This window comes from Tachypleus tridentatus, chromosome 4, assembly GCF_004210375.1.
Source record: "Tachypleus tridentatus isolate NWPU-2018 chromosome 4, ASM421037v1, whole genome shotgun sequence".
In the NCBI taxonomy this organism is placed as follows: Eukaryota; Metazoa; Arthropoda; class Merostomata; order Xiphosura; family Limulidae; genus Tachypleus; species Tachypleus tridentatus.
In genome coordinates this window covers 57340366-57484544 of record NC_134828.1, presented here as the reverse complement: position 1 = coordinate 57484544, position 144179 = coordinate 57340366, and the positions used below count along the sequence as shown (strand labels likewise).

Sequence of the window (144179 nt, the reverse complement as noted above, 5' to 3'; positions counted from 1 at the left end):
GTTGTTCGTAATAAAGATGATGTAGAGGCATATTGAGGATTTTGAACAGGTTTCTTTGTTTTTGAATCTCGCACAAAGCTACACATCAATATCCAGAGTGCTATTGCTTCCAACACCTTTCTCTGTTAAATTTGTACATCTAATAAAATCAAATTTAAATAATAATAATTAATGAAATAGTGCTAAATTAAAACAGCCACCTACGTAATAGACTAAAAATAAGAAAAAAAGGAAATAAAATAAAATATAAATGGACATTGCCCTTAAAAGGACTAGTCTAAAGTTGATATTACTCCATATTAATCAGTCAATTCCCACAGTGTGATGGAAGGAGGAAGAGGTCTCGGTGTACCTGACCCTCCTATGTATAAAAATTATATATACCCAAATACAAGACACAGACAGACGGTAACTTTTGGCGAGAGTGAGAAAGGAAACAGGCATGTTTTTTTTTCAACTCTAAAACGAAAGATTGAATAAGTAGGCTCCCCTAACTACTACAGCATAAAAGACATATTTACTTACCGGGCGATCGACTATACAGATAGAGGAAAGAAGACTACAACTTACTCGGTAGACACCTGAAAAAATCACCCACAATAGAGCGGGAACGGGAAACAGCGATAAACTCGCACCTGGAGACAACAACCGGGCCAAGATACGCCATGGCAGACGGAAAAAGTACCGAAGTTGTTCAAGCAACACGGAAAACAAGTAAGTCAAGTCTTGTTGGTGGCAAAACAATAAGTAATGTAACAAGTTCACCCTTGCTAGCACTATGTACAATAGCAAAAAGGAACTAAGTACTGTGGATAAAACTAATGAAAATAATTTAAGAAAAAGACGCGAAGTTAGAAGAAAAATTATTAAACTTAAATATTCCACGGAAAATTCTGAAAATGAGGAAGAAGTAGGCGTGGCAACTAATACTGAGGTAGAGGTAGCTTCTCCTGCAGTTAACAAAACTAACAAAATAAATGTTACAGGAGAAAAATCGAACCAGGATGTTGATAAAGCAACTGAAAACATTCAAAACAATATCATGAAGAACCCCACAGACAGTGAGCCAGACTCTGACGATCAAGAAGGCTTTACAATAGTTACATCTGAAAAGAAAAAAACAGTGCATTACAGAAAAAAAACAATAAGTAACAATATTTTGCAAAAAATCAAACCACCACAATATTCAGTTATAATAGAAGGTAAACCAGGTCACCCCCTAATCAACCCCTATTTGTGACAGAGGTCAAACGCTGCAAGCCACAGGTGTCCATTATTAGTATCAATAGTCTGCCCAGAGGCGGTGTTCTTGTTCAAGGGCAAGAGGCTGCTGACCTAAATAGGTTAGTAAAAGTATGGCCAGCAGACGCATTTAAACCTGGCAAAATCAAAATCCACCTGCCGGAACCTAAGGCTATTGTCGTAAGAGGGGTTCACCAAACTATAAACCTTAACACTATTACCCCAGCATTAGACGAACATAACATACCACATACTAACATACAACAGATAATTTCTATAAAACAACACAAGCACCCACAAACCTTATACGAATCGACATTGATGACAGTTACAACATATTAAATCTCATCAATAATGAAATAATGCTTTGGTATCAAAGATACCAAGTGGAACAGTTAAAAACTCCGGCAATTGTTGTAACACAATTCTACAATTGCCAAAGATATGAACACATTTCCGCGGCCTGCTTAGCAACACCGAGGTGCTGCGGCTGTGGCGGAGAACACCATATCTCTCAATGCAAAAGAGAAAAAGAAACACCCAAATGTTGTAACTGTGGACAAACCCACACAGCCAACTACAAAGGATGCGATAAATATAAACAAATAAAACAACGTATATATCAGATAAGAACAGGAACAACCAAGAACAAATAGGCAACAAAAAACAGACATAACAACAGAATTTAATAAAACAACTAAAACCACGTATGCATTAATGTTAAAAAGGAAACAAACCCCCAAGACAGCAAGAACAGAATATAATTACTCAAGAAAACAACACCTCAACACACACACAAAAGCCACAAGAAAACAGCACCACATTCCAAGAAACAAGTGCTAACACACCTGACAAAACAAGCTTTATGACTACCATAATAAAAAACATATTTACAGAATTTATAACAGAATACACAAAACCAAACCAAACAACCAACTGTATCGATATGCTAATTAATATTTCGCCCCCCGTAAAAATATGACTTTCAGGAAAGAAAAATTTAATTACAGTAAAGCAAATTGGCAAAATAACTGAGACAAACACAAGACCAATCACAAATTATAATCACGTTACTAACAAAAGAAATATCCCTACAAGAACTACTTGAAGCAATAAAAAACACAAAATAACAAATCTCCAGGTGAAGATGAAATACAAGCCATCCTTCTAAAAAAGGGCACTCCGGAATTGTTTTACCACCTAAAACACCTTTTAATCTATCTCTATCCTCAGGATACATCCCACTTTCTTAATGTTCCAAAAGGAAGGAAAGCCAGCAAATAAACCTAATAGCTACCGACCATCAGCCTGACCAGCTGTATAGGCAAAATTCTCTAAAGAATAATCAGTAATTAGTAATGGTCTAAGGTTCCAAATGAATGAAATGGAACTACCGCGTGGAATTATTCGCTGGCTATCTAACTTTTTGGAAAATAGAAAGTGTAGAGTGAATGTTGAGAGTACCTTTTCTGAGTACTTTACTTCAGAAGCTGGTTTCCCCCAGGGAGGGGTGGTTAGCCCTATACTCTTTATCGTGTATGTAAACAATATGCCACTGAAGGATCCAAATCATGGATTCTCTTCACAGTTCGCTAATGATGTGGCAGTCTGGAAAAGTGCCGCAACACCAACAATAGCAGCCACTAACATACAACCGCAACTAAATTGAATAAGCGAATACTGTCAAAAATATAGACTCAAAATAAACACAGTAAAAACACAACTCGTAGTCTTTACAAAATGTGGCCCGGCATGGCCAAGCGTGTTAAGACGTGCGACTCGTAATCTGAGGGTCGCGGGTTCGCATCCCGGTCGCGCCAAACATGCTCGCCCTTTCAGCCGTGGGTGCGTTATAATGTGACGGTCAGTCTCACTATTCGTTGGTAAAAGAGTAGCCCAAGGTGGTGATGACTAGCTGCCTTCCCTCTGGTCTTACACTGCTAAATTAGGGACGGCTAGCACAGATAGCCCTCGAGTAGCTTTGTGCGAAATTCCAAAACAAACAAAGTTTACAAAATTGATAAAACACATAAAAACAACAGCCAGAATTATATATGAATGGCACACTACTTCAGAGTACCCCATCGGCAAACTTTTTAGGTCTAACCTATGATTCAAGATTAACTTAGATTAATCATGTCAACGAAATTAAAAATAAAGTCTGGCGAAGAACTAACTATGCTAGGAGTCTAACTGGTAAAAACAGTGGAGCATCTACAGACAACACACTAAAAATCTATAAAACATATATTAGACCTGTAGCAGATTATGCAGCTCCAACAATGATAACTGTAAGCGATAAAATAATTAAAACCAAACTACAAACACTCCAAAACACACTCCTCACAACTGCATACAGAGTTCCAAGAACTATATCATCTCAATTCATTCACAAATATTCGAACATACCAACCGTACCAGATAGACTCCAACAAAGTAAAATAACGTACTTCAATAAAAATTGGATGAAAAATGAATAACTATGCGAAATAGATAGGTACCTCATACATGATGAAGTTAGTCCTAAACATCTCTCCCCAGTGAATTTATATTTTAAACACAAATAATAAATAAAGTAAAAATAAATAAGAATAATAAAAATTAATTTTAAAAAGTGCCACCAACAAACTTGACATTCTGCTTATAGAGCAAAATAACAACCATATATGTAGCACAATACATAGACATTGCCCTGAAAAGGATCAGAATAATATTCAGTTCATACTGACCTAAAAAATAAAATAATTACAAATTTCAATACTGCAAGACCACATAAGTATGAGGAGGAGGAAGAGGTCAAAGAGAACCTGACCCTCCAGGGTATGAACATATACTCAAACACCGAGAGAGAGAGCGAACGATGATCATGATCATGATACGGTGAAGGCCGGCTTTTTTGGCAAAGACGAGATACGTCGATATTTTTCAGGTTTATAAACTTTACGAATTTATTTTGGTCTCCTCGAGAACCTATTGAGTGAAACAATTTACCTGGGCTATACACCAGTCAACTGCAAGAAAAAAACTACTAAGACAGAAGAAAAGCTGTGACAAAAAAGCTACAACAGTGGTTCACAAAGTCCGGTCCCCGACGAGTCGCCTGCGATGTCCAACAGGAAAGTCAAACATAGAGTTTGCGCCTGCGCGAAGATTAAGCGCTATAGAAGAATATACATTAGATTAGATACTGGATGGTTCCATATTTGTGTCGAACAATAAAGAAAATTTAAAAAGCAAATCTCGTTAATGCATGGGCATTTAATCATTTGCGCAATGACATAATATTTCCGTAATTACGAAATCTCACGCGTTCCAATTGTTCTTCGAGATTTACTTACGAGCCCTATTTTTATATTATTTCGTAACAAAAATGGCAACTAATCGAAAAAGAAAAGTTGACGACGAAAACCGGCAGTTTCATGATGATTGGACTGGGCAATACTGTTTTGTTCAACAACAGAAGAACGTGATTTGTCTGCTGTATCATTCGACAGTAGCAGTGGCGGAGTATCTAATACAAAGCATCATTATGAGTCGAAGCATAAAGATTTCCACAACCTTTTCAGTGATGAACGAACAGCTCGAATTGAATCTCTATGGCAGTCGCTGAATCACCAGCAGAAAGTTTTCTCAAAGCAGTCAGCAGATTTAGGTGCAGCATATGAGATCAGTTACGATATTTTGTTCATGATAGCGAAATCTGGCTGACCGTTCACTGATGGTGATTTTGTCAAGCAATGTCTGATTACTGCATTGGAAAAGTTGTGTCCGGAAGCAGCTCGCAAGCTACAGACGGTGGCTTTGAACCGTATGACAGTTCAACGAAGAATTTCACACCTCTCAGCGGACGTGACGAGGCAGCTTACAAATAAAGCAGCCAACTTTCTCTACTTCTCTTTGGCAGCAGACGAGTCGACTGACATCAGTTCAACAGCACAGCTACTAGTTTTTGTTCGTGGTGTGTCGTCATCGTTTGATATCACAGAGGAACTAATCGGCGTAAGTTCCATGAAGGGTCAGACAACTGGGTCTGCTCTATTTGAGGAGACAGTACGACTGTGTAGTAGTGTTTCTTTGGATTTCACGAAACTGGTAAGTGTGACAACTGATGGAGCACCAGCCATGACTAAGTATTGCAGAAAAAAATGAATTATTTAGAAAAAAGTGTAAAGCTTAGAGGAAAATTATAAAATTAACTGATTCAAAGGAAAACGAAGAATTGGAGGGTAATTCTTGTACTGCGGTACAACAAATATCCACCAAAGAAATTATTAATGAAACTAACCAAAAAACAACCATGGATGTTGATATAGAAAGCAGTAATGAAGCAGGTACACATTCCACAGAAAATACTGAAAATGATGGTTTTCAATTAGTTATCTCAAGGCAAAAAAAAACAAACTCTAACACAGACAAATAATACACCACATAACAGTTCAAACCAAAAACTCAAATCACCACAACACTCCATAATAATAGAAGGAATACCAGACACATATAACCAGCCACAACTGGCAACAGAAATCAAACGCTGTAAGCCGAACATGTCTATCGCCACCATAGCGATACCCCAAGCGTCTACCCCGTGGTGGTATCCTTGTCAGAGTTCAAAGGCAGATGACTTAAATAAATTGCTTAAGGAGTGGCCGGATGACACATTCAAACCAGGCAAGGTCATAATACATCCACCAGAAAATAAACCACAACCGAAATCTGTAGTCATTCCTGAAGTCCATTACTCAATCACCACTGACATAAAAAAGAATTAGACGAAAAAAACATTCCACACACATACGTAGAACGTAATATATCTAAAATAACACCAAAATCAACAAACCTCATAAGAGTTGACACTGAACACACTTACAACATTTCAAACTTAATCAATAATGGAATTATACTTTGGTATCAAAAATACCAAGTAGAATAAACGAAAACTCCAGCAATTGTAGTAACATAATGCTCCAATTGCCAGAGATATGGACATGTTTCAGCAGCATGTCAAACAACACCAAGGTGTTTCAGATGTCGTGGGGAACATAACATATCACAGTGCAAAAAGGAAAAAGAAAAACCGAAATGTTGAAATTGTGGTCAAGAATACACTGCAAACTATAAAGGGTGCGAAAAATATAAAGAAATAAAACAAAGAATTTATGAAATAAAAAACATTCAATTAAAGAAAGACAAAACAACAGATAACAATACACAGCAACTCAGAAACAAGATAAAATAGCATATGCACAAACACTTAAAAATCTGTCACACAAATACCGAAACTGAACACACAGCAAAAACCAACAGAAACAATAAACAACAGCACAGATATAAAACATAAAACTCCAAAACCTCAAGACTACGATAACTCTACCAAAGAAATAAACACTAATAACAAAAATAAACAAAATAAACTTATTTATAAATATAGTTACAAATATCACAACAAACTTCTTAGCTGAATACACAAAACCAACACAAACATTAGACTGTTTTCAACTATTTATAAACATAGCAAAAAAACATATAATACCTTATATCCACAATTATTAACAACACTAACGGAATACCTGCTCTCAACTTAAATTCACTGTTGTATATATCAACATCCAAGGCGCACTAGCTTCCAAGAAACACGAAATCGAAGACATAATTCAACAAACTAACCCAGAAGTTGTAATATTAAGTGAAACCCTATTATACAAAACCAGTAGATTTAAAATACTATTTTATATAACTATCAGAAAAGACAGATTAAATAATCAGGATATAAGTAGAGGAATGCTGCTGCTATACAAAACAAGTCTTTCAGTGTCAGAAATTCAAATCAGCAACTGTAACGAAAATATAATAACAGATGCCCTGTTAAGTAATCACTCAATTGTCACAACAGCAGGAATGTACTGTTCACCAACAAAGCAAATAGACATAAAGTTAATAAACAACATCTTTTCCCACAATCACAATACCATTGTAATAGGAGATCTAAACAACATATTAATTTTGGCTGTAATTCAACAAATGTTAATGGAAGGCTACTCCTACAATTTATAGATGAACATAATATAGCCTTGTTGAATAACAATACACCTTTGCATACAGCGTATGCCACTAATACTACAGACATACTAGACGTATGCTTAAGCTCGTACAACATGAACAAAAGCTTATAAATATTGAAGAGAGAAAAGATGTAGACAGCGATCATCTCCACATATGATGTGTCTTCGATCTCAACCCCCCCATAAAAATATTATACATAGAGAAGTTTGTTTGTTTGTTTTTGAATTTCGCACAAAGCTACTCGAGAGCAATCTATGCTAGCCTTCGCTAATTTAGCAGTATAAGACTAGAGGGAAGGCAACTAGTCATCACAACCTACCGCCAACTCTTGGGCTACTCTTTTACCGACGAATAATGGGATTGACCGTCACATTATAACGCCCCACGACTGAAAGTGCGAGCATGTTTAGCACTACGGGGATACGATCCCGCGACCCTCAGATTACGAGTCGCACGCCTTAACACCCTTGGCCAGGCCGGGCCATACATAGAGAAGAAAAATTCGATTACAAAAAAAGCAAATTGGAAATAATATCAAAAACAATTAGACCATCGATTACCAAATAAGGTTATAACAACAGCTAAAAATAAAATAGATATTGATAATTACTGTCAAATAATTACGGAATGCCTTCAAACTGCAGTAAATCAGACAATACCTAAACAACAACATAAAACTAAAAATAACAAATGTAAACCGCACAAACACCTGTTAACACTAATAAAGCACAGACACAAGAGGTAGTGAATTAAAAACACAAATAAATAAAATAAGAAACCAAATTAGAGCAGAAGTTAAACAATTAAAACAAGAAAAATGGGAAGACTTCTGCAATAAACTTAACGAAAAAACAGCCCCGAAACAATTTTGGACACATCTAAAACAGGGGCGTAGATCCTGGGGTATGGGGGGATACATCCCTCCTTCATTTTAGGTGGAGGATATGGTGCATACAATCATTCCCCCCTACAGGTTGGACTGTTGAATTGTTTTATTGCATCACAGGTCTACAAATTGTGTGTTTGTTCTTGTGATTCTCTTACCAATCGAATTACATAATGAGGCCTAGATGTAGGCTTTTTCAGTAGTCGAACTATACATCTTTAATATAGGCGTGCTTCTAAGCTTTTCGATCTAAGCGATAGTTCGTAAGTATCAGTCAGTAGGCCTAAGTATACATGCAAAGCTTGCAAGCACTATCACAGAATCTACCTACGTCTTGTACGTAGTGTAAGATAAGTAAAATTTTCATCACAACAGATTGAACAGAGCATGAAACTCGAAAATATTACTCCCAAACGTAAACTCCTGTGATCTAGATCTGGCAGGCCATTTGTAGCTTGTAGCTGCATCAATCTTATGTTTATATTGTGCGGTTTTCCTACGCCATTTGTTCTCATGCATGTCTAGCCGGTTTTATTGTCGAACGCCTTACTCTCCTCAGCTGCCGAAGTCGCTGACTCCAGTGTACAGTTAACGACAGGTTCGGGCCGCTCGAATCCAGACGCGCCCTACACCCCCCCCCTCCGCTCCCTTTAGTCTGAGCCTCGATTTAACAATAGGGTTCATTAGTTCTGTGTTTGTGGCCCTCATTAATCCATGAAATTTCAGATTATTACCGCCCTCTAATAAAGGGCTGGTGCTTTATGGTAAAAGAACAATATATTCTCTTATCATAGATAGTAAAAATATTGTATTTTCTTGTATTATTAGAACACAAAAGGAGCGATTTCAACGGCCTGAAGCCTCTACTCGAATTGTATTCCTAGTTTTTGTTTAGGTGTTTTTATTTAATAGACGTGCTTATAGACATTATATCACAACGTGTTTGCCTTTTGATGAGCTTTAACAGGAATATAATATATTTGTGATTGTTTAAGTATTTTTCGAGAAAGTTGCAATTACTTGTGTTGTAACTAGCACACATTATTGTCCCAGCGATGCCCAGGCGGTCAGTCGGCTCGGTAGTCACCGTGAGGTTCGCGCGTTCGACTTAAATACATTGTACAGTTCAGTCCTACTTCCATTCTGTTCTATCTTCGTTCGTTGTTCTTTAGAGTTTTTCAATAAAGACTGTATTTTAGCCTGTTGAGTCATCTGGGAAACATATTACAATTATGACAAGCAAGCGTCTGAAACTTTCCGATATTAGACAGTTCTGCAAGCCAGTTACTAGTATTACAAGTGACAATGCAGATGCAGGTAATCCAACAACTTCAAGCAAAGGAATAGAAACTTGCAATACAGAGGAAATACCATGTTCATCAGAGGACGAGTCTGAAAATGCTTGTGCAACTATTGCACATCATGAACCACTAAATAGTTGTGAAACAAGTTTGTACAGTAATAAAATATCTGACACTCCACAGATACAATGTAGAAAGCCATATCATCCAGACGCACAACTAATACCACAACAGAAAGCAAAATCGCAAAATATCAACTTCCAGGGCAAGTGGTTTGATGAGTTCCCATGGCTGCACTTCGACAATCAGACTCAAAAGGTCATATGCTTTCTTTTGCCAAGGCAGAAAATCGAGGCCTTTTTACATGGAAATTGGAGAGGCCAGTGGAGTATACCTTCATATCCACCGGTTTTTGCAACTGGAAAAAGGCGAAACAGAAATTCAACGAACACCAATCCTCCTCTCAGCACAGATTCGCTATATCTCCAAAAGGTTCACTTGAGGAATTGTGGGTATTGCAAACAGAGGAAAATTACAACAAGATATTTGATGAAGCTAAGAAAAAGATAACTTTCCTAGATCTGGTGCCTATTGAACTACCACGCATTCGCATACCCCCCCCCCCCAGAAGGATCACAGGTGATGGCTCAGCACACCATTCTGCAACAGTTAGAGATTACTACAGAAGCCAATATTTTGAATTTGTGGACACAGTCACAGAACATCTAACCACTAGATTCAATGCAGATAACAATGACTTGAGGCAATATCTGGCACTTGAGAACATGATCACATCTGGCAAGATTGACAACTCGGTTATAAACTTCTATCCAGAAATCTCTGCACAACGGCTCGAGTTTCAGTTGTCCATGTTCAAAGGAACAACAAAAGCAGTATCTCTAAAAAGTGCGAAGGATGTTACTGTAAAATGCATGAAACAAGCCAGCAGATGCTTAGTGAAGTGTTTCTTCTCATGAAAAATTTGCTTGTATGTCCGGTATCCAGCTGCGAATGTGAACGCAGCTTTTCCTTATTAAGACGGTTGAAGACGTGATTAAGATCAACTATGTCTCAGTGAGCCTTAACCATGTGGTAGTTTGTCACACTCACAAAGATGAGGTCGACAAGATAAATATAGAAGAGCTTGTGAAAGAATTCATAAACAGATCATCACAAAGGAGGTCTACGTTTGGGAACATGTAGACTAGAGGACTAAATGAATCTTACTTCAATGAAAAGTATGAAGAATTATGTTCTACACTGTATTGATGTGCAATTTTCAAGAGTTTGCAAAGACATTTTAATTATTTTTATCAAACAACATGAACAGTTTTTCAGTAGATATAAACTTATCAAGGGTAATTACTAATTTCATTAATATTTGAAAACGTAATTCATGCAATGAAAGTTATTAGTAACCTTGTCAAGTATAATGGTCATCTCTATACTGTGCAGTGTGCAGGAATAAATTCATGTGGCAGTTAACTTGTGACACATTTGTCTTTATTCTATCAACATTTTGAAAACTGTTCACAACACCTCACTTATACAAACTTACATGGAAACCTTGAAGTATCATGGCAACAAGATTATACTGTGACTGCATGTTTACAGCTTTCAGATTCACGTAATCAGAGATTACCAATTTGCAAATTGAACAGTTCACATAAGTGGTTGCAAATATTACCCTTCCCCCCATGGGGTGTAAAAAATCTACGCCCCTGATCTAAAAAGACTAACAAATGCAGATACAACAACAAGAAAATACCCGCCTTTAGTGCACAATAACACCACAGCATATACAAATAAAGAAAAAGGCGAAATGCTCAAACAATAACTTGAAAATACGTTCAAAACAAATAACGACCCAGACATGAATACATACTATAAGAATAAAGTAAATAACACCACAGCATATACAAATAAAGAAAAAGGTGAAATGTTCAAACAATAACTTGAAAATACGTTCAAAACAAATAACGACCCAGACATGAACACATACTATAATAATAAAGTGAATAAGTTCATGACAAACAACAGTGAGCTATTCAAATTACTCTTCCCAGTGTACTTAAACAATTATCAAACCAACAACACAAACACAGTGCTTACAAACACAATTTCAGCACAAAAACTCATAGAAGCAATTACAAATACTAAAAATAAATTACCAGGAGAAGATGGTATACAAGCCATTCTTCTTAAGAAAGGCACTCCGAAATTATTTGAACATCATACAGCAATTTTTAATCTATCAATATATTATGGTTGTATCCCAGTTTTTTGGAAGCATGCAAATGTATTAATGTTCCACAAAGAAGGAAAGCCAGTCAATAACCCAAATAGCTACAGACCAATCAGTCTGATTAGCTGTGTAGACAAAATTCTATAGAGAATTATTAGTAAGAGAAACAGACTCTCCGCATTCCTGGAGACAACATCAAAATTACCAGAAGAACAAATTGGTTTCAGAAAATTCAGGCAGACAACAGACCACTTAGTCAGATTAACAGAAACAATTGTAGATAGTTTTAATAAAAGAGAATGCACTGTCGCTTGCTTTCTCGACACTGAGAAAGCATTCGACACTATATGGCACAACGGTCTCCTGTTCCGAATGCAAGAAATGGTACTACCGCGAGGAACTATTCGCTGGCTCTCAAACTCTCTGGAAAACAGATCATGCAGAATAGATATTGAAGGGACATTCTCTGAGTCTGAGAGTTTCTACCAGAAGCTGGTGTCCCTCAAGGAGGGGTAGTTAGCCCTATCCTATTCATCATGTACATGAATAATATGCCTCTAAAAGATCCAAATAATGGATACTCTTCACATTTCGCAGATGATGTTGCAATCTGGAAAAATGCACCAACACCAGCAATAGCAACCACAAACATACAACCACGATTAAATAGAATAAGTAAATATTGGCAAAATACAGAATCAAAATAAACACAACTAGTGGTATTCACAAAATTAACTAAACATAAAAAAGTATAACCAGAGATCTACATGAACGGTGAACAACTCCAAATTGCTACATCAGCAAAATTCTTAGGACTTACGTTCGATTCAAAACTAACGTGCATAAACCACATTAATAATAGTAGAACCAAAAATTGGCGAAAAATAAATTATGCTAGGAGTCTAACTGGCAAAAACAGTGGAGCTACGGTAGAAAACATTATGAAAATATATAAAACATACATCAAATCCGTCATCCACTCATTTCATTCTTAAAACAGTACGTTTTATTATCTTAGTATAGAATATAGCACCGTACAAAGAGCAAAGTTTTTATCACGTACGATACTAATGTTTGTCAGCAAGTCCTGAAAGGTTATATATCATTGTTTGTCAGTTTCATTTAAGTAACGAAATCATATTTTGGTGATGGTTTTGTTGTTGTTTTTTTAACATTTTCTTCAATTCATACAAACATTAATGTCAAATCTCATAACGAGAGAAGCTGGGTTGTAAGTTTAATGAATATTACCACAATGAAAAAGAATCGAGTCTTCATTGCAACAATAAAGTTGGTTTGGCTTGTTTTGAATTTCGCGAAAAGCTACATGAGAGCTGTCTGCGCTAGCCATCCTTAATTCAGCAGTGTAAGACTAGAGCGAAGGCAGCTAGTCATCATCACCCACCGCCAACTCTTGGGCTACTCTTTTACCAACGAATAGTGGGATTGACCGTAACAATATGACGCCCCACGGCTGAAAGTACGAGTATGTTTCGTGTGACGGGGTGTCGAACCCGTGACCCTCAGATTAAGAGTCGAGTGCATTAACCACCTGGCCATGCTGAGTCACATAAAATTAGTATCTTATTTTATTAAATTTATATATAATTTGAGAAGATGTGCTGAATATGTCTTATCAGCACAGAACTGTCATACCATTCCTCGTGATAAGTACTTGTGTTGCGTCTCCATAAACAGTATTTTTTTCATACTTAACAAATCGTTACCTAGACTTTTAGCGAACATCGACTCTAAGCCTGAGGATTATTGGTTCGCGTCTTGTTACGGCAAAAGCACGCTTTGCACTTTGGATTGTGGTTGAGCTTTAAGAGAAAAGGTTAATTTCTACTATTCCGTGAGCAGCCCAAGAGTTGACAGCGAGTACGCTTGACTAGTTACCATTTATCTGATGCAGCGGTTCCCATTGACTGCATTTTAACTCACCTTGATTTGCAGGACATCCACCCCTGCTGGTACTTGTAATATTTTTCTGGGGAGATTTTTTATTTTGTTAATTTTGTTTTGTTTGGTCAAACATTTGCGACATATTTAACAAACTGCCACAACTGGACAGCACTGCTCTGTTCTTATCTGTTCGCCACCAGTGGCTTAGCGGTAAGTTTACAAGCTTACGACGCTAATAATAGGATTTCGATACCCGTGATGTAATAGAGCACAGGAAGCTCAATGGTCAATTATGACCATGTGGTTATGACGCTTGTCTTGCAAGCTAAGGGTCGCCTTTTCATTCGTGGGGGTAATATAATGTTACGGTTATTCCTGCTCTGTCTGTTTTGTGAATTAGTAATAGAATAGCGCAAGAGGTGGCGGTGTGTGACGATGACTAGCTGGCTTTCCTACAGTCTCACTACTAAATTAGATGACTAGCGCAGAGAGCACTCGTGTAGCTTTGCGCGAAATTCAATAAACAAGCATGTGTTTGTTTGGAATTAAGCAAAAAACTATACAATAAACTGTGTTTTGCCCACCAAGGGTATCGAAACCCAATTTCTAGTTGTGTGAGTCCACAGGCATACCATTGTGCCGTTCGGGGTTCACAACAAACAAGCAAACAAAATTATTAATTCAAAATAGGCTTCTTCTTAAATTTGGGGTCCTTTGCGTTGATTTGATTAACTATTGTCGGTTATAAAAGATTACGGATTCTTGTTGATTCTGTTGTTGTTGTTTTGAATTAAGCATAAAGCTACACAATGGGCTATCGGTGCTCTGCCCACCATGGGTATTGAAACTCGATTTTTAGAGTTGTAAGTCCGCAGACATACTGCTGAGCCACTGGGGGGTTTTGTTGATTTTACAACCTCCATGAATACCTTATATTCTGCGTTTAGTTGTGGGAATGCTTTGAGTCAATCTGATGTTGAAATTACCCAAAGACATTATCCTTCCACCTGAATGATCTTACAGGTTTCATCCTCTTATAAGACTTCAAATACTAAATGCTCTCATGACTCCGTCCTCTTAGAAATGTTACGTTTCTGAGTGCAATTCTGACAAGTTCCATTTTTATGCTCGACATCACTGATTATTAATGACCTGCGTTTCTTTTTTCTCATAATTTCAATTACGTAAATAGAAACAAGTGTTGTTTATTTCAAACTAATGTTTAAACATTTGTTTTTATATTTGTTAGTGAATTTAGCAAAAAATACTTGAATGATATCTGCGCTCGCTATCCCTAATTTTGAACTGATAGATTAGAAGGAAGGCTGTTAGTCAGCCACGACTACTCTTTTACCAACCAAGAGTGGATTTGGTCATAACATTATAATTTCCCCATGGCTGAAAGGTCAAAGTTGTTTGATGACGGGATTCAAATCTTTGGGCCGCAGACTGCGAGTCAAGTGCACAAACCTTTAGACTATTCCATACTTTGTATAAAGGAAATAAATAATTTTCTCCATCCAATCCATACCTATTAGTGCCTAATGGTGAAATGGAATTACGTCACGATAACAGCCATAAAGTTAGTATCTGCTTTGTTGCAAGTATAAAACAAAGACATACATCAAGAGAGACTGTTTAACTTTATGTTAACACAAAAACTCTACCGAACATAAAAGCGCAGCAAAGCTGCGAATAAAAAGAATGTACAGACGCAACATAGACTTCTTCGTACCTAACTTCTTTCTTAATACAAAAAGTAAAATAATACACTTGCGCAATTACTGCAGATCCATCTGTCGGTCTGCAGTAGGGCTCGATATGGCCAAGCGTGTTAAGGCGTGCGACTCGTAATCTGAGGGTCGCTGGTTCGCATCCCCGTCGGGCCAAACATGCTCGCCCTTTCAGCCGTGAGGCCGTTATGAGTGACGATCAATCCCACTATTCGTTGGTAAAAGAGTACCGCCAGAGTTGGCAGTGGGTGGTGATGACTAGCTGCCTTCCCTCTAGTCTTACACTACTAAATTAGGGACGGCGAGCACAGATAACCCTCGAGTAGCTTTGTGCGAAATTCAAAACAAACCAACAAAGAGTAGCAGAAGAAAAAGGTGTATAAAAATATAATGCTGACATTTGAGGAATAATAGTAAGAAAGGGCGAAAGATGTTACAGTTACAAAAAACAAAAATACAATTTCCTGTTTAAACTCAGTGAGAAATTGTACCTAAGGTATAATTAAGATTACAGGACGCTCGACTAGCCAGCCATCTAATCGTCGCCAATTTGAATTCCCGGCTCACCATATACGCCCGCAATTTCAGCCGTTGACGGCGTTATAATTTGTCAGCTTATCCCACTGTTCGTCAGTGAAAAGAATAGTCCAACAGTTAATGATGGGTGAGGATGACTATTTGCCGTTCCTCTACTCTTTCACTGCTAAATTAGGGATGGTTGGCGCAAATACAGTCCTCGTGTAGCTTTGCCAAAATTCAAAACAAGTTGGGTAAAAAACCAAAAGTTCTATGTGTTTGAAATCTCATCCATACGTAACTTTCCTCTAGATAGTATATAAACATACGTGTAAAGAAAGCGAGATAATTATTCATCTAGCGATATCTTACCTACAAACAAAATATTTTAGGTAATATTGATGGTACTTTTCTTCGTTAGTATATAAGATTAGAATTGTTAATTCCTCTTTCTGAAAGTAATTTCGTTTAGGTACTTGTTTTAATTCAAAATACTGTTGGTTCTATTGTCCAATATTCACCGACAAACCAACACCTGGTGCTCGCTGAAATCATTGATTACAGTCTACAGTAGCGTTTGTAGAAAGTTTGTTTGACAAAATCCTGCGGTAACAGTATATTAATATTCAAACCATCTTTTGTACATTATAACTTATATTAAGTTCAGTTGACTGGAGACTAATCATAAAAAACTTCAAAGTGATCTAAGTCAAACTTATATTACAACGTATGTATATAAATCATAGTACTCTGTATTATATAGTAATAGCAGAGCTTCCTAATTCCTAAGCTACTGCGCTCTGGTAACATTAGTTTTTATTTTTTTTAGATCCGGTGAAATATTCGTACAAAATTTCGTGCCTCAATTGTTAGTTACCACTCTATAGTACAGGAATTTCAGTTTAAGTATAATAAATACTATAATAATATAGTAATAGAAGTAGTATGCTTAAGGTTGACACAAGAAACAAAAACATGGTTTTGTTAGTCATCTGTGATGATGATGGAGCTGCACTCCATACTGTTGAAAGCTGAGACAGTGCCATCATTCACAGATACATTAACTATAACGTCACTCTAGTTATGTCCAAGAGCGGCTCAAGCTGCAACAAACTCTTTCTAAGGTATAACAACATGAAGATGTGGAAACCATCTTTAGCATTTTTACCTTTGATGAGACACATACAGTCATAAATGTATCTAACGATGGAGCTTCAGGTCTGAATTCTCTACATATATCTTCAAGAAGTTTACAAAACTCACCCTGTTGAAATTAGTACTGGACTTTCAACACAAATTGGCAGTAGGTAACATACCTGAAATATGAACTGAATCCTTACCAAATCTTTATTCAATCTCATAAATGTTTACTTCTGTCTCACAGGTAATCTAATTGTTATCCTACAAAAGATCATTGGCAAGATCACAGTGAAGGATGAAGTTGGATGGCTTGGCTATCAACTTAAACCATTGTTAGTGTCATCAGTAAGTGGATATAACACTGAAAAATAAATCTTAATTTGAAGCTGATAATTTGAGACTGATCAGATAAATTTGGAAATAACCTTAGGTTTGATGAAGTGTCTTCAATAGGGCTTAGTTGGCCATTCTTGCTGGCAAAGTGCTCAGAATAGGCATTAGTTTCTTATGGGTAAGAAGAACTAAAGATGCAACAAAGTTTATCAAGAAGAATGAAACCGGCAATCTGACTAGATAACTATTAGCAATACCTCATCTCAAGGCCAGATTAAGGCTTTTATTGGCCTCAGGCTTTTCAACTTATAGAGGCCCCCTCGAAACAGCACCACTACATGCTATACATTTATAGTCATAGCTTGCGGTCTTCTAATTTGCTTGAGGCCCTGGGCTTCAGCTCGGTGAGCCAATGCCTTAATCCAGAGTTGATTGCCATTATCACCATTTCTTAATATCTACGTCATTGCTTTAAACCTCTTTGACCATCCAGCCATGTGACAGTTTCTAACTTTACTATGTCATTCCTGATGTATAGCATAGAATCTAATTAAACTGAAATAAAAAACAAAATACAACCATTCTTTAGCATCTTTAACAAACAGTTCGGTAATGTAGGAACTGTTATTAATTCTGTCTTATTCATAGTCATGTTCTTCACGTTTAACAACATACATGCTTGTGAGGACAAACCATAACCATCCTTTATCAAACAAATATGGAAGTACGTGGGATTAACCTTTGACAGATATTTCAACATCACTCACTAGCAGTATTAACACTATAATAACAGAGACATCAAAGCTAACAATGAATACAAGTTGAAACAGAAAATATAAGAATTTCACTTGTTTGTACCCCACTACAGTTTCAATGGCTTCAAACTGGATTATGATCAATATAATTGCTACACATCAAGGTAACATAAAAAAATAGATGCGTAATATCTGTTTAATACTTGTACTTCAGCAACCTCCTTAAAGGATAATTACAGCTAACAATCTTCATCAGCAACACGAAACACCAACAGCACTTACAAGTAACTTCATTCGGGTTTGGCATTTAAAAGGCCATTCATTAAATCGCTGAGATACTGTATTTGTTAATTGGTACATTCCATCTCCACATCAACCAAACAGTATTCCCTAAATAATGCTTGAGATAACAGTCATGGGTAAACAGTAGTTATATATCAATCTGTGGCTTTAATTTATATTTTCGAAATCATATGTGACTGTACAAAGAGTGTATTGTTTCAAAGTGAATGTTAAGCAGAAACAATTGTTTTTAGATGAATATTGTTTATACATATCTGCACTCATTCAATTTGATTAGGAATTTCACTAAAACTACCACTGAAAATCAGTAATTAAAGTTTCAAAAAATGTTGCATATCCAGTGCAGGGGATGTAATGGATGGCATGCTATGAGAATCAGAAAAGGATAAAGCAAAGGTTCAAGGATGCAAATCTGGGGAATACACTGAATCCAGTGGAAACAAGATTCCTGGTTGTGGCAAATACTTATGTGAAAATGAATGAATAATATAGTATATTCCAGCATATAAACTTTTCAATAAATTTTGTAAAATTGACACTTGTAAAATTTCAGTGAAAGATTTTAAAAAATATATAATTCATCAATAGTCGTTTCCTGTATTTACAAACTGTTTATTACAGTATGTACAACTGAAGTGTAAAAAAAAAAAAAAAAAAAAGTATTTTCTTCAGTTTTACCTTTCAAAATTGAATGAACATTATATTTGGGCAAGATTAGTATTCAGCTAAATGACGTGTTTATTTCATAAAATTTGACAAGTAAACTAATTCCTGACATGAGTAGTGATAAATTACTTTACACAATACAAAATAAATAATTGTTGTTTTAATGTTTGTAAATGTATTATACTAAACTCAAAGCAGTTGTAACTGAGTTATTGTTTCTCCAACAAAATTCTCATTTTCCTCATAAAAATAAATATTTTCATATAATGTGGCACAAGAAGTTTAGAAAATGAAAATGTTATTTTTCTTGGTTCATGGAATAGTTTTTCATCTACATAATCAATTTTATTCTCATTCTGAATTGTTCTGTGAGTCTTCTAAGGACCATTTTCTAAATCCTTATGTTGAACACTTGGCCTACAGTCTGATTTCATTCGGAAAAATATATTTAGGTTCACATTGTATTTATTAACATATCAGTCATCTTTGATGTAAGTTTATTGTGTAGTTTAAAATGTAGAAACGTGAACGTTTTGAAACTGATTGAAAGCTGATAATATTGGCACTATTTTCTTTTATAGCCATGGATATCTTGTGAGGTTTAGTCTCTCATATGTCTGTCACTGTATATATATGGTGTAATAACTGGATTTCATATCTGGCTCAATTTGTAGATTATTCTAACTGAAGATTAATGTGAGTGTTTACTTCTCTATTCACATCGAGATCTAGTCTTTCAAGCTTTGTTTTTAGTGGAAGTGGAGAGATAGTTGACATTAGGATGGTAGCTATAGAGTTACATATATGTACAGCTGACCATTAGAAAAGTTTTAGTAACTTTCTTTGGTCTGTCAGCTGTATATAATGTTACTTTACCTAACTTTGTTTCAGTAGGTTTGTTTTTGAAAAAAGGGAAACAAAATTGAGTGATATTACTGATTTAAATTACTTGTTTTTGTATAAAATCAGTCAGAAAACATCTTAACTGATGAAACCCCTCAGCACATAAAGAAAATTTTCAAATTTTATTATTTTTGGAGATATTAATACAACAACAATGTGATCTATCATGTACGTTTTCTGTGTAAAATTGTTTTTGGAGCTTAGATTGTTGCTAGATATCATGGTAAACTATTATTTCTGTATTTATGATGAATAAATTTAACTTGTAGTCTCAAATGCAGTAGTTCTACATTAATTAACTGAAGAAAAATTAATAATAACGAATTTCAAGATAGATTTAATTGATACTTTGCAAAGATAGTTGTTATTTTGTGATAAGCTTTTGTTTTCGTTTGTTTGTTGTTTTTTTTTGGAATTTCGCACAAAGCTACGCGAGCGCTATCTGTGCTAGCCGTCCCTAATTTTACAGTGTAAGATTAGAGGGAAGGTCAACTCTTGGGCTACTCTTTTACCAACGAATAGTGGGATTGATCGTAACATTATAACGCCCCCACGGCTGGGAGGACGACCATTTTTGGCGCGACTCGGGCGCGAACCCGCGACCCTCAGATTACGAATCGCACGCCTTACGCGCTAGGCCATGCCAGGCGGCTTGTAGTAAGCAAATTCACCATTTTATGTTAAATAAGAGAAACCAAAACCATGAAGCGGTCAGTCACTACGTGGCGCTTGAGTCAAGGAAGAGAAATATGAAAACAAGCATGGCGGTAGTGGGGGAGGTGAGTTAAATATCCATTTGTTAACAGGATTCTATGTTAATTCCAGTTAGAACGATCGAATCGAATAAAGATCAGTCCAAAGAATGTAAGTTCCTGAATATCGATAAACGTTTTAGTTGATTAACTGTGTTGGTGTTCACATCTCATTACTGTGATAAACTAAGCCAGACGTTGTTAACGTAGCCTGGAAGTGAACTGTAATCGACAGGATTTACTAAATGTTATGTAACAGTCAACAATACATGGTTTACAACAAGTTTATTACTCTGATCGCCAGTCCATAAAACGTAAACATGAACTTATCCGTTGTAACGAGAAATGATGATTGTCTAGCTTAACTGAACTATCTGTCCATTGTTATGTTCACAGCTGCAACCGCTGGGCCAGTGTATGGCTTACTTATTTGTATTCTCGAAATTATGAACGAAGCAGTTAGGGTATGTATTATATTAGTTTTATATAGGTTTACTGTGTTCTGTGAGAAACAGTCAATTCGCAGGAGGTATCAAGCTCATATAACAGGAGTCGACCGTTGTACAAGTACGTATCTGATTAAGACTGATAACTCTAGAGAGATATAACTTTACTATGTATCTATTATTCACATGCCACAGTTAAGGTAATATTAAAAGATATTAGTGTTTTTTATAACCTGTTGTATGTATAAAATTTACATATGTGACGAACAGTTACATTAAAATGACAAAAAATGTAAAGTTCTCGACCTTTCTGGGAAAAACACATTACATAACATTGTTTCAGAGATATATTTATTAGTTTTGATGGTAAAGCATCCATTAACTAAGACAGTGCCCCTAGCTCGGACAGCAGTAAGTCTTCGTCTTTACAACACTAAAATCAGGGGTTTGATTCCTCTCACTGGATACAGCAGATAACCCAATGTGGCTTTCCTATAAGAAAACACATATGCCTCACACACACCAAAGCAGTAGCAGAAGAAATAGAAAGAATCATTTGCTCTGTGTCTCCGTTACATTGTTTGCTGTCATGTGTACCAATAAAAGGTTTGTTCTTCTGCAAATGCATACAAAGGCTACAAGAAGAAGCTGAAGTGATTTACAGTAAGTAGCTCGTTCACAGCTGCAACCATTGGGCCAGTGTATGGCTTACTCATTTGTATTCTCTATATTGTGAATGAAACAGTTAGGGTATGTGTTATTTACAGGGGAACAATTAATATGGTTTTGATAAACATTTCCAAAAGTGTAGGTGGAGAGAACAATAGCAGTTAGGGTGCAGTTGATTGTGTAATAATGCAAAATTAAGCATTGTAATGTAATTTTTTATTAATGAGATTATAAGTAATTGCAACAACACATGTATCATTTTAATCTGTGTGTATTGTATCTCTTCATTTTAGAAAGGGTGTGTGTGCAAGAAACCACATTTATTAAAGGGGAGATGTGGATGACAAGACTTCAGGAAGTGCTAGTCTAGATATTTATTTCTTTGTTATGTCTACACATCTAAATGTTAAATGAGAATCTCTTTTTCATGGAAGTGAAAGGAAAGTGAAATCACAACATAACTAGTTGTAATTTCCTAGAAAAAAGTAGTTTGAAGTTCCTGGATTGGGTCTTCAGTAACATAATTATGAAGTGTCTGTTTCTTTTGCCAAGAAAGTGATCGGTTTAAACACATTGCTGGAAGAAATTTGTTTCTATCTATATTTCAGCTTAGATAACTTCTTTTGTTACAAACAAACTGGATTAACATCCTTGTGCCTACAAACTGATAATTTTGCTTTTTAGTAACAAGTGCAATTTTAATTATAATATTTTTCTATGTTAATTTGCAGGTTTTTTCTTTTAATAATTTGTTAATATTACATTACAAATTATTCATGGAAAAGAGTAAAGGCTGAATGATTTTAGTGTTGCAGTCTTCTCACACAATAAAACTTGTTTGAAGATTTATACATAAATTAGATGGCCTATATATCAGTCAGTCTGTAAAACTTACTAAATTCTGTAGCAATACTGAAAATGAAAGTTAAAGATGAAAAACTATTGATCCATGTTTTAGAACTTGCTTTACAGTTGAGAAATTTATTTTTAGTTCCTTGCATTCATCAGTGGTATGATTCCAGATTATAATATTACTCTTTATCATGCTAATACTTACATTGACTTTTCATGTGAAACAAGCCATTTTATTTTGATCTTTAATTTTTACTTTTAAATATTTGCTAGAACATGTCTTTATAAATAAAAGTTATAGGCAGTGGACCAGTCATTTTTGTAACTATCTATGGTAAACTTAATGATTAATGTTATGAAGTATTTTCTTTAGTTAAAACTTGGATATTCTTCACAAGTATAAAATATAAAACATTGCCTGAGGAAGTATCTCAAGTCTTAATTAGTTACAGCATGCCTGTTTCACTATGACGTAATTTTTGTGTAACTTTATTGATGTGATAAAGAGATCATCATATCAAAGTAGGCATTTTACTAATTTCGAAAACGACGAAGACACGTTTCACCTGCTCAGTCTGTTTTTAGAATGCCCCCTTAGTGGCACAGCGGTAAGTCTGCGGACTTACAACACAATAATTCATGCTTGTTGTTAAACTTTAAATAGCAAACAACTGTCTTTAGGTTTAAGAGGAGTAAGGAATGTTTAATGAATAAAAATGACCTACTCTTTCATCATGAAAACCGCATCAACCCACTAAACTTTGTCATCAACTTTTATCTAGATATAATTCTTGCTTGTCTTCGAGCGTTCTTTCCGACTATTTGATGTTCCGAGTCTTTGTTTAAGCGTCGAGAACGAGTGTTAAATCCTTTAGTGGGTTGTACTGGGATTTTAGGACTGCTAATTGGTACCATTCCTGCGTTTCAGGATCACGTTTGTTATCACTGGACTTCATCAGAACAATGTCCCTTATCCTAGGGAATTAACATAAATATAGGTTTACAACACAGCTCACTGTGAAAACTAATTACCATAAAATATAAGATTACAACACAGCTCACTGTGAGAACGGATTACCATAAATACAGGATTATAACACAGATCATGTGGATTTTTTTACAAGTTTTTCACAGAAAAACTACAGATAAATATATGCACAAGCATATACTTTGTCACACGTTAAAGTGCGAGGCATTGTACCCAGATAAAACAGCTTGTTTAATAATGTCTGTTTCTAACTGCTATATAATCAAATAGGAATACTCACTGAAGTGTGTAGTCATCATTTCAAACAGTTTTACACTTTACACTGTTTTCAACTGTAGTAGGTAACAGTGCCAATATTTTTACTAACCTGTAGCGCCATCTGTTGCAAAATTGTTGTTACAAATTCCCTAGTCTTTATACAGGGTGTTCGGAAAGTCACTGTGCACTTATATATTTATTAACAGACAAAACTGCACAGTGATTTTCCGAACACCCTGTAGAAATACACTGATCTAATTAGGTGTTGCTCCAGGCATTTTGTTAAGTGAAAGTGGCTGGGCCGAGGGCGACCCAAGACGAACTGTGTATCCGAGGTCCAGTTGTTTGGGTCAGATCCCATGGTTGGATTAAAATTGCCCACAAGGTGGTAGTGGTATTGGCTAACTGCCTTCCAGTTTAGTCCATTACTTCATTAGGGACGGCTATCGCAGATAACCCGAAAAACGGAGGTTAGTTAAAGTTGGAACAGTTGCGTTAGACACCACTCATTGTATGTTTAATGTATTGTTTACTTTGCACTACATTAAACTCTGTTATATTTGAATTATATAGTCAGTATTTCAGGTATTTATTCTAAATATTGTTCTGTTTGTAGCCTAAAGCAGAATTCTAAGTCTTCAGCCTCTTTTATTTTGGCTAGAATATTATTTTCAAGGACAAATTAAGTGGATTGTTAACAGGGCAATGAAAATATTCTCAAGAACATCACTCACATAAATCTATTCTAATAATCTGAGGTAATCAATTCCCAGTGACCAATGGGCATTAGTAGCAAGATTAAAAAATAATAATATTAGTGAGGTAACACGCTGTTTTGAGTACTGTACTACTGACTCTTGATAGACTGATCGGCTTGAGAAGCCTTAACAAAGTTCGAATTTGATTCCACTTATCCTATTACAGCTAGAAACTTAGTTTTCCAACCTTATACGTAGCAGATGGCAGTTCATCACATCATCTAAATGAGGTCAAACATGACGTTAAGTATAATCATCTCTACCACAAAAATAATAAGTCCTAGGTCACGCTTGATCAAAGATAAACTAAAATTAAAAGAAGCTACTTGTGGTAAAATTTTGGAAAAAAATATATATCTATATGTACACTACAGAAAGGTTTAATTTAGAGTAAACATGTGACTTATTTTCAAGAATATAAGTAGTATCAAAGTATAAAAACTATTGGTATATGATAGTTTTCGCAAAAAAAGATTAATACGTGAGAAAAAATTTGATGTGTAAGGATTTTCGAGTATAAAAGCGCTGTGTTATAGGTATATGGAAATAGATATTCACGGAAAAATTAACGTGTTTTGGTAGAAATAAATATCGGACATAAGTGTTTACAATTACAGAAAAGGTGTTATTAAAATATTTATATCAAGGTTTTCAAATACGTTAATGTGTTTGGGTGAAAATTAACATTGGAATAGGTTTTCTCAGTTACAGAACATTATAAAGGCGTTGAGATCACGATTTTACGAATCATATTTATGCTTTTGGGTAGAAATTAACATTGGATATAGATTTTTACAAGACAGATCTGATGTCATAAACGTATTTATATCAATATTTTATTTGTGTAGAAATAATAATGGTCTTAAGTTTTAGCAATTACTATACTGTGGTCTTGAATATTGAATTACAGTTCTGCGGACACATTAACGTGTTTGAAAAAAAAATAACAATAGATGTAAATTTTCACAATTACACAATGTATGATATAAATACATACAAATCAGGGTTTTACAAACAAATTCTAGTATTTTGGTAGGAATTAATATTGGTTGTAAGTTTCTAAGGTTACTGAACCTATTTTCCAAACATATTGACATAAAATGTGTTTGAGCAGAAATTGAAACTGAATGTAGCTTTCATCACTAATGGTTGTTGTTTTCCGATGATGACTGATTTTGTAGCGTGAACATTTACATTATCTGACGCTTGCGCAATGTCCACTGGCATATCTCTATTGTTTGAATGTTATAAAAACTGTATAACTAATTAGTACACCATGGTATTAGTAGGTCTAGTTTCTGTCAACGATAACATTACAGACGCTGCTTTTACCATTTTATTTAGTTTAGATTAAAAAAGTATACAGAACTTTTTGCGTCATTCTTTAGTATTTTCTTAACGCAATACTTGTTGCTTTAAGACGTTTTTTTTTCTTTTACCATGTACTGCATATGTTGTGAAACGTGCTACAAAACAGAAACTTTCTCAATTTGTAGAATGCTCAAAGGCGAAAGGTTTAGAAATTTAAACAAAAACATCTTTTTTATAACTATAAAATAAAAGAATTAGAGAATTCTTATATTGTATATTGTGAAGGTTAAATAATACTTTTTATTATTTATTTCAGTGACAATGCATTAAAAAATTATTTGCGACTAATCTGAGAATCCACCCAACCCCATCGTATTAAAAAAAATAAACAATTTTGTCATTGAAAATGAGACCGATATTCGACCCAGAGCTAGCCCAGGATTGACAAAGTTGTTAGGGTGCTCAATGCGTAATCTAAAGATCACGGGTTCGATTCCCCGTTACACCAAACATACTCCCCTTTCAGCCGTGGCGGCGTTATAATGTGACTTCCATTTTGTCTAAAACTGCTGAATTAAGGACGACTGGCGCAGATAGCCTTCGTGTAGCTTTTCGCAAAATTCAAAACAAACAAACAATCGACACAAAAATTGTATAAGCCTTGGAAATTAAAGTGGACATGAAAAAGTAATGGATAATATATAATTTAAAGTTGAACACGAAAAAGTTAATTAATAATGCACAAACACAAGCTGATAATAAGAAATTACGGATCACAAAAAAACTATCATGAAACAAAAATTTAATTGGTAACACAAAATCTAAAATGTATCAAGGACAAGCTAATAAGACAAAAATTAAAATGGAACATTTTATGAAGAACAGCTACTGTAAAATCTAAACTGGATCATTAAAAATCTAATGGCGAAAAATAATACGAAACAAGAAAAATCTAATGGATCTGTTACACACTTTGCTTTTTCTTCTCATGCCCATCAACTTTAGAAACTGACTCATATCAATGAACACATAACATGTCGCTGTTTATTGCATTATGTTTATACATTAAATGCTTTCTCGTTCTGATTGTCATTTTAAATATTTTTGGAAATTAAAGCATAATTATAGTATTTTCCACAGAAGTGAACTATTTTAACATTAAAATCATTTTGTTATCTGCTCTAGAGCATGAGATATGGCTGTTTAGCCTCTGTGGACGTTATCTTGGCTATCACCTTGAATAACTCAAATGGTTGACGATTGATTTTCTTGCTAATGTTATCAGTGGTTTCCTTGGACTCCAAAATCAATATCTAGACATCAAAATCATTGCTCTATCTGTTATGGTTATTTGGTCCCTCACAGAAGCCATCTTGAACAATCTTTGCCACTCTTTCCCCAAATCTAATTATATGCTCAAAGAAGCACATCTCTGTTTCTTATGTCGAGGAATTGTTCTTTTGTAATTGTACATTCTTTTACTACTTTTTAAGTTTTATTTTAATATACAGCTGATCTTCATAATTCGTTTATAGTTTTATAAGTATGTTATTTAAATTAAATTGTTTTCCAATCTAAAACGATGACCCAATGTTTAAGAGTTATAATCGTGAAGATCGTTAACAAATATTTTAGAGGTAAGTCTGAAATGGATTACTTATGAAATACATTATCTCAAGTTTAACTCTACATATCATTTATAAATATGATTTTTCCATCACTTCTCATTATTCTTTTCAAACGTTTTACAAAATGAAATCATTGTCAATTAAACTGAACATGGATAGACTTGTAACAGGAAATAGTTAACTCTCGGCATATTGTAGAAATATGTAGTGATATAATATTTGTTAACTTTACATTAAGTGAAATGTAAAGTAAAGATTTTTATACGTTTTTAGAACATAAAACTTCAGTATATTTGTAAAAACGGCTTGTTTGGGTTGAGAAAATATTTTACGTAGAGGAGCGAACAACGTTTCGACCTTCTTCGGTCATCGTGAGGTTCACAAAGAAAGAAAGAGGTAACTGACCGGAAGCTGACCACATGTTTGAAAGGGGTTGTGTAACTGAGTGTCGGAATGTAGAATATATAATTTTATATTATTTATAAAACTTCAGTCTTAATCTTAAGATATAGAAATTAGAACTTCACAGTGTTTAGGAATATTATTTAAAAAAAAAGTGAAAGTGGTTTAGGTTTTGTTTAGAATATCAGAAAAATTGTTAAGTTAAATCTTTCCAATAAGTTAAATGAATTTACATATATTTTTGTTATTTATAAGGTTTTTATTAGTTTTTTATGTGAAATCTTTTACATGTGTCTATGAAGTAAAAGTTAACATATTGTTGTAGACTCTATTTTAATCCAGCTATTTGCTAAATACTTTATGTGTTTGGATAACATGTGACATGTTCTCATAATTAATTATTTGTTATTATTTAGGGAACTGATTAGTTATCTAGTTATTTACTTATATTCATTCGGTTAAATTAATCTGCTGCAGTGGTAATAGCAAATCAGAAAATAAATCATGCCTCTGAATCATTTTTGGAATTAATCAGGTTTTGGCAAAGAAAAGAAATTCATAAGTAAATCAGTGACTGTTTAGTTTTATTGGTGAGTTATACTCACCGCCTTTAGAGCTGCTGAAAGAAAAACAAAACGCTTTTCTTTTTATAAAATATTCTGTTCTTTATATTATCGCTAAAAATCGGGTTGTTACATCTAAATCATTGTATAGCTTTGAGCTCAATAATAAACAAACAAATTTACAAAACGTTTTACTAGTTTTACTGAATAATAAAAAACGAACCCAAATAGCGATAGAAACTATTAGAGCGGTAACACTTAGTTTTTCATTTTATGATGAAAATACACGTATACAAATATATATTTCATTCTATACATAAAGAGGAAAAAATATGTGTTACAAGAAAACAAGAAATGAACATTTTTCTGCAAAAAGTCTGTTTTACTAGAAAATCAAATTTAAAAAGTTCAATTTCCTTTAATTATTATTATTATATTTTTCTGAGTAAAAATAAAACTAATTGCTTAGCTGCTGGCATCTATAGCTTAAATATTTAAATTAATTTAATTTTAAACCAATAAACACTTTGCTTCTTGTTAAACACAAAATTACACAATGAGCTATTTGTGCTGTACCTACCACAGGTATCAAAATCCGGTTTTTAGCCTTATAAGCCTTCTAATTTACACAGGCATCAATTACTTTTTGAAACATTTTAGAAAGCTTTTTTAAAAAAAAAGACTAAATATTCTTTGTTGGTGTTATGAAAACCAGAACTAAAATTTAACATATGAATCAATAAAGCCTGTTCAAAATATTTATGTAAAACGGCTGGTTTGCGTTGAGAAAATTTTTATGTAGAACGTTTCGACCAGCCTGTCCAGTTAATAAAATTTAATGTACTTAATTCAATAAATCAATATATCAGAAGTTAAAGATCTGCTGTAATTAGAATGCACTGAATCAATATTCAGGAATTCATGGCGCTCCCCAGTGGCTCAGCGCCACTTCGCTCTTACAACGCTAAATCCAGGTTTCGTTCTATACCCGTTTCTAGCGCTGATTTCTCCAAGCCCGTTCCCTTGGCTATGGTTTCGCTAGATAGTAGATAGGGACATTGTAGCTTTGTGCTTAATTCAAAACAGCAACAAGTCACGATGTTAACTACATTTTAGGCGTATTTTTTATTTCCAAAAATATAATTAAAATTTTTACTTGCGATACTCATGTAGGTGCTGCCATCATTTGGAAATCATTATAAATAAAACGAGTCTTACAGCTAGAACAGACTGAGAGAGCTAAATTATTCACATCACTAAAAGACTCACGTTAATAGTTTATCTTGAAAGTGACACAGTCATGACAGTTATGTTTTTTTGTGTTGAGTAACAGTAAAAGTAAAACGTTTGTTATGTTTATGAATTTTCTCGGAATTTAAATTTATCCAAGTAACATCAAACAAGTTCTCTCAACTTTTTGCATGCTATAAGATACTTTAAACGGTTGAAAGAACACAACTTTAGTTTTATCTTTTGATCCTTAGTTTCCGTACGACGTTATTTGCATTCTGTTCATTATGGGAATTGGGCCTAATTCTTAACATTGTAATTCCTTAAGTTTAACGCTCACCCACTGAGAAGGTGACATAATTAGAGCTGTCAACCAGTTGTATGCAAAAACAGATCGTATTCGAATTAAAAAAAATGCTTACTATTAACAATTACAAATTTTCCTCATTATACCATTTTTACGCACAGTATTTAAGCCAGTCTTTCTCGTAGACATTAAGTGTTAGATCAGTTAAGTCCTGACCTGTTTGAAAAAGAAATTACGCAGCCAGTAGAAAAACCAAAACCTGGAGTAGACGCAACTATATTTGATAAAACTACATGCTAGTTAAACAATAAAGTATAGTAATAGTATTTATGATAGCGTATATAGTAAGAAACCGCCGGGCATGGCCAGGTGGTTACAATCAAAGATATTCACGAAAACGAAAAACAAAACCTGTACTACAGAACAACTAGCTAAAAGAGTTTAACTGCAGTTACGAAACTATCCGAAACTAAATTATTTTAAAGTAAATTAATTGTAAGGAGGGCAAACTTAGCTGATAAGCAGAAATGTCTGGATGTGTGTTCACAAAATGATAATCATGTGGTTTTGAACGAATTACAGACGTGTCTTTTAGATCCATGTAAATCAAGAAAGTTCGTAATAATTGTATTCAGTGTGAATTATCTTGTAAGTAAATTATGTGCGGGTGAAATATTGCTTATGTGAAATGCTTTGAAATGAGGAAATAAATTTGAACTGGAAGCCAGTTGTCGTTGTAGCATATTCGTTGCATTAAAACATTTGACTAAACAAAAAACAGATAAGTTGTTTCTGGATTGTTAGTTGTAATTAAAAAAAGCTGTACAATGTGTTAAAAGTTGTGGGCAGATAAACGCAAGCGTATTATTTATATAGGTAGTAGTATTTGATACAGTTTTATAATTTATACAATTACTTTGTATTTGGGGCCCGACATGGCCAGTTCGAGAGGGAATTCGACTCGTATCCTTAGGGTTGTGGATTCGAATCCCCCTCACGACAAGCATGCTCTCCCTTTCAACCTTGGGGGCATCATAACGTAATGGTCAATCCTACTATTCGTTTGTAAAATAGTAGCCCAAGGGTTGGCGTTGTGTGGTGATGACTAGCTGCCTTCCCCTCTAGTCATACACTGCTAAATTAGAAACGGCTAGCGCAGATAGCCCTCGTGTAGCTTTGTGTGAAATTTCAAAACGAGTAAATTTTGGATTTAGGCACATTTTGTGAAATTGAGAAACAAATGGGTCTGAGAAAATAAGTCACCAATATATACTAGTTGTACCAGTTGATAATAGTTTGGACGATATCATTATGATAAACTACATGTTATGCACTCAGATTTTACGTGTAACAGCACACTTTGTGTTTCAATATTTTACAAATGCTGGCTAGTGCTGCCATCTAGAAAAATAAGATTGGTTATATTGCAAGTGCAAGACAGTATGAGATATTTGAATGTATTGTAATACAGATATGGAACTATTTTATGTTATAACTCTCAAATAACAACTCTGAACCAATCACGTTGTTAGATATGTATGAAAGTGAAGTCAGAACTACTGAATTTAATTTTCTTTTCTGCAATTATTCATAACTAAATTCGAAAACCCTTTCGAGTAAAGTAGCTTTTCGTTTATCTGTTACATAGCCACCATACTTTATGCACTTTAGAGAGCCGTTCATTGGTACATTCAATTTTAAAACAATTATAGAATATATGTAGATTTAATAATGGAAATATAAAACTTTTAATTAAAAGCAAAATTACTTTTCGTTTTCCCTGATTAACAACTGATTACAAAATTTATTTGTTTGCTTTGATGTCAAGCGCAAAGTTACGCAATGGGCTATTTGTGCTGTATCCTGCATGGGTATCGATTCTTATCGTTCTAAGCATACATACTTACTATTGAGGACTAGTAGGCTAGAATATAAAGTAAACTTGATATTTAGATTTACTTTACTATCAACTGTAAATACATAGTAAAATGACGTTTCATTTTTCCTAAGTAGTTACTGATAATAAAATAGAATGGAAAAAAAAGACTGATTAATTTCTTGTTGTGGTCAGACATGTTGCTTTCTGCTGTATTATTAGAGTTACTTATGAAATGTCTGCCTCCATCAGAATTTTTATAGTAATACCCTTATGACAAAAAAGGCACTATGATGTAGCGAGATATTAATTTTGGTAAGTATATTCGGCATATAAAATTCCACACAACAGTTTTACCATAACAATATTTTTCCGATGCAAAACAATTTTAATTAATAGGTCAGATTTAGTATAAAATAAAAAAGAAGTAAAATATGATTTAAATAGTCGTATAAATAATTTACGAAATTCACTTACAAGAAATTTGATAAACTAATCTGAAGTGATTAGTGCAACCTAGTGTTTCATATGAATTGTTATTAATTTTTGTATACTGTTATTTATCAGTCATGTTAGTTCGTACGTATGTATATACGTTACTTCACATACTGAAAACGAATTTATGGATTTTGTTGTTATAATAAGAACTCTACGAAGGTTTAAACACATGAATTTCTTTCGCGTTTTCTGTTAAAAAAATAGAGAGTGACATTGATAGCTGATTAGATCACCTTTGCTCTAAATAGACAGTTTCAACAAATTCCGACAGAAATTGCACAAAATGCTAAAACATTCTATGGTATTTGTAACCATTCTTTCATGCTTATGGTACATAGTTGGTCTAGGCATGAAGACAAATAAGGACAATCTCTGATAAGTTGCACTTGACAAAACTGTAAAATCGGCTAAACATCTCACTGTAACTAAGCATCCTATTTACACTTATTTACCAAATACTGGAAAATAACAGGTTGTTATCAAGAAACATCTTAAAAACCTAATTAACTAAGATTTTCCATAAGGATCATTTCTTCGATTATTCTTTGTTTACAACTAATTTATTTATATTCCTCTAAAGACTTTCTGACCTCCTATATTCGCGAAGCTAAATACTCTCTGAAAGTACAAAAGTATCAACGTACAGGAAGAACGGGCAAAACAAATAGAATCATCAATCTTTTTCAGGTACAAAACAAGTACTTCTCGGGTATAATAATCAATCCTTTTTATGTACAATAACTCTATGTAACACAAATTTTCATAAAGTATATATGCGATAAAAATAGTTGTTAAAATATTCATATAGTTTTTCAAAAGAATGAATACAGAGACTGAGAAAAGATTGAGCTCAGCCTATTCAACTAAGAGATAATAAATGAAAAGTTAGCTTTAAAGGCTGATAACACTATGTAACACAGATTTTGTTCCTGGATAGTATGTGCTATTTGTTTATTGCTTATGTTGCAAAAGTGCAGAAAATGTTCATTATTCTCTTCAAACTGAAACAAGTTTGATTTTGTGAACTGGATAACGAAATCTAGAAATTAACCTATTTTCTATGTAAAAAGGACAAATTTGCACATTTTCATTTACATAAGGTCTGAATAAAACAACATACGAATCAAAATTTACATGTATTTATACTAAAGTTATACAAAAATGTTTAGAAGTGAGAAGTTTTTTTGGGACTTGCGAGTGTAATGTAAATCACTTTCACGTATCAGCCCTCAAATATAGTCTCCCAACATGTTTTCGTTATACACTCCCAAGTCACAAAAGCAAAATTTGAAGAGAAAAATAGGTCTTTTCCATTTACTTTAGGCATAAGCAATTGGGAAATAACACTTTCTGGCCAGGAATAGAAAAAGTAAAAAATTTATTACAAAGTGCATAATAAATACTTCTCAGGTACAATAACTACCCTTTTCAGTTACAATGATCAGTAGCTTTGTGCGAAATTCCAAAACAAACAAACAAAACAATACAATAATCAATCCCTTTAAGGTACAATAACCAGTCCTTTTCAAATACAATAATCAATCCCTTTAAGGTACAATAACCAGTCCTTTTCAAATACAATAATCAATCCCTCTAAGGTACAATAACCAATCGTTTTCAGATACAATAATCAATTCTTCTCACTCCGTTGTACGTCTGCATTTAGAATGAACATGACAAACGATCAATATATTGAACTTTGGAATTCTTGCTCTTGCCAAGCCTTAAACTTCTGCTACAAGAAATCTCGCTAATTACAAACTTCCTTAATAATATCCATACAACGTAAAATTGCTCTAATTTAATTATTATTCTTTTTAGTTATTTTTAGCTTTGTTTATTTACTACTGTATGTATGTTTTCGTTTATGTAGATTACTTATGATGGAATCCTTGTGATTCCGAAATATTTAACATACATGTTTTATGCTCTTAAATTAACATTTCGCTTGCAATAGTATATTAATCCTATGTGTATCTATCTATCAAACATGTTTTTAATTTTATTCCACAACAATGTATTTTATTTTCAGACAATACCACTAACTTTTTACAGACGGGTAAAAAGAAATAAGCTACAATGGTGATCAACGAAATATGTTTGTTTTAGAGTTTTTGCGCAAAACTACATAAAGAGCTATATGCACATAACCACACCTACGTTTGAAATGATGGGCCAGGTAGAAGGTAGTTTAGTCAATAGCACCACATGCTAACTTGTCACTTCTAATAGTACGATTTGATCCTCAAAGTCATTCTTATAGCAAACCCTTATCTCCAAAATGCGGAGAGTGTATTTTTGAGGTAACAGAACGCAAAGAATAACCTCTCAGATTTACTATCCGATAATATCAACCAGATCATATTCAACGATTCAGACCAACCAAATCATTACTGTAATATCACATTAACCGTTCTTAAAATATTACGTTTAAACTTTATGCTTCAAATGTAAAGGAGTTTTGTCATTTTTTTTTAAATAAGGTACCTTTTCTTTTGAAATACATTTTAATCGGTTTAACTCACTGTGTTGTGTTGAATCATTTTTGGTTTATTCTTTTTTCCTGTTCGTTTGTTTATTGTTAAGCATGGAACTACAAAGTGGGCTATTTGTGTTCTCTGACCATAGCGAGTATCGAAGCTATAGTTTTAGTGTTATAAGTCTTCAGATTTATCACTGAACTCCCACAGAGATAATCAATCTTTTAACCATTTCACACTGTTGAGATTACAGATAAAGAAAATCTACTATATCGAAGGTGAATGTTAAATTAACTAACGTTTTTAGTATCCGAAATTGTGAAAGTTAATATTAATGTTTTTCGTACTTATCTTGTGTTAATATGGTGATAGTGACTAGCTAGTTTCCATAACGATATTACAAAATACATTTTTCCATAACTGACCTAATTATTTCAACAAAAAATATTTTCGTGTTCTATTCTGTCTGCAGTATTTTTCCTTCTTTGTCTCTACGTCATACGGAAACACAAAGGAAGATAAATTGCTTGTAAGAATAAGGCTTTCAGCAAACTGAATTTTAGGTGATAAATAGAAACACACACACACACATGTACGTGTGTGTATATTAGTGTATCGACCATCAAAAGTGACGGGTGCGTACTTCACACCACTATCCCATAGAATATCCTTAACCTCACATTTCATACCTAACTGAAATAAAAAAGAAATGCGAAATAAAGTTTCACTAACAAAGAGGCAGAAAAGTGCAGTCGAGGCAGTCAAACGTCGGTAAATTCCTATGTGAACCAATCAAAATTAAGGTTATTCATGAAATGAGTTCGTGGCATATTCATAGAATAATATTTGGTAAAAATCAGTTAGATAACCGAATTGAAATTTATAGAAATGCCAGTGCATTTTGGTAACACTACGCTCCAACAATGTCTTTCATACAATGTTGCTTAACAACAAAAGTATAACCTAATATTGTTGTTAGGCTTTGAACTGAGAGAAACATAAAAAAAAACCTGGAAACATATTTGTTGGTTTATTAATTTAGAGTCTCCGTTGATTAAAGAGTTTTTTTAAAATAAAAACGTGGTGTTATAACCGAAAATAGCTTAATTCACAAACGATTTAAGTTTAAAATTTAATCGATATTTTTACTTTCATGATAAATTCTATGCACTTGTCTCTAGGCTAGATGATCCCATACTAAATTTTTACTTTAGGGTTAATATACTAACACTTACTACACTTATAAGGTTTCAGGCACTCTCTGTCACCACCGTCATTAAAATTGTAATCGAATTATTCTGTTTGAATAAGTGCATTTCGACTTTTATGACATCTATTTCGAAAACTCGAGCGCAACGTAACACATACTGGCTTTTATGTAGATTAGACAGAAAAAGAGATTTAGATATATACGCGTGTCCGCTATTATATAATATATATATAGAATAAATTGCACAAAATAGATTTTCTTCTCTAAAGACATTTTTTTCTGTCGCAACAATTGATAAAAAGAATCAATGCTACAGCAGTTTCCCATTTATTATTGTTTAAAATAAAATTTCTATTGAACATTTGAATCTTGTTTATATTATATAGAAAATGTACTGAAGAAAACAATGAAAAAAGTGGTACATATAGAATATTATTTTGGCAAATTCGCATTTTTATATAAATCTTTCTTTTCGAATAATTTCACTGAAACGTTTATGCGGTTAACCAGTGGTGCTTTAATGCACATGCATACAGATTTCTTTTTTAACCACTCGCGAACCTTAAAGGGATCTTGTTTGAAAACTTTAATGATTGCTTTGGACGACCACTTTTGTTTGTTTGCTTGGTACAGAGCTATTCAACGGTATACTTGTACTGTGCACATTATGAATATCGATGTTTCGATAATACTCGATAATTAACATTATAACATTTTAGAGCTACCGCTTAGCTACTTTGAGGAAACTTGCAACAGACTTATGTATACTAGTTTTAGATTACATTATGTTTCTCAGTCGTAGAGGTTGAATATTTGTCTTGTTACGTACTATAATTCATCTCGGATGAGCCTTCGATCTATCATGTTACGTATTACAATTTCAAATAGCCTGAAACAGAGTTAAATTGTAATTCAAATTTAGAAGTTAATTAAATGCAGTGATGTATCAAATTTATGATGTTTGCCAACAAGATTGAACACCCAATTTTATCTTGTAATACAAAATAAATTTTAATATACAAATAATAGTGCAATTTATAATAACGGTTATTAGAAATAATGATAGATAGATATACTGAAAACTGCCCATGAATTTCCTATTTTCCATGAGGGATCCTTTAAGTTTTATCAAAACATGTGACAAAATTATGAAACATTTCGTTTAGTTAAAAATTAGGCTAGGTGTTTCTCAGTTTTGTAAAACTTTTAGTACTAGTCAATTGGTCAGAAAACCTAACTAGAAAGTTCCTGTTTCTTCTTTCAAACCTAGCCCTTCTTTCAAAGAACCTCCTTAATCGTATTTTTGTTGATTGTATTGAGCTTTTACAAAAAAGATAGCATTTGTATTTATGCACTTTCAGGTAAATTTATGATCATATGGCTACCTGCATATACAATAATACAATGTATTATATTTAATGTATTATTACTAATATATGCATATATAAAAAATATCTTGGTTAAAATCTAATGCGAATTTTTTATTGTCTAATGAGGGCGGTTTAACTGATTTAATAATATATATATTTACTTTAATACTGATATTTGTTTTAGTTAAATATATGTTTAGAAATGCTTCTAACTTATAGTATTAAATAAATGTTGCGAAATTCCCGCCTATTCTCTATATTTGTAGAAGATTCTCGAGTGTGAAAATCAACAATATATATTTTACATTTTAGCTAACTAAAATTTCTAGGACCTTTCCTTAACGCTTATAAACGGATGAGTCAAAAGACAATTATATTGGATTTGGTTTGCTACAGTTGATATACCATAAATCTTGAAACTGTAACTGTACTTACTTACATCACTTTTCAAAGTAGCACTTATGAGCAGTGAACTTTGTGAAACTAGTTTTGTGTAACGTAAGAGGCGAATCAAAGAAATACATTAGTTTCCATCGTCATTTTTTCTCCGTTGAATGTATGTTTTGGTGAGGAAAAGAAATTCATGGATAAATAAAGGTGAGAACTGTTGTTGAATGAAATGAACAAAAGGAAAAATGAAAAACAAACATTAGCTAAGACCAGAGTTTTAATTTTGGGAATTAAACTGGTTAACATTAATAAATGTAAAAATTTCTATAAAATATTATTTTATTTTCCAAATCTGTAGAACAATATTTACGAACGATCAGATATTTTATGAGTTTCATGTAGTCTTGCGAAAGTTTTCAAAACAAAATTTCAAAATCACTATTGCGTAGTACTTGTGTACTTAAGGCGTTCGACGGTAAAAAAGGGAACTAAACAGTACTACTATACTTCCTTGGAAGACAATTTGATACTAAAAAACGACTGAAAGAGATTATTTTTTTGTAATACAAGTAATGTCAGTGGCAAGTTTATAATGTTTACAACAACAAAAGTACTCGTAACATGTATAATGTTTGCCTTGTGTTATATCATCACGTCAGATTTTTCTTAAAATATTTTAATTTAGATGTAATTTAGTAAGTGTGTGTGTGTGTGTGTGATTTCTCATTGCAAAGCCACAAATCGGGCTATCTGCTGTGTTCATCAAGGAAATCGAATCCTTGATTTTAGCGTTGTAAATCCGAAGACTTACCGCTATCCAAGCGGAGGACAATTTGACAAGATTTAAAGAAATATGTGCTAATATTATTTAATTACTGTATAATTAAATTATAACGTAAAATAGGGAATTTATTCGAAAAAATGTTATCGAATGGAACCAAAGTATGCAACATGTACATATTAGAGGGAAGATGTAAACAGTTGTTGTAACAGCGTGAAACTGTCTTAACATTTAATCTATGCATATTATACTAAATGTTCTTCACTTTATTTTATCCTGCCCTTAACAAAAATATTACTCCGCTGTGGTGAATTTCTCAAACTTTTGTATTTTATTTTAAAAAAGAAAAGTTTTATACTAATGAAAAAGTCAGAGCTTTTCCTAAGAATATAATTCAACTGCATAATTATATTTTAACTTCATCATTTGTTTTGATTACCAGACACCATATTGCACCTTATCTATACAGCCTTAGTATCAAAGAATTCAAGAAATGAAGAATATTCTAGTAAATACATTTATTTAGCAACTCTGAAATAGAATTTTATTATCTTAAATATATTTTTTTTAATATGTAGCCACGTCAACTTACTTATATAGATGAATTTTCAACTGCACTTTAGAAAAAAAAAACACAATAGGTTATTTGGCTCAGTGTATTATTCTGTGAGAAGGTGAAATGCTAATTTTGATTATTGCATTTCAATGAACTTAATAGTCGCCCCCAATAGCACAGTAGCGTGTTTGCGGACTTACAATGCTAAAAATTTGGTTTCGATACCTGTGGCTCACTGTACAGCTTTGTACTTAAACTGCAAAAATATAATTTAATAATCGCATATCTTTCCATGTGTTAGTTCTGACGAGATCTTAATCACAGTTTGAAGATCAAAACCTAAAATGTCTAAACTCAAAATGTATATGTCTCAAATGTTTATTTAAAACTATGCCATTAACACAAATTTTCAAAACTAAAAGTCAAAATTTAAATTGCTGTAAAATTAAATCACAAATTAAACTGAAAATTCTCGAGTTCCAAGGATTTTAACTATGGATTTAGTACTGTTGAATCACAGTTTAGACAAAAATCGCGTTATGTTCTGTTGTTCTGCAGGATCTGTTATTGATGCAACTCTATTGATTCTGGTTCTTAGAATTATACAGGTGAAAATTATTAAAGTGTGACTTTTGTCAACAATAATAAAATGTCTGTCGCCCACTCAACCTATGTACCTATAAATTTGCACACATGTATGCAACTTATCTTTTTCGGTGTAGGTAAACATTATGAGTATAAGATCACGTGACTTATTCATAACTCATAGATAAATCTCATGATTAACATGAAGCTACCTGTTATGCTGCAAAGTTAATATCACTTGCGGTAAGGCCCAACCAGAGAAACGTTTTAAATTTAATTTACGTTTTATTTTGAAAATAACCATTCGAAATGACTATATTTAAAAAAATTTTAAAGAATGTTTTTTCCGCAAGGCGTAAAAGTTCTTCAAAACGTGCTCATAGTCACAGAGTTGAGTAAGTCCTTTCATTAAAAGTATGCTTGTGAGATGCTCTAACAAGTGAATGTGGTTTTTGGTGGTGTTTATTTTTAAGATTTCCTCAATATCGTATCAAATTAGTACTTTTTCAACGAATGCCATCAAAACTTAGTGTTACTTACGTTTCTACATTAATCTTTCTTATTTAAAAAAGGTTTAAGTTAAAACTACTTATTTATCTGTCATCGCTTCTTTTTGTCACCCCAGAAGGAAAAAAAAAAAAGAGTCCGAGAAATGTAACTTGTTACAAGAACTGCTCCTACGTTAATGTGCCACACGTTTGTTTTGAGTTTGGTAGCGATCCGTGTCTAGATGTTGTGAAGCTCTTTTTAAAAAAATGAAAACCTTTTGTTTTTTTTATTCAGATCAGCATTTCATATAAATGACATAATGAGTTAACTTTCCTGAACATATAAAGTATTTCAAAATTTCAGAAATGGATGGTTCAAAGTCAATTATAATATTTTGCATCTCCCAGAAATTCATTCAAGTTTGTGTAAGATAGCTTTATAAGCATCTTTTATGAATTATTAATAATAACTACCTGGCGAATCTCCCCACGTAGTGGCGCAGCGGTATGTCTGCGGACTAACACTACTAGAAACAGGTTTTGATACTCGGGTAGTAGGCCGAGCTTTGTGTAGCTTTGTGCTTTCCTCCAAACAATCACTCAACAAACACTCCTAGCGAAATAAAAATAAAAATGTAAAATATGGTAACCGTACTATATTTAATATATTCAATGCTGACGAGGACTTTCACCCAACTCCAAGTTTCTTAGTATAAGACAGACAGTAATAGTTCAGACATTTATATTGACAAATTGCTTGACAGTAACTGTTACTGTGTGAATGGAATTAACTTGGTGAGATGTAATTTTCATGACTTTTATTCACATTATCAAACATAAAATTAGAACAAGAACTTATTGACATTGTTTTTCATTTATTTTAACATCATATATTGCTATAAATTATTATTTTCTTCAATTACCATACTCATAATTAAAAAGAAATGAAAAAACAGCAAATTGGTCTCCTTCGTCCCATAGAGTCGTTCACAATTAGCGCTTTAAAATAGAATCTTGTAAAGTTAGCTCCACTAGTCAGTTAAGCCTTAATATAATAAAAAATCAAGCGTGTCGTTGAGATTAGGGTATCGGACTGTGGACACTTTTAGTCGTGTGCACGCTGTAAAAGTTATTATTCAGTTTAAAGTATTAGAAATAATATGTTAGACTGACAGCTCTTACACAGAGTTTTAATAACAATGAGATGACGACACCAGCATTTCGAATTCCACAATAATTTGTTTACATAAATCAACAATAGCTTTTATTGTGGTAACCGTGTTAATCAAATTAGTTAGTTGTAACTGTAACGGATTTACTATTATATATTTATTTTAATACTGATGTTTGTTTCAGTTAAACATATATTTAGAAATGTATGTAACTTATATTGCTAAATTTGTATTGCGAAATTCCCGCCTATTTACTAAAGTTGTAGAAGGTTTACGAGTGTAAGAATCAAGCATGTGCTACGTGTGTGTACAAATACTAATGATTGCCAGTATTGTTATTTTAGCTGAAATTTCTAGAATCTTATCTAACTCTTATAAACTAACGTAACACGCCAAAAGACAGTATATATTGTTGGTTTCCTACAGTTGATGTGATATAAATCTTGGAAGCTATAACTGTTGTTAACACTTATTAATTGGGAAAGTACAGATATTTGACCAAGACCGTTTTTAGATTTCGAACATTACAAACCGTTTAACTTCAGCGGATTAACAACGGACGTTAGTATTTTTATGAATACACAACCCCAGGGGTGGAAACTTCACAAGTGATTAATCAAGAGCTAGCTAGCTTCCTATTAAGTGAACTGTACCTATATCAACTCGTAATTCACTCACTCATAGTGAATCCTGGATAGGATATCAAGGAATTTCTGGAATCAGATAGAAGACTCAATATTGTTCGTAAGTGTGTAAAAACTTTTTTTATAGATTATTATTTATAATGGCCGTGTCTTTTTTATAAATTGTATTATTGTATGTACATTAAAATATATTTGTATTAAGAGACAAACTGTGTATATATTAAACTTGTTGACAGATGTCATAAATTAGATACATCTCGACATTTAATTAACTTCTAAGTTAAATTGTAACATGGTTTCAGGCTACTTCAGGTCGTAATACGTAATATAATAAATTGAAGTCTCGTCCGAGAAAAATCATTATACGTACCAGTAACTAATAACAAATATTCTACCTTTTATTGCGCCATACAACATCGACTTTTGTGTTTTATTCTTAATACAACAGCACAATGTGTCTGAAAAGAAAGTACGTAATATGTAATTGGCTTTGTTGTTTTTTGCACAAGCATTTGAATGCTTACATTCGAAATTATGACAAACTATAGCGATAAAGAACAGTAATAGTATGTGTCTGACAGTTCGTAAGTGTATACATGCTAGCTCACGTGAAAACCCACTGTTGCAACTGGTTAATTGTAAAATGGTACTTTTATGTTTATACGAGTGTAAAAATAACCAATGTTTAACGTGAACTGTTCTATAGAAGTGCGAAACAATGAAGCCTGTAACATTAACTTTAAAGACAATTTATTCGGTAACATAAACAAATACAAAATGAAACATATTAAGTTCATTCTTTACTTTTCCGTGATTTGTAAATGACTTAGTACAATTATATTTCAATACAAATTCCAACAGGCATCTAAAAATTGATAATCAGGCCTAAAATTTAAATACTTTTCGTGCACAAAGTACTAACTTACCAGTTAAATAATCTAATGTAATCATCCATAATAGTCACTATCACAAATTTATTAATATCTGATTCTCTACTGCTAAAATATTACGCAAAAGAAAATAACAACAGATGATAAAATAGGCGATTTACGTATATATACATGAAAGAAGCTTGCAGAAAAAAACATAACAAGAGTTCATTTTTACACTTCTTGATATCATAACTTTAAAAAAAATACTTTTTTATAAGTATTATACATTTTCACTATCTCAATAGACAATTTGGCCTTAAGTTTACTAAGAAAAGGCTTACCCTGCTAGGAGAATAAAATATTACATCATTTCTTTTACTAGGGGTAGCGGACTCCATGCTTTGTAAGTACTTTAGAAGAGAGCAAAAAAAAAGAGAGTTATTATTATTATAGAAAGAAAAAAATAAGTGAAATAGGGAAAAACGAAGACAGCTTATTGTTATATACCATATAACTATGTGCTCACAAGGCACACACAGTATACACTTCATATGTGGAAAGTCAAGGACTAAATCCAATTTCATTTCATTTCTTTTTCTAATGTATTTTTGCTAAACAATGTCGGCCTAGCATGGCCGGGTGGTTAAGGTGCTCGAATCGTAATCTGAGGGTTGCGGGTTCGAAGCCTCGTCACACCAAACATGCTCGCCCTTTCAGCCGTGGGGGCGTTATAATGTGGTAGACAATTCTACTATTCGTTGGTAAAAGAGTAGTCTAAGAGTTGGCGGTGGTAGGTGATGATTAGTTGCCTTTCCTCTAGTCTTACACTGCTAAATTAGGAACGGCTAGCGCAGATAGCCCTCTTGTAGCTTCATTCGAAATTAAAAAACAAATAAACTAAAAAGTGTTTCACTAGTCAAATAATTTTACTAGCCACACAAAGAATGAGTTTAATCCCTAGTTATCTTTTGCAAATAATAAACCCTGAAGGCTTTATATTAATATTGTTGTAAATAATATTTTGAAGCTGTAATTTGTTTATTAGCGAGAGATAGGTGCAGATTGTGATGACAAAATTGAATTAGGTCTAAGAAGTTCTAAGGATTTGATATCATGTCTTCTAGCACACTCAAGAATAGATTATAAATTCAGGATCAGTGGAACATAGATAACATAGTTAAGGGTTAGTTAAAGAAGATAAATTTATTGGTACAGTAAATCAGATTGCGTGCTTTTATTTTTAGCGAATATTTAGATCTGTGCTAGTTATCGCGCATATTGACCATATACATGTGAAAGTCGTATATATAGAGAGTCTGACCAACTAGGGTTCCGACTTCGTTGGCTGTGATAGGCTGAAATTGAACAAGTGATTCGTACCACCCACGCTGTTACCGTTTACATTTACATGAAACATAGGCCGCGCTTACAATAATTACAAGGAGTCAGAATTGATGCTCGAATCGTCCGGATCGGTGTTCGCTAAGCATCGATTTCCATGGGATGTAGGACGATGTAAACTATAGAAAAATAAAATATCGGATGGTAAAATGTGACAAAATTTTCATGGCACATTGATAATAACGCCAATAGATTCCGCAGCTTGGAGTTCTGAAGCAGTGGCATACCTAAAGAAGTGGATTGACAAAGGTAATTTCCCTCTCGCAGAAAATCCTGGATAATTAAGGGGAAAAAAAATCTAAAATGTCCCACTTTTCCCCACAATATTCAATCGTTAGTTTCGTTATTGGAATTTACCAACCCCAAACTGACCATCAATCAGTCCTTCTATTATTGAAACAGAATCACTATAAATGATTGCTTCAACAAGCTTATCGCCCTTGACTCTTTGAAGCACTGCACGTACCTACTTTTGGAAAGTTTTGGTCTGTTTTCTTGTAGAAGTCCATCCAAACTAAAATCTAGAGACACGTACACGACTTGCATTTGTTTAGGGGTGGATGCGTGCCTATAAAGTATTTAATGCGACTTTACCCACAAGAGTGCACCCAGTTTTCTGTATATATGGCTCTGGTTCAAGTAAGTTGATGTTCATATTAGTGTAGTACTGTCAACATGACTGTAAACATAAGTCTACAAGTAGAAAACTGTAAAAGTCCTCCACTTACTCCATTTTTATTTGCTTATATATAATATTACTCATTGTAAACATTTTATATGTTTTTAACTACAACAAATAAATTATTTTCTTTCAATCTCAGTCAGTGCTTATCAGGTAAGGCTTTCTGTTAATAAGACAGACTATCGCATTTTAATGAAATTTCTAATTCTATATCTATTGGTGCTCTTATTTCTTACGTGAGACTGGGAAATAAAGTTTAAGACTAATAGATGGTGTATCCCCACTGCAATGTGGGTCCTATCTCGCAGTCACCTCCAAAACCTGCGGTACATTTTATAATCCCATATTATAGCTTGTATCTTTGGAATACTTTCAGTTGATACAGCGTTTTTTGTTTAATTTATCTTTATTTCGGTTTGTTTTTGAGTTAAAATAACAAACCAATACATACATGGATTTTTATCAATACATCAAAGGCAGATATTCACAGACAAGTCAAGTAAACTGGAGAAATCTTGTAGAAAGCTTGACGTGTTTCGGCACTAACCTTACTGACGTGACCAGGAAGATAGGTAGTAGACGAAATATTTGCTGTTTTAAATTTTTAATCCTGTTATACCGTAAATGTTAGTGACACTTTTAGTGTATTATTAATATATATGCGCATAATATATCGTGACTAATACTTTGAATGATAGATTTTTCGCTTAGAATCCCCGTCCCACCAAGCATACTCGCACTTTCACCCGTGGAGGTGTTATAATGTAACGGTCACTCCTACTATTCGTTGGTAAAAGAGTAGCCCAAGAGTTGGCGGTGTGTGGTGATGACTAGCTGCCTTCACTCTAGTCTTACACTGCTAAGTTAGGGACAGCTAGCGTAGATAGCCCTCGTGTAGCTGTGCGCGAAATTCAAAAGCAAACAGATTATCACTTTAACCTTATTTCTACGGTTATACTGTCTGCAATAAAATGTGTCACATTGCGATAAACAAGGCGTAGCCTAGAATATAGAGTGTTCGACAATACAACCAAGGCTTCACGTTTCGTGACCTGTTGCTACAAATACTCTTATATTTTGGGTTCGTGGGTGGGCTACAAAAGTAAAGGTTAAATTCAACTCTTTGATCACACTGTTACGAATAGTACAAGATTTGGCGGTGGGTGATATTAATTTGTTGCTTCCGTTTAACCTAGGAACATATAGTTCTTTAAGTAACATTTCCTAAACATTCTGACACAAGCAAACAAATATATAGAGATAACTGTATAACATAAGTGGGAAAACAAACAACCAAGTTATATAAGTGTAATAATCCAAGAACTGTTTTACAGCAGATATCTTTACAAAGTTTTTTTTCTTGAATTCTATGCACATACATTGTAAAATCTCATATGCTCATTTTTATTTTAGATATTTATATAAACACGTTTGCAATTTGAGGTTGGATATTAACATCTGAGAAAATATAACATTTCATTAGGATATTAGTTGAGTAAATCTCATAGAAAATAATTATTTGTAACTAGTCAAAACAGGAACTTTAGAAATGATCCGGGTATTTGGTTTAACATTAAAAAGGATTCCCTCTTGAAAGTCCATGTTCATAGTTTATAATATATTTACTCACGTTACTTCTTTTTCAGTGTAAAAGATGATTATTACTATAAATAAGAATTATAACCAAGCTCCACCGCTAACGGACAGACGAATCTTGAAATATTTCTATATGTATCGCGTAAAGCAATCGTATCTTTGCGTACTTCGTAAATGTTTGTGCAGTAACATGTAGGATATATATAATTAAATTCCCACGAAAAAATAATCAGCTCCTTAACATTTCTCGCTGACAGGTTCAAGCTATTATACTGGATTAAACGCTCTTTTTAAAAATACAATATATGGTATAATGTAAGAAAATAATGGGAAAAAAGCAAAATGATTAAGCAATAGGTCTGTTTAGGCTACATTAAAGACTAAAGAGATATATTTTTGAACAAAGACTATTGTAAAACAGAAGTAATAAATTATTGAGAACGAATGTGTTTAGTTTGTTCTGAATGTTTCGCAGAGCTACACTATGCGCGCTAGCCGTCCCTAATTTAACAGTGTAAGACCAGAGGGAAAGCAAATAGTCATCAGCACCAACCGCAAACTCTTGGGCTACTCTTTTACCAACGAATAGTGGTATTGGCCGTCACATTATAACGCTCCCACAGCTAAAAGGGTGAGCATTTTGGTGCGACGAGGATTCAAACCCGCGACCCTACGATTACGAGTCGAGTGCCTTAAGCACCTGACCATGCCAGACCTGAATGTGTTTTGTATATTTTAGATGGCACTTGTGTCGAATAACACAGTTCTAAGCTTTTATTCGATTTTTGTTAGTTCTGTAAATTTGTTTAGGATACTTGCATAGAGTTTTCTGTACAAGCTATTCCCATATTTGAATTGATCGACTAGAGAGAGGATAGATATTCAATCTATCGAATAGTGGGATTTAACTGCAACTATTAAAACGAACTCATGGCATTAAAGTAGGTGAATATAAATATATTTTTCGCGCCAATGTGAAGCGAAACATAGATCGTCGGATCTAGAGTCTGGCGAGCTACCACTGGGTCTCGTCCGAGTTGTCAGTTCTGTCGCACTATGTAAGAAAATGTTAACATTTTCTTGCTTCTAGGCAGAAAGTGTTATTTCACAATTGCTTATGCCTAAAGTAAATGGAAAAGACCTATTTTTCTCTTGAAACATTGCTTTTGTGATCTGGGAGCGTATAACGAAAACATGATGGGAGACTATATTTGGTGGCTAATACGTGAAAGTGATTTACATTACAGTCGCAAATCTCGAAAAACTACTTACTTCTAAACATTTTTGTATAACTTTAGTATAAATATATGTAAATTTTGATTCGTATGTTGTTTTATTCAGACCTTATGTAAATGAAAATGTGGAAATTTGTCCTTTTTACATAAAAATAGGTTAATTTCTAAATTTCGTTATCTAGATCACAAAATCAAAGTTTGAAAAGAATGATGTACATTTTCTGTACTTTTACAACATAAGCAATAAAAAAATAACACATACTATCCAGGAACAAAATCTGTGTTACATTGTGTTATCAGACTTTAAAGCTAACTTTTCATTTATTAGCTCTCAGTTGAATACGCTGAATTCAGTCTTTTCTCAGTCTCTGTATTCATTCTTCTGAAAAACTATATGAATATTTTAACAACAATTTTTATCGTATATATTTGTGTATGAAGTCATAAAACACGTTTCTTCGACATTGTTTTGTTTTTATTATTTATCTGATTATTTTCTTTGTTTGTTTGTACTTAGCAAAATGGGCTATCTGTGCTCTGCCCACCACGAGTATAGAAACTCAGTTTCTTGCGTTGTAATTTCGCAGAAATATCGTTGTACCACTGGGTCGTTGGGTGGGGTACATATTTGAGGTTAGGAATGTTTACTTTCAAAAGGGTTTTGGTGTCCTGGTCCCTTTAAGTAGTTTTACGTCATGTGTGCTTTACTAATACTTTGAATATAGCTTTTCTCGAAGTGTGTATGGTATATTATGTCCACTTGTATAATGTATATGGTGTATTGTGTCCGCTTACGTGGTGTGTATGACATGTGTTCACTTGTGTCTTGTGCATGGTACGCATTCACTTTTGTAGTGTGTATGGTATAATGTCTTTTTCATATAGGTGTTTTTGCTTTAAAAATTCCGGTAGTAATGCTTTCTCATCTTAACAGTTTCAAGCATGAAGTAAAACAAAATGACAAATTTGTACGTCGGCTCAGACAAAAAAGAAACAATCAATAAATTATTTGTACATATCATATGCAATATAATTACCATCAGAGGCCACGCAATTTGTAAAATTAAGGTCTTAATTGTTTGTACTGTTTGTTTGTTTTGTTTTTGAATTTCGCGTAAAGCTACTCGAGGGCTATCTGCGCTAACCGTCCCTAATTTTGAAGTGTAAGACGAGAGGGAAGGCAGCTAGTCATCACCACCCACCGCCAACTCTTGGGCTACTCTTTTGCCAACGAATAGTGGGAACAGAAGAGCTGGGTTTTTTAACGTATACCGCTGCTTAAATCTATAAGACAACTAAATTTTGTTACCTATACAACAGTTTAAGCTTACAGGACAACTGAGTTTTGAGAACTATACAGCAGCTTGATCTACGAGACGACTAAGTTTTTAGTAAACTGTAAAATAATCTAACTAAACAGAAAAACTGTGTTTTCGTAACCTCTGCAACAGCATTGGATTATGACATCTTGAGACCCTAAAATATATCAAGTTTAAGGGGCTTCATAGAATAAAAATATTTATTATTCTCACATAATGGACATTGTAAATATAAGAATGAAAGTTTTATATTTTTATGTACAAAACTATTAAATATTGTTAATTTAAAGAAAGGGGAAGGGATTTTCAAAAAACTTTCAGAAGTGAAAATACAATCACCAGCAGGTAAAAAAACAAGTTTAATGTTTGAGACATAATGTTGATAATATTACAAATCTATATTTTGACTCATGTCTAAAGGTTGTAATAATTAGGAGAGTCAAAAAAGGACTTGTAGCTTTAGGGAATAATGTTAACATTTTGCCTCAACCTAATACTTGTTTATTTTTGCGATTACATTTTCACTTTAAGTTACCTATCTTGTTTCTGTATGTTTTAAAGATCCCTATTCCCTTTTTGTAACGTAATGATTTGCAATAATCATGTTTCTTTAATTTTTATGTTCATCTGGACATCAATCTGCATAACAGCAGTATTCTTTGATAGGTTGTTTAGGCAGAGTATTCATGACGAAACTTTGTAGAATGGACGGCAACTGCCTGTTGTGGAGACACAACAGACAGTTGCCGTCCTCTCTACAAAGTTTCACCAATGGCAATAAGGTTTTATTTGAAATAATTTAGTTTAATGATATACGTAGCTGGTGTATGATGGATGCTGTCTCGGAAAACAACTTTTGAACTGGATATCGTTCCTGATATCATTGCCAGGATGTTATCATTGATAGTGATGCTGCATGTATGATCATTATGATGCACGGCGATGTGTTAATGCATGTGTTAATGGTTATAAAGTCTGTTATTTGGTAGATAGTCAAATAAATTTAGAAGTTACCCTCACAATGCACAATGATGTATTTAGTAATACTGTTCAGGTTGTATTACAATACTTGAAGCAATTTCTGCTATAGGCTGGTAGGAAAATATTAAATAATAATAACGAAGAACAAGTGAGCGACACCTATAATGAACAACTACCCTTGTTCAAGAGATAAAGGTGAAGAAATAAAATTTATATGTTGGGGTTGTTATGGTGTAACGATGTTCAAGGTGGAGTTAAATATGTGTATGGACGTTGTGATTGTGATGGAAAGTGTGTTTCGAATGGAGCTAAATTTGTGTGTAGGTGCTGGGATTGTACTGATGTAACTGATGTTCTAGATGGAGCTAAACATGTGTAGGGATGCTGAGATTGTTCTGACGTAACTGATGTTCTAGATGGAGTTAAATATGTATAAGGATGCTGAGATTGTTCTAAAGTAATTTATTTTGTAGAATGAACACTATTTGTGTTTGGTTGCCGGAATTGTTGTTGCAAACTTATGTTTTAGATTAGGCTTATTTTTTAATTATCTGTGCAGGTTTTTAAAAGGTCCTTGGTGTAACTTAATCTAATTATATGTATGTATGTTGAGGTTATTATAGTGTAACTTATGTTCAAGATGGTGCTAAATATGTGTATATGTGTTTGAATTGTCCTGATCTAAGTTATATTCTAGATATAAGTTGGGTATATAAGATATAAGATATAATATCTAAATATAAGTTGGGTGTTGGAATTATTTTAATGTAAATTATGTTCGTACAACAACATTTATAGATTTTTTTTTAAAAAATAAAGTTCCCGGCTTTCTAGCTTTCTACAAAATCGGTTTGATTTAAGCACTAATTATTTTTCTTGGTTTTTAATAAAAAATACTTTTTAAGTAAAATACGAATACAATGTATTCCTTTTTTAAATATGCATTTGGAATAACTACTGTAATATAATTATATCAGTCGTTCTTAAATAGTATATGACCTAAACCTTTATTTATAAGAAATCGAGTATCTGCGTTCTGAGAAAACAAAACAGAAAGGTAGAACAGAAATATCAGTCTTTTCCATATTCGAAGATTTAATAGAACCGAAACATTTTATTCGTCTAGAAGAGTAAAAACTAATATGAGGACAAAGAAATCATTCAAAATAACTTTTTCAAAATGTCGATTAGGTCGAAATGGTAGAAACGACTCTCTCTTGTGTTCTACATTTATCTACCAAAATAAAAACAATATGGTTTGTATAGTTTTGGTACCAAACACTATTATTTAAAACAATATACCTTGTTTTTTCTTTTATAATACATCGGATGTGTTCTAATAATATTTTTCAACATTTCCCGCCGTGTAGTTTAAAGCAATAATAGATGTGAGAAAAGTATCGATTTTCCAGTCGCTGAGCAACGAGATGTGAACAAATGTTTTTTAACCTTGAGGCAAAATATTTACTTGTTTCCATGACGATTTTCATTGACATATTATTTTTCCGACGGAGGCTATGGTACTATTAAACATCGCTGTCTTTCTGTCAATTCATTATTTCATTGCTGCTCACTTTTGAGCAAACACTATTGGTGGGCGTGCTGACAAGCGTGCATCGGCAGTTATTAAATCGTGAAAAGCTTATCTTACTACAAACCGTGGCTCCAGAATTCTCTAGTAGGCTAAGCAGGTAAGCTTTAGATTTAGCACATAAGCACTAAATTAACTAAATTAAAAACTGAACACCGTTTTACGATATCTGTTTTTATACTCGTGTCAAATCCACAGATTTTTCAAGTCTATGAAATAAAGTCGAGCATAAATTCTTAAGGTTTTCTTTGCCTCACAAACGTTAATAAATTATATTTCAAGGCAGTCATACCACTAGTCAAATTTTTATCTTTAAGATTCACGATTGTTTAATACATTATGACAAACAAGCTCATGGTAAAAAGATACGTTCTCTCGTATTATTTACGTTTCAGATGCTGTTTGCTGATTTGTTTATTTTACATACACAATGAACTGAGTATTACCCACTGCAGATAAAAAACCCCAATTTTTAAGGTTATAATTTCACTTATTAAAATTATATGGGACTTATTTTAAACAAAATTTAAAATGTTATTGTTTAGGAGTAATAAAATAATTTAGTTGAGAAGAGTACATGTATTATTTTCATCAGCCTATAAACCTGAATAATATGATTTGAAGTAAAGCAGAATTTATTATTCTATACAGTAATATGCAATTTTATCCATAACAGTTATATTAACCTCAGTTACAAAGGGTTTTGGTATGCGTGTCAGTACACAAGTAAAAGAAATAAATTGGTTCAAATTAAATACATTATGCACTTACATAATTAAATACAAAAGATTATTTGTGAAGTAAGATAAGAAAGTGGAATAGTCATAACTTGCATTAATACAAAATAAACGTCATCCCCTCAATCTCAAAAATCAAAACACTAACAGATATGTTTAAAAGATCTGAAATTGGTATTCCTGTGAAAACAGTTCCAAAAAACAAACGCAGCTTCAGTTCTCTTGGCATTTAAAATTTATATATTACAGTACAAAGTACAGTGATTATTAATTGCATGTTTTGTTAATTGATGGTTTCGAAAGAGATATAAAAAGGTAAAGTTTTAAAAATTAATATATATGTGTTTTATAATATTACCATCAATCCCACTATTCGTTGATAAAAGAGTAGCCCAAGAGTTGGCAGTGGGTGGTGATGACTAGAAGACTTTCCTCTAGTCTTACACTGCCAAATTAAGTATGGCTAGCGCAGAAAGCCCTCTTGTAGCTTTCCGCGAAATACAAACCAAACCATTATTCTATATCACCGTTAAAATTACTCGAGTAACTATGGGTTACTCTTTTATCAACGCATAGCGAGATTGGCTCTCACGTATAACGCCCCAAGGCTGAAAGGACCCATTGATTTCATGCGTCGTGTTCATGGGATTAATGTGCTATAAACTGTTTCACTCGTGTAACAAACATTAATGTGGCTGTATTTATTAGTTAAGTATATCATATAAATATAACTAATTATTGTTTTTCTCTCTGTGGCTAATATTAAACACGTCCGGCATATCTATTACTTGTTGGCATTTGTATGTGGATGTTGTTGACATTGTTGTTATTTTATAAAAAATTGGCTGATATGTGTTGGGAAATGCCTAATAACTCGGGTTAGATTTATAAAAATAATCTTATATTTATTATATTTTATAAATAAAATTATATTTGTTATTTTTTAGGCTTTATTAAATTTGAATTGTTATACCAGGTTAGCTACTGACTGATAAATCTGGTATTTGTCAATATATTATAGGCGAACGGTGGTTCATAAAGTCTAAATCTCCCCAGTCTCAAACTCGCATATTTCTTAATTTGTCTCCCAACGTTTCAGCGGTATTTGTACTGGCTTAAATCACTAAAACCCAGGGTTTAATTCCCGCATTGTAAAAGAACAAAATGTATTTGTGTGACTTTGCACTAAAACCAACAAACAATTTAAAACTCTGTACGCACTTATTTTGCCAGTCTTAGTTAAGTTTTATCAGAAATTATTAAATTAAACTGGTGTTTTGAGAAAAGGACCTATTTGTAAATATCTTCCTTTAAATATTTATTATTTCTTATTTCTTGACCGTATTAACGTTTAATCTACTTTCAATGATAATTTTAGAAGCATATAGTTTTTGTAAGCGACTTCAGTGCGTCAATCAAAGTATAACTTAGGAAAGCGGACGTTAAATGTCAGCGAGACCTTTAAGAACATCAACATTGATTATCATTATGTCATTTAATTATGGAGGAAGTTGGGGTGGAGTGGAGATTACAGCGCGATTTTTTTTTTCATCTCTCTAATGAGCTGATCTTAAAGTTTGAGGTTTTCGGAACAAGGACTAGCTATGAAGACTTAAAGTTTATTTTTTTATTCTCTACGTCATAATTTAAATCCGGAAAATAATTTTAAATGATATAAATGCACTAGTACTGACCTATTATTTTACATCATTGGTTTTAATATTATTATGTTTAAGAAAATCGTGTATCACTTCTAAATAAATTTACGCACTATCTACCTATCTGTACATATATAGTTACAAAATGTGACCTAAGAATTGTTTTCGGTATCGTTAACACATTGTATTACAGAGAATTTCATTGAACAAGTACAATTATAATTTGGTTCTAGCTAAAGATCTAAAGTTTTAAATACACATTTAATATTAGCTTCGAAAATATTGTTATTCAAACTGTTTACAATTCGTAAACAAAAATGTTTGGCAACCACTGCTTTAATGATACTTTACAAAATAAATGAATATGTTAATTAAGGCAAATATCTTGCATTCCAGCTAATAATAAACATCAAAGGAACACTTGTAACTTAAACATACTAGCATTACACTGGGTTTTAAGAATAGTTTCAAATGTTCCACAAATTCTTTTTGTTTTTGAAACTCCGGGATTTTTTCCATAAACTTCACAAATGACTAAAGATACAAGCAAAAATATTCTATTAATTTAAAAAAAAGAAAATTTAAATATTTATTTGAAGGAAAAATGTTTTGCAAATTATTAACATTGTAAATAAATGCATTTGTAGTTCACAAACTTATAACCAGGTTACTGTTGTATTTTATTTTAATAGAAAGTGTAACAATTGGTGTTAAAAGACCAGAGAGAATACATTATTAAATATAATGATATACAAATAATCACTTTAAAGCTAATAAACACCATTCTTCTAGACTACTTACCTGCGTTGTTATAGAAAAAGAAATTCTAAGCTAAATGACATTCCATAATGACTGATTTCTTATGCTCAGAAAAGTGATTTTGACCTTTGATCTAAAAGTTTAGGATATTCTATAGTTATATCAATGGCTTTAACACATTTCCAATGCATAATTACAATTATAAACTGGTTCCAGTTAAAGATATAAAATTTTAAAGACATATTTGATGTTAACTAGTAAACTATCGTTATTAAAACTTATACTATGTTAAACTTGTAATTATGTACGACGAAGTTACCAAAATTTCCTAAACGACCAATCAGAACTGTTACAAAAAACAACAGAAATTTAGAGAAAGCAATTTTTCATATTCGGTATTAATAAACGTGTAGCCATTTCTTTTTATAATTTGTTAATATTTATCAAAACAGAATACTAGAATTTATAATATTCCTTATGATTTGTCCGTCACGAATACGACATCAGACAAATTTAATATAACGAGAATTACAGAACTAGGGGACACAAATATAGATTTAGGCAAAGTTGAAGCCGTCTTCAGCTAAGCCGATTTTATTTTTCAAATTGGATGATTGGCCTATGGAATGGGTTACCTTGTTGTAAGGGCTGTAACTTTGAGTAAGTTTAAAAGAATGCTTGATAGATATATGGATTATAAGAGTTAGTATTAATTGTTTATATTTAACAATTTTAATTAAGCTTAGAGGATGAGACAGCCGGGATTGACCAATAGGTCCCTAAATATTATGTTATATATCTTTTGTCTTTCTAAAGTTATTGCCCAATACCAGAGTTCATCAGTTAGGCAGTAGGATGAGAGACAAAAATTTCTTTTAAGTCTTATAAACATAAACTTTCGGTGGTTAAATTGTGATTTTTAAAGTATTATAAATTCCTGAGGATGAAATTCACCCTTTATGTCACTGAAGCTTCTTCTTTTGTTAAAAACTCGAGTATTTCGTTACAACAGTAAAATATTTTGACCCTGGTGTTTTATGGTTATCTTCGACTTTAAAAAAGTGCCTGTTGAAGAAACAAATTATTAAGCTCTGAAATGTTTCCAATTCAAAATCAAAAATATATTTTTACTTTTTTCTTTCCCATACAGATTTTTCAGAATGTTCATTATAACCAGATCGACGATTTAAATATGTTTCTAGCCAATTTATTTATAGTCAAAGGCAAAGAGATTAAAATTTACTTTTCACGTTTTTCTGCAGTGTATAAATCCATTATGTAAATGACATTTCAACTGTCTCTGAGTTTACTAGGTTTTGTTTTGAAGTTAATTACAAGGCTATACAATGGGATATCTGTGCTCTTCCCAACACGGATATCAAAACTGGTTTCTAGCGTTGTAAGTCCGCAGGTATATCACCGTGCCACTGGGCTGGAGAACCTGCCTTTCATAAAATGGCCACTGTGGTATGTCTGCGGATTCACACCGTTAAAAACCGGGTTTCGATACTTGTGGTGTGCAGAGCACATATAGCCAATTGTGTTGCTTTGTGCTTAAATCCAAACAAACATACGTTTCCTTCGAAGAATAACTCGTTCCTTGGGTTGTAAAGCTCAAGTCCCCCAGTCACACAGTTGTATGTCTGCGGACTTACATACTAAAAACCGGGTTTCGATACCCGTGGTGGACAGAGCACAGATAGCCCATTTTGTAGCTTTGTGCTTAATTCTAAACAAACAAATAAACAAGTAATGCTCAATAATTCATCGGTTCATTTATTTTGTACCTAATTCAAGACATAATGTTGATTACTTTCGGTCATCAAAAGTAGGACTTGGGTCAACTCTTGTCTGCACTGCTTTACTTGTGCCTTTTAAAGGTAACATAAAATGAACAAAATAAAAAAATACTACTATTGAAACTTTGACTTTCTAAAATCTTAGAAAAGAGCCTTGGCGCATATTTATACCTGGAATAGATAAGAATTAACATCAACTAGGGTTATGTTTGGTATCCAATTTGTTCCTCATCAATTTTTGTCTCAAAAATAAAAAATGAGCTTTATATCTTTCGTATTCTTTAAAATACCACAGTATTTCATATTCTAATGAAAAATGTATCGAAAAGTCTTATTTCTTGGAAATAGGACTAAATTATGGTGGTAAAATGCGCAATCAATAAAAAATATTTACCTACGTAATGGACTAGTATTCCAAATAGTTTATTGAAACCAAATGACTATCAGTAGAGTTTCTACATTTCCTGATCAACAATAATAATCTAGGTATTTTATGATGTTTATAACCAGTGATTCTGATGTTATGAATTAACTTTATGATTGCTATATAATGAATATAAATAAAATAGTGGCGTAATGGTTAGCGTACCATACTGCAGACTGGAAAGCCCAAGGCTAGAGCCGCTTTATATCACTGAACAATCTTGTACTTTCAGATGCGAATGTTCTATCTGCGTTAACCGTCTCTTATTTAGCAGTGAAAGATTAGACGGAAGGCAGCTAGTCATCAACACCCACCACCAACTCTTTGGCTACTCATTTACCAAATAATAGTGGAACTGGACGTCACATTATAACACTACCCTCGGCTGAAAGGGCAAGTATATTTGATGGGAGAGGGATTCGAACTCCCAACCCTTACATTGCGAGTCGAGTGCCCCTAACTAACTGACCATGCCGGAACCTTACTTTGAAAGGTGCTTACAATATCCATGTTATAGTTGAGATGTTGTATTAGTGTATGCTGTTTCACAATATTGATCTAGTTAAGTCAGTATATGACCTTGTTCAGTGTTAATGAGACATTAGTTTCACGAAATCAATTTAATTTTTTTAAAATAAATAAGTTATAAACTTCATCTAAGTTATTACTTAAAAACATAATGACGCTAAAGTCTAATGTAATGAATTACCCTAAGTGCAAATATGAGATATACTCGTTGTCAGAAGCGTATATGAAACATGTTATCAGAAACGTATATCCAACAAATGTTTCTACTGTCCTGACGCACCGCAAAATAAAAAGCTGTAATTAAAATCTGTATAGTACAAACTGTGTCAAAGTAGGTTGCTTCAATCTATACACCCAAAACTGCGTTAAAAAGGATGCAACAATCTATACACCCAAAACTTCGTTTAAAAGGTTGCTAAAATCTATATACTAAAACTACATTTAAGAGGTTTTACAATTTGTACACTAAAACTATAATCTAGAACAGTACAACTATGAGAAACACATTGATACACAGTACTTTGGTCGTGGTTTATATATACTAACTTACACAAAGTAAGTTGATCATAGTTTATATGTAGTGTTACTTATAACAATTTCAAATAGCTTAAAACCGAATTAGATTGTAATTTAGGTTAGAAATTAAATAAATATTGATGTGTATCCAATTTATGATACTTGCGAACAAGACTGATATAGACAGTTTCTTTATCAATACAAATATATATTGATTATAAAACAATAATACAATTTAAAATAAAGTTTATTATAAATAATGATTTATGTGCAAACGTTTTACAAACTTTCAAACAATATCAAGTAGTCTTTATGGTACGGAACTTCCTTGATACCTTATCGAGGTTTCACAATAATCGAGTTTATTTCGAGTTGATGTAGGTACAATTTGCTTAACGGGGAGCTAGTTATCTCTGTGTTCTTCATTGATCACTCGTCGAGTTTTTCACCGCTGAAGTCATGTAATGTTTTCGTAAAAATATTAATATCCAAATTTACTGGAGTTAAATGATTTGTAATGTTTCAAATCTATAAACGTTCCTGGTTAAATATTTGAAGTCCCGAGTAATAAGCGTTAATCACAGTTCTAATTTTTGAGGTTTATAATATACTGTTTTGTATTATAATTTATCTCGGACGAGTCTCCGGTTTACATATTATCATTTCAAATAGCCAAGAATTTTAATTTAGAAGTTAATACAATATCGATATGCATCCAATTAATGATATTTACCAACAAGATTGAAACAATTATCTTTCTTCACTCAAATATATTTTAACGTACAAACAACAATACAATTTATAACATCGTTATTATAAACAGTTATTACAAATAATGGTTTATATACAAAAGTTTTATAAACTTACAAACTACACTGAGTCTTCTAACTGGTATAGAATTAAATCGTTTATCGACAGTTCAAGAAGAGTTAATAAATTGTAGGTAGATATTATTACACTTCGCCTAATGACTAGCCTCATGCCGTTTATAAGCTCACTTTTGAAGGTTTCGTTTGAATTTCGCGCAAAGCTACACGAGGGTTATCTGTGTACAGTGTAAGACTAGAGGGAAGGCAGGTAGTCATTACCACCCACTGTCAACTCTTGGGCTACTGTTTTACCAACGAATAGTGGGATTGACCGTCACATTATAACTCCCTCGCGGCTGAAAGGGCGAGCATGTTTGGTGTGACGGGGATTCGAACCCGCGATCCTCGGATTACATGTCGAGTGCCTTAACCACATAGTCATGCTAGGCCAGCTGAGTTTTCTCTGACGAGCATGTCTAATGTTTTCGTAGAAATACTAACGTCTGAAGTTAATACGCTGAGGTTAAACAATTTGTAATGTTCGAAATCTATAAACGTTCCTGGTCAAATATATATAAATATATATATATGTGTATAATTTAATGATTAATAAGCGTTTATAGTTATAGCTTCCGAAGAGTACAGTATACTGACTGTAGCTGATCAACATATTCATTTACTGACTACTTTTAAAAGAAATTATTTATGTTTATATTACTGACTAATTTTTAAACAAATTATTCATATTTATATTATTGACTACTCTTGAGACAAGTAACAGATATTACGAGGTGCGTTTGGCAAAACTTATTCTCTTTCTTTTTTGACGTCAGCACTATCACGTGCATGCATCACGGCGTTGCGGTATCTTGTATCAGGCACAGTATCTCCGTACTAAGATCGTTACGATGCCTTTTAAGTATACCTAGCGTATACTATTTATATTATGAAAAAGGAAAAGCACTTTATATACGTCTCTAGGTGTCTTCAACATATCGCATTATTATGCTAATTTAAATCTATATAACATGCGGCTCTGATGCGCATTTAAACATGAATGTTACATTGCAGGATAGCAAGTCCTTGTTCACACAATTGTCACTGAAACGATAAATTCTAGTGGTATAAAATATAATTATGTTTCACGTCGATCGCTATTTTTGAATATTCTTAATAACGTAGGCGAGCAATGGCGTAATTATTCAACGTCACTGCTATAAATTATTTCACAATGTATGTTAATATCATATATTAGAGACGCATGATAAGCATACCGAAGCAATACAAACATGTGCATTTTGTTTCACCTAAAACTAATTTCTGTTGCGTGCAGTCTCACAAATTGAGTACGTTTTATGCTCATAAAGCTCCTAAGGCCCTTACAAACAAACGATATAACAACTTAAGCTAAGCGTAAGATACATACTTGTACCAAAATGACTCGGAACTGAAAAATTCATGAGTATTTAATTATCTTAGCAAATACAAGACTATATACATACAGTGTTAAGATTACAATGGAAGTCTCTGAAGTAAAAGATAACATCTGAATACAACGAAGACTGAACACTGGAGTGTTATTTCTAAAAACGCAAGCAAAACCATGATTGTACTGGACAAAGCTTTTACTGGAGATCTGTCTTGGTTTGCTTATTTGTTGAGCGTTACATCTTATTGCTCCAGAAAGGCAGATGATATGTATCAGGATTTGAAATCGCCCTAAACTGTATTTTGGATTTAGAGGGTAATTAAATGTTTGAATTGTATAATATTTGCCAAAAAGATTAATACCCACACAGTTGTTTTTTTTATACAAATATGTTTTTAACATAAAGAGAGTAAAAGAATTTGTAATAACGATTATTAAAAGGTTTACAAACTTACAAACAATACTGAGTCTTTTATCTGATCTTGAACTTGATATTTTATCAATGGTTCACGACAAGTGAATAAATTGTGAGTTGATATCGGTACAGTGCACTTAACCGAAAGTTTACTAGATTTTCGCTTATCACATGCGTGTTTTTCACCACTGAAGTTATGTAATATGTTCGTAAAAACACTGATGTCCGATGTCAGTCAACTGAAGTTAAACGATTTGTAAGGTTCAATATCTATAAACGTTTCTGATCAAATATATATAGTTTCCCGACTAATAACCAGCATTAACCACAGTTATGTCTTCCGAGATTATATTATACCAACTGTTGCAAACAAACAATGTATACTATCTTTTGGCATGTCACGTTAGTTTATAAGCGTTAGGTGAGATTCTAGAAATTTCAGCTAAAACAACAATACTAGCGACCATTAGTATTTATACCCACATGTAATACATTATTGATTCTTACACTCGAGAATCTTCTACAAGTTTAGTGAATAAGCGGGAATTTCGCAATACACATTTAACAATATAAATTACATGCATTTCTAAACATATATTCAGCTAAAACAAAAATCGGTATTAAAATAAATATATGACAGTAAATCCGTGTCACAGAGTTATACACACGATTCTATAATACCATCATTCTCTTCACGCATATGTTAACAACATCACTGATAGTCATTCTAACAGAAAAATAAGCCAGTGCATAACTTCCAGGTTTTACATGTATTAAAATAAAAAGAAAATAATATACACAGTGTAGAAACAACACAAGAATGTTTATGAAAACATCATTAATCTCGTAACATACAAAATATACATAAAATAGAGAAATAACGCTGGAGAATTTATGAATACGTCATTGTTATTGTAAATGAATTAAGCTACAATATAAAGCTAAACTGAAATATTCGTGAACATTTTTCATCAACTTTAGTAACGAACAGGTAACAGTTTTATTTTTGTTTTTCTTTTTTTATGGAAGCTATCATGTTTATTAGCGCTTGCCATTGTTGGGGTAAATTCTGACGGCAGATGTTTATGGATAGTGAAACAAAAATCGAAATTTTCAACGACGTACTACTAAACGAGCACGTACTAAAGCTGTTAAAGTTCTTAAATACGTTTTGTATTTGTCTTGTTCGAACTGATCATATACAACTGTGCATTTATAAGGCTTAAACAGTTAGCTTGTCACTGCTGCTGCATGTACATGTGTTTAATATGTATCAAAAGCTATCCACCTTTCTTTTACGTTTGTTCGAGTTTATTCATATTAAAAACAATAAAGAGAAATACGGGATAGTTTATTTTTATACTTGAGTTTGAATTTTTACAGATGGAAAATACGAACAGTAAATAAAGTCTTCTACAGTTACGTTTCCTAAATACGGTTTGCCTAACTTCTAATTATATTTCGGACAATGTCAATACATTGTTATTTTCTACGAGTCTACTTGATTTATCTTTCTTGTAATACTTTCGACGTTATGTTTTAATCTTTGTTGTGCTTTCTTTTCTTTGTTTGCGAGCAAAAACGTTTGAATGAGGACAGCTATATTTGTTGTTGTTATTTCACGGTGCATCTTAAAACAATATATGTTTACGGACTTATACCGCTAGAGTTTCGATACTTGTGGTGGGCAGAGCACAGACATCCTTTCGTGTAGCTTTTTGCCTTATGACGAAGAACAATACAACAAATAAAATCATTATGTAACTCTAATGGTAGAAAAGAAAAGTTAGAAGCTTGCAAGGGAAGTTTAACCATTCATAAGTACTTTGTATAAATGTTTCTACCAAAACTACCCACACACTGGTTTTGTGATCTTACTCATCTTACGGTAACAGTACTCAGTAAATGAAAATACAAATACACACTAAATACTGTATCATAATATGTACACATTGTCAATTCATAGTCAGTTACGTTGAATTTAAGAGATAATTTAGATAAAGAAATCATGTCGTAACGTGTGCATCACGCCTATTCATCATGAACATAATATATGCAACACTCTATAAATTATGTGTTATATAACTTTAATAGAGGATTCATAAACAGATATTGTGTAATAATTTGTTTGGCGAATTGATTCTTCACGAGTTAACTAAATTTGAGAATGATACAAATAAACAATTCATTGTGAATTAAGTAAATTTGTGCAGTACATCAATTAATCGTGTGTTAGTTGGAAGTATAGTTTCCCAATCTGTGTAATTCGTTAATTTACTATGGGTTAAGGGAATTATGAGAAAATACTCAGAGAAAGCTATCGTGTGACAACGTGAACAGGAGAGGCGTCTGTTTTCTTATAGCAAAGCCACATCGGGCTATCTACCGAGTCCACCGAAGGGAATCGAACCCCTGATTTTAGTGTTGTAAATCCGTAAACATACCACTGTACTAGCGGTGGGCTGAACAGGAGAGGGGATACATAAATACATATTTCGTAACAATGTGTTAAACATCAAATCATCATGATGTAAGTGAGTTCGGGAGGGTATTTATGGAAATATATATATATATTGTGTCACAATAATTGATACAAGCCAAATAGCCATGAGTTAAATAAATTTGATGACATAAAAATATAATGTTTCGCAAGTTGTAACAATTTTACCTATTTATGTTTCTTACATTTTAACAAATTTGTAACTGGTATAATTAATGTTACATTGTTATAGCTAAATAGTTGCAACATGTCAATTCATCATGAGCTAAACAATTATGAGATCGGATTCATATATATATATATATATATTGCTTCAAAATGTGTGCAATGTTTCATTTCATCTTGGTTTAACTGAATTTCAGAGGGTGATTTATAGAATATATTGTATCACGATACGTGCAGCATTCCTCATTGGTTAAGCGAAACTTATGGAGGATTTAGAGAAATATATTGTGTCGCTGTGTCATAAGAGGTAAAAATAGACAAAATTTTATGATATCAAAATGTATTATATTGTATTTGTTTTATCATTATTCTAATAATTTGAGTAATCTTTCATATTTAATTAGGATCGTAAGAAGTAAGAGCAACAATGGTAACTCCAATTCCAGGAAGGAGCATAAGAGGTAACATATGTATACATATTTTTAGGTATCATACACTGACAGTGTTTAATTCTAATTACTTGTCTATTTATCTTACATGTCTAAGTCTAGTTCTCTATCTGATCGTATAGTCGCACTTATATTAGTTTATCTATATTATTAATTATTTATATATGTGTTTTTCAGTTACCTCAAAATTCGTCTTTCTGCCTATTTATTTACTCCTATCTTTTCTTATGTTAAACTTTAGATGCCTCTTTATTTAGCCAAATGTTTAAATATATTTTAGTTCTTTAATGTTTGTTTGTTTGTTTTGGAATTTCGCACAAAGCTACTCGAGGACTATCTGTGCTAGCCGTCCCTAATTTAGCAGTGTAAGACTAGAGGGAAGGCAGCTAGTCATCACCACCCACCGCCAACTCTTGGGCTACTCTTTTACCAACGAATAGTGGGATTGACCGTCACATTATACACCCCCATGGCTGGAAGGGCGAGCATGTTTAATTGTAATCTATCAACTGACTTACCCTAAATAGGCACGAGGAAAACATAGCTCCTCCCCCATGGGTGAGATCCGAACGCTGTTCACTCATATGTCACTCATCTGTGCTTTAATAATACATGACGCGTTTGATTGTTGTCGTGGTTCAAGAATTACAAGCAAACATACATACACCTATAGTTTTGTCAAATAATGGTTAAAGAAAACAATGCACAAAAATGTTATCTCTAGTAAAGGCTAGTATGAAAGAAAGAACAGTTCTGACTGGTAGTGCAACCCAAAATTATAATCTACTAGTTTCCATTTACTTATCATATCCCGCAAAATATCATGTTATGACATTTTAGCTATTTATATGTTTGTTTTTATATTTTAACAAATCTTATCATTATCATTAACGTTTTATTGTTACAGTTACTTAATTTTGTGTTATAAATAAATCACGTTCCAAAGAAGGGTAAGGTATATATATATAATAGTAACAACCAAGACTATTTTAAAAAAGATACGGTATACCTTAACCCATCTGGCAGTTCACACACCAAAGAAATCAAAGAAGAAAAAGTTGAAGTTGTTTTGACTTTATCTCTTGTGATAAACATAAAACATTTGTGACGTATCTTTCCTTTTGTGGAAAACATAAAACATTTGTCTATTATGGTAAGCAAAAACACTTGAATCCTGCGTTATCGGTTGTGGTAAATATAAAACACTCGTATCCTATACTATTACTTTTGGTAAACATAAAATAAATATTTTACGTTAACTTATCTGGTAAATATAAAACACTTTTGTCACATGCTTTCTTTCGTGGAAAACACAAAACACCTTTTCTGTTATTTTCTGTGGTAAAGAAAAAATATTTTATTAATTATGACACACATAAGACACTTGTTTCTCGTATTATCATTTGTGGTAAAAATCAATCACTTCAGTATTTTTTACTTATATTAGAGAAAAACACACTTGACCAATGTTACCAGTTGTGGTAGATATAACATAGCTGTCTTCTAAATTATCTGTCCTGGTAAACGTAAAAAAAAACATATGTTTTACCCTGTGTTATCTCCTGTGTACTGTCAGTTGAAGTAAGCATAAAACATTTGTTTTATAAGTTTTGTGTTGTCTTAAACATAAAACATTTCCGTCTTACGCTGTCTACTAAAGTGAATATAAAATATTCGTGCCCTTTGTTATATATTATGGCAAAAAAAAGAAAATTGGCATCATATTTTATCAGTTTATTAAATATAAAACACATGTTTTCCATATAGTGATTATTTATTTTTAAAGAAATATATGTATTGATTTAATACCTCTGGTAAATATAAATCAAACATGTTCTTTGTTATACTTTGAACAAAAATAAAAGTGTTTTATTTTTACTGTATTATCATTCAGCGTAAACATAAAGCTGATAATATATACAGTCTTATGATATAAACATAAAACATTTGTGTTATATGTTATCAGTTAGGATGAATATAAAACCCTTGTGTCCTAAGTTATCATTTGTAGAAGAGATATAACATTTTTGTCCTATCTTACCTATTAAGTAAACTAAAATACTCTGTCAAGTGTCATAAAGAACAAAAACAAAAATAAAAGTTTATTATGTAATCCACGTTAGTAATCATAAAACAATTTCACCTTTTTTATAAATTGTGGCAAACATAAGCCTCCTGTGTATTTTTTCTTCTGTTTCAGTAAACACAAGGCACTTAAGGCACTTATGCCTTGTGTTATCAATTATGGTAAACATAAGCCGATCGTGTTCTATGTTATTCCTTTTAGTTGAATAATAAATTATAAGTTCGACCTTTGACCAATGTTATATCTTCTTATAAATATAAAATACTTGTTTTTTATGTTTTGTCTTGTGCTAAATATAAAAAAACACTTCAATCTTATATCATCATTTAAGTTAAACATAAAATGACTGTATCTTATAATATCTCTTGTGATGAACCGAAAACTATTGTCCTACGTTATCCTAAAACTCTTTTGTCATATGTTTTCCTTTATGGTAAACTTGAAGTACTTGTCTTTTAAAGTTTTATTTGAGGTAAACCTAAAACTCTTGCAACCGACGTTATGTAGTGTGGTAAGCAAAAAACATCTGTACCTTTCCTAATTTATCGCGGTAAACGCAAAATACTTACACTCTAGATTATCTCTTGTGGTAAGCACAAAACACGCGTGTCCTGTGTCACTAATTATAGTAAATGTAAAGCTTTTGTGTCCCTTGTTATCTTCTTGGAAAATATAAAGCACTTGTATCCTATGTTATCTCTTGTAGGAAACATAAGTTACTTGTTTCCTGTGCTATAGTTATGATAACAACAATAAAATAATTTTTATCCCGTGTAATCACTTTTTTGTAAACATAAAATACTTCTCTTCAATGTTATGATATAGAGTAAATTTAAAACTCTTACGTCCTGTGATTATCTCTCGTGGTAACATAAGACACTTATGTCTCAAATTATCTCTTGTGGAGAACAAAAATTACGTGCTTTCAGTAGTGGAAGACATAAAATTTTTGTTGTCGGATGTAGTAAGTAAGGAATACTTGTTTCCTACATTATATGTTCGGGTAAACAAAACACACTTGTGTACTGTGTTATCTCTTCTATAACTATAAAACACTTATTGGTTTTCTTTTTATTTTGTAATAAATGTAAAAAAACTTTTGTCCTGTAATGTAAGTTGAAGTTAACATGAAACGCTTGAGTCGTCAGTTATCACACGTTATAAACATGAAATTATTTTGCCCTATGTGATCTACTGTGGTAAACATAAAACGTTTCTCTTTTATATTACGTTTTGTACTAAACCTAAAACCTTCTATTGTGTCTTATATGTTATGGAGTGAATAGAAAACTTATTTTCTATTTCGTCTTTTATGGAAAATATACACCACTCTTGCCCTACGTTATTCCTTGTGTTAAATATAATATACTTATGCTTTATCTTATCAGTTGCGTAAATATACACTTTTTGTGTCGTATGTATTTTTTGTAGGAAACACAAAACACTTGTGTTCTACTTGTGATAAACTTCAAATACTCGCTTGCTGTGTTAACAATTGTGGAAAAAATTATGTTTGAATCCTATCATATTTCTTGTGAAAATTATAAAACACTTTTATATTATTTTATCGATTGTGGTAAACACAATATTATGAGATGTTTTAAGTAAAAAAAATTCTTATATTATCAATTAAGTGTTCTATGGTATCAGTTTCGAGAGCAAACATAACAAGTTGCGTGTGTTATATTATATACTGTAGTGAATATAAAGGACTTGGGTGTTAGGTTATCGGTTAGGGTATACATAAAACACTTGGGTTTTATATTAGTTCATCTGGTAAGCATAAGCTACTTGTGTCTTATATTACTAATTATGATAATTATAAAACAACTGAATCCTGTACAGTCGCTTGAATAATACGTAACATTCTTTACATTAGTTATAAATTGTCGTAAATGTGAAACACTTACGTTGATGCTATATCTAGTGAAAAGCACAAACTACTTTAGTCATATAGTTGGTGTTATGGCAAATCTTGAACATGTGTTTTATAACGTAACAAGAAGAGCAAACAAAAAATATTATTGTTTTATGTTATATGCTGTACTGAATATAAAAGTAGTGCGTCATATGTTATCTTTTGTGATATGTGTAAAATACTTGTGTTCTTTGTTACCTTTTGTGATAAACTTAAAGTATTTGTACCCTACGTTTTAATTATTTGATAAGCATAACACTCTTCCGTCCTATGTTACCAGTAGGGGTACGTATAAAACACTTGCGTCCTATATTATTTATCGTAGTAAGCTTGCTATCCTACGTTTTCTTTGTAGCCAGCATGAAACACCTGTCGTATATTAATTTTCTTAGGAAATTAAAAATCACCTGTGTCCTGCATTACTTCATGAAGTAAATACGAAAAAGATGTATTCTATCTTATCTTTTGTGGTAAAAATAAAACACTTGTGGTCTATATTATTAGCTGGGAAAATATTTAAAAAGTATCTTATTACTTGTAGCAGATATAAATAACTTTAGTCCTATGTCACCTTTTGTGGAAAAGGAAAAGTACTACTATATTAAAACTTTTCGGTTTTATCCTATTTCATGCTCAGACATAAACACAAATGTTTAGCATAGAACACTTGTACCATATCTTATCAGCTGTTAAAAGCAAGACCACTTTTGTATATGCTCTCTTGTGGCAGAAGTAACATAATTGTATACTGTTGTGGCAAACTTAAGACATAAAGGTCTTGTATCTTGTATTATCATTTAATGTAAACACATAAACACATGTGTGCTATCCTATCAGTTGGGAGAAAGATATGACTCTTATACCTTATTTTACGTCTTGGGAAAACTTATAAGACTTTTTAATCTATGTTGTCTCTTGTAATAACATCAGATTAGTTGTTCCTTATATTATCAGACGTAATTAGACATAAAACATTTTGTCATCTGATCAGGTAAACATAGGATATTTGTGTAGTTTTTATTATATGTTGTAAACGTAAAACACTTGTGTTCTATGTCATCTATTATCTTAAACATAAAAAGGTTGTATTCTGTATTATCTTATGTGGTAAATACAAACATTTTTATCTTATTATATCACTTATAAACATAATAAAAGAATTGTTCCATATGCTATATCTTGTAGGAAACAAAATATTTTTGTAAAATGTATTTCTATTTTAAAGCATGGTAACTGTCATTAACAATTCGAGTACTCCAATATAGATCATCTATTAGAAATCTATTAACTTTCACCAGGAACTCAGAAACAATAATATACATAAGGTGTTACAAATATATTAAATATTTTCATCTATATATATGCTTTTAATCGGATTTGATACAGAAACAGCTTTAATAGCATGATTTAATAGTCATATTTCTGAAGAAAATAAAGAAACAATGCTTAGCTCTGATCATTTACATGATTTCAGTGATATTTTTCTATATAATATAATGATGTTGAGATGCCAAAGCTCCCATAATAAAGTTTCGACCAATGGTGGTAATAAGTGACACATTGCGCTCGCTATGTTTAAAACTATCATGATTAACTTTGATAATATATCTCTATCATATTTGAAGACATATGGGACTAATAAGTGTTTAGAACGATAATGTTCATCCTTTCAGCCGTGGGGGCGTTATAATATAACGGTAAATCCCACTATTCGTTGGTAAAAGAGTAGCCCAAGAGTTGGCGGTGGGTGGTGATGACTAGCTGCATTCCCTCTAGCCTTACACTACTAAATTAGGGACGGCTAGTACAGATAGCCCTCGAGTAGCTTTGTGCGAAATTCAAAAAACAACAAACAAACAGAACGATAATGCAAGAGCAAATGAGTGAATAAACTATGATGAATATATATCGATATGATTAGTGAATAATGTAGAGAAAGATAATGTGTGAAAGAAACACTTTTTTTATAATTGAATTGGAATTTTCAGCGTGAATAGAAACTTACGTACTTATTTAGACACATGACTCTCTTTGGAGCAAAAACCATCAATGACATAAAGCCAGCGTGTCCAACACCGAACTGTCTTCTCCGGTTCTCTCAAGGTGTTCCTCGGTCTGTTATCTGTCCCTGTGGATTCCAAGTCAGGCATTTAGTGATTATTTTGGAGATGAGTTGACGGAAAACGTAGCCATTCTAGCCCAACTTTCTCCCTAATATTTCTTTCTCGACAAGATTTTGCTTGAATCTTTACAATAATTCAAAGCTGCTGATTGTTTCCGGCCAGTAAATGTTAAGAATATTGTGTATACATCTAATAATGAAGGTCTGTGTCTTATTCATTATAGGGTTTAAAAATAACCATCCCTTATTTGGTTACTGACCAGAGAGAAAATGTCTAACCATCTTCAACCACTTCTGAAGGGCTTTATCTAGTTTTTTGAACAGAATAACGTGCCAATAGCCGAAAGTAAAGAATATGCTCAGTGGCGTCACGTTTCAAATTTTGTCTTTCAGTCCACTAACAGAATGGCCAAATCTATTATAGTTCAACTATTTTTAAGTTTGGCTAAAAAAAATATATTAATCACAAATGTATGGTTACACTGAGTTGAGACTGAAATAAATTCACGTGTTATATATCAGAATAGCAGTATTAAGATGGATAATTATACATTTATTCACTTTTATAAAAATTACATAACGTTGTGTCTCATTGGTTTTTAATATTTTGTTTTTTATATTTATTATATTTGTAAAATATTGTATAATTTTACTTCGTTCAGTAAAGACACCATTAAAAATGGGAACTACTGGTCAATATATATAGATAAATAAAAATAAATCTCCAATATTTACGAGACTAAGTGCAGTATTTTAGCGTGGTGCCACCTCGTGGTAAAAAGGGGCAAAAATCAATTTACTGAGAACTAGCTCACCAAGATCAACTGTACAGTTAGGTTTCATACGATTATATAGCATGTAGAATACTTGATACTCTTTCATGCTGCAGTACAGAGATGAACATGCTGTTCCTGGTTATCCTTTTCCCTATACTCCCACTACAACTGTTGGGGAAATTTCTTTGTGGCCCTCTTCTGGGTAAGTTAAAATCCCACTAATAGTTACTGAATATAATAATGAGAAAATTACGATTCTTCATTCGCCATGAATCGTATATTGTACTATCAGCTCGATAAACAAACTAAAACCGTTGCGCTTTGTATCGGACGAAATTAATTTTCTCGTTTCTTTTCTTTTTCATGGTGTTTAGTGTGTTTTTTTCGACTCAACGTACATAATCAATGTATGTGATCATAATTAGGCCTACTTTTTTCTGCATAATGAGTGTATGAACTTTATTGCTTAATTCAATTGATTTTGTCTTTCTGTTTGTAAATATTTAACATCTATTAAACCTTCCTCATGTTTATATCATTACAGTCATTATTTTATTTTTGTTCATGTCTGTTATAATGCATTTTCATTCGTAGCGTTCCAGCGATTTATTTTCTGTTATTTTAAAATGTAAGACAAAATTTGAGTCAGGTAGCATAAGTTTGGATTAAACTGCTTATTTTGGACGAGATAGCCAATGATGCATTTCATCATTCAAATAGTTTTTGACTCTATATCATTATTTAATGGCTTAAGAAAAACATTTATTGATATAACGAAAAATATTTATTTCTTATTGATATATTATACACGATAAATTTCATTTAAATGTTTCCACATGATTATTTCGTAACCTAAGTAAGTTATATTTTAATCACATACACCTAGTTGCCACTTTATTAAGTACACCTGCCCTTCAACGCAAATAGCCAAACAGCGAATCATGTGGCTGCAACTCAATATATAAAGCATGCAGACATGGTTAAAAGGTTCAGTTGTTGTTCTACTACACATTATAATGGGGAAGATGCGTGATCTAAGCGACTGTGACCGTGGTATGATTGTTAGTACCAGACGTGCTGGTTCCAGCATCTCAGCAACTGCTGAACTCCTGGGATTTTCATGCACTGCAGTCTGTAAAGTTTGCAGAGAATGATGCAAAAACAAAAATCCAGTGAGCGGCAGTTCTGTGTGCGAAAACACCTTGTTATTGAGAGAGGTCAAAAGAGAATGGCCAGACTCATTCAAGCTGATAGAATGACCACAAATACTCATTTAACCACTCTTTACAACAGTGGTGTGCAGAAAGGCATCTCTGAACCCAGTCGCGTCGAACCTTGAAGCGTATGGGTTACAGCAGCAAAAGATCATGCTGAGTTACACTCCTATTAGCTAAGAACAGGAAGATGAGACGACAGTGTGCATGGGATGACCAAAACTGGACGACTGAAGGTTGGAAAAACGTCACCTGGACTGACTAATCTGGATTTCTGCTGCTACATGCGGATGGTAGGATCAGAATTTGGCGTAAACAGCATGAATCCATTGATCTATTCTGCCTTGTGTCAACGGTACAGGCTGGTGGTGGTGATGTAATGGTGTGAGAAGTGTCTTATTGATACACATTAGGTCCTCAATACCAACTGAGCATTATTTGAATGCCACTGCATGCTTGAGTATTGTTGCTGACATTGTACATTCCTTTAGGGCTAGAGTCTACTCGTTTTCCAATGGCTACTTTCAGCAGGCTAATGCGCCATGTCACAAAGCATGCATCATCCCAAGCTGATTCTACGAACATGACAGTGACTTCAGTGTGCTCGAATGGCCTGCACAGTTCCCAGATCTCGATCCAATACAGGAACTGCATGACGCTATCGAGTCAACATGAACCAAAATGTCTAAATGAAAAAAATCATATAAGCTGCTTTGTTTCACAAAATAAATATTTACGAGATAAGTTGGTTTTATTTGTTCTTATGACTAGGTACATTCATGCAGTAAAAACATTTTAAGATACGCAAATTAATATTTATGTGTTATAGATTTTTAAGAAAATTCATCCAAAGTTGTTTAAAAATATGATGTAATATTAACACCAGTATAAAAAGTGTGCTATACTTATATTACACAAAATATTTTGCAGTCTTTATAATTCATAAAAAAGGGTTGTTGTCTAAGTTATGTAGCACAAAATTTTTCAATAGCAAATATTGTTTTCAAACAAAAGTTACTTTGATTGCTAAAACCTCATGCAGTGAACCTTTACAGCTGAAAGTATCCAACTTCTGAAGGGAAAATGTTTAAAATATTAAATATCCCTTAACATTAGAATGTTATTAATAAGTGGGTTTGACTGTTTTTAATTGTGTATTAAGTTTTGCTTTTGCTGTATCAGCGATATTATGAATCGTTAAGATTTACAAAGTAATATTGATCAAGAGTCTAGCACTATTATAAATTTTGCAAATATTTTGATATATTTTCTTAAATACAATATTAGTCAATATGTTTACATATTTTGTAATTTGTATAATAAGACACGTTCTATGAAAGTCGTGAATGATTTATTAGAACAACAAACAAGTTTGTCAGAAAACCCTAGAAAGATGTGTAATTCGGCATTTCACCTTTCATAACAAAACTTTACCAAAACAAATATAGCAGCAAAATATAACACCAAGCTATTCTAAATAGTGTATGTAACCTTATATCAGTTTATATTAAACGTTCAATAGTGGAAGTTGTCTTTATACTCTAATAATATCTCTGCAAGGCGACGTGGCATGCTGTCGCTGAGAATAGTCGTATGATCGATTGTGATGGCATCCAAACTTGTCTTTAGAAAGCGCCGAAACTCAACTATAGCATTTGGTTTAGGGTGGTGGTTAGCAAATTTTCGGCTCAGTTCTGCCCAATAGTTTTCAATGGAATTACAATGTGGAGACTTTTCTTAAGGTGGCGATATTGTAACGTCCTCCTGGTTGAGATCATCATGTACAATATGTGCACTGAACAAAAAGTTATTGCCAAAACTTGGTCTAACATAAGAGAGAAATATCGACTTTATATGATGCCTGTAGGAGTTATTACTGACGTAGTAACATTATGAATAGCTGCCCAAACATGTACTGCACCACCTTTTGTGTTCCCTGTGGGAAAAACAGCCTTTCCTCCTCTGTTCTCCAGGCAAACGATCAACAAGCTGGTATTCTGTTTTACCCAAGTAACACGATGAAGACGGTGAATTCTGATTAATATCGATTTGCAGATGACCATTCTTGCAAAATAACCTTGTTTTCCCAGTTTCCTCTTCACTGTTATTCTGGATATTTTGGAATGAATGTATTCACACCATTTCTGTAGTAATGGGTTGCAAGACTTCTTTCGACCTTGACGTATTAGCCTAATTAAGACTTTGTAGTATCGGTAGTTCATATTTAGCGTTTACCAGAAGACGTTTTTTTTAATCCAATATTGTTTCAGGATTCTAAATACAGTGCACTAGAGGTACCCAACTGTTATGGCAAGTTCTTGTTAGCAACACAAAAACTGAACAAATTAAATAATAAGATAATAAAAATTCAAACTCAATCAACAAAACAGAATTGAATAGTTTTGAAGGAATATGTTACATATTTAAAATATTTAAGTTTTTATTATCTACAACTTTTCCAGCAATATTTTAGGCATATCATACATATTAATAAAATTTCCAACGGATGTGTCTTTGAAAATAACTTTGAATGACTTCAGATTTATGTTAAAAGGTAAACTAAGAATACCTCATTTTCAACGCCAGTAAGATTTGTTTTCTTATACCTCTATTTGTAATTAATTTATCTTTCATTGGATTTCTGAATTACTCTGAGAACATAAAGTAACTGAAATAAATATAATCAAACAAAAGAACCAGTGCCTGTTAGGAATTGATTTGGATAAAGGGTAAGTAACGACCAGTCTTTTGTTTTTTTGTATCGGTCACTCGTTAGGTTTCGTTGAAACATTTAAAACAAATAATGTCGGTAAAGGTATCTCTTGTCGGGGAGATTCTTTGTAATTATTCAGAAAAAATGATGTAAAGTCCAGTTCATTTAATGATATAAAAATGTTTATTTCTTCGCCTTTAACTTTGAGAAATCACACGTTATTTTTTAAACTAACAGTTTATCTAACTTTGCAAGTCACACCTAACAGTCACTTTCTTGCTAATTTTGTCTCCCAGTTGCTCAGTGGTATGTCCACGGACTCACACCACTAGAAATTGAGTTTTGATACCTATGGCAGGCACAAAGCACAGATAACTCATTGTGTAGCCTTGTGATTAATTAAAAAAAACAAACTTGCTAACTTTCTCGTGCGGATAGTATTTCTTGTATCTCTAGTTCTTTGTTGGAATACAAACACAATATTAACGAAACTGATCTAACAGTCAAGCCCACTAATAAGTATGCTAACTCGGCAATCATTCCATCACTATAGCAAACTTACTTATTCATCATAAATTATTCACATTTTATATCCCTCAAAGGGTCGTGAAGGTTGTAGTTACACTAACTACCAGCCGTTCACATTTCCTCTAGATAAACAATAATACAAATATCTAAATTAGAAAAATATAGCCTAAACCAGTAGTTTGTTTTATGACAAAATTATAATCAACTAAGGCGTCTTGACGTCCCTAAGGCAACCAAACAAATGACGCTAAGCACTTTTCCAGAAGACCGCGATAAATGGTGTCTTAGTACAAGCACTTCACCAACGATCGATATTAGAAAAAAAAAGGTTAAAACAATAGAAGAGGGGTAAATAAAGAACTACTTTAAATTTCAACATGAGTCGTACGTTTGTCAAGGAAATAGAAATTTATACGGTGTGAAAATGTATATATTTGTCATATTTTAGCACATATGGTGGCTTAAAACGTGTGATGTTAGTTATGTCACAGGATATAGAAAAATAATAACAACGTTATGATATTGTTCTTATCACACTGTTCACCAGTAAACGTCTGCATGCTTACAGCGCTAAAAATTAGGTTTCAATACTCGTGGTGGACAAAACACAGATAGTTTATTGTACAGGTTTACGCTTAGCAACAACCAAATAAAGTTCTCATGTTTTTTTAGTTTTTAACTAAGGACACTATATGTATAAGTAGTTCTGTAGAAGGTGGTGAACACCGTTGTTCTTGCACGAAGTGATGTTTATCATAACTACGTTTAGTGGAAACAGTTTGAATATTATCTCATTCATCAGCTATTGATCAGCATTTTTGGATTAAATCACTTCAAGCACTAGGCACTTTGTTAATTTTGAATGCTTTCTCAATTAGTGTATTCGGCTCAGTGAGCTTTAAGACAATCAGACAACTATAAATACAAGTCACATTCTGGTACTTGATAATGTACTTGTACTTTTTGGAACAGCAAGTTAATTTATTATAAACGATTTTTTTACGGTGAGTATTCAAAATATATAAATATAATATATATATTATTACTATTATTACTTATAATTATAACTACGCTGAAACCAAGTTCATACTTATTATGGGCCCGGCATGGCCAAGCGTGTTAAGGCGTGCGACTCGTAATCTGAGGGTGGCGGGTTCGCATACCCTTCGCGCCAAACATGCTCGCCCTTTCAGCCGTGGGGGCGTTATAATGTTACGATCAATCCCACTATTCGTTGGTAAAAGAGTAGCCCAAGAGTTGGCGGTGGGTGGTGATAACTAGCTGCCTTCCCTCTAGTCTTACACTGCTAAATTAGGGACGGCTAGCACAATAGCCCTCGAGTAGCTTTGTGCGAAATTCAAAAAACAAACAAACAAATACTTATTATGTTTATATTTATGAATGTTTTAATGACCAACAAATTTATATTAAATAGTTTATGAGCTGATCAATGAATGTTTACTCCCTTCGACTTAGATATCGAAAAATGTCACGTAAACATTTACACGTATATCCAATGTGTAAATTTCAGTTTTGTTACGCCATCCCACTAGAAACCGAGTTTCAATACCCGTGGTGAGCAGAGCACAGATAGCCATTTTTGTAGCTTTGTGCTTAATAACAAACAACAACAACAGTTTTGTTAAGAGTAAACGTCATTAGTTGTCGCTATGAGCCAACTATATTAATGAGAATATAATCTAATTTACGTTATATCTAATACTGATTTAAACTTGTGAATTTGTCACCAAGAACAACATGGAAGAAATAAATTTATTTTCATTTTAAGATGAAACAGGTTTAACCTTAATTAATATAAATATTTAGTGCATGGAGAAAGGACAAAGAAAAACATATTATACTAACCTTAAGAGAGACAATAAAATAGCTAGAAATTTGTGCAATTTCAACTTAGTATCTGAATGAACTCATATTCAGAATAATTAACATAATGATGTAACCATGAACATGCACCTTTTTTTTATAACTATGCTTCTAATACTAGAAATGCTGTTTATGCAGAATGTTGCTTCTAAATAATTATATCTTATTAGGTAGAGGGCCAAGAGTTAACGTGCTAGGACTGTAAGTTCAAGGATTTAATCTTTGCGTCCCTTTGTCTCAAAATCACACTTCATTCATTGGGACATTAATTAATGCATTATAAAAGTAATGATCAAATCTCATTATTCAGTTTGATAGGAGTAGCCCAAGAGTTGGCGATGGGTGCTATTGACTGACTATCTTCACTCTAGCCTATAACTTCAAACTTAAGGACGTTTAGCGTTAATAGTCCTTGTAGCGTTTATTAATATTAATAACCCTTGTGAAGTTTTGTGCGAAAATTCAAAAACAAAAACAAATAAACAATGTAGTGGATGATGCATTTTCATCTGACATAGCCACCTAATATAAATACGAAATCGAAAAAAACTATGTGAATATTTGTACAATAATTTTTCTGAGTACTATATACAATTTTTGATGTCTTTTAAAACCAGTTTAAAATGTTGGTATAAATTTAACGTATTATAAAGAATGATAAATTATACTAAGTAACTTTTAGTCGTGCTAAATTTCAGCATTACTCAAAACGTATGAAAGTTACAACTTCTGATCAACGTCGATAACAATTTTTATGTAGAAGAACATATAAAGGAAATAAGTTCAATCATATCTGTAAAATAACGTAGATTATTTTAATGCTTAATAACCGAAACACAGCTTTGTACTTTTAGTGATGCTTGTAGAGGACACTTTTGGACATTGTAAACAAAGGGCACTTATTCATATAAATATATCAGAGCATACCAGAATTTGATAGGAATAAGAGCTTCAAAATAAGCAGTTACAATGAAAGAAACTTTTGAATCTCAGGACGGCTGGTATGGGTACTAACACTTTTATTGCTAAGCAGAGAACAACGTTTAGACCTTCCTATGTCATCTTCAGTTTAACAAACAATCGTTATCGGTGGTGTAAGATAAACTGTTTTACTATATAAAAATAATCATTAGTTCTGCCGTTATTTTGTGATGTTGGGTCAAATTCCTAAAGAAAAAACAAAAAACTCGCATTAAATGATGACTTTAATTGTACAGTTCGTCTATATCCATTTGTTTTTGCTTTAAAGTTTAATATGTCATAATATTTTAAATCAATTACAATCAACTGATCTCTATTTTTAAATGTAGGAACGATTGTAAAATTCTGGCTTATCTTGTAATCTTGTTATAACATTAGCTAGAATTATATCTGCCCCAGTGATTTAACGGTAAGTCTGAGGGCTAATAACACTAAAAATTAAGTTTAAACACCTGTAGTTGGTCCTTAATAGATAACAATATCTAGTTTTGCATTAAAACATATACACAAATGTTTAGTCTATGATGCCCGTATAACTTCTCAATATTTCTTATTGGTACTTAAGATTACTTAAAAGTGTGCGATGGTTTTATCTACAGAAATAAAGGTGTGTAATTTAGAAAACGTTCAACTTATGTAAAGTGCAGGTTTGTTTGAAGTTGATAATAATGCTTACAAAACTACTAATAATCAAAATAAAGCAAATACAGATATCTAAATGTTCTAGAAGTTAAAGTCATGAACTTGTATCTTAGGTTGATAACATGAAAGAAATAATACTGATAATTTATAACGCGTTAAAATGGAAATAGACCAGTTTGTCTTGCTTTAAGATATCGTTTATATAACTGCGCCCATACTGAACGTAAATAAGGCTGATTTCAGCACTGGCTGCGCAAACAGCTGTTGTCTTCACCTGTTAGCTCATACGTTTTACGATACCACTTAAGTGAGTGGCTTCAGGTAACACTTTTTCCCATTGAAATACATATAGTTGAACATAAGTACTGTAACATACGCGAAAATATTCTCGGTTTCTATAAAATTATTTCATTTCGAGTTGCTTATTTCTTTCATGTATTTCTTTTTATAATTTTATTAAGATAGCCATTTGCATCTCTGTTTTTACTAGTTACCATGAGATTTTATTAAGATAATATAAGATAATGATTATTCTAGGTTCATTTCAGGTTTCTAACAGCCCTCTCTCTATCTGGAAAACTTATAAGGTTAGGCAAAGGACTGATCAACTATATAACGTGATGATAGTTATTTATGAAAACAAATGTACACATACTTCACATATTAAACAGTTTCAATAACTGGGTTCTTTTTATCTCGTAAGTTTTTCGTATTGAATAATAAACAGAACTGGATATTGATCAGATACGGTTAAAATAATTCAGAGTGAAAAACTAATGTCGTAAATCAGCAATAGTAGCTCGTAGAAAATAAAGTAAATAAAATGTTTATGAAATTGCATCTCAAAATATCTTCTAATGTCACTTACACATATAGTGTCTCATTTATCTAAGTTCAGAAATAAAACGCATAACGTAATAAATTTTTACTGCAACCCGCTAAGAACTGCAATACTATACTTCTTCAGTTTTCATCATCCATGGTAAGTGGAATGCTAGATTTACCTTTATTTGTTTGTTTGGAATTAAGCACAAAGCTACACGATAGCCTAACCGTACTCCACACGTATCGAAGCTCAGTTTCTATTGTTGTAAACTCACGGACATATATATCCTTGTGCCACTGGAAGGCTTAGATTTAGCTCTGACCTAGAAGCCTCGTTCCCATTTGCTCACTTTAAAAAAGAAGAAGCGTAGGTGTATACACAAAATTACACTTATAAACTTCCTTGATTAGCTTTAACAATAATTTATTTTTGTTTGATTCCTTGAAGAGTTACAATAATGTATATTGCAGAATGTTGTAGGATAAATTTTAAATATTGAAACGCTTGGCTTTTAAAGAAGTTGTTTACTTCCTAAATACCGATGAAATAGGATAGCATAGATTTATTAATAATTCCAATACAATTAAAATTATTATACCACAGACGTACAAAACTAAAAGATATTTGGCCTACTTGGTTTAAAATATTTTATAAACAGTAGCTAATATTGTTATTCTTTATTATTGTACCATTGTAATCTTAAGTTTTAACATGAAATACTTTCATTAAAAGTAAAAATAAAACCGCTTTCGGCTAAATTAGAAAGCGCTTAAGTCATATTTAATCTAATATCAGCCCTTAATCTTTTTCATAAAGAAATTTGAGAAGTATACACATAAACACTTTCAAAAGAAAAATTTAGATGTTATATTATTAGCTATTTTATTCATGATTTTTCTAAAAAAAATTGCATAGTTGAAGTTTTTTTTTCGCTACATGAATTTAGTTCGTGCAAAAATATTAAGGTTATCTTTCCAAAGAAACAGGTTAAGCCTATCATACAATGAATGTTGTTAAAATTGTTCTTTACATCGTCACTTTCTTAATCACGAACCTGTATTAAGCACCGTCAATTCTCAATCCATTTTTATAATATAAAAAGCTATTTTCATTTCTTCATGTCTAAAAATTAATATTTAAACTTGAAGTTGAAAATAAGTGAAAATCGAAGAATAAAATATTTAAATTAAACCTGTATACTGTGAAAACTCCAAGACAACTTGTGTATAAAGCTGTTTGTCTAGGTGTAAATTTTGTAACAAGTCTGCAGAAGAAATAACTTAGCTTATTACAGCACTAGGCCATAACTGTATGCAACGTCATGCATTAACTAGGTACGAAACAGTTTAAGCATACGCTGTTTAAACAATGTATTTAAATTCTATAACGAGGAATTCCCGTTTCAGAAAATAAAAATTTGGAGACGGCCAGAGTGTGTTTTCAAGAAAACATTATTATAAGTGTACAATGTTTCGACAAAAATATGCCATTAACAGGTTCATGTAGTTTACATAGACATAAAAATATATATACAATATAAAACAAATATACTGTATCACATGTCTGGAGATTGTACATTTATAATAAAGTTTTCTTCATTACCTATTCAAGCTGTCTCCAAACTGTTAAACAGTGTGTGTCAAACGTCATGTGCTATTTAGTTGTGGATCACTTTGATTATACGCTGTTTAAAAAATATGCATCTAACGTCATGTATTATTTGGTTATAGAACAACTGCATTACACGAAGGCTGATAAATATTTTATCAGCATATAACTTGTTATATCACGTAATAATCTCAATTGCATAATTTTGCCTGTATGTAGCTCCAAAGTATTGTTTTCCCATAAAATACCTTTCTTAAAATATTGATATCTTACATCAGATTGTTTTTCAATATCGAAATAAGAACTATATAAGCTTAAATATTTTTACAAATTACAACTTCAAATAGCCTGAAACTGATTTAAATGATAATTTAAATTTAAAAGATAATTAAATATCGATATGTTTTCAATTTATAACACTTGACAACAAGATTAATACACGTTTTGTTTTTCATGTTAAATAAAAATATATGTTTTAATATGCAAACGATAACACAATTTACAATAACGGTTATTGCAAATAATGATCTATATACAAAAGTTTTACAAACCTACAAACAATGTTGAGTCTTCCTTCTGATCTGGAATTTCCTTAATATTTCATCGAGGGTTCACAATAAGCGAATTAATTTCGAGTTGTTGTAAATACAATTCACTGAAACGGAAGCTAGCTAGCTTTATATTTTCTTTATTTGTCAGTCACACATCGAATATTTGTCATCGATGAAGTTATTTAATGTTTTCGTAAAAATATTAATGTCCGATGTGAATCTACTGAAGTTAATGATTTTTAATGTTCGAAAGTTATAAATGTTCCTAGTCAAATATCTGAAGTTCCCAGTCAATAAACATTAATCACAGTTATAACTTCTGATGTTTATAGTAAACCATATACAACAAACCAGTGATGTGTACTGTCTCCTTGCTCGTCGCGTTTGTATTAATTATAGGTGTGAAGATAATTTTTAGAAATTTCAGCCTACACCACAATATTGGCGATACCCTAGTTTTTTTACACACATATGTTGTTGAATCAATTTTTTTTAGAAAATAGTAATGTATTTTTTATTCTTACAGTCGAGAGTATTTTACAACTTTAGTAAATAGGAGGGAATTTCGCAATACAGATTTAACAGTGTTAAGTTATTTACATTTCTAAATATAAATCTAACTTAAACAGTTTACCCCTGAAGAAGAAAGGTCCACCTTTCGAAAGTGCTCGGATTATAGGGATTCTATTTCATTTTTAAACAAACATCGATATTGGAAAAGATGTATGATAGTAAACCCGTCACAGTATTTTCTGAACATACGCCCCCAACCAGTGGCACAGCGACACTGTTAGAAACCGTGCTTCGATACTTGTGGAGGGCCGAGCACAGATAGCCCTTTGTGTAGCTTTGTGCTTAATAACAAGCTACAAACAACTTCTGAAGATACAGTTGCAGTTATACTCTCCACCTCCGAAGAATGAATTAGATTAACTACTGAGTCTCAAATCCCAGAGGAAACATGTATTTATATAATTCTGATTTGTTTATTTTTGCTAATGTAAAAAACAGATAACCTGTTTTTAAGCTAACTTCTATAATGCTGACTGACCACTGCTTTCGAAAATCGATAACCAATGAATACTTTCATTCGCTTAGTATTTTTATCAGATACTGCAGTTGTTACTATAGCAACAAAAAGAGTGCCTATTCAGTTATCATCTCATTATTAAGTAACTTGGTTGGATTTTATGTATTGCTGTTAAAAGAAGCAATTTAGGAACGACACTTGTAGTGTAATGGTAATGGATAATTTCTCTTTATGATGATATTTGCATTTTATTGTATGATTTTTATAATTTCTACAGAAAATCTGCTTTTGTTCTTCATGATCTTATAGAATAGTAACGTTTATAAATGATTTTGTGAAAATTCATTTTGTTATCTATTCCCAGAAATTATGCTTGTGGAGGTAAAATGATAGGAGTTAATCATCAGATTTTATTAAAATATGGTTTAATGTATTTTCAATACATTCATCATTTAATTGTTGAATACATGTTTTGTTTTGTTTTCTGAAACGACTCTCATCTTTTTGTGAAAATAATTTATACAGATTCAACCTATACTGTTGATTAAGAATTTTGCGAAGTGTTAGACAAATAAAGTAAAAACCTTAGCTTTATCAAAGGATATTTCTGAGAGAAAAGCTTCTACGTTATCTAAGTAAAATCATGCATATTCTAATCAAGATATATAATCTGGATAAGACTTGTACGTGTAATACAATTTTTTTTTTATTTGTAAAAATCTAAAGATTTCGTTGCGCGTTAACATATCGGAAATAGCATCGGGTGAACAATATACTGAGCAGTTAGACTTAACGATCTTTGATCTATAAAGTAGAGTTTGACTTTAATATTATAATAATAAAATAAAACATCATGATGAATTAACATAAATCACCCGTGATCATAATGACATTGGATATTGAAGAATTTGTTTGTTTAAAGTTAAGCTAAACAAAGAGATATCTGTACTCTGCCCACGATAGGTATCGAAACCCAGTTTATAGCGTGTAAGTCTGCAGACTTGTCTCTGTGCCAACGGGGAGCGCTATTAAACTCTTTCTGGTTTACATAACAGCTTATGATAATAGCATGAACTGTATTTTAAAGCCGAGTTCACTTAACAGCCTTGTCATTTATATTAATGATTATACCCTATCAAGTAATATACCTACTGTGCTGGTTATAGACTCTAATACTCAGATAATGTATATTAATAATGTATGCCATTGTGAGGTTACCATTAAAACGACGCTAAACATCTGTTTCTTTATTGGTGTATGTACGTTCCAAAATTTCCTTAATATTCAAAACGCTGAAAAATCGATGAGAAGCTAATTCATTAAAACAGTCTTCTATATTTAGTAAAATCTATTTGGTGAACTTATGTTTTATATCAGTATATTTAATAAACGAAAACTGTCATGAGATAGCAGTCATTATGTACCGATTTTAAGACGATTTTATTCAATAAAAAATGCGCTAAGTTGAATAGGCGAACAGTTGTTGGAGTGTTTTTACTTCAGTTGAATGTAGTAGCTCGTGGTCTGTGTTAGCTTCTTAGGTTTATGAGGAAGTGTGTTTAACCAACCAAAGCTACCATGAGTTAATATTTATTACATAACATTTTTAAATTATTGGAAATTTTCAACGAGTTAAATAGTTACATAGTTGTTTTGATTGTTTTGTTTGTTTGTATCTGTTTCGTGGCCCATGATTAGCTTGATTGGTCTATGAATCCTAGAATTCTTAATTCGCATGGTAAAACTACAAAAACAAACTTCGCACTTTGGAGTCGCAACTGTATTTTAAAAGTGGTACTCAAATTCCATTATTCAATCAGACTGGTGTAGCCTAAAAATTATCCTCATGGCCGAATGAGAATAGTCCTTGAATAGCTTTTCAAGAAAACAAAAGAAAATGAACAAAACAAATGTTGTGCATTGCTTATAATGGTAAAATGTTTAATAAAACAGATACATTATACATTGGGTGAGTTTTTATATACATACTATTTAGACACTCAGGTTTTAACTTCGTTAGTATTGCCTGTCATTTTTCAGATAAGCTCAAATAGACTGCTTCCACAGTATGTTGTTGTCAGCTTAAAATCGTACATGTCATTAATGTCCAAAGTGTGGTTTTGCCTATCGTTTCGTCCTACTAAAAGTATATATATAAACAAATAATTTTTTCTCGTAAAGCCAGTGCCGAAGGAAAAGTACATGATTTCATGTTTAGCGAGATACTTCGTGAAGAACCTCGGTTGTTTCAGATACTTCTTCATATGAATATATTATAAGATGGCCAATTATGATTGTTATGTGGAATCACATTTATACAAAATCTAATAGTTAAATCCTTCACACGGTTAATAAAAACAAATATAAAGGCAGATTTACAATCGCTTCTTTTTTACCATTTGACGAAAGTCATAAAACCAAACGGTTCATAAGGCTTACACTTGTTTAAAATTTCAAGTCATATAAAAGTAAAAATACAATTAAGTGGTAGTAACTGAAGGAATAAGTTTAATTCATTCATCCGTATTTAGTGGAGAGTCTCTTCCGCATTAACTATGATTCCTTTTCTCTTTCCTCTCTACACAATTTAATGGAGTTTGAAGGTCAGAAGGTGGGGTATTATATTATGCGCTTTGTTTTATACTAATAAAATGCTTTTTCACTTTGAACTCACAAGAGGTGCTGGAGAATCATTAGTATTCAAAAAATAATTTATATGGTAGCCTAAGATAAATTATTATATTTTGATGATTTTCCATTACGTTTCTGTAATTAGCTTGATCGTTATATGTCCTCCGCGTTTTACACTCCTAAAATTAGGGGTTCGATTCCTCTCAGTGGACAAAGCAGATAGTCGGAGGTGGCTTTGCTGTAAGAAAAGCACACACAACTTATTTGATCGTTATAATATCAACTTGATATTATAGTCAATTACTTCTCAATAATACGAAAGGAATTAAGTAAGTTTGTTCGTGTATATTAATTAATCACATATTGTCACGTTCAGAAGCAAGACGCGCAATGATTTCAATTATTATATGTAATTTATATTTATTTTCATTATAAATACTGTTAAAATCTTTACCGAGTTTTGTTTGTTTTTAAATTTTGTGCAAAGCTACACGAGGGCTATCTGCGCTAGCCTTTCCTAATTTAGCAGTGTAAGACTAGAGAGAAGGCAGCTAGTTATCACCACCCACCGCCAACTCATGGGCTACTCTTTTACCAACGAATAGTGGGATTGACCGTCACATTATAACGCCCCCACAGCTGAAAGGGCGAGCATGTTTGGCGCGACTGGGATGCGAACCCGCGACCCTGAAATTACGAGTCGCAAGTCTTAATCCACCTGGACATGAGAGGCCTTGAGTTTTGTGTCATTGCTTTTGCATAATTTTTTCATATGTGGTTTGTTTGCTTTTAGTACAGATGCATATATACTGACTCACCTACGCTCTGTCCACAGCGGGAAATCGAAATTTAGCATTGCAAGTCTGTAAACTTACCGTTTCCCGACCGGAGGACATTCTAATTTTGTGATGGGTTGATAGCCATGGAAGCAGCAGTAATATTTTCACACAATATTCAAAGAAGGTCAATTTATAGTAAGCTACTAGACTCGTGTCGTCATTGTGTATTAGAATACAATATAACAATAGGTAGTAGGTGACGTTTAAGTCCAGATGATTCAGATAAACAGGTTTTCTTAGAATGCTTAAATGTGTATATATTAATATATTATTTCAAAATTAAGTAGGTTTAACTTTTTCCTGTACAACAGTTTCATACACACACTAAAAAACGAAAAAATAAAAATATTTCTTTGACTATAACCATGTGTGAATGAAGCATCCAGTATGTAAAAATAGACAGCAACATTTTATTACAAAAATTTTTTATTACCATCATTGTTATACTGAGCATAATCTGTTTATGTTAGTGTTCTGTTGTCCCCAATATAATAAGAATAAATAGCAATAGCAATATATAAACTGGATAAGTACACAATGTCAGGAGCTTTATTTAAATCTCAACAAAAATATAATATAATAAACTAGTTTCAGATTATACTGTATCTGTATATAGTCTTTACATAACTTCGTGTATATTACGTGAAATAAAACATGCGAAAGAAAACTACCGATACAATGGAAATAAACATTACTGCTTGAACAATGTCATACAATGTTCTTAGCGATTTCTTTAAAAAACGTTTGCAAATTTTACATTACCCAAATACAGGCTCAGGTCATTCAACTGTTTCAATGTAGATTTCTGTCCTTTATTTGAGTTGATACAATTACTTATTTCTAGTTTATTCTAGATATTATTATCTCTGTTTTAAGTTACAGAATGGAATAAACAATCGTAGCATAAATTTCTGATTTGGTTCGGTTTTTCAAATTCGCTCAAAGTTACATGAGGGCTATCTGCACAAGCCGTCCCTGATTTAACAGCAAAAGATTAAATGGAAGGCAGCTAGTCATAACCACTTTCTCCTAACTCTTGAGTTATTTTTTTACCAACGAATAGTGGGATTGACTATCACATTATAGTGCCCATACGGCTGAAAGGGCGAGCACGTTTGGTGGACGGGGAATCAAACCCGCGTCTGATTACAAGTCGAGCTCTCTAACCACCTGGCCAGGTCGGGCCATTTCTGATCTACAGTCTATATTTGCTATGCGTATCACCAGTCGTCGGTATTTGTGATGAAACTAAAACAGCTACCCTGGTGTGAAAACCTTTAACAATAAAGCACAATAATAGTTTGTGCATATTAATGTATCTGTTGCAAATATATATATATATTCAGTTTTCTATCCTCATTTACAATTATCCATGACATAATTAACTTTCGAGCTAGGCCATTCTGTACCAGCGTTTGGTAATTATGTATTGTTTACAGTTATCTAACAAGTTGCACAATTTCTAATGTTACTTCAGCTAAGACCTAAGTAGCTTTCGACAAACATCAGAATATCACCACCACTCCTTAAAACATGAGTTATGAATCAGCATCATGTTACTTTAACCAGACAAGTAATTATGAAATAACCCTGAGATGCGGCGTCCCGCCTGAAAAATAAATTGTAGCAAGTTAGCTAATTGGGTTACTTATTATATGCGTCGTGACTTAGACCACCATCTGTCGTTAGTGTAGAATTAGACATAAGGTGATGGCTAGATTATTACGCAAACGTCTCATCTCTTTTATCCCCCATTAGTTCAGCAGTAAGTGTCTGAGGGGCTCACAGCACTAAAAAACCGGTTTTTCGATAGTCGTGTCGGATGCAGAATAGATAACTCATTTTGTAGCTTTGCACTTGTCTGTTGTTTTTTGTGTGCTTCTTATTACTTTATTGCTTTGAAATCATATACTTCTATGTATAGCCTCAAATAACGATGAAAGTAAATTAGTTATTTCCAGCAATTATAATTCTGGTTAATTTTGCACGAAGCAAAACTGGGTTCGGCGCAGGAGAAGCAGAACTTGGTTTGGTGTTGCATACGACGTTTATCAGGTCTGTATAATTTAGTAATGATAGGGGATGATCGGAGTTACAAAAATAGAAAGTGTACATAATTTAAGTTGATTTTATATAAAGCCGATAATTTACTTTTCTCATATTTGCTGTAAACGTGAAAAAAATAAATTACTGATTGTTACTGAATGATTCTCAGTATAAATTACACCTTTTTATTCATGTGAGAAGTATGTCAGTAAACATCTCCATTAAGAAGTTACATCTTTTCACTGATATAAAAAGAATCTTGTTTGTTATTAAACACCTTTAGGTAAAAGGTATACCTTCTTATTTATGTATGAAATGCTGTTTATTTCTAAACAATTTCAGATAACACCTACACATTCTTATGTTTGTAGGATGTAAGGTATTTGTTTATTAAATACATGTATTTAAGATTTATATCTTAGCATTCAGGTAGGAAATGCGTTGTTTATTAGTAAGCAACTCGGAGCAGAATTTAAACTTGTTAATTATATAAAAAAATATTCTATTTTACCAAACAACCGCAAGTACGATTTGTACCTTCTTGGTTGTGAAGGAAATATCTTGTTTATTAAACAATTCAAGATGTAAGTTACTTCTTTTTCTTTGGGTAGTAAATACGTTGTTTGTCATTAAACAACTCCAGGTATAAGTTATATATTTAACTTTAAGTAAGAAGTAGTTTTGTTACTAGCTCACTTCTTATTAAATGTTTATTTGTTCTTAATTTTCTTACTTATATCTCATTTGTTGCGGAATCACTCTGAGTAAAAGGAATAATTTCTTATTTTTGAATCATTCGCACTTGAGCATTTTCCTTAGTAACTACTAGATTCGTATTGATTGGCTTTTTAAGTGAAGTAAACATACTTCAGTTATAATTTGTTCGTGTAATTTTATGGTTTTATTTTATATGAACAGTAACAACAAATTAAAAGAGAAGGTGCGATATTCTTCTCCATCCAATAATAGTTACCAGAAACGGTGGCTTCAAATGGTCTGTAATATTCGTCGACATGTAGCCAGTCCTGATTTTCTGAAATTAACCAAGGAGATCAAAGTTGTCCATAAAAAAGCACAATTGAAATCCAAGCTAGCAGAAAAAAAAGTAATAGAGATGCGACATATCAACAAAAAAGGTCTTTCTTTTCAATCTCGCCCACCGCTAGTACAGCGGTATGTCTCTGGAGTTACAACGCTAAAATCAGGGGTTCGATTCCCCTCGGTGGGCTCAACAGATAGCCCGATGTGGCTTTATTATAAGAAAAACACACACAAACGCACACTCTTTTCAATCTGACAATGTTTGACATTTATAACCTCTGCAAAAGCACACGAACAGTTTTGCACTTGCTTAGTTCTGAATATTTACTACACTTTATCCCTGACATTAATTTTTAAAGCGTTATTTTTGTAAAAGAACAGAGAGTTATTGCTTGCAGTTAAGCACAGTGGGCTATTTGTGCTCTGCCCACTATAGGATCGAAACCAAGTTTTTAGCGTTGTAAGTCCTCAGATATGCCGCTTTGTCATTGGGGGAAAAGAGTAAGGATAGCCAGACAGTACAACTGTGATACAAAATATTATCCCATTTGAAACGTCACAGTTTAATTAACATATTCTATTTTTGATGGATACTTGTTTCTAAAAGGGATTTTAAATAGTAAAATGATATTTTATGACAAAGATCATGAGTTCCAACCAATTAATTTTCTAAAACTACATTATGAGTTTGACATCAGAAACTTCCTTCTTAAGTCCATGAGATGTTATAAAGTTTCGTGAATAAAATATTATTATACTGCATAAAAAATAGCTATAAAATATTTTGATATAAGGAATAAATTGAGACAACTATTCTTTTCCAACACTTTTAGTTTGTCTAGCAATGACACAGGTATGCTAAGTTGTAGTTGAACAGAAACTACATATAGATATTTTATAACACTGCATAAATAATATCGCACATGTGTTACAGGTAGCAGAAACTAACATTTATCGAAATGATAATTTCACTCGAAAACGTAGTTTGTCAAATAAAAATTAATTTTCTATATGCTCTTTCTGAAAACAAAATGGTATAAAAAATATATAAAATTCATAGGAGTAAATGAAATACAACATCTACAGATACTAGTCCAATGATTAAACGAACTGACATTTGAATCTTTTTTATGCTTCGCAAGCTTTTTAATTTACGTTGCAATTATTCCTTTCTCCCATGTATATATGTATTAAATTATGGGACAAATATGTGAAATACCTATTTATCATAAGCTTACACAGCACTGTATAGTTGCACCACGTAGTAGAATTTGTATAGATCTGTCACTTTAATGTCTCCACTAATCTGAGTTTCTTTAAGCACATATACGACATGATTGGTCTGTTGCTATACTTGTTAACTGTATATTTTCACAATCTTATCTTACGTTTTTTTCCCATGTGATAAATGTTTAAGCATCTTACGAAAAAGACAATTGTTATTCAGATAAATTTGTTTTAATACGATGTTTATTTATGATCAAATATCTTTGAAACAAATTATTTTTCAACATGTAATAAAACTTTGAATGATTTGTTGTTTTTCTTTGCAGTCTAGAAGAGAGGGGAAGATGGGTGAGCATGCCCAGTGTTGCTCATCCTTCCACCCCTACAGAAGACAATGTCGAACTTCCCACTCCTTCTCGGTCTCGTCTTGTTCGTATTCACGAGCGTCGCTTTCATCGTCATTTTCCCAGCGTCAGTTCAGAAGATCGCCTTATTAACTGTACGTTGGTTATAGCTATTAATTCACTGTGAAAAATATGTTTTTCCTCTTGTTTACCAGCATTTTTTCTTTCCAAAAATTCTTAAAAAAACAAACTGAAACCAAGCAAGTTCCACCCGGCATCGTGCAGTTTTTGCCTGTTTAAAAAACTAATTTTAAATCTCTTAAAAGCTAATATACTTTTGACTTTCCCAGCTAACTAAAGAAACAACTCATCATGTTTCGTTTGTTATTTGTTGCTAGCACTGCGAGAAACAATTGGAAATAGATATTTTTCTCTCTCTCTGCACATATTTGTTAACGTTTTCTTTTTATATCCAGTTTTTTGATAAAACAAACAAGCATTAGTTGCCATATCCTGCCGAGTTTCTAAAAATACACCGATCTTTGGAGAAAACAAACTCAAAATTTTTATTGTTTGTTTGTTTTGAATTTCGCGCAAAGCTGCATGAGGGTTATCTGCGCTAGCCATCTCCAATTTAGCAGTGTATGATTAGAGGGAAGGCAGCTAATCATCACTACCCTTCGCCAATTCTTGGGCTACTCTTTTACCAACAAATAGTGGGATTGACTGTCGCATTATAAGTCCATCACGGGTGAAAGGGAACATGTTTGGTGTGACAGGAATTCAAACCCGCGACCCTCAGATTACGAGTCAAGTGCCTTAACCACCTGGCCATACCAGAAGTTTTTTTTTTAATGGGATTTTGAAAATTTGTAGAAACGATTACTTTAATTGAATTGGTAGAATTCAAAGTTGAACCTGTTTATTCTTCATATTTTTTATATTAAATATTCTCTTGTGTCTTATAGGCATCTTTGCAAACATTGAACAATTTGACAAAATTATAAAACTAATATAGGATTTTATACAGCAAATTTTATCCGTGTTGACAGGTTGAAGATATTGTTACTGAATACATACTATCTGTAGAGAAAATCTAAACACCTTAAAATGTCATGGATATTTTCATAACTCCAAATCACACATACAAGCACGCATGGGCTGTGCACAGCTTAGCGCAGCTGAAAGCGTTCAGACAATGAGTATGAGGGTTCACGTTCGCGTTTCGTCTACCTAATTAACACGCCTCTCACTTGAGGCCGTGGGTACGCTATTAAAGCGATTCGAATCCCTCTATTCGGACAGATAAGAGTAGCCCAAGCTTAAACATTGGATGCTGTTTATTAGCCGCTTTCCGAATACTCTATCAGTTCAAAATAAAGCTTATGCTCAGATTATGTTTGTACAGCTTTTCTCAGAAATTCTGAAATATAAGTACATACGTATATAAATATTATGGTCCAAAACTCTGAGTGTAGAAGATTGTTATTAAAGAAAACATCACAGTTACCATATTCTTATTCCTATTTGATAGAATTTATTCACGAATGAATGAAAATAGTGGTTGAATTATTTTTCTCTCTCTTTAGTATATGCTTGAATAGTATTTTTTTCTATTACTTGTAATATATTGTAACGTTGTGGTATGTAAACATATATGCATTTTTTATATTATATTTTATGTTAACATAGTTGAACATTTTCGAAAATTTTCATCTATACTAAAGAGAACAGACTACTAATTATGTATTGAGTTTAGCGATATAATTATTTTTTCAACGGTATATTTCAATATTTTAAACATTAAAATAACATAAGTTCATCAGTAAAAGTTTAGAAGAAACGTTTTTTTCTAATATAACAATTTTTTTATGTTAACAAAATTGTTTTGTATTGTTCTTTAATTGTGATTTAATAATTAAAAATATATTTGATGCAGATAAAGAATAGCCCAAACAACAGATTTATCTCTTTATCTTTCATTTTAAACCTATGTTCCGCCAACTGGAACTTAAATAACTAAAACCTGAGGTGGAAAGAAAGCAGACAGCAATTTATGTAGCTTTGCGCAACAAAACAAGCAAATAATTTAGAACAGGGAAAAATAATCGATTGTTAGAGTAGTTACAAAAAAAGAGAACCGAGTTTTATTTCTGTGTGCTGGCATACATTAAAACCTTAGTGAACTGTTAGAAACCTAATTATATCATTTTCCAAACATATAAGTTTACATTTCAGCTCACATGTTTTTTATTATGTAGACTATCACTGTGCTCTAGTGTCTGACATTCTGCTACAAGGATATCTCTACCTTTCACAAAACTACTTCGCTTTCTACTCAAACATCTTTGGCTATAAAACAAAGGTGAGATAAGAAACGAAGAATTGATAAAAATTATATGATGATTTTATTAGCTTATAACTATTTAACATTATATATTATAGTATCCAATGAGAATTAGGTATAACACTTAATAACTACATGTCAAATATTTTATTTATAACCTCCTTTAACAACATTCAACTTGAGGTTTATTGAAAACGGAAAGTTTGTGTTTTAAACAATCAACTTTTAGATTCAACAAAGCATTTAAATTATTAAACGTTTTCAGATATGTAAGTAACACTGATTTGACTTATTTGGCCCAAATGTGAGAGTTATTTCTATTTTCTTGTGGCAGTTAGTGGGCTTGTAACAAGCTAGTTGAGACTTGTTTTTGTTTTTGAATTTCGCACAAAGCTACTCGAGGGCTATCTGTGCTAGCCGTCCTTAATTTAGCAGTGTAAGACTATAGGGAAGGCAGCCAGTCATCATCACCCATTGCCAACTCTTGGGCTACTCTTTTACCAACGAATAGTAGGATTGACCGTAACATTATAACGCCCCCACGGCTGAAAGGGCGAGCATGTTTGGCGAGACGGGGATTCGAACCCGCGACCCTCAGATTACGAGTCGCACGCCTTAACACGCTTGGCTAATTGAGGCAACATTACACAACTGGTAAACGTATACATAAAAACTTCTGTCTCATTGTTGAAGAGTTTATCACCCTTTCTTATGCTATTTAAAAATAACTGGTTTGATTACAGCAGCTGAGTCTATTTAACTGATAAAAGTGAAGGGTTGACCGCATCTTTTATGTAAAAATGTGTGTGTGAAGTTTAAAATCAACTAATACTGTGAATTAATCATTTATGGTAAATGCTGTTAACGCTATTTCAGAACTAACAACAGACTGCTAGACTGTGTTTACTAGAAATCATTTTAATTTCGTTAGAGATTAACCAACAGATATGTAGAGAAAAGAAAAGTTTTAAACAAACGGTTATGTGAGCAACTTCTCTGTCTTGACAATAGTACATAAATCGAAATCTGTAAACTGACATTGTTAACAGTAGCTGCTACTTTATGCAATCATTATAAAAGATATACAATATAAGTCTACAAGCAGGATTATTATTTCTTTGGCTTTTTATTCATCGTGATATTATGTAAAGTAAGTGTTTGTATTTAAGTCACTGATATTACACATTGGTATATGTCAATGATATTATACAGCTAGTATGTGGTTAGTGGTAGATGATCTGATGCACATATAAGATTTGGTTGCGATATACAAAAATTCACGTAGAGCATCCAGTATCTGCAAGTTTTAACTTTCACGATTTATCGTAAGATGATACGTACATTGTAAATGAATCTAATGTTAGGATATCAACCTTATGCGTAGTATATTAAATTAGTCATTATTCAACCATCGATACAGTATTTTTGTCATTTCAGTTCTTGATTCCTGTAGGGAATATTATCCGAGTTACCAAAGAACGTACAGCGAAAATAATACCGAACGCCATTGGAATAACAACACAAGAGGAAAAGGTTTCGTGGTGTTTATGTGTATATTTTATGTTAGCTAAATACAAGTACATTTTAAATATATATATAATTTTGCTTTATGTGTTAAATAATCTGTGTAATTTTGTGCGTATTTTGTTGATGGATTTCTTTTCCAGTTTCGTTAAAGTGTGACATAATTTATATAACTCTGTGCATGTTTAGTTGCAATTTTAAGAAGATTTATATTTTGTACTTTCAGACTGCCAAAGAGTAGGTCTTACTCCACAAATACGATATGATAAACTATTTATAGTTATGTTTCAAAAGGTAAAAATGGTTTATCCTGGTTGTTCAGCAGCGTCCATGTAAATTCTGATCATTATCATGATAGTCAAGACCAATATATTCACAATTAAAAATAACTACTGAAAGCACTTGTCAGATCATGGATATATAAAATATCATATTCACTCAACAAGTTCCACTTCAAGCGGAAAAAAGCTTTTCTCTAAACCATCGTTAATTAACTAAACCTCCTGTGTTTCCAAAGACTTTCCTGAATTCTGAGATATTTTTTGATTGTTTATCATAAACGAAAGTAGATTTGATATAGCATTTTTAATAATGAAGTACGAAATTAGACAAAATCTAGCGACATGCTTGTCAAAATTCAAGCACTCTAAAAGAATCTTAAGATGGTAATATAACACTTAAATGTAACGTATTTTACGTCAAATTGCTAGAAGAAGTTTTATATAAGTGGCAATGTAAAATTGGGCAATATTTCTTATAAATGTTCTTTTAATATAACAAGTAGATGTATCCTGAAGTTTAGTTAATGCTTCATTCGTTAATAGTGTTTTTATCAAACTAAAATTTTTATGAATAAGTTTTATCTAAAGAAATTTGCTATTCTCTCATTTAATTTGTCTCTATGATAACAAATGATTTTAAGATAAATATAAAGTTTTGGTACGTAAAATATTTTAAGGTACCACTTATAATAAGAGTACAACATGATCGGCTGTTCACACCACAGTAAAAAAGACAAATTAAAATGTGTTGTAACCACGTTCATTTATCGAAAATTATAACTGGCCATAAAATGTGTGGTTGAGTCGATAACAAATATTCACTTTGAACTGAGAGAAGTTAGCACTATCTTTACCCAGAGTCTTTGCCATTTAAACAATCAACCTCTCGACAACGGGTCCAACGTTGTTAGGGGTTCAAACAATATACATAAGTCAGATTTTATTAAAAATTTAGGATGAAAGTTAAATGTTTTCTCTTAAGTTTTTATGACACCATTTACCTTTCATTGTCTATAATTTATTCTACTACACTAAAATATTTACACTTTTCATAATATGTTGTTTCTATAGGTAAGTAGTTCAATGACTCAGAACACCACCTTTCATATTATCAGCTCAATCCTCTGTTTGTTTTTAAAAACAAAAGCATAAAAGCCTTTCAAAATAAACTTATTACCTATTAAATACAGGTATTTGTATACAACGTCTTATTCCTAGAGATGTAAGGCCAGAGTTAGTGTGGATAAAAAAAATATTAATTTATAATTTTTATTAGTTATTCAATAAAAAAAATATCTTGTGACTTCAAAACCTTTAGTATTGTGGGTTTCTTTTAACATGAAAATGTTTCTTTGTACATTTTACTTTCTAACGTACGTGTTGGTTTTCAGGTAATTGAATGTATATATATATATATATATATATAACTATAGCACCTTTGAAGATAACTTTTTTCTGTATAGTTTGTTTTTGGATCACTTCTCTCACGAGACGCCTCCTATCGGTTGATACATCAAATATGGAAAAAAGCTTCTTATGGGGTAAACAAATATTCTATTTTGTAGCCAAACAATTCCAAAGTGTTAAAAGAGTAGTGTAAAATATAATATAAAATATTATTTAATATAATCTCATAGACTCCAGTAACTAAATAATAAAACATAAAAGGCTGATAAACTTTATATACATGTATATGTTTTATACAATTTTTTACTTTCTCTCTTGAGTTATTATTTATAATTTCTGAGTTAACGTGGATGTTTGTTTCGTTGCATTGCATACCAGGAACTTTGCCAACAAGAAGAAAGTGAAAGCGGAAACACATCTCCTCTACTTTCGGTAGGTATTTTAAATGCAAATTATTTTTGTTTCTATTTGCATGCTCTTCACACTTACTTACCATCGTGTTTTGTTATAACTCTTTATGTTAAATTCTACAGTTGTACATTCAACTCATTCTTCTTCTTACGAACCACTGCTTTACAGTATTCTTGTCTGAGGCTCCCTTGATGTGGATGAAAATGTTTGAGGTCCTCAACAAATAAAATGTGATTTATCAATTTCAAAAAGTAATTACTAATAAACTTTACTGATATCAATAAAGTACTTTTTTCTGTTAAGTTGTATGTTTGTAACTTAATGTAGCCTATCCTTATCAATTTGCCCCCTGATTTTAGCGTTGTAAATTCGGAGACGTACCGCTGAACTTGGTTGGATCAGCAGATATCCCAATGTGGCTCTGCTATAAGAAAACACACACAGAACACACCTTATCAGTTTATATGTATTATAATTAGATCATTAGCGATTTATTACACCATGTAACACAAATTTCGTTCCTAAATAATATGCATATATTATTTCGTAATTGCTTGTGTTGTAAAAGTACAGAAAATGTCCATTATTCCCTTCAAACTTTGCTTTTGTGACCTGGATAATGAAATTTAGAAATTAACCCATTTTCTATGTAAAAACGGGAAAATTTACATATTTTTATTTACATAAGGTCTGAATAAAACAACATACGAATAAAAATTTACATGTATTTATACTAAATGTATACAAAAATGTTTAGAAGTGAGTAGTTTTTCGAGATTTGCGACTGTGATGTAAATCACTTTCGCGTATTAGCCCCCAAATATAGTTTACCATCATGTTTTCGTTATACGCTTCCAGATCACTAAAGTAAAGTTTGAAGAGAGAAATAGGTCTTTTGAATTTACTTTATGCATAAGCAATGGGGAAAGAACACTTTCTGCCCAGGAACAAGAAAAAGTAAACAATTTGTTGCATAGTGTTATGTTTCGGTTAAATCTGTACACTGATGAGCAATTAATAAATACTGTTATTGTTTTGAATCAAGCACAAAGCTACACAATGGGCTATCTGTGCTCTGCCCACCACGGGTATCAAAACCCAGTTTTTAGCGTTGTAAGTCCGCAGACATACAGCTGAGCCAGGGAGGCGCAATTAAATATACACTTAATTTTATGTAAGGTTATCTTATTTTCGTTTTAATACATAAAGCAATCCTGTAATTTCATTAATTTAAAATAGTTTTTATCGGATTAATGTTTATTTAAAATTAATTCAGCAGCTTTGTTTTCAGTCCGTTTTGTTGGCGGCATTCCAGAAAAAGCTACACAACTTTCAGAGGGGGGAAATTCCCACTTTATGAAACAGTACTCTACAGCACGAAACTACCACGAAATTTTCTTACCGAGTTTTGCAACAGAACATTCCGTTCGTTTTTTCTCATTGTAAATACTGCAAAAGTGAAATTGTAATGCTCAATGAATATTGTTGTTTTTTCTTGTTGGGTTCTACTACAACAAATCTCGCTCATTCTTCTCATTGTAAATACTGTACAAAAAACCTTGTGGGTGAAGTTTGTACAGAAACATATTTAACTTTTTTAAGGCTATCAAACTACAATATATTTCTGAATATTTGTTTAAAAAAAAACGTGTACGATTTCGTAGTTTAGAGGAACTTTGTTTTGGAATTTCGCACAAAGCTACTCGAGGGCTATCTGTGCTAGCCGTCCCTAATTTAGCAGTGTAAGACTAGAGGGAAGGCAGCTAGTCATCACCACCCACCGCCAACTCTTGGGCTACTCTTTTAGCAACGAATAGTGGGATTGACCGTCATATTATAACGTCCCCACTGCTGAACGGGCGAGCATGTTTAGCGCGACGCGGGCGCGAACCCGCAACCCTCAGAATACGAGTCGCACGCCTTACGCGCTTTGCCATGCCAGGCTTTAGAGGAACTAAATACTATACTTGTCTGTAAGCCATGGAACAAGTTATGTGACACGTTTAAATTTACTAGCTTATAAGATATCAAAAAGTTTGGTATAAATCGAATATTTATCACAGTATTTCTCTATGAATGAATGTGTTGGGTCTAAAAATACCATTGTTTAATAATAATTTCATAAAGCTTTCATGATTTATGTTTGACTTTGGTTAGGAACTTTGAATAATTTTTAAGTAGGATTCTTATTATTTAATGGATATTTTGTTTTTATTTTTCATATATCGTAACTCACCTGCAGATCACTTGAAACGGTTTATACGTTACCCGTCTTAAGACTAGTATGTATGCATTCATGTGTGTGTTTTCTTATAGCAAAGCCACATCGAGCCATCTGCTGAGTCCACCAAGGAAAATCGAATCCCTAATTGTCGCGTTGTAAATCCGTAGATTTATCGCTGTATCAGCGGGGGACCTAAAGACTAGTTGTTGAACTTAATATTCAAATTAATTTCGTATTCTTCCCTAAACAAGCTAAAGGAACGCATATTCAACTAGATTGTTTACGTTTATTATCATTTCATCATGAAGGAAAGAAACAGAAATATATATAAAGCTACGTACAAAACCACTATCAAAAGAATTAAAAGATTTTCGAAAACTTTTACTTCACAATTTATTTATAAAAAGAAAAGAAAATTAAGAATTTAAAGCAAGAAAAAATCTGAAACAGTCAAGAAGATTTAATAGAAGATCATGGAAACATATTATAATGTTGTTATTATACATGACCAAGTGGTTAGGAGTGCTTGATTCGTAGGGAAGTTAGATAGTAGAGGTCCATCCCACTATTTGTTAGTAAAAGGGTAGTCCAAGAGTTGGCTGTAGATGGTGATGACGAGCTGCCTTCCCTTTAATTTTGGCCCGGCATGGCCAAGCGTGTTAAGGCGTTCGACTCCTAATCCGAGGGTCGCGGGTTCGAATCCCCGTCGCACCAAACATGCTCGTCATTTCAGCCGTGGGGGCGTTATAATGTGACGGTCAATCCCACTATTCATTGGCGGTGGATGGTGATGACTAGCTGCCTTCCCTCTAGTCTTACACTGCTAAATTAGGGACGGCTAGCACAGATAGCCCTCGAGTGCTTTGTGCGAAATTCAAAACAAACAAACCCTTTAATCTTACACTGTTGAAGTAAGAACGACTACTGTAAATAGCCCTTTGCGCGAAATTCAAAACAAACAAGTTATTATATAAATATATCTTTAGGTTATCATGCGAGTATGTTTTCATATTATTGTATTCACATTATCAACACATTATATTACAGTACATCATAAATATGTTAAGTTTTCTCAATGTATTAATTTAACGAAAAACGGTAATATGTAATTATATCGTTATAAAATGTTGGTCAGGTGCGAGTAAAGGACAATCAGTTGTCATTCAAGGGTATCTGGACAGGTATAACGGAAATATAATCATTTGTTTTCGAAGGAGTGTTATCACATATTATTGATAACATAATTAATTTTTATTCACAAGTACTTACTCTTTATTACGAAAGTGTATTCAATCACCATCCAGTAGAACTATCCAGGTACCACAGAAATGTAATAAGTTGTCATCCAAAAGTGCTGGCTAGGAATAACAGATCTGTAATCAATTGTCATCTATACCCGCTGAAAAATATAGAAATTTAATCAATTTTTTCTTTCAAGAATTTTTAGATTTATTAAGATTTTTTTTCAAATAATGTTTAGTAGTGTTGATTGAATATCAAGGAACTTAAATGATTTGTTGCTTCAAAATCTCGTTGGTAAGCGTAAAGCTATACAAAGGACTATCTGTGTTACCTGTGTAAGTCCACAGATAGACCTCTGTGCTACTGAGAGAGCCACAAAATGATTACCAGATATTTAGGAAACTTAATTTATTGTATTTCAAGGACATTGTTCAAATATTAGGGAAATGTCATCATTTGTCCCTTAAGAGTTTGTATTCATTGAATTAATATAGTGTAAAAAATATATTTATTACTGAAGGTTTATCAGTGGAATGCACCGAATTTATATTATACGATTAGTGAAATCATATCTTAGATATGTGTAAATGCACATTATGAGAGGTTGTTTGGTTTCATAATTTATTTTGAATTCCCAAAGCAGATGGTAGGAAAATATAATTGAACTCCTATTCTGTTAAATAATGTATAATATGATATGAAAGGTAAACCCTGAATAACAAACGGTTAAATAGTGTATGATATCATATGAGAAGTAAATATTCAATAACCTCTTATGCAGAAATGACGTAAATAAATGTAAGCTGATACGACTTAGTTTCTCATCCTAAATTTCATATGTGTGAGTTTGAATGATTTTAAAACGTGATTTAGGAGTATATTAGCATCTTGCAGCATTTATCTGTGATTTTGAACTTAAATTTACTTATTATACTCCTAGATATTTCCTCTTACCATGAGACGTTTTCAGTTCTCAAAAATATTTAATAATCGCTTCAAGCTTAAACTAGCTTCTTTCTTATTCTTGCATTAGAAAGATATAGAAGGCGAAAACTCTGTTAGTGACACTTCTGATCAAGTGACCACTGATGACGTCAGTTCACTTCCATCGAAAACTACGGAAGGAAATATCTCGAATTCGCCGTCCAACCGCCAATTTCGTCGTCTATCCTCAACATCCAAATACATTCCTCTTAAAATAAGCAGAAGAACTGATACAGTTTCTTTAAAGTGTCAACCACCAAAAAGCATTGTGTTGGGGATCACAAGGGGTTGGTACAATAATTTTTAATCAGATTAAATTATGAATATTAGGTTTTTGTCTTCGTGTTTAGAGTACTCGTTCCGTTACCTAATTAGTTATCACGAATTATTTATAATGCTTATGTTTTTTTCCAGATTGCTTTGGTAAAATAGAAGATACTATGACCAACATTTACAAGTAAGTATTCCTCGAGTGAAATTTGTTTGTTTTTTAATTTCCCGCAAAGCTACACGAGGGTTATCTGCGCTAACCGTTCGTAATTTAGCAGTGTAAGACTAGAGGGAAGGCAGCTAGTCATCACCACCCACCGCCAACTCTTAGACTACTTTTTTAACAACGAAAAGCGGGATCGACCGTCACTTTATAAAGCCCCATGGTTGAAAGGGCTAACATATTTGGTGGGACGGGGAATCGAACCCACGACCCTCAAATTACGAGTCAAACGCGCAAACCACCTGGCTTTGCCGCACCGTCCTCAAGTGAAGAAAAAAATATAAACTTGTAAATCGCTTCGTAAGCCTTCCAGAATACTGCCCCAAATTTGTTTACTCTAACTAAAATACGTTAATAAAAACTGATGTAAATGCATATATTAGTACGAATTAACTCAAATCAAAATATACTAACAACATTGGTGCTTTCGTAACAGTATGAGTAATTTAACTTTAAGTAGTGGATACTGAATAAAAAAAAATACATCAAAATTAACAATAGCTAATGAATATTTCAAAACTGCATGTGCTACTAGCTGACATGTGTTAACTCAATTTTTTTTAGTATAAGACCAAAAGTTTTTTTAGGTCGGCTTTACACATTTAGGATAAATCTTACATCATTTAAAGTAATATGTAATTTTATTGACTTAGTAGGGGCACGATTAGCTAGATACATTGTTCTGGATTACTCTATTAAGTTTTGTCCATGTAAAACCGTTTGGATGTTATACATAAACAACTAGATCATATCTCGCATTACATATTTTACTTTTGTTGTAGTTATGATTTCAACATTCAAAAAAACGAAAGAAAAGAGAAAGTTAAATTTAGAGAAGGTAGAAAAATCTATGAAATTAAAGCGTAATGTGACTGTATTCTGACTTAACGAAAAATGTCTTTAAACTTACAGTTATTTTATAACAATTATATATGACATAACTACACAAGTGATAGATATAAATAAATTCTAAAATATCAAATAACTTGGGTCATTTCAAGGGAACTGTGTAGACGTTGCTAAGCATTATTAAACGAAAACACAAATAAAAATGTTGTAATCATATATTATTAATGATTATTATTCTATTGTTACGCTTCAAGCCATTTAATTCTGTTAAAAATATTGAAATATAAGCGAGGATTACGGTACAAAATAATGATAACAACAAGGGCACATAATTAGTAAAAAATACGTTGTTATAACCATAAGTAGAAAGAGTACATTATATTAGTTTCATTAACTACTGATGTAATGTTTGATATTGATTTTTGTAGGTAGTTTGTTATAATAACAAGTTGATTTATTATATATGTATACCTTAAAGATTTAGCACATATTCGTCTCGGAAAAGAAACAATTGTTTGGTCCCAAAATAACATTTAATTACATTTTTTAATGGAAAGTGACAATTTTTGTTTATTATTTAATGTAAGTGCTTTAGTTTACGTTTTCTGTTTTATGAATTTTCTAGGCTCCCTTGGACGTCCTTACTGTTGTTTGTGTCTACCCTGCTGTAAGTTCAAGCCATCACTGTTATCACTCATTTTTACTTAATTCTTAAGTTATTTCCACGAAAATGTCATTAAAATATCAAAATGTCCACGTAGTTAAACGTCAAGGAAAAGTTACTGGAGGCGATTTCGTTTTTCTTTTTATAATTGTCAGCAAACACTTAGTTAAAGTTTGACTCTAGTCGGTTTTCTCTATATGTAATAATTTGTTTACGTATATATTTACTGAAATAATAATTATAAATATATAAACTGAACGAACATTCCTGAGAAATTTGTTTTCCTAAGCAGCCTTACGACATTAAAACGTTTGACCTATTTATTTTGAAACTTACATAATTAGGTGACATTGAAAAGCTTGGACTTTCTTTATTAACTAATTTTAACCATGCTGTATGTCTTGGCACAGATTTTATCAGATTCGATTCGTTTGGAAAATGTGTGCATTCTACTTAGTATAATAATACAATAAATAATACAAACCTGTCCGATGTACCATCCACATTTTGATTTTTCTGTGTACTAAGCTCATCTGAGCCTGTAATAAAATACATGGCTTGATTTATATTTATTGAAACTTAATAATCAATGATCATATAAATATTGTTTTATCTTCAGTTTAGTTCTGCTGTTTTTTTCGGCGACTTTCCTGATGTACAGGATAGCAGTGATTCACAAACGAATAGCAAATGATGAACGCTCGTATCCATCTTTCGAGGATAAGTAAGATTTTGCAGTATTTTGTTTCTAAATTGCATGTGCCTCTTTAGAAGCGTTTATTGGCTCTAATATCAACAATATTTTAATCAATTTCAAGGTTTTTAGTAGATAATCGGTGTTTGTTGTTCAATAGAAAATGTTGTTTTCCTGATCTGAACCAAATGTATAATTATTTTCAAGTAACGACATTTTTTAAAAAGGAAGTATGATGTAAGGATGACAATGTTAAAAAGTACAGAAACGAGGTATGCATACATACACAAAACTCTAAAAACAATCACTGAATAACTAACCAGATCTTTCCAAAATAACTTTCATTTACAACAAAATGTTTGTATTATACTTGTACCCAGTTACGAGTGTCCTGGAGTGCTGCACCAAAGTTAAGGATATATTTACAGAACCCATGCTTTTCACCTTCACCCAACTCACTTCATGTACATACAACTAACTTCACCACATTCTAGAATTCTATTGATTAATAGGGCAGACATCGTACAGATCCCACATCATGAAGTATGATACCACGCATACACACACGGCTGCAAGATTCAGCCCCATTGAAAACTGAAAGTAAATTAAATGCTTATATTAAATATCAGGTCATCCATTAAGTAATATTCGATTTTAGGTTCATATAAAGAGAAAGGATTTAAACGGTTTTAATGTTATTTAATCAATATTTTATGTTCCATTATTATTAATTACTTCCTGCCAGCGATTCACAAGCTTCTAAATGCCACTTCTGTAAAATTCTTGGGATTTGGAGAAAAAAAAATGTAGAGGGTAGTTTTGATTTCTTCATGTGTTCCAAGCTTTTTTCTATCAATATAGTTCTGCAAACTTCAGAATAGATGATAATCAGATGGGGCAACGTTTGAAAAAGAAGAAGAATGGGGAAGTGTTTTCCAGTCTAGCTCTTCAATCTCTGCAGATGTGATCCTTGCTGTCTGGGGCTGTGCATTATCCTGATGTAACACAACATATTTACGATTGATCAAAGCAGGCCTCTTTTCTTTCAGTGCAACATTCAAGCGCTCTAACTGTTAACAATATAAGTCTGATGTAATCGTTACATTGAGTGGAAGCAACTCAAAGTGGATTACACCAACAATATATCCCACCAAACACTTAACAAGGAGGTTCATCTTGAGTTCTGCTTTGACCAGTTTACCTGCACTGAGCCATTGTCTGCGGCGCTTAACATTTTTATAAAATATCCATTTTTCATCTCCAGTCACTAACCTGTCCAAAAAAGGTGAATTACGTTCAAGAGAGTGCAGAGAAGTGCAAATGTCCACTCATGCTCTAAGGTTGACTTCTGTCAAATCATGGGGGACCCATTTTCCAAGTATTGACACCTTTTAAAGCTTTTGCAGATGATGGTAAACTGTTGAATTGGTTGAATTTAGCTTTTGTGCTTGTTCTTTAACTGTTACAACACAATCTTCATCAGTTGCAGCCAGTAGCAAGTCATCATTAAACTCAACAGGACGACCTGAACGTAGGGCATCGCGTAAGCTGTAGTCACCTGATCTGAACTTCTGAAACCACCTTCGAAATTGTCTTTTACTGAAAGACTCCGTTCCATAAACACCTTGAATGTTTCGTGTAGTTCCTGCTGCACTATTGCCTTTTTTAAACTCATAAAGCATTATATGTTTAATATGTTCCTCCGACACATCCATCTCCATAAGGGTTTATTTGATTGATGATATGAAAAAGTCGACTTCGGTTAATTTCTTTAATTTGTCTGAACATATTTATACACGTCCTACTTCATATTTTAGTTATTAAAGCCTTGTACAAAGACAAAAAATAATGATGCACTTTCTGTATTATATTTTCGGACATTACTTATGGGATGACCTGATATATATATATATAGTTTTAATAATTATAAAATTCGTATTTTTAAACTCAGATATCAATAACATTACACCAGTCTGTCAATTACAAAAATATCTAATCTTTTTTGATACCTTGAATATTAGTTTCGGTTACTCTTTTTTTATTCATTTTTATTGAAATTGCTTTAGCTGGTCACCAAAACTGATACTGTCATTTATAAAATATGGAAATAATATATGCTTATAAAGTGAAGTCACTGTTAATTAGTAGCTTTCCTTTCTATTATTTCCCAACAAAAATATGTTTGGTACAAGAAAAGGATACTATTATTTTTATATAAGTTGTGAAACACTCGATAATTGTAATTAGGTGCTTAGAAAAAGACTATAACATAGCTTTTTTAGTTATTTGTAAGCATCACAGATTAATATACTGAATGCGGAGTCATTTTTTTCGGCCAGTCCTTACATACTAGACATAAGGTTTCGCGAAATATATATATATAATCATTTTATAAAACGTAATTTCAACTGTCAGGCTTACAGTTGAATATGGTTGTAAGTGGATAACAAATTTATTAACATAATAGGCATATAAGGTTTGTGCAAAGATTATTCCTAGATAATTTGTTATAACATTTAAATGTTTTATCTTCAGATTGATGTACTACACGGAGAAAAGAAAATACCAAAGTAAAATAATAAACGAAGAAATGACAGAGTTAACTACAAACCTAAGAAAACGGATCAATCAGCTCGTTTTGGTATGCCTTTCTTTTCGGAATTTCCACTATACATGTTTTCTTAAAATTAGAGTAATAACGGATATTTACCACAGGAATATTGTCAGCAGATACAATTTTTTTACAACAGCTCTGAGTCTACGAATGATGTACTGAAGGAAGAATCAAAATTTTATCATCTTCAACTTATATTTATGCAATACTTAGTGTGGTGAAGAGGAGTACAGCTGAAAAACCAACATAATCCACTACTGATTAACACTTTCTTGGGCAGTAAATTTTTCAAATGATTTCCAATAGCAATTAACTTGGTAAATGTACTGACAACATAACAGCACATTTTTTGTATGAACAATTTCTTTTTATTGAAAAAATTGTAAGAAATAATTATTTATTATGAAGAGGAAAACGGTGATATGTAATTTTGCATAACTATAAAGTATACGTAATTAATAGAAATTCCAGTCGTTTAATTTCGTACTAAAAATCTCTGTAAATGCGCTTCAATTACGTAAATAATAACATTTAGTAAATACACTGTTCAAAACATTTTTGTATTTAAAGGATATTAAAATACTTTATTTTTAGAACCCTTACTTTTCATTACTTGGTTCGTCTATTTTAAATTTTTCTTAACGATAACCTGCAATATTGGTATTTAGTAATTAACTTGAAAGAAAATTTTATAATAGATATTTCATTGCCAGACCTTGACTAAAGTTTCTACTTTATCATTTTTTTTTCGTATATTATTAGGTTAGAAAATCCCTGGCGGAACTCGTAGATGTAGCGATACATGAACAAAGCCCTTGTAACACTCCAAGGGGGAAATTTGCTGAAACAGGGCAGTGGATGGTTGTTGGTACATAAAATTACCAAGTTCTTAAGATGAATTTTATCCAAGTTTGGAGATACATTAAAACCAGATATTTATGTTCTGAAATTATCTAGTCATGCTATACCTAGTTATAACATAAATTAATTTACAAATGATGTTAACTTATACGAAATCAAGCGTAGTTGATGTTCTAAGTGTTTGGCAACCTATTTTTTAAATTATTTCTCATTTACTACATTCACTTACATATATAATTGATTCATCTTTCATTTATTTAATTTTTTCAAACACCTTTGCTAATAAGAACATTGACCACTAGTACAGAGTGATGGCACTTTAACGAATATCAGACTCCTGCATTGTGTTATTCACAAGTTCATTTATTTATTTAATATCCAAATAAATAAAATTTTGCATTGTATTACTTTTCACTTTTATTTTAAAATCGAACCCGATTTTTCAATTATAATTATTTTTACTCTTAATTAAAGACAGCGTCTGTATTAAATTCACCCATTCCCAACTTAAATAGTTAAGTATTAGGGATATGGGTCATTTCTAAGAACCATCCTTGTTCTCGTAAAGATTTCAGAAGAAATCTTTAATTTAGAATATGAAAAAACAAAGTGTTAAGTTGATTTAAAAAAAAGCATATTTAGTTACATGTTGTCTCTCAAGATTTATTGATTAAATACTGTATTAATGCACATTAGACAAAGCGTAATTGTTTATCAAAAGTAACTGTATTTGACTTTCAAAAGTGAGATAAAGTCAGCGAATTGCTACTCATACATAGTGAGTTGTGTCTTATTTTTATAAAACGCTTTACAGTTTTTGCGTGAGTTCAGCATTTAATTTCCCTCTATAACACCAAAACAGGTGATTACTACTTTGGTTTGTTTGTTTGACTTTTGAATTTCGCGCAAAGCAACACGAGGGCTAACTGCGCTAGCCGTTTATAATTTAGCAGCGTGAGACTAGAGGGAAGGCAGCTAGTGATCACCACCCACCGCCAACTTTTGGGCTACTGTTTTACCAAAGAACAGTGGGATTGACTGAAACATTATAACGCCCCTACGGCTGGAAGGGCGAGTGTTTGATGTGACTGAGATTTGAATGCGCGGCTCTCAGATTGTGAGTCAAGCACCCTAACCACCTGGCCATGCTGAACCTACTGTTTTGATGTATTGGTCTAGGTATAAACAATAATTACATGTAACATTGAGATCTGTTGTTGTTTCGTTAAGCCACAATGTTCTATGTTACACACACTAATATATATCAATGATAACGTAATTATATTTGCCCTCGTATTTTATTTAATAAACCTTTGAATGGAATAATAAAGTATATTCAACAGGATAAGTCTCCACTACAGCTGAAATATTACTGAGTGATTGATCTTTTGTTGAAATTTCCTCTGACTGAATGTAACACAGTTGCTAAATCTTGAGTGATTAAAATAGAAAGAGATAGAACAGTACCAGTTCGACTCGTGCAAGTGACAACTTTGGATGGCTTCCGCACCACTACTGAGAATAGCACATTTGTAACCTTACACTTTAATTTAAAATGTTTATTTCTCCACGAAAAGGGTGAATCAAAAACAATGCTACATAAAAAAGAAACCATATTTTCGTTTAAAGTTGATATAATTCATTAAACAAAAACAATATTCTTGAACTACACATTAGAGGTAAAAGCTGGATTCACAATATTGTGTATGTGACATAATACTGCAAATGCCTTTAATATGCGATTAAAGCTTAATATAATAATAAAACAATCTGATGACTTGACACAATCACCTGAACAATGATTTTTATTCACACTCATATTCCATAAAGTGGTATACCTTTTGTGGTTATTTCCACTCATTCTCCAGAAAATGGTGATATGTTTGTTCTTATTCACATCTACACTCCACCAAACGATGGTATGGTTTTAATAGGTGTAGTCATCATTTAGCAGCCTCAAATGACACAAGTTTCAAAGAAGCAAGCACGTTTTGTGCTCAATGAAATCATGTAAAATTCTAGCAATTGAATATTTAAAAATAGAAAACTCAATTATTTTCTGGTGATATGTTTTCCTTGTGTTATACATATTATGTCAAAACATTCACCTGCTTCTGTTAACCATTTATTTTATAAATACATTACTTTATTAATGGAACAGTTTGTCCATCATATTGATAATTACAACAATTTTAAAATTTGATTACCATATAAATTAATGTTCTTTTGACAATTTAGTATTCAACATAAAAAATATTAGTAGAATGCCGAATGGCTGGTTAACATACGTTAAAAGTAATCACTTTGTTAGAGTTGTAAATTACAGCTAATCCACCAAAATTGCTAAATGTGCAACAGAAATTGGACTGTGAATGATTTAAACATTCAGGTGATTGAAACATTAATATCATCCATAAAAGAGCACTACAAATTTATAAACAGTGTCTTTTGGATGTCGAACAATTGTTATACTTACACGAAAGTGATGAGAAGGAACGTGTTAGATCCAAGGATGACTCGAAATTCTTGAGCTTTAAACTCAGACCTCACATGCTGCATTAACTTTACTTTAGGATACAAAGCAATGCTATAGAAAATGACCTAATTTTTCTTGGAATTTTGGTCATTGATATGTTCAGTTTATTTTAAAATGCATCATAGATCCAACAACTAGAATCATTTTAAGTATAAATGTGTTGAATAATCGTTGGTTTATTTGAATTAACGTATAAATTTATATCTGAAGATAGAATATTTCATGCCTCTTGTGACAGTGACTTAGGTTTCGAACAGTTGTAAAATGCACAGGATAAATTAGTGATCACAATATTTATTTTAGGATAAGGAAACTTACCTGGAATGATAAATTATCAGCTCTACATTTGTGACTTTCACAAAATCACTGAAAACCTAATTAAGTTTCATCACACATGAAAGTTTTGTTTTGTATGAATTTAAGCACAAGGCTCAACAACTGGATGTCTGTGTTCTGCTAACCACAGTTATCGAAACTCTGTTTCTAGTGTTATAAGTCAGCAGTAATACCATTGTGCCACTGGAGGGGAGGTGCCATTTCTTTTTAAAACTTCTTATAGCTTTTAACACTTAATCCTAACCAGTTTAATAGGGGTTTTCATTATAAACGGGGCATTGCTGGGATGACGTGCAGTTATAAAATAACACACAGGTTAGTGTAGAATCAAACGATTTATTAATTTCAGGTTTACATAATTTTCCATAAAGATTGTTTTATTGTATAAACAAAATTTAAATATATTTTTAAGAAACTGTAAATTTTGTTAGCATATAAAAAATTTGAATAACACAGTTCACGATTCGCATTCTGTAGCTGTGAAAACGCTCTCTACCCTCTGGGTCACGAATGCAATTTGATAGTGATGGTGAAATTCCACTATTCGGTTAAATGAAAGTTCGCCGTGGGCAATGCTAGATAGCAGTTCTCCATTTAGTCTGTCATTTCAAATTTAGGAATAACTAATTAGCACATACAGTCCACATGTAACTTTACGCAAGTATTTATAATAAATGAATCAAACATACAGAAAACTCACAACAATCGAATAAAAACCTGAAACTCTAACATTCGATATAAGCACTAACTAAAGTAGACATAACAATTATTCATTCAGCAAAAGGACTTTTTTTTATTTTGCACAAAACTACATGAGATATATCTACGCTAGCCGTTCCTGTTTCGTCAGTGAAACACTAGAGGGAAGGCCGTTAGACATCACCACCCACCTCAATTTTTAATTTTACTCTTTTACCAAGGAATGGTGAGATTAACCGTAACATTACAACGGCCCTATAGCTTTAAAGGTCAGCATGTTCGTCGGGACTAAAACTAAATCCGTGAACCTTAGATTACTAGTCAATCACCCTAAACACCTGGCCATACTGGGCCCGGCAAAATGAGCGGTATCAGTGAAATGCGACATTTGAGATTAAATCCAAAGTAGATTTTCTACCAGTTTTAAGTTAGAAAGGATTTATTCTACAGTTTTGAAATAAATTATTTCTGTATAAACAAAAATATAGTAAAGTTTCAAATGGTCTAATCGTACCCATTACCAATATTGTTTATAATGTATTTCACCAATCGAAAATTAAAAACGGCTGTTGGCTGGTAATTCTTGGATAATTTTGTATACATTCATAAAATACATACACTTATTACATTACATCTACTAAATAAACAGATAAAGTTAGCGTTTTACCCTTTTTAAAATAAAAATTATCAGAGGTAATACATTTCTAAGGATACCAGTTTATTTGTCATCTTAGTTAAAATATATGTGAGAAGTATATCAAACATTAGTTTATTTCTTGTTTACGACTGCAGATGGCGTACGCAGTATGTGTAAGTTTCATTTTCGTAGACAAGCATTGTGTCACAAATTTTGAACAACAGATGGCAATCAAAAACAAAAAATTAGCACGCAGTTATCTTTCCCAGATTAAGCAAGAGTGACCTGATAGTTAGCGTGGCAGACAGTGAATGCGATAATCTTCTTTCGTTTCCTGTTACCGCAAAATCATTCTCCGTTGACCGTTCACGTTGCGCGTAAAGGTTCGTTGGCACTGGATGTAGCAAATACCGTATAGCTTACATGTTATACGTTCATATTTACTTTCACTCTTAGATACTCAGAATAACAATATCTAAATCCAGTGTTATTGAAACAAAACATTTGAAACGATTTTAAAAATTGTCTTCAAAAAACTAATACTAAAGTTATTTAGTTGGAAATATTCGTGATTCAGAGATCGCGTATGTAGCCCGGCATGGCCAGGTGGGTTAAGGCGTCGTACCCTCGTCGTACCAAACATGCTCGCCCTTTCAGCCATGGGGACGTTATAATCTAATAATCAATCCCACTATTCGGTAGTAAAAGAGCAGCCCATGAGTTTTGCAGTGTGTGGCGATGACTAGTTGCCTTCCCTCTAGTCTTACACTGCTCAATTAGAGACGGCTAGCGCAGATAGCCCTCGAGTAGCTTTGTGCAAAATTCAAAAACAAACAAACAAGAGCGTGTATGAAGTAAAAGTAATCACTGATGGATTCTAATGATAAATATTGAGTTGAATTAAAGAGAAGAGCTTTTTGCTGCACTTTTTATTTTAACAAATGAATAATTTTGATATAAAAATGGGTTATGTTCTTAAATAAATCGTCTAATGTATGAAAAGTAGTTTGAGGTATTTAATCTGCTACTAGCAGACATATTGAATATTTTTACTCACTTCAGGAAAACCACAGGTATATTTGATTTGATTTTGGTTGGTTTTTTTTAGTGTAAGACTAGAGGAAAGGCAGCTAGTCATCACCACCGACCGCCAACTTTTCGGCTACTGTTTTACCAACGAATAGTTGGATTGACCGTAACATTATAACGCCCCCACGGCTGAAAGGGCGAACATGTTTGGTGTGACTGGAATTCGAACCCGCAATCCTCGGATTACGAGTCGAGTGCTTTAACCACCTGGTCATGCCGAGCTAACTCCAGGTAGAAGATACAGAGGAGAATCTCCATTCAATAGTCTGTTAAGCGAATTTACTGACGTAAATAATTTCATAATTTTTGTTATCTTATTGGTGTCGCTAGATTTAACATTAAGTGTTTTTATACTTAGTTATTGATTAATATCTACTGTTTGTTCATGATATCTTTTAGATTACAGATTTACTTCACGAAGAAATAATCAGAAATTGTTGTCATTTGGTTGGTTGGTTGAATAACGTGGAAGTTTAGCATTGCCATGGATTACTTACCTAAACGCTATACATATACGTATAGCTGAAAAATTAATCTCTAAGTTAATTTGTCAAATGACAACCAACCATTTATATTACATTTACGATAGGTCAAATTTACTTTGACAAAATATTGTAAAACAAAGCAGTAGCAGAAATATTTATCTATAAAATACTATTGATTCTCGTACTGTTGGTTGAGACAATGGTCGATGTTATAATCTTACGTTTCTTCACTCGGCAATGTTATATTTCTATGTTTGTCATATTAGAGGTGGTTGTAATCTTAGGTTAAATATTTACAGTCTTTAAAGGTACTTACAAAGAAAAAACGTTTATGTACATAATTCAATAACAGATATAAGTATGTGCTTAAGATATTATTCAGTTTAGTTTCCTACAAGATAGAAGATATGTGTTTACATTAGTTTAGACACTCGTTTGACCAATAAAAAAATTACTGGCCACAAACTTCGGAACCAGATTTAATTAAGTTGAAAACGTAACAGTTTGAAGTTGTCTCAGCAATATTACGCAACATCAATTAATTATTGAATATCAGGAAATGTGGATGACACATAGCCTTCAAAACAATTGCCAAACAAATGTACTAATAGTGTTATCAGTTTTAATTAAGAGACTTTTATAAATTGGTGTAACTTGTGGAATGGAGAGAACACTAGTTATCGTTCAATATCTTTAATAATTTAAAGTAATAAAGTTTGGTATTTACGAGAATAACGCTGACTCTTGTAGGTTTATTAGGCCTACTGGTTAGTGTACTAGGCTGCGCGACATGTAATCTAATGCGTTCCGAAGTTTGACATGTAGGTTTGATATAAAGTTATCAGTCAGTCCCACTATTCAGTTAAAGGTGAACATGTGAAAACTTATCTTAACCCTGGTCATAAAATCAAAAGTAGACGCAGCTATACCTAAACTTTTCGAGCTCTGACGTATGCGATTAACTTATTTTTCGCTTAAATTTCCAAAGTTGGTTCAAAATAACAAAATAACTTACTTTTTAGGTTGTTTCTATACCTTTAGATTTCATGGAGTCTTAACGATTTGGGTTTTTAATGAGAATCTTGAAAACAATGTATAAGTTTAAATTAACAAACTATAGAATTTGTCTTATTAATTTAACAGTTAAACCAACGTCTTTTACAGTTCTACAGAGGGTCGAGTAGGTTATATTAAAACGTGATTTATAAACCTAATCATGTTGTTATAGGCTATGTCCTCACATCCTGTCATGCTTTACCTGATAACTGCAGTTAACTAATTTAACACTTATTTCTTGCTCTTGACATTTTTAGGGTCTCCCCACAGGCGGGATAGCGGTAAGTCTTCGGATTTACACTAAATCAGGGAATCGATTTCCCTAGGTGGACTCAGCAGATAGCCCGAATTGGCTTTGCTATAAGGAAAAAACATACACACTATTTTTCAGTTGAACTTCTTTATATTTATTTTTTACATGCACCAGTTGTATAGATACGACAAAAATTTTAACTTTAAATAGTTTTTCTTAAAAGATATGTATTGAAACGTAATACAAAAAAACAAACAAACAATCTAATAAAAATATCTCGGTTAAATGTTGTTCACGAAATATTTACAAAATCACCGTGTCATATCATACCCATAATGCCACTAATAACATTTTTAATATTTGCATTTCGATTGTGGACATTTTTTCAAAATTTGCCTGCATATGTAGTATTCGTATTTCAGAAGTTGTAAGATCATGTTAAAACGTTTTAGCAGTTGTTTAACTGAATGTTATATAACATTTTGATTAATTATGGACTGTGTGCATAACGATCAAACGTCAAATTCTCGTGGGTTTGGCTGTTTTGATGAATTATGTCGAGAGTAACTGGATTGTAACTGTTAGTGGTTACATATTGTATTAATTATTTTATTAAGACATCAATACATATACCAGAATAAGTTCATGTGAAATGTCGGTGTTACGTTGCTCTTGAAAGAACATACAGCTTTAGTATTAAGTATAACTTAATACTTATCAGCTTGAACTATATTATGCCATTTAGCTGATTCCACAGTAGAAGGTGACATGACTTCATTCCAATGAGCTATTCCAAGTGGAGTGGAGCCTGGGCCGACAAGAACCTGTCCAACAACGCCATCTCGTGAATAGATCCGACCACGCATGACCAAAAACTGCAACGAGTACTGATGCACTTCTGTTTCGGGAATGTCAAACAGAAAAGGTTGATTCCACACGGGATTTGGTCCAGCTGCAGGGCGTGTTTCCTTGTATGTAACAGCTTCAATGCCGCGTAGCAAGCTGATGATCACATAATATTCTAAAGGCAAATAAACAAGAATATGAATGATATCAAGTCTATGTTAATATTGTGTTTAAAGTTACACTAATTAACGAGTATCGCTACTGTTGTTTTCGAACAAAGTTTCTTCGATTTATTGATAAAACTTTACATAAAGAATACTGTGATTACCAGTCGAACATGTACATTTATAGACTTATATGAATTTATATTGACCCGTTGCTTCTAGAAACTGAGAAATAAAACCCAATGTTTTACAGAGAGAAAAAAGTCGTAAAAGTAGATTCAATTTGTACTTATTTTTGAGGTGATTTGTGTCAAATAGAGTAGTTAGTCGTACGAACCATTAAATCAGATAAAATTCTGAAAACGTACAGAATGATAAATTAGTTTGTTTTTGGAATTAAGCACACAGCTACACAAGAGGATATTTGTGCTCTGCCCACCATGGGGATCGAAACTTAGTTTCTAGCGATGTGAATCCGCGAACATACCGCCGTGCCACTGGGGCTGATGAAGTGAAATTAAAGAACATAAACATTGAAGGTTATTTAGTATACCTCTTTGATAATTATGAAATATTAAACTTTATTATCAAGGCTTTAGATGATTAAATATTAATGTTTCTCTGCTTACAAGTTTGTTTTTACAGCCTAGTCATTTCCTCAATAAAGAACGATACTGAAGGTATTCTGAATAAACATTATAATGTGAACATATCAGATAAAAACATAGGAAACACTGACATCATTAAATGAGGTCAAAATCCACTACAATGGAACAAGAAATTTCAAAATGTTCACGTATCGTTTCTACACCAAATTTAATTTATGAAAAATATAAAAATATACGCAGTTTATTTCCATAATGATGGATATTAACTTCATCTTACGTTATTTTACTGGGTATTGTGTATTTATCTAGAACTAGAATGACATAAGACTTCAGAAACATAGTTACAACAGTAAGTAAACATTAACAAATGTTTATAGTACAAAATAACGTATTATCTTAATGCTCTCTGATGCATAAGTGATATGAAAAAAAAAATGTTACTCTATAAAATTACCATCAAATTTTCATGCCATCAGAAAATCTTTCACGTTTCTATTCATTCATTGCTCGGGAAAGAGCAGTTAATACGACTTTAAAATGTATTATTACAAAAAGTACTTCCGATAGTAAAATGTAATTACTGTATACACACACATATATATGTGTGTATAGAAAAGTTTGTTTGTTTGTTTGTTTGTTTGTTTTTTGAATTTCGCACAAAGCTACTCGAGGGCTATCAGTGCTAGCCGTCCCTAATTTAGCAGTGTAAGACTAGAGGGAAGGCAGCTAGTCATCGCCACCCACCGCCAACTCTTGGGCTACTCTTTTACCAACGAATAATGGGATTGACCGTCACATTATAACGCCCCCACGGCTGGAAGGGCGAGCATGTTTGGCGCGACGGGGATGCGAACCCGCGACCCTCAGATTACGAGTCGCACGCCTTAACGCCTTAACGTGGCCATGCCGGGCCACGTATAGAAAAGTAATACTTAAACAGTAAAGCAACATAAAAACCAAATGGGACGACTGCGTTGAAACAGCAAATCCAAACCAGTGACAAATGTCATTTAAACGAATAAAACAAGCCCAAACAAAATTAAATTAAAGACGCTTTTGCTTCTTTTATCTATTTTTGTTTGGGTTTGTTTTGTTCATTTAAATATGATATATATATGTGTATGTGTGTATTACCTAACATCAGTAATCGCATGAGTATACTATATTTGAATAAGTCCCAAATGTATTACCTGATAATCCAATGGATACACCGCTTGGTCGCCTTAAGTTATCCGCTTTACGAACCATAACTTTTAGCCTGTCTGCCTCTGGTTGATATTGCAACATTACAAACAATTGTCCAAGGTCTACCGACGGTAATTTCTAGAGAAAACAAGGTGTGTAATTTATTTTTACAGTAAACAAAAATTAAGATAATAATCTGTCGCTTTTAAATCTACCTTCTTCAATGTGCATATACCAGTAAGTATTTCATACATGCCTTTCATCCTAAAATATTGATATTTTTACTTCCTCCTTATGTTCATAATTTCAAGCACAAATAATGTTAGAGTGCATGTTGTTATTGTAAATATATTTTGGGATAAAAGTAATTATTTGTGTCCCTGTATGTATAAATTTAACATAGTAACCTTGGGAATAATTTTAAAATATTACTACTGAGAGTTAAAAACATTACTAATACACATATATCAGTTATATATTAAACAATGAATTTTAAATCGGTTATTAAAAATAAGTTCATAGTTCAATCAGATTTATTGGAAAAAGCAAAATATAATATCCACTAAAAGTAATTGAACCTGTGATTTACAAAATAAATAATAACTACATTTACAAAACATTGATATATTACACTCTGTAGGTAATCCTTCGATGGAACGTTGATAAATCTACGGACTTACAACGCTAAAATCAGGGATTGGATTTCCTTTGGCGGATACAGCAGACGGCACTTCGAGGAAATTATAAACAAAAACTAGAATGTTACATTTCACTTGACTATTACACTCATCAGTCAGGAAATCGTAGAATGGTCTTAATAATCGCCAGTTTCCTGTTTGAACGATGGCAATAAGGCATAGTATAAATTTTACGATTTTTTGATGTGTGGTATTTAGTTGGTACAAAAACGGCGGTAGCTGTGTTTGTTCCTAATGTAAAGTCCTAAAAATTAAAAAAAAAACTTGATTTAGTTCATATGAAGTGTTTGTGTTTGTTAAGATAGATGTTAGAAATTCATACCATGTTCCCAAAATCAGTTTTAAAAGATACGTGTTTGGTAAATGAATATATCATCAACATCCGGGTAGGAGTCCAACATGAGAGAGAAAGAGAATGCCTGGACAGCCACAATCGCTATGAGCTCCTTGGATGTCACTGAGTCACAAAATCTAAAACATCTAGTAAAACACCACTTGATCATTACTATAACAGTCTAAACAGTATGGTGAGACATTCGCATCCCATCTATAGTCAAATTCTTTCAGACTCTGCTTTCCAACACCACTGCAGGTGGTATTTACAGCTGTTAGTAGAAATTACTATTTTAATTAAGAAGTGCTTTACTACCAAGGTTGATATTTCATAGTTTCTAAGTATTGTAGGGAAATTCTCGTATCTTATCCATAGTTGAATACGATACTCCTCACAACACGTCTAATACATCCGCAGTTCTTCTCGGTGGTCATTCCTCTTCGCCAGAGTTATTATTAAAAATTATAAATTACATTACATTCTATAGACATTTTTGTTGGCACATGCACCTATCATGGTGAATTTACTCCGAGCTCTTTGTTGTAGAGTTGATGAAGTCCAACGTATCGAACCTGCTTTTCAATATGTATCTATATATTAGGTTGAGGAATAATTCGTGAGCGTTTTTAAATAATTTCATTCAAGCATTACATGCAAGACTATACAATACTTCAATGCATGAACACATTACACCCAAAACATTTATTATGATACTTTATTTCATGTAATACCTAGGTATATAGTATGCATTGTTTTAAACGAAATTGCAAGAAATTAAATGCGAAAAGCAGATGGTGTCGAAAATGCTCGATTTTGTCCACTTGACAGTCCATTTAATGAGCTGAAAATGAAAGCAAAAATTAAAGACATATGAAAATCAAACACACCATCTATTAGAGCAAAAAATTATCTACCAAATGACATGAAATATTTTGCGAAAGCGTTTCATTTATGAATATATTTGTTTAACTTGAAAAAACGCTCACGAATTATTCCTCAACCCAATATATATGCATGTGTGTGTGCATCTGTTCAATCACAAAATCAGGTAATTCAACTTCACTTATAGCGTTGAGAAACTGGAGCTGACGTTCTATATTTTTTCGCCAGCACTTACAGGAAATCTACCTTTATGTTTAATTACATTTAATAGTTATGGAACCAATATACTTACTGATCTCGAAGTCTTTAGAGGAGACAAGTTTTCTGAAATTATTTGTGGGACATCTGGCGCTAGGTCTAACTGTGACAAAGGTAGCCATAAGTCGCCGATTAGTCTATTCTTCAATGAATGAAAGAGCTTGACGTAGACAGAGAGTCTCAGTGTAAACTTTGTTATCTCCGTCAAGGAATAACCTTCAAAAGTAAAATTCTCCTCGTATTCTGGGTTTAAGGATTTTTTCGATACGGAAGTGCTGTGTGAGGATTTTTTGCGAGCTAACAATGATACTTTTACGTATGAAGAGCAGTTTTTACGATATTTCACTGGAAGATTAGCGACCCGAATTATGTGAACGGTTAAAGACTTTATACTTGAAACATAAACTATGCTAAATTCAATAACAGGAGTCTTCTTTTGGCTGACTTGAGTATCTGACAAGTTTTCTTCAGTATCTGGTCTCGAACTGTCAGAGTCTTCTGACAGTAGTTGCTTTAGCCTAGTTTTAGGACGTATATCTGGATCAAACAGGTCTGTTTCGCATTCGGTATCTGCAAATGGACTATCGTGGTTTTCTTGGGTTTTCAAAAGTTCTAAATGAGGAAAATGTGGTCCTTGTTGAGGATCCGGTGGAGGTAAATTATCTTGTAGTGATGATTCAACACTATATGAATTTTGATTTATTGAAACAGATTTTAATGAGGGCTTGCTTTCTAATAAAACTTTTCTGGAGCTTTGGAGATCATCAAAAAACTTTTGTCGCTTCTTCAGTACGTAAAGACGCCAGCAAAGAAAGATGACCAAGATAAGCAGAAATGCTGAAACAGCACACACAACAGCTAACACCGTCTGAACCCATCCTATATTAATATAAACACACAATATTTAAACATAAGTACATTTCTTATTAATTTTTAAACTAATACAGTTCCAATTGTATTTTTTTTTTTAATTTATCACTGAAAATTAACCTCAAAATGCATTATTAAATTAATTAAACTCATGTTTGCCATTCAAAGAATAAGACATTTAAAAGGATTACTAAATATAATTTATACAAAACAAATATACATATCTGATATCATACGTTCAGGAAAGTCAAGTAAACAATCCACAATTTTAAAACTCCACAAGTTATGTATATAATAAAGTTGTGCTATAAATCATTTAATCATGTTTTACGTTTGTTTGTGTACGATTTTTTGGCGTTTAAGCTACAGGGTTTGATATTTTAAATAATTATTTCAAGCTGCGCGAATATTTCAAAGGAATAAATATATAATTACGAAACTATAAGTATCAAAGCACTATAAATTAGCAATTATTTCATTTTAATTGATTAATCTAATCTATGTAAAAGCTTGTAGGAACACTGATCGTTTGTGTCACTTGTTAACAAAATTGTGACCTGATATTGTTGTTTTAAATTTGCATATAATAGATCGAACTTTCACAAGGAATGGCTTGAATTCTATTCTTTTAGGTTATTTTAGTGTATGCACATATTTAGCTTGGCGTATACATTTCACTTTTCTCGGCAAATATTATAAACGTCTAAGTTATAGGTTGTTGACCGTGATTCGTGTGTTCTTATCAGGTTTTCGTGAAGTTTTTCTGTTCTTTAATAAAATATTGTGATAAAACGTCTTTTTTTTTCTACCAAATACAGAGGTAAGTCTACGGATTTACAACGCTAAAATCGGGCGCTCGATTCCCCTCGGTGGGCTCAGCGGATAGCCCGATGTGATACAAGTAAGCACACACACATACTTTCTCCCAAACGTATTGCTATTACTCTTACCTAATTATAGTACTTGAAATTAATATTTAGGTTCAAATTTTGTGATAGAATCTTTATCATACATTTTATGCCAATTGGACTTGGGTGCTTTATCTTATACAGAGTTAAAACTGTAATATTGAGTTACATGACTTAACAAGAAAAAAAAATATTACTATACGAGTGAAGTATCGATAGATTTGTGATATAATTATAATGGAAAGAATAAACAGGAAAGTAAAAAACAAACATTTCAAATAAGATTGCTATGATTTTCATAAATGTATAGGGCTTATCTGTGGTTTTGAGTGATCCAAGGGGAAAGAAACTAAAAGTCTGAAATTTTGCACACCTACTAAGCGGGCCATAAGAATTTATACCTGGGTATTATTATATATCTTATGCACGTTAATGCCCGCATGTGCATCTGCATCTTTTTATGAGGAAAGGTAGAAAAAACACCACATAGAAAAAAAAAGTAATAGCATATCTTCAAGAGGAAAGAGTTTAGAAACATTTTGTACCCATGTTAAGTGTACATTGACGCTGTGCAGCTGGGTGTTATTACCCATCCACGTGCATGCGCGCATGCACGTATGCACCTTTTTAATGAGGCAAGTTAGTGGAAACTACATAGAAAAGAAGTGTGACTGCTATAGATCCAGAGTAAAAGAATCAAGATATTTGAAATTTTGCACCCCTACAGGAGGTGTGCACTTAGCTATTACTAATCTTCTCCACGTGCGCGCATCTTTTTAATGAGGCAAGCTACCGAAAATCCATATAGGAAAATGGTTTCTTATATAACAACTTCCAAGATATAGAAAAGCCAGTGCGTTTTGATATAAATGCGTTCCAAAAATTGCTTTTATGTCATGTTGCTTAGCAAGATTATACGTTTACGCTAAAATGGGTGTCAGAGTATACATACACACTATCAACTTAATAACTTCTTCGCTCTAAATATATATGTAATGAAAATTACTTATACAACTTCCAAGAAGCCTTAAAATTTTGTTTTCATTCGTTTAAAATAACGTCTCCATAAGCTTTGTCATTACATTCTACTATTTGATGTCTTCAGTCAAGAAAGAAGATGAATGTGTGTGTGTATGAAGAGATAATCAGTCAAAAAGTTACATTTATTTGAGTGCATAAGTTTAACTAAATTCTCAAATTAAATATATTCTTTAATATTATGAAATCGAAATTAGCATATCCTGAACGGTATTATATGTGTAAATGGTCAAATTTCAAACCTCTGATCAGAGGATACACAGCTAATTTGAACCACACGTTGCCACAAGGGCTTTGTCTGGATCTTTGACACTAATATAACGAAAACAATTGTTGGTTTACAACTAGCACATGGACCGGAGAGTGTTCCGTGGCACCATGTCTCAACTTTCCAACTGTTTATTCTACAACTCGACACGCCAACTATCAGACTACACTCAACTGATCTAGTTTTATAACTTCTAAAAAATTAAGTTATCATTTTACGTTATTTCTCTTTCGAAAATACCTAAAGCACATCTTTTTGTTAATCTTCTGATGTTCGACTTATTTGTTGCTAAATACGCATTAATTTTATGGTGAGACATAAATAAAGTTGTTGTTATTGTTTTGAATTAAGCACAAAGCTACACAATGGGCTATCTTTGCTCTGCCCACCACGGGTATCGAAACCCGGTTATTAGCGTTGTAAATCCGCAGATATACCGCTGAGCCACTGGGGAGCGAGACATGAATAATTAGCGTGGAAAAACCTAAAATAGTATATGCCTAACTGAATGTCTTGAGCTCTACAATAATTATATTACTTTAATTTACACTCCTTTAAAGACCGATAGTAGCACTATAAGATCAACGGTAAGTATAAGGACTCACAACTACAACATCTGGGTTTCAATTCCCTGCGATAGAGAGAGTGCTGATATTCCACTGTGTAACTTTGTATTAAGTAGCATGAATAAGGGGTACCATGTTACATTAATCCGACATAAATTTGTAATCAACATATATCTAATAATCATATATCTATAACTCGAGTAAAAATTAAGTTCAAAATATAAACATGACTAAGAAATTGCTTAACAAATCGATAAAATTTACATAGCACTAAAGTGTTTAACCATCATCGTTGAATACCACAAAAACGAGCATAACATTTCTTGACAACAATCCATCAATTAAAGATATGTTACCTTTTATGTTTCTTTTAAAATAAGTTCTTTTACGTCTTTAGTCGCTATCCGATTTATCAGAAATGTCATCGATTATTGTCACTGCATCTTAGACATTCTCAGGTGCGAAAGCTGAATTTGTGATATTTAAGTGGTGAAAATCACATTATTGAGGGTATATGTGCATAGAGCCCTTTTGCACCTTTTCGATTTAGAGAATATGCCATGTTTAACTGCTCCCTCTATCTTCTGAGGCCATTTTTTTTTCTTAAACCTGACACACTTTTCTTTCTTAAGGTGTTGATTACCTTCTATTTGTTTAGGGATTGGTATCCTGGTATCACACGCATTTTATGAAGGAAATGAAAGAAAAATCCTAAGTTCTCTATTAAAAATGGCCACACTTTGTGGTTGTATCTAGGTGTGTATGTTTCTCAACATCATTTTGGAATACGTGATTAGTGAGCAACTGCAACATGATTTTGTCAATCAGCAAAATTGGTAAAAAAGACTAATACAGTGTAGCTGTTAGTAGTTACAGTCGTCAAGTGGTTTGACAAGTAAATACTACTGTGCATAATGTAACTTTATTAAAAGGTAATGGGTCTTTGCAATGGATATGCAATTAGTTATAATTTCAATTCTGTTGCGCTTTCTAAATTCAAGATACATAATAAAAAATTGCTCATAAAAGAAGAACTAGCTAAATACATGCTTTTTTCACAGTAAATATATACTCTTCAAAAAAAGAAACGCAAAAGGCAAAATATGAAACAAATTGTTAACAAGTTTATTCCATGTAGTTCTATATGACATGTGTGAAACTTTGCACATTCACTGCTGAACATCCAAAGTCTGCAAAGGCGAAGTCCACACTCACTAGGTGAAGTTTAACGTCACTCAACGTCAATAACGAGTTTGCCCACCGTGAGCATCAATAACTGCTTGGCATCTTCTGCCCATGGAAGCGATGAAATGACGAATCACATCCTGTGCAATGGCTGTCCACTCAGCCTGCAAAGCTGCTGCAAGCTGAGGTAGAGTCTGCGGTTGAAGTTGTCGCCGTCGCAGACGTCGGTCCAACTCGTCCCAAAGATGTTCGATGGGGTTTAAATCTGGTGATCTGGAGGGCCAGGGAAGAACGTTGATATTGTGGTGTCTCAAGAAGACAGTGGTGAGTCGGGCTGTGTGAGGACGGGCGTTGTCATGTTGAAAAACGTCGTTGACGTTCACCATGATGGGTTGTACATGGGGCCTAAGAATCTCGTCGACGTATAGTTGAGCCGTAGGATTTCCTCGAATGTGCAAAAGGTCTGTTCTGGCATTGTAGGCGATGGCAGCCCACATCATGACGCTGCCACCACCAAATCTGTCAACATCCTGCACACAAGTTGCTGCAAAACATTCACCTCGGCGACGGTAAACACGGGTCCTTCCATCCTGCCTACGAAGCATAATACGTGATTCATCGCTGAACCAAACATGCCTCCATCGTCGATGAGGCCATACTCTATGTGCCCGAGTCCACTGCAGCCGTGCTTGACGATGTTGCTGGGTGAGGATGACGTCTCTGACTGGACGTAGAGGTCGGATTCCTGCATCTCGTAGACGGTTACGTACGGTCTGATCGAAAATCCTACGCAGCCCTGGTATGGTTGAGGCAGTAGACGTCGCAGTGGTGGTCCTATCCCGAAGGTGACGTAACCGGATGTTGCGATCTTGTGCGGGCGTGGCCACACGAGGTCTGCCAGATTGTGGACGGTCACGAGTTGATCCATGTTGTTGGTGACGATTCCATAGCCTTGCGATGGTGCTTGGGTGGACATCCACAGCTCTGGCAACATCTGATCGAGATTCGCCTGCTTCCAATCGACCAATGGCGTTGTTGCGTTGTGCTTCAGTCAATCTTGGCGTAACTGTATTGCGTGTCGGTGGCTTAACACTGAGCTATGGAAACCAAGAACCCGTCACTTTTATAGGGATTTTGCACATGTTGCATTTGCAGAACATGCAGATCTCTCAAACAAATTTATTGGACACGCATGCGTTTTGGCGAAAAATCCGATGTTTTCCTCCGTTTTCAAAGTGCAGAACTTTTATTGTCATTTTGGTCTGACAATCAGTGCCTTAACACGTGTAACATCACATACTCTGAGCTTGTAACGTTATTGTTTCTTGTTTTGAAGAGTATATTTTCCATACTCATAATAGTATACAAAATGCGTGGGACAACCCATTTAAGAATTTAATTGTAAAAGCTCGCAAACAGGTATTAGAGATCTCACAAGGATATTCTTCGAAGACCAAAATTCTTTAATATAGGTTATCGAATTGAAAGTTGGTCAATCTAGTCAAATTAAAATATTAATTAACTTTGAAACCAGTGAAAATCTACTCCGCCTTATATCTTTAATGCAATTGGTACAGTCTATCATGTTTGCATAAATTACTTGGCACTAGTCGAGTACATATGAACTACCTTCTCTCTGTATTACCAGATTCCATTGGAAATGACAATATCATACACAATCAATCGTTAGATTAGTGCTACAAATAGTACAACAATCAGCTGGTTATGTTTCGGTTATGTTTATAATACATTTATTATTACTTTCACCCATTACCTATTATTATTTCTTAAATACTGAGAGCTCATAAAATTTATAGTTTGATCGTATTTTTAGTTACTTTGTAACAAATGTTGAAAAACTCCTTGTTTTCAGAAACCATTACGTAAAAACAAAAACAGTTATTATTTTTATCTATTGGCTCATAGGTCCCAAGGGATTAGCCATACTGAAACTGGTCAACACCCGTTGTGACATCAGTTTGCTAAATAATTTCCAAAATTTAATATTATTTTGAATTTTAATTGAACGTATATTACTAGAATCCTCATTTAACACCACCTTGGATCACCTTTCTCGGCTATTATATCATGAGATATCTATCTAATATTTTTCTTTGTGATAATAGTATGAGATTCCCATTTAACATTAGGTTGGATAATCTTTCTGTGAGATACTAACAACAGCTCATCATCTATCACGCTGGATAATCTTCATCCGCGATATTAACATGAAAATTAACGTGACGTAAACTCAGAAATACGCCTCAGGGTGTTTTTTTCTAGATTATAGTCAATTTCTCAAGAAATGTGATCCACTATTGGTTCAGGTATAGTAATATAAAATCGAGTAAAAAATACAGCGTTTAGATAGATAATCTGTTTTGGTGTCCAAGAAACTAGCTCTAGACAGTAGCAAGCACAAGTAATTGTTACATTATCAAACAGGAAAAACCCTTGACCCTCACAGTGGAAATGTATCATTGTATATCATTGTTAGGCAACAACGTTCAGTTCCGTTCGGGATATTATTCACCTCTCTAAGGACAGTGTAGGATTTAACTATAGTCGTAATAACATTTCTACTTCAGTCTTGTTGGTCATGGCAGCAGATGCAGGGTTAAACACTTCATGTAGTTTTCTACATATTATTTTTTTATTACCAGTACAGAAAGATAGAAAACGAACTAAAGATACCACATTACGCAATTACAGTCACTTAATGCTAACAGTTCCAGCTCTAAGCATCAATAAAACTCCTTCTTCCAGTTTATATCTGAGATAAGCATTTCTGACATGGTTGTCGGCTACCATATGAAGGTTTTTATGTCTTTCACGTGGTATGAATCCTAATCACTAATGACAAAATCGTTCGGTACAAAGTCTCACATCCATTGTACTTTATATTTCTGTTCCATAATCGTTTTATTTAGTTAGTTATCATCAGTTTCCAGCCACCTTATTTCTTAGTGTAGGTGTATTTCTTTTTAAATGTCATTGTTTAGAGTCCATGATGACAAATGTTTGAGAACCGTCAGCCGATAAATGGTCTTTATATGTCGATTATGCCACACCAGCACGTCTGTTTGCCATTCCTTTCATAATTTTGTAAAATAATTTTACCACCGGGAATATTTATCTGAATTATTGTCTTTTCCTGAACAGTATATATACGAGAGCTCGACGTCGTGGTTTTTAACAAAATGGTTAGTCTATGAAATTCAATATTCAATTAATTTATCTTTATGATAGCTTGATTATACAAATTCAGTACGTATAACGTATCTTAATACACAAACCGATAAGTACAGTAAGATCCTATTGCTTCTTCAGTACCGTGCAAATCATTTTATGAACAAATTTATAATAGACGTTCTTATGATGTTGACTGGGGCCTGTCATGGCCAGGTGAGTAGGGTGATCGACTCGTAAACCCTGTCACTCCAAGCATGCTCATCCTTTCAGGCGTGGGGCTTTTAATATGACGGTTACTCCCACTATTCTTGGTAAAAGAGTAGCTCAAGTGTTGGCGGTGGGTGGTGATGACGAGCTGCCTTTCCTCTAGTCTTACACTATTAAATAAGGGAGGGCTAGCGCAGATAGCTCTAACGAGTCTTGATGAGGACAATTACTATATAGGCAAAGAGAAGCGTTTTCTGTCTAGTTGCAACTTACTAGATCTGGGCTTTTGAAAACTACCAGGATGTTGTTTTCAGTAGTTAATAATCTATTTGTCATACATTCAGTTATTTTCATTATGTTATTGGATTAATAACGAACAAAATTATGGAGTAATACTAAAAGATAATAACTAGGGCGAGCTTGTAGACGTTCAGATATAGCTTTGTGTTTATTTTTATTGTTGCTTGTATTTTTCAGTGCTTAGATTAAATAACATTTTGAAACTTGTAAAAGTTTAGACATATACTTGTGTTTATTTTTATTGTTGTTTTTATTTTTTGGTGCTCGGATTAAATAACATTTTGAAACTTACCTACTGCTGTCTATCGAACTCTAGATTTTAACGTTGTAAGTCAGTAAACTTACAGCTGACTCGCCAGGGGACCTTTCATTTGAGCAAAAGCTTTCTAATTCTGATATTATAGCAGAAATAGTAAATTTTTGCATTTATTCTGCTGTATGACTGCTTAAAGTTTGCCTGTAGCTGAAGCGTTGAGTAGTGAAGAATGTTACTGTGTATAGTGTTATTACTCATCACAATTACTATATTTATATAAAGGTATTTGAAGATCAATAATATTAATTCTAATAATTGTTTTTATGGATTGTTCAACGGACAAGCGGTTTAATGAAATGTTGTTGTAGTTGTTGTCAGCAAAACTGTGAACTCAGTAAGATAAAACATTAGACCTCATCTAGTTGTGAATCGCCAGCAGTCGCTGAGTTAAATTGGTCTTGCTTAGTGACATGATGCACTATCCTGCTGGATGTAACCATTGGAAAACGGGTAGACTGTAACCATAAAGGGATGTACATGGTTAGCAACAATGCTCAGGTATGCTGTGGCATTCAAATGAAACTCACATGGTATTAAGAGGCCTAATGTGTGCCAAGAAAATATTCCAACATCATCACCACCAGCCTGTACTGTTTACAAAAAGCAGGATGAATCACGGATTCATGCTGTTTACGCCAAATTCTGACCCTACCATCTGCATGTCACAGCAGAATTCGAGATTAGTCAGACCAGGCGACGTTTTTACACTCTTCAATCGTCCAGTTTTGGTCATTCCATGTCCACTGTAGCCTCATCTTCCTGTTCTTAGTTGGCAGGAGAGGAACCCGGCATGGTTTTCTGCTTCTGTAACCCATCCGCTTCGAGGTTCAGCGGTATGTCTACGGATTTACAACGCTAAAATCAGGGGTTCGATTCCCCTCGGTGGACTGAGCAGATAGCCCGATGAGGCTTTGCTATAAGAAAACACACACGCGTTATGGGTTCAGAAATGCATTTCTTCTTGCCACTGTTGTAAAGAGTGGTTACTTGTGTATTTGTTGCTTCCTATCAGCTTGAATGAGACTGGCCATTCTCCTCTAACCTCTCTCATTAACAAGATGTTTTCGCCCGCGGAACTGCTTCTCTCTGGATATTTTTTTCACACCATTATCTGTAAACTCTAAATGTTGTAGTGCGTAAAATCTCCAAGAGGTCAGCAATTTCTGAGATGCTGAAACTACCACGTATGGCACCAACAACCACATCACCGTCGAAGTCGTTTAGATCACGCATCTTCCCATTCTAATGTTTAGTATAACAACAACTGAGCCTCTTGACCATATGTACATGCTTTATATATTGAGTTGCAGCCACATGATTCGATGCTTAATTATTTGCGTTAAAGAGCAGGTGAACCTAATAAAGTGGATACTGAGTGTATATGTATATGTATATATCATAACTAGGGGAAACTCAAGCTTCACGATCGAAATATTTTTCTTCTTTTTTCCTTAGAGGATGCATTTTGTATCTGAATTCACAAAGTTTATAAAATTTAAAGCTAGTATTGTGTATGTGAAGAACTAAACGGTTAAGTGACCTGTCTACCTAGGTACGTAAAATTCTGAACAAATCTGATGGCTGTGTTGTGTGGAGCATTTCAATTATTGTAAAGTTAAATTTAAATTGGTTAAACCTATTCCGCAACACGTGATACGCATTAAACACCTCTATTACAAAAGACACTTCGAGTCGAATGATCTGATAAAAAATTACAAACCGATCGACTTATTAAGTAAGAGACGCCAGATCTAGCAACACTTTCGAACCTAGGTATTGGAAGCAAATACTAAACCTCAACAGGATAAAGATACTAGTAGTCTAAATATCTATAAACAAATTATATTTACATTCATAACCTTAACACATAAACAATACTGTGTGAAATAGGGCTCTGAGAAATGACAACTCCATTACCTAGATATTTTTCCCTTTGTAAAGCGTATTATCTATATCTCCAGGCCCGGCATGGCCAAGAGTGTTAAGGTGTTCGACTTGTAATCTGAGGGTCGTGGGTTCGAATCCCAGTCGCACCAAACATGCTCGCCCTTTCAGCCGTGGGGGCGTTATAATGTGACGGTCAATCCCACTATTAGTTGGTAAAAGAGTAGCCCAAGAGTTGGTGGTGGGTGGTAATGACTAGCTACCTTCCCTCTAGTTATACACTGCTAAATTAGGGACGGCTAGCGCAGATAGCCCTCGAGTAGCTTCACGCGAAGTTCCAAAAAACAAACAAAGAAACATCTACATCTCCCCTCCCTTGCGCTGGGTGTCGTTTTACTCCTAGTTTTTTACATAGTTTAAAGAATATTGAAAATCTCCCTACGCACCTGTGGTGGCATTGTTTGTACTCACCTAGCCTTGATTTAATTTTTGCATAACTTAATAAAGTTTAAAAAAGTTTCCCACGCATGTTATTGTTTTAATTATACATATCTATTTCTTCTCGAGTTTCTTCTTACACGAAAAGTACAAAGAAAGCGAATATTTTTATAATAAAGAACGTCATTTACTCACCAAAACTGTAAGCTTTTGCTCTTGAACTAAAACTCGTGATTCATTCCCTACGGGAATAGCCTTTGTTTGTTTTGAAGTTCGCGCAAAGCTACACGAGAGTTATCTGCACTAGCCGTCCCTAATTCAGCAGTGAAGGATTAGAAGAAAGGCAACTAGTTATCATCACTCACCACTAATTCTTGAGCTATTCTTTTACCATTGAATAGTGGGAATGATTGTTACATTATAACTCCCACATGATTGGAAGGGTAAGCATGTTTGGTGAGACGAGGATTCGAATCTGCCACTCTCGATTGCAAGTCGAGCCCCCTAACCATCTGAGGATAACCTATTGTGCAGCTTTGTTGTTAAATCAAAACAAAGAAACATCAACAAATAATAATCTGTGTTGTACGTACTATACAGTAAGTTAACATATATAAAACATTTTAGCTCAATAATATGAATTATTCCTTCTCAGTGAAAAAACAACAGCAATGTTGCAAGATATCGAGAAAAAAAAAACTTAAGCAAATATCCTACCTTTCATTTTGATCTTTTAAACCTAAAACCTATTTGAAGTTGAAGGATGCTACAAACATCTTTATGACATGACAAATTATACTACATTCTGATTTTGGTGAAATCATAAGGACACACAATCTAACACGCAAAAGACTTGTCATTTAGATGCTCAGTTTCCTATTTATTTTGCATGGTAACCCTACTCGTGTATAAAAAGCAAAAATTTGATAACAGCTAATCTCCACGGGAAGAAAACTTTTGCACACGGCTACAACAAATGCGATAATAATGAGTCATTTTATAAGAGTATAAGAGAACACATTGTTCCCCTCCCCTTACTTAAAAACAACCCCATACTTCCTTCCTCTCGTGACCTTCTGTGTTTGTTGATATACGTCGTTAGAGAACGTTACTTCCTTCTGACTTATTCAAGTTAATCTTCTTTTTAATTACTTCAGTTAGAAATATTTATTGTTAAGCAGATTTTGTACGGTGAGCATAATTTGAAAAGATTTTCAAAAAAAGCATGGGAACATTCTGTGGTAAAGAGGATTAAAAAAATGTGTTATGGTATAGTGAAAATAGGATTTAACAAAGTAAATAAATCAAATAACTTTGAGCTACTACTTTTACATTCCTACATAAACAAGTTCAACGTTTTCAGTCATGAGTTTAATTTATACACACTATGTTCATCGTCAAAGGCTAATGAAACGAAGAAACCGGTCATTTTTAATGATCAGGCTAATGAAACGAAGCAACCCATAATTTTTAACATGTACAGAACAACTGGCACTCCTAAAGAAAATATCTGCTATTTAAGTAAATAGAAGTTCGCTTTTCATTTGGCAGAAAACTTATGTTGAGTATACTTTTAAAGTTTCAAAACTTATTATATCTACAAGGTGTCCCAAAAAATGTGTACGAACTTTGAATGATTATAAATACAATGTTTATTAAGATATATTTAGGCTTTATAATCCAAGTTTAAGAAGACAGGTGTAGAAACTTTTGAGTTACCGCAGGTGTTCGAATTGATGACCGTTTTGATTCAGGCACTGCTGATAAAGCGGACAGCTGGAATTGTAAACTTCACGAATCATTTCGTTTGGTATTTGGGTGCATTATCTTTCATTTGCTGCTCTCAGCTCATTGATTGTTGTAGGTTTTGTGCTATAAACCTTATCTTTGACGTATACTCATAAAAAAAACCCAGAGTGAGAGGTCTGGTAAAAAGTGGGGGAAATTCAATGCTACCTCTTCGCCCAATCCATCTGTTCAGTAAATTTTAGTCAAAATAGGCCCTCATATTACGATAGTAGTGAGGAGGTGCTCTATTTTGCTGGAAATAAAACTCCTTATCTCCAAATTGCTCTCGAATGCGTGGCACAACAGATTCTTGCAGCAAGTTCAGATAGACGAGACCAGTGACTGTGTTTTCGAAAAAGAATGGTCCAATTCCAACCGTAACATGCGGGTTCTGAGGTGCCTAGTAGGGGCAATTGTGGCGATTAACTGAGCCATTTAACTTAAATGTGGCCTCATCGCTCCAGGCAATGTTGTTTGGAAATTGTGCATTCTTTGCAGACTTTGACAGGTCAGACTCACAAAATTCAACTCTCCGGTCAGGAGGGCGAGTACTAATGCCGCAATAATAGTTTTCCAATGAACGCGCTTCAATATGCAATGGACGCTCAATTTTGGGACTCCTGTCTCACGAACTGTTTGTCGGATAGATTTTCTTGGAGATCATTGGAGACTTTCCAACAGCTCTGCTTCTCGTGTGGAACTGGTGGACGACCGCGGTTTTCCAGAACGCCCTTTATGGAAGTCTTGAACAGTTCCATTTGTTTCAAACTTATCTCTGATGTGAGTGATGGTGAGTCGCGTCGGTTGATCTGTTTGAATCTCCCTTCCAAACCGTCTTTGCACTTCAGCTACGTTCTCGCACTTCCAGTAATACTTTAAGATAAATTTCCTCTTCTCAGAGCTTAGTCTTGTTTCTGCCATTACTTCAAATCAGTTGCACCTGTAAAAAAGAAAGTTTGAGTGAGTTATAATCATTCAAAGTGTGTATACATGTTTTTGGGACACCCTGTATAATGGCAACGACTATGCAGCAAGCACTATCAACTCTACAAAAAACAAAACAAAAACGTCGTTTAGTTATTAAGAAAACACCAGTACAATTTTTAATCACTTGAAAAACTCACGGCCCAGCATACCAAGAAGGTTTAAGGCAATCTACTCGTAATCTGAGGGTCGCGAGCTTAAATACACGTCGCACCAAACATGCCCGCCATTTTAGCTGTGAAGGCTTTATAACGTTACGATGAATCCCACTATTCGTTGGTAAAAGCGTAGCCCAACAGCTGGAAGTGGATGGTAATGACTAATTGCCTTCCCTCTAGTCTTACACTGCAAAATTAGGGACGGATAGCGCAGATAGCCCTTGTGTAGCTTTGCACGACATTCAAACGAAACTTTCCAAATATATTTTACCACTATTATTTTCAAGAACTTTATTCCGGTAATCCAACTATTCAATTATAGTAACCGAAGAGTTGACGATGTATGTTGTTTAATAATTACCTTATCTTTGATCTATCAGTTTAAATTTAATGGTACCTAGCGTCGGTAGACCTTGTGCATTACGTACGAATAACTGAAGCAAACAAACGTAACTGAATAGCGGGATTGGCTGAAACACTTATAATAATTCCAGGAATGAAAGTGCGAAATATTTTAGAGATATATCGCGGCCCCAGCCTCAGACTTACTAATTCGCAGAACAGCAGTTAACCACAATATTAGGTCTCGCTGTTATTCTATATCCTATCTAGAAAATAGCCCGTTCTTTGATTGCTAGTTTTCATAATGTTTGCGTTAATCTACACAAAGGGCAATTTGCACAGAGCAATCCGCAATTTTTAGTTCATAGACTAGAGGGAAAGTAGCCAGTCAAAAGTTCCAATCACCAACTCTTGAAGTACTCCTCTCTGATCGAATAGTGGGATTCGATAGTAACTCTTACATTATAACCATAGCCTCACAGTGTGGATCTCGTTTTCCTTTCATGAAATATCACCTGGAGGCTGGATATAAAGCTTATTCATGCTTTTATATTCGGTGCTATGGATTTCTGTGGGACCGAACTGTTGAAACGGATACCGAGAAACCGTTTTCCTCATACACTAGATGTATTATGGAAAATCTGCAGAGAAGAATGCCTACATTTAAGTGTGACAGTTTTACAACTGAGTTTTTTTGCAAAGAAAATTACGCTTAAAAGCTATTCTCAACGTATAAGGTTATCAGATATTGCATAACCGAACGTGGCACCACGGGCTGCTACGACTTCGTAAGACTACGTAAAGTTAATATCTTAAAAATAATTCTAATAAACAACTACACTGTTTCTCACTTATGGCATGTTCCGTAATACCTGACAATGAACTAGTAGGACATGTAAAGCTACAAACATTTGATGTGTTCAGTAGCAGTGCTCTGTCGTTAAGCCTTTAAACAATTCTGTAGTTGTCAAATCTAGTTTGTTTTTTGTAGTGTAATAACTTCTGCTGATAACACATAATTGTTCCTTGTTGTCAAGTATTGACTTCTCAGCGTTGTAGTCTACACTAAATTTCTAAAACACGATACATTTCAATCAATATAGATGATGTAACAATTCAAGGTTTGTTTACAAGTACAGGCTGAAATTACAATGTTTGAAACTTTCTATTTTAGATATTTAAGGATGCCTGTATGTAGAACGTTATTACTTTTTGTCACATAAGCAGAGTGTATTAAGATTTTAATGTAGTCGTTTCCACAAATGCTGAAAAGGATTTGTCGAAATTGAAATAAAGACTTGAAAGTGATATATTAAGAAAATTTTGCTATTGCAATGTTATGCGATAATATTAATAGTAATGAATTTCTACTTAAGGTTTTTGTTCTCGTATTTCATGTTGAGGTTATTAGAAAAATTATAGTAATATACTACAGGGGAAATAGTACCCTACATTGGCATTCAAACTTTAAATATAGTGAAGAAAAATCAACAGTAATAGTTCATTCACACCTCTTAGTTTCATATCGATCAATATATATTTTAAAGCCTTTTTTATTCTCAGGGTGAGTATGGTGGGGTCGGAGTAAAACATCACTACTGCAATATAACAAACCTCGTTAGCAAATTTGGAAACATAACTGCAAGATATAATAACAATACAAAGATTCAAAACATCTTTTGTTGGGCTTTCCTAGTTATTTCCTTCCAATAAAATAACTTCCATTTATCAAACTCTCAAGTACATATAATAAGAATGACTATTAACATAGGTAGTCTAGACCTTTGTTTTTAACCAAACAGTGCAATCTGACTTAATTTTTTATACGTGCTCCCTCTCCAACTCCAGCAGACAGAGGGATTTTATTAATATGTTCAGAAGCTAACCAGGTTAGTATCAATCTAAACATTGCTGATGACACCTTCTCTCTGAGTAATACATTGTTCTTGACACCGTTTTGTTTTCATTCGTACGAGGTAATCATAAAACATTGCGTGTTGTGGTTTATTTTAAAACTATATTGGTAATACGAAATTGAGAAGCCGTTCAATATAGACACTGTAATACAAAACCACAGTTACATATACTAAACGTGTACATTATGTTCCTTATAGACTCTAAGAAGTTGGATTTTTTCTTACAGTTTACCAGAACAAAACTATTATTTTGTTTTTTAAAGATATTATCTAGGTTTTTCAGTCACATAAAAGAGTCTCACAATCTTATATACAGAAACGAATTAAACATAAACATAACCTTTAAATTATACTCTCCCATTCTTCCTTTCTGAAACTAAGCAATTGTTATTCTCATGGTGTCCCTCGAGAGAATGCAACAACTTTCTAAGAGATATCGATACAATCGAATTATTATCCCATATATGGTAATAAGTAATTGGATAAAGTATAATATTTGACTCACACAAAAACAAAACAGATAATTAAAAAGTTAATCTTCATTTTATATATAAAGCATACACCCTTTCTAGGAACTGACTTTTTGAAAATGAAGACTGAAATATTTATATGGAATTTTAAGCACAGTTAAATTCGATAAATACAATTACTGAACAGATGACTAAAATAAGTACAGTTTAACGTGGTTACAAAAAAAACTGAAATCAGATTAAAATATTATGATTTAGTATAAAATTTTAAAAATAAAACACTAGATAACAATAACGTAAAAAGCAGTACCGCAAATATATCTGTTCGTAATATTTAATTAAAAGTAGACACTGGTATGATGGAAACCTATAGTTTTGTCTCAAGTTTTCATTCATGTTTAATCAAGCTTTAAAAAGATTATATTAATACCTTAGATTGTTTCAAAAGGAAACTATTAAAAGCATAACGAATGCTAAAATACGAACTTTAACAAACACGGCAGGTTCTTAAAAACTTCAGAAATGACTGATGTTTCTAAGTTGTATATTTAAGTATTAAACAACTAAAGGAAAATTATAAACAATACGAATAAAACAGGGATTTTCACGTTCTACAGCCATAATACCTGGATCCAAAGATTATTTTACGGTAACTTTGCGGTTGGCTAACTTCTGCAGAAATCACGCAATATAGACGACAATTGCCAATACGTTATCTTCGAAACGCGATTCTATCATTAGCTATAAAATAGTTGTCAATAAAGAACCATAAAGAATTTTAAGAATATTTTGAACACATCAAATAAAATCACTCATACAAGCTAAATATAAAACTTTTAACCACCACTAAATATATCAAACCTCTGTATGACGTAATTGCTTGTTTCAGAGCATATGATGTTCCGTGGTGTGGAGAAAATTACTATCTGGAAAACAAATCAATAATTTTAAATGTACATATATGTATGTGTGTAATGTGTGTAATGTCTTTGGTATTTTAACTAAATTAGCACACTTCTAACTTAAGGTACGGTATGGCAAAGTGGGTTAAGGCGTTTGACTCTCAATCTGAGGCTCGCGGGCTTAAATCCCCGCACGCACCAAACATGCTCACCTTATCAGCCGTGGAGGCGTTATAATGTGACGGTCAATCCTACTATTTGTTGGTAAAAGAGTAGCCCAAGAGTCGACGGTGGGTGATGATGACTAGCTGCCTTCTCTCTAGTCTTACACTACTAAATTAAGGACGGCTAGCGCAGATAGCCCTCTTGTAGCTTTGCGCGAAATTAAAAAAAAGCATAACAAACATAAACATTCTTACTTAATTATACACAACGTTTATTTTCAAGATGGCTCAGTGGTAAGTTTAAGGGCTCACACTGTTAAAAAATAGGTAACGATACCCGTAGTAGGTACAGCACAGATAGCACATTGTATAATATTATACTTTACAAGCAAATGTTTAACGATAAAACTTTACTAATTTGTATTTATCTCAAATTTCTAGGAGACATGTTAACATTTAACAAACAAAGAATAAAACATACATTCCTTTTCGGGTAAGGAATTTAAGGTTAGCATTTAAGTGGAACCATAAAACCTTTTTTAGTACTTTGAATAAAAAAATAACTTGAAACGGTAACAACAAACAACACGTAGCTTTGTTATGTAGTGCTATCTCTTGACAAAATTTGAACAATTTTATGAAGTAATGATGTATGACAGTTAGAAGTTAAACTTCTGTAGATTTTGAAAAAGTGGCTTCAATAATTCATACGTCAGAACTGTAGAATTGAAAATGAAATAATTTTTGCATTTTCTAAAATCACTTTTCATTTTTTATGTGATATTACTTTATATATTCTGTAAGTATGTAGGACTCTGACGGATATACGATTATATATTTATTTTAATATCGATATTCTTTTAGTTAAATATATACTTAGAAATACATGTAGCTTATACTTTTAAATGTAGAAGATGCTCGAATATATAAATCAGTAATGAGCTATGTGTGTGTTGTAACGGATTTAGTGTTATACACTTATTCTAATATCTACATTTGTTTCGGTTTGGTGCATGTAACTTTTATTGTTAAATGTGTATTTGTAGAATATTATCGATGTAAGAATCAACAATTGTTTTACGAAAAACTAGTGTGTCTTCAAATATTATTGAACATTCGAGAATCTCACCTTATAGCATAAAAACCAACGCGCCGAGAAACATTTATAAAATATTGTTTAGTCGCTGCAATCAGTGTATCATAAGACTCAGAAACTGTAATTATTATTAGCCCCTATTAATTGGAAAACTACAGAATTTGATCAGAAACGTTTATAGATTTCGAGCATTACAGACTGTTTAACTTCAGTTGATTATCTTCGGACTTTAGTAATTATATGAAGACAATGTAAAACTTCGAGCTGTGAAAAACTTACATTTGATCGGTGACGTTACCTAACTCCCCTTTAAGGGAATTATACCTATATCAACTCAGAATTAATTTGCTCATGGTGAACCATCGATAAAATATTCATTTACAGATCAGATTTAAGACTTAATATTGTTTGTAAGTTTGCAGAAGTTTTGTATATAAATCATGATTTGAAATAACCGTTATTATAAATTGTACTACTATTTGCACATTAAAATATATTTGTAATAAGAAAAATTTTGTGCATCAATCTTTTTGCCAAGTATAAAAAAATAGATACGTATTGAAATTTATTTAATTTCTAGATCTAAGTTGCAATTTAACTCAGCTTCATGTTATTTTAAATTACAACACGTAACACAGTAAATTGGAGGCTCCTCCGAGATAAATTATAATACGTAATAAAAACTTATATCATTAACCAAGAGATGGCGCGTTAAGGTTCTTTATGATCGTCAGAATTTTTTAAAATCGACTATAAACACTATCATTTAAGTGTTATTAATCAGTAATTTGCATAAGTGGTGAAAGCATTTCTCGTTATATAAACTTAAAGCTGTGTTAACGTTATAATAAATATGACAACATATACTTGAATTCTATAACACATTTACCATATTATTATGATATAAATGAAATATTTAATAGTGTGCTGTTTTTATGTTCAAATCATTTAAAATCACCTCTCATAGGCTTTTCAGAAACCAAATAATAATAATTGCTTTATTTTACTGTTTGGCAAATTGAGGTCTTAGATTTACATTACGTCTGAATCTTCTAGAAGCCTGTTTGTGCAACTGTTTACAAATATACTTTGGGGAAAGACGAACGTAACCTAACGGTTAGTGTGTTTGACTGTCGATTCGAGGGTCCATGGCTCATAAAATCACGATCCATCTCTTTCTTTTTTTAATCTTTCAGTGGAAATTTAGGAGTGACGAGCACACACACAGACATGTGTATCTTGTATAGCATTAATTAATAAGTTAGGAAATATGTTTCGTGATCACGAGAAACCTACTTGAAGTAAAAATGTATTTCAGGACGGTGTGTATGTGTATTAACACTTTTACAAAAATAAAGCAGAGAACAACGTTTCGACCTTCTTTGTTTACCTGAAAGTAACTCAGGTTTGTTTATTCTGATTTTCGCGCAAAGCTACACGAGGACTATCCGCGCTAGTTGTCCCTCAGTTAGCAGTGTAAGACTAGAGGGAAGGCAGCTAGTCAGCACCACCCACTGCCAACTTTTGGGCTACTCTTTTAACAACGAATAGTGGGATTGATCGAACTATTATAACGTCCTCACGGCTGAAAGGACGAGCATGTTTGATGTGATGAAGATTCGAACCCAGGATCCTTAAATTACGAGTCTAGCGCAGTAAACACTTGGCCATACCAGTCCGGTAACTTACGAAGGTCGAAACGATGTTCTCTGCTTTATTTTGGTAAAAGTATTAATTACCCATAGCAGTTAGTGTATTTGTTTTTATACACAAAACTACACGTGCTATATCCAATGCTAATATCAAAATTTGTTTTTTAGCGTTATAAGTTCTTAGAATTACTGCTGAATCATCTAATATTACAATTTATTGGTAACTACATACGTACTGCGATCAACATATATTTACTAGTATATTCATGTTGTTCTTGTCGATATAAAACACTAAAACTTTCTCAGAAAATAAGTACCTCAGTCAAATTGTTAAGAGTTATATAAGGTTCTAGCTGAAGTTAATAGTTTTGAAAATATTTACGTTTCATAATTGTTTCGTTTGTTTTTTTGAATTTCTTCCTTGTGGTCAATAGTTAAATCATGAATTTGTTATTAGATAAAATTAGTATCATTTCCATTCATCTATATATATAAGCACGAATAACTTTCTTGTTGTGGGACAGTTCTTTCCTCTCAGCCACATCTTTAAAGCTAAAAATTCGGGGTATATACACAACTTTGTGCGTGAAATAACATGAACTATTTGGCCTCGGCTTCTAAGGCCGTTTTAAGGTCAAAGTGACCAACATAGCAATTTTGGAAATTGGTCTCAAATTGAACAGGCCAGATGTTTTCGGTAGTGTGTGATCAAGAGAGCTATTGCTTACGTTTCTTCTCTGTATAAGGGCTTCTACTACTTCTATCCATGAACAGTTATGTGTTAAACGATTTAAAATTTTTGTGGAGTCTTCATCTACGTTTTATCTCCCCCTCTGCTTCTCTTCTACACATACATGCTCACTCTTTAGCCCCCTTAACTTAAAAATTATGATGCTTTCTCTAGAACATGCACACACACTCACTTAACTAAATAAGCTTGCTTCAGTCATAGCTTTTTACTTTGCTTGCGTGTACTCGCAAACATCAGCTATACGATGACTTTATAAAAGTTTTGTATCAGCAAATTTTCATTTACATTGTGTTGTAATGAGAAAAGAATAAATCAATTATTCATTGGATGGAACGATAACAAAGTCTGAATACGCTGTAGATGACACTTGATCACATAGCAGAAGTCAGAACATCAAAAGGTAAGGAATTTTATTTTATAAAAACTAAAAATGCCATGCCAGGCACATGCAACAAACAGGAGCAATGTACCCGCTTTTACTTCGGCAAAAATGGTTTTAACAAATCTTTATTTTTCGAAAACTGTTATTTTTATTTATTTTAATCAAAACGTTTAGTTAGGTAAATAAATAATTTTGATTCTACTTTGCAAAAAAACACGATTAATTGATTGATTTAGTCAAAACAACTCAAGGTATTTAAAACCATTTTCATCCGAACAACACTGGATATTCCGTTAATATAAAATACAAATGCTTAATTACTAAATAAGTCTAGCCTTGATATTTTTCAATGTGACCACCAGCATTATTTCTGCATGTGTAACAATTAGTAGTTTTGCTATTGGAAAAGTTTTCACTTTGAATTACCAATCCTAGTATTCTTACTGGCGTATTTCTAATAATATCCAGTTATAAACATAATTGGTATTAAATATATCAAAAATACTTATGTAACGATAGTTTATTAAGTAGTTCCTATTATTAAATATTTTAAAACGAGCGTAAATTTGCACCTTATTACTATAAGTAATATGTAGTTTGAGAGAATAAGAACCCAAAAAACAACATAAGTTTTTTAATATATGTTTAAAGATTATGTAAAAGTATACATAAACTTGCATGAACAAGATAAAAATGAATCCATTCAAGTCATTTTTTTTGCTTTTAAATGTAAATATTGTATTTTAGTGTGTGAAGTCTTACATATAATTCAATAAAATGTTTTAAAGAAGCATTTTGTGCAGTGTTCGTAGCTATTGTAAATAATTAACTATCTATGTATTTAATTTTTCTCTATTCCAAGCAAACACAGGTTGTGACACCTTTTCTGAAATTAACATCAATATACATATATTACTACAACACTAAGTATATTCACTAAGCTAACTGAAAGTAATTGTCTGTGAAACGAATTATTCTTATAACATATTTCGAGTTTCTGATAAATCAGAAATGAGTTAAATCATGGAGAAAGTCTATGAATCATTTTATTTATTTTATATTATATTAAGTTATGATAATTAAGTAAGTTCATAGATTGTTGTCTTAGGTTGTAATGTCTTTGTTAAACATGACATTTTTCACATATTTCACTCTTTATGTGCCAATATGTAACAGAAATAGTGTACGTTCAGTGATAATGTCAAAGATGTTTTCCTAACATCGCCAGAGACACTATCATAGGTAATACAGAGTTATATTATAAATAACATTTGTTATTATTTTTATTGTTTTGTACAAAGAGGTAGCTTTACCTAGAATTAACCAGCTGTATTTAACTTTAACCCATCTAACGTTCCATGTAATGCATCATGTCTACTGACCATGAATTTTGTGTGATAAATTGAGAAAATTTCTACGAAAGCATGACCAAAGAAACTTGAAGAGCCCGTACACGCAAACAAAAAAATCAAAATTAGCTGAGGAATGACTTCTTTCTTCCAAGATGTCTTAAGTCGATAATCTTGAACTTGAACTGTGGTTTGTATGCACAACCATTGAAGATTAAACCAAGCCAAGCTGATAGAAGTAAGCTATACAACAGACAGATGAAATAGAGAATGACTGAGATAACCCGATTCTTTTCTAGGCTGTCACATTGTTTACAGATATTGAAATACTTTTAAGTGTTCCCATCAGATCTATGGTGTGGGCACAGATGGGTTAGTAAACCTTATATCTTTTTTGAATCGTCTTAACTCCAAACAGGTGTTCGGTTATTTTGGTGATTTATCACGAACTGGACGGCAGTGATCTCTGTTTTATAGCCAGCTTTGGTTTTATGTCTTCAGTGTAGCTTCTATCGTTCACAGTCACATACGGGATTAAACTGGTCTTTTTTTGTCTCTGGTCTTGATCGTAACTCTTCGTGCAAAGGAATACATTTCTAGACTTAAGGTGTCTGAAAAGCCATTAAAACTTTTATCTAGTGCAATTTCAAAGTTTGACTTTCAAATTCTAACATATTAGTTTGTGGGAAGATTACAGCTGTAATTCTTACGCTGTGCAATTTCGGCTGGACAGGAAAGCTGTTATTGTTGCTAAGTTAGTCCCAGACAATCATTTACTCATGCTCTTAATCCACACTGGTTATGACAAAACGTCTTGAGAAAAATATAATAAACAAGTCTTGTGGTATTTACTTTTTCAGGTAAACTATAGATTGGTATTTGAGTATGCGAATACAGTGGACCCTAAACTTTTCATTTTACAAAGGCTTGTAACAGACGCTGAATTGTAGTAACAAAAACGATACTAGTGAATATAATCTAATCCCAAATTCAATGCATTTAGAACAATCTTTGAAATATATCTAAGTAAAGTTATATTTAATAATATTTTATTGCTAAATTAATTACGTACAACATTTAATACATAATACAACAGTGTTTCATATGGATATAAAACCAATAGCGTCTGTGCTTGTACTGCCATATTCCTGTGAAATAATATTCTATTACATCCATCTTACACGCCAGTTATTAATTTTTTGTTTGAATTATTGAATTCAGTTTATTTTTTGAACAGTTTTGGTTCATGTATAAAATATAAAGTTGTTTGTACAGTGTAAAGCTGAAATGTTCAGTCCGTATGCGAACACTTTAAGAT

General features: G+C 32.9%; 2 protein-coding genes across 11 annotated transcripts; one reads left to right on the top strand and one right to left on the bottom strand.

Annotated features, from left to right (window-relative positions):
• The first annotated feature begins 40130 nt into the window (after positions 1-40130).
• Positions 40131-109017, top strand: LOC143249191 (uncharacterized). 10 transcript variants are annotated; one of them, XM_076498651.1, is made up of 14 exons: positions 41989-42302; positions 57489-57749; positions 64023-64079; positions 91057-91229; positions 93336-93439; positions 94859-94954; positions 96690-96767; positions 97012-97065; positions 101544-101781; positions 101909-101951; positions 103462-103503; positions 104120-104224; positions 106730-106835; positions 107571-109017. In XM_076498651.1, exons 2-14 carry the CDS (start codon positions 57727-57729, stop codon positions 107682-107684), a joined length of 1233 nt encoding a protein of 410 aa, XP_076354766.1. In that variant the 5' UTR covers positions 41989-42302; positions 57489-57726; the 3' UTR covers positions 107685-109017. The 10 variants fall into 10 exon arrangements, with proteins under 10 accessions (XP_076354769.1, XP_076354764.1, XP_076354766.1 ...); XM_076498652.1 differs by lacking the exon at positions 41989-42302 and adding an exon at positions 51799-51979; XM_076498649.1 differs by lacking the exons at positions 41989-42302; positions 57489-57749 and adding an exon at positions 40134-40293.
• Positions 109018-114890: 5873 nt separating this feature from the next.
• Positions 114891-131956, bottom strand: LOC143249189 (synaptotagmin-4-like). Its single transcript, XM_076498648.1, has 4 exons — positions 131625-131956; positions 119770-120614; positions 117569-117701; positions 114891-115781 (listed from the first exon to the last, which is right to left on the bottom strand). The coding sequence occupies exons 1-4, from the start codon at positions 131629-131631 to the stop codon at positions 115468-115470; spliced, it is 1299 nt and encodes a 432-aa protein (XP_076354763.1). The 5' UTR covers positions 131632-131956; the 3' UTR covers positions 114891-115467.
• Positions 131957-144179: the final 12223 nt, after the last annotated feature.

Bases quoted from the DNA above. Each gene is read 5' to 3' on its own strand.
- LOC143249191 (XM_076498649.1), top strand. From the start codon at position 40,208: ATGACTATATTTAAAAAAATTTTAAAGAATGTTTTTTCCGCAAGGCGT. The intron at 101,782-101,908 runs GTTGGTACAATA...GTTTTTTTCCAG, and splicing joins TGTGTTGGGGATCACAAGGG to ATTGCTTTGGTAAAATAGAA. The intron at 104,225-106,729 runs GTAAGATTTTGC...TTTTATCTTCAG, and splicing joins TATCCATCTTTCGAGGATAA to ATTGATGTACTACACGGAGA.
- LOC143249189 (XM_076498648.1), bottom strand. The intron at 117,702-119,769 runs GTAAGTATATTG...TGTTTTCTCTAG, and splicing joins CTCTAAAGACTTCGAGATCA to AAATTACCGTCGGTAGACCT. The intron at 115,782-117,568 runs GTAATACATTTG...ATTTGCCTTTAG, and splicing joins TGTATCCATTGGATTATCAG to AATATTATGTGATCATCAGC.